The sequence below is a fragment of the Megascapheus bottae genome, chromosome 1 (genome assembly GCF_031878675.1).
Source record: "Megascapheus bottae isolate mThoBot1 chromosome 1, mThoBot2.hap1, whole genome shotgun sequence".
Lineage (NCBI taxonomy): Eukaryota > Metazoa > Chordata > Mammalia > Rodentia > Geomyidae > Megascapheus > Megascapheus bottae.
This window is the reverse complement of record NC_143509.1, coordinates 17,914,096-18,024,046: the sequence shown is the minus strand read 5'-3', so window position 1 is coordinate 18,024,046 and position 109,951 is coordinate 17,914,096. Positions and strand designations below refer to the sequence as shown.

Here is a 109,951-nt window from a genome sequence, read left to right as displayed (position 1 = left end):
GAAATTCTTTATTTAACCGGATTTGCTTAGTGATGTTCTGGATTTGTAGCTCTGGCTAAGGCAGAGGACACCTGGGGTTCATCTTGGGCAGTTAGCACATCAGCTGGTTAATCCATTATACCGTGATGCTCCTCTGAACACAAAGATGTCTTGTTGCTCAGTGTGCATGTGTGTGTGTGTGCCCTTTTTCAATACTTGCTTAATTTTTCTTCTTTTGTTTTTACAGTGAATACAATCAAGTGGTATTGAAAAATTTTGCTGGAAGAAGAGACATGAGACTGAAGATATCACTTTTAAAAGAACCAAAGCATATCCTTTTAATAACATAAACCATGTAATCATTTAAAAAAGATTACTGGTGAAAGTTAAATTTTTCTCCCATTCCTTTAATGGTATAGTTTAGCAAAATTGTTTTTGAAAAGTTTGAGATCATGTGTTGTAGGTATTTTCTCCCTCCCCCCTCTCTCCCCCCCCTTCTTTCTTTCTTTTTTAAAATTTTTTGGGGTGTGTGTGTGTACGCGTGTGCATGCGCGTGTGTGCCTTGTGTGTTAATACTGAAGCTTGCACTCAGGCCTAGACATTATCCCATAGCTTTTTCGTTCAAATCAGGAGTTCCAACACTTGAGCCACATCTCTAGTTTCATCTTTTTTGCTGGTTAATTAGAAGTAAGAGTTTCAGGGATGTTCCTGTCTAGACTGGCTTCTAACAGTAATCCTCAGATCTTAGCCTCCTGAAGGAGTAGCTGGGATTACAGGTGTGAGCCACTGGTGCCCAGCTCAAGTGTAGGACTCTTGTGGGCTTTATGCTTTCTTGACATGGCATCACATCAGGAGTTGGTGAGCTGTGTGGGCTGGACCACTGCTGAAGAACTGTACTCATGTAGTGATGACCACCAGATTGTGAAGTGGAACTTGTTAACCAGCGAGACAAGTCAAATAGTGAAGCTTCCTGATGACATTTACCCCATTGACCTTCACTGGTTTCCAAAAAACTTGGGCATAAAGAAACAGACTCAAGCAGAAAGCTTTGTCCTCACAAGTTCTGATGGTAAGTTGCAAATAAATATATGCTCATCTTGTGAAGATATAAGAAATATTGGCTCCCAGTATATTAGTGTGACCTGTGCTTTGAGTTGTTTTATAAAGCTGCATACCTTCCTGTAATTTATCTGGTTTTCTGTATAATTGTTTGGTGTGTGCATAGACCACAGCATTTTTGTCATTGTTGCAAAGGAAAGGGATTTCAGCTGGTGTATACCAGGATTCAATTTTGTCTTTGAGTTTAACTTTTTGGTTCTCTCAATAGCTGAATAGCTGTTTTCACTATTTTGGATTCTACCCCCCTCCCCCCTCCCCAGCCCTGCTTTCTTCCTTATTTTTTTATTTAATGCATGCCAGTCCTGGGGCTTGAATTCAGGGCCTGAGCATTGTCTTAGGCTTTCCTCAAAGCTAGCACCCTACCACTTGAGCCACAGCACTACTTCTGGCTTTTTTTATGTATAAGGTACCAAGGAATCAAACCCAGGTCCTCGTGCATGCTAGGCATGCACTCTTACCACTAGGCAAAACTCCTGGCTCTGGTTTCTTATTTATTTATTAAAGTAAAAATATGAAAAATATAGGTTACTTATTCATTTAGCTGGATACCTATGAAAATATGGTATGGCACATTAAATTCTAATTAGAGTTGAAGATTCATATAATTTGATCATAATTTTATTACTGGTAAATAGGCATTTTCATACCTTGTTTTGGGAGATAGGACTCAAACTCTCACTCCTTCTTCAACCTCCTGAAGGGTGCTATTAGAAATGTGTTCCACTATGGCCAGCTTGATTTTTCTATTTTTTAAGGAATATTTTTGTTTTCTTGAAAATACTTGAACTATTTTCATCTTTATTATACTTTACCAGCTTTGTCAGTTGGGTACATTGGTTGTAAGTTACAGAAACTTACCTGGGTAATTTATGCTCAAATGGAGTTCTTTGTTTATGTGACTTGTATCTTCAAAGATAGCTGTATTAGACCCTGATTTTGACAGTCTTAAGGATAGTTCTGCCCACATGCTGAGTTCAATGATGGCCATTAAGCCAAGATCCATCATACTGGACAAGAAATAACATTTCCTCTGTGCTTATTTTTATTTATTATTTATTTATTTTTGCCAGTCCTGGGGCCTGGACTCAGGGCTTGAGCACTATACTTGGGCTCTCTTAAGAATAGTGCTCTACCACTTGAACCACAGCTCCACTTCTGGCTTTTTGTATATATGTGGTACTGAGGTATGTGAATCCGGGTTTTCATGTATGCTAGGCAAGCACTACACCACTACTACACCACTAGGCCAAACTCCCGGCCTCCTCCGTGTTTCTTACAGGATAGTTGCAGCATCCTCTGAGTGTGGGCCTCAAGTCCATCACTGAGTAAATGAACTACTTTATTGAAGGAAGGGGACACAGACTATGGAGATTGAACCTCAGCTAACACATACAACAAGAGGAGGGAGAAAAGGGAATTAGGCTTTGTAATCAGAGGAGTAAAGGATGCTTTATATTTCAGTAATAAAAAAGCCAGGGTTGTGTTCATTTTACTTAGTTTATCTACAGCTTGATTAAATGCATATTTTTCATTTTACTTAGTTTTTCTACAGTTTGATTAAATGCATATTTTCTAGGATACAAAATACTACTTTTTATTTGTTCAATACCTCCTAAGAATATGTGAACAAAATGTCAAGATAGAATAAGAGGTATAGGTCAAGTGCTTGCTCAAGCTGAGCAAGGATAGGGTCTTGAGTTCAAATCCAGCATCAGCCAAAAAAGAAGTATATTAAAAAAAAAAACTATACTTAATGTTGCTTTTACTTTTGTAGTTTTTGTTTATCTTTTTTTTTTTGGTGGGTCAGGGGGCTTGAATTCTGGGCCTGGGCACTGTCCCTGAGCTCTTCAGCTTAAGGCCGCTGCCCTACCCCTGGGCCTGGGCATTGTCCTTGAGCTCTTCAGCTGAAGGCTAGCACCCTCCTGGAGCTACAGCCCCACTTCCTGTTTTCTAATGATTAATTGGAAATAAGAGTCTCTTGGTCTTTAGTGCCTAGGCTAGCTTTGAACCTTGATCCTCAAATCTCAGCCTCCTGAAAAGCTAGGATTATAGGCATGAGCCACCATGCCCGGCTTTGTGTGTGTGTGTGTGTGTGTGTGTGTGTGTGTGTGTGTGTGTGTGTGTGTGTGTGTATGTGTGTATGTGTGTATGTCATAGAGCTTGAACTTGGCCTGGGTGCTGTCCCTGAGCTCTTCAGCTGAAGGCTACTGCCCTACCCCTGGGCCTGGGTGCTGTACCTGAGCTCTTCAGCTCAAGGCTACCACCCTACCCTTGAGACAAGCCCCACTTCCCTTTTTCTAGAGGTTAATTGGAGATAAGAATAAGAGTCTTGGGTCCTTTGTGGCCAGTCTGGCTTTGAACCTTGATCCTCAGATCTCAGCCTCCTGAACAGCTAGGATTACAGGTGTGAGCCACCGCACTCAGCATTGTTGTGTTTTTGATACAAGAATTCTGGAGCCCAGGATGACCTTGAACTTCTGTCACAGTCTCTTGAGGTGTGTACCACCATACCTGGCTACCTTTGTTTCTGATTGAGGATCGAAAGTTTAAATCTTGTATTCAGAAGTTACTTGCTTTGCTTGTTGAAATATAGTTACGCATATTTGTTTTCCATTTGAAGTCTCCTCCTCCTCTTCCATCCTTACAGATTAGATTGATTGGTACATGAAATACTAATGTGAATAGTTCTACAAAGTCAAAACTATATAAAAATATACTCATGGCAGGCATGTAATCCTAGCTACTGAGGAGGCTGAGATCTGAGGATCGCAGTTCAAAGCCAGCTCAGCACTGAAGTCCATGAGATTCTTATCTCCAATTAACCACTCGAAAATGGGAAGTGATACTGTGGCTCCAGGGGTAGGGTGGTAGCTTTGAGCTGAAGAGCTCAGGGACAGTGCCTAGGCCCATAGTTTAAGCCCCACGACAGACACACGCACACACGCACACAGACACTAAATGTATGTATGGGTGTGTGTGTGTATATATATATATATATATATATATATATGTTCATAGTAATATCACTGATCTTACCTAATTCCACATACCCTTTTTCTATTTATTCTTTGCTTCTGATTTGTCTTTCCTTTGTTTCTTTTGGCAAAAATAGATACATGGTTTTCTCAGTCTACCTTTTTTGTCACACATACATCACCACCTTTTTTGTATATTAAAAAAATTCAGCTCTACATGAGGACCAATAGCATTTGTGTGTGTGTGAGAGTGTGTATGTGTGTGTGTCAGTACTAGAGGGCCTGGGTGCTGTCCTTTAGCTTTTGAATCAAAACTGGTACTCTTATCATTTGAGACACAGCTCCAATTCCAGCTTTTTGCTGGTTAGTTGAAGACACATCTCATGAACTTTGCTGCTTGGAAATCTCAGTCTCCTGAATAATTAGGGTATAGGTGTGAGTCACGGGCATCAGAATAGTTTTTAAATTTTTAAAAAAATATCAGACCTTGGGCCTTAGGCTGTGGCTATAGTGGAGGGTAGAGTGCTTACCTGGTGTGAGTGAGGACCCTCTGGTTCCATCCCCAGACCCCACCTCCAACAGGAAAGGTAGCCATTAGAACCTCTTTGTGGCTTTTTCCTGTTGCCTGCCAAAGTCTTTCTACATTTAAGCATTCTGCAGAAGTGTATAGTGCTTTGCTACAAGTGCAAAGTCAAGTTCAATCCCTAGTACCTCTCGCTTCTCCCACCAAAAAAGTGCATTATGTGCTTTATCCAAAAACCTTGTTATAAGCCTTTTTGGTTCGCATGGATATTTCTTTTTCTTTTTCTTTGTTGTTGTTGTTGTTTTTAGTCTTTTTTTGGTCAGTTCTGGGACTAGAACTCAAGGCCTGGGCACTGTCATTGGGCTTTCTCAAGGCTAGTGCTCTACTACTTGAACCACAGCACCACTTCTGGCTTTTTCTGTGTACGTGGTGCATGCTAGGCAAGCACTCTGCCATTATGGTACAAGTCCCCACCTCTTCTCATGGATTATTTTTTAAGTAAAAGTGGCTTTCATATATTTTGTCTTTTTTTGTTGTTTTTCATTTTACTTTTTGTAGTATGGGTTATCAAACCTGGGGTCTGCCCAAGAAAGTGTTTTTACCATTTAGCTGCACAATAGATTTTCTTTCTTTTGTGTGTGTCTGGGCTTGAACTCAGAGACTCTGGGACTGGGCATTGTCCTAAGCTCTTCAGCTCAAGGCTATACAGCCCTACCCTTTGAGCCACTACACTGCTTCTGGTTTTCTAGTGGTTAATTGGAGATAAGTCTCATGGACTTTAGATCCCTGGCTGTCTTTGAACTGTAATCCTCAGATCTCAGCCTCCTGAGTAGCTAGGATTACAGGTGTGAGCCACCGCATCCACCGCACCTGGCTTTTGCCTTGTATTTTCTCGGTCAAGCAATTCATAGTGCCCGGTGCAATGTAAAACCATAGGCAGCAAGTATTTTCAGCTATTTAACTACCTTCCATTTTTTCCATTGATGGGGAGCGGAGCACCCACAATGCCAAATTCTGCTTAGATAAAAGATTTCTTGACATTTCTTTTGGCCCCTTTGGCTAGATTCTAGCAAAATTTCACTGGCCCTTTGAACCGTCATTTCCATACATAATGTATCCATTATATTGGTTGTTTCAGGGTTTTATAATTTTGTTCTTGTGCCTGTCTTCAAATGTTTTGATTTCCTTGAGGTTAAGAATACTTACAGGGGCCGAGAGTTTGGCCTAGTGGTTAAAGTGCTTGCCTAGCATGCACGAAGACCTGGGTTCGATTCCTTGTACCACATACATAGAAAAAAAAGCCGGAAGTGGTGCTGAGGCTCAAGTGGTAGAGCTCTAGCCTTGAGAAAAAAATCCAAGGACAGTGCTCAGGCCCTGAGCTGAAGCCCAGGACTGGCAAAAAAAAAAAAAAAAAAAAGATTTACATTATTTACTCTTTATTCATGTAGTGCCTACAAACTATGGTATAGATGTTGCAATAGATGTTGAAAAATGGATAAATTAGGTAACTAAATAGATTCCTTTAAATCTGTTTTTTTCTTGTAGGTAAATTCCATCTAATTTCCAAATTAGGAAGAGTAGAAAAGAGTGTAGAAGCTCACTGTGGGGCCGTGCTGGCAGGAAGGTGGAATTATGAAGGAACAGCATTAGTTACAGGTAAGTTGTTCACAGTGTTGCCTTACTGCTACATCTATACCCAATGCTTTACTTGCCAGACAAGCATTCTATCCGAGAGGGATGCCCATGGTAACACTCAATGTATTGCTTGATCGTTCATTCATTCATTCATTCCCCTTGAGGCTGCAGTCGTGTGGAGGCTTAACAAGGCCAGGACAACCACTTCCTATCTGGCTCACTCAGTAGCTCTTGGCAAGAGGCCCCTTGGTTCCTCTCTGGCTTGGACAGGAAGCTAATTCTTGCCACATGGGCATCTCCATCAGGCTGATTATTTTTACAACATGGCACCTTCTTCCATTGATCCCAAAACTAGCAAAATAGCAGTTAACAGTAATCTTTTATGACTTACCCTCAGAAATCATGCTCTCATTTAGACCATCAGTTTTTTCATCAGACACAAGTCAGTAATTACAGCCTATACTGAAAAGGAGAAAACTGAATATATGTAAATACATTTTGTGGATGTACTTTTTAAATTGCAATAGCTATCCCCTGGGCCTTCTGTAGTAGGACTTTTTTTTATTGAATGTACTTTTAAGCTTCCCCTTCTCCTGTGGCTTCTTTTTTAGCATATGAATGTGTCCTTTCAGAGTAAGAAGGAAATATAAATCTCGCTGTGGATGGTACCTCACTGGTAGAGCACTAATCTAGAATGCAGAAAATCCCAGGTCCAATCCACAGCATTGACTGCAAAAAATAGAGAAGAATAGACTGGACCACAGTGAATCCAAATGAAATAAAGAAATGGCAAATAAATAAAGTCCCCTAAACAACTCTTTCTAGCTACAACCTTATTTGCTCTTGAGCAATCCAAATCCACTGTTTTACTTGGTTAAGTGCTTAGTTCACTGGCAGTTGGCTGTAGGGGTTCCTACTACACTGAAAATTACTTCCTACAATTCAAGGCGGAGATTACAGTAACAGTGGAAGTATTATTGAATAGCATGTTCTTAAGGTTTCTGTTGAAGGAAAAAATAAAATTTTAGTCATGTAAGTTAAGACTACCTTGATAAAATTGTTTGAAAGTAACTTCTATTATATTTTACAGTTATAGTATAATAATTGAACAAGTTAATAGTTATATCTTAATTTGAACTGTGTATACATATACTTTGATTTGTATATGCAGACTGAAGCTGAATTTTATATTGTACAAAGTAATTTTTTCCCCCTCTGTACAGTTGGAGAAGATGGACAAATAAAAATTTGGTCAAAAACTGGGATGCTTAGATCGACATTAGCTCAGCAAGGTATGATATGTAATTGATGACCTTATTTTTTTTTAATTGATTTTTTTATTGTCATTAATAAAAGGGTTACATGATATTTGCCAGATAGAAGGTGCATTAATTCACATATATTGATACCCTTTCACATGTCTTGGTCCCCATTACCCCTCCCTCCACCCCCCATGACCTTATTTTTGAAAATTATAGTATACAAACATTATTTAACATCTTCCTTTATAAACAATCTATAGCATGGTTGATAATGACTTTGGTCAAGATCAAAATCTTTTTTTTTTTTTTTTTTTTTTTTTTTTTTTTTTTATATGCCAGTCCTGGGCTTGAGCTCAGAGCCTGAGCACTGTCCTTGGACTTTCTCAGCACCACTTCCAGCTTTTTTTTCTATGTATGTGGTACTAAGGAATCAAACCTGGGTCTTTGTACATGCTAGGCAAGCACTCTACCGTTAGGCCAAACTTCCAGCTCCTATATTTTCATTTCTATAATGCCTAATGATCCATGGAAACCACATCACTCTAACCATGAAGTATGAGAAATAGGCTTTTCTGTATGTTAGTGAATTTATATAATGCAATTATATGCTAGGTGATTCTTTCCCTCCCTCCCTCCTTTCCTCTCTCTCTCCCTCTTTGTTTCTTTCTTTCTTTCCTCCTTCCGTCCGTCCGTTCGTTCGTTCGTCATGGGACTTGAACTCTTCAGCTCAAGGCTACCGCCCTACCCTTGGAGCCACAGCACCACTTCCCGTTTTCTAGTGGTTAATTAGAAATAGAGTCTCTCAAGGTGAGTGAAGTGGCTTACACTTACAATCCTAGCTACTCAGGGGCTGAGATCTGAGGATCACAGTTCAAAGCCAGCCCAGGCACTAAAATGTCCGTGAGACTTGTATCTCCAATTAGTCACCAGAAAACTGGAAGTGACACTGTGGCTCAAGGGGTAGGGCAGTAGCCTTGAGCTGAAGAGCTCAGGGACAATGCTTAGGCCCAGAGTTAAAGTCCCACGACCTACCAAAAAAAAAAAAAATTCTGTGGCATATTTGATTGCTATCCTAATGGAGGAAAGATCATACACTGGTGATCTCTGACCCGATAACCCACACTAGTTAAACTTCAGTGTCTGAAGTTAAGGGAGTGGCTTGGCAGAAAGTCAATCCAGTAGTCACTCCTGCTGGGATTCAGTTTATATATAATCCTTTCTGTAGTGGCAGATAATACTCACAGTTAGGTTTTTGCATAAGTAGGGGGTATAGTTTTAAATGTTGACCCAGGACTATATCTGTAGAGACAGTTTGCTGAAGGACTTACATATTTTTCACAAATAGATGATAAAATTATGATGAGAAGCATCTGTAACTGACTGTCAAAAATTTCTTAATTTCCTTTAAAAACTCAAGTTTATTGAGTCACATTTATTTAGCTATTCATTAACCAGTGTTAACAGTATTAACCAGAAATTCCATGCACTGTTTCTCTTGAGGTTAATTCTTTGTTACCTGAGTCTCCAAGTAGAATATTTATCCATTAGTAGAAAACTTATAATTCATAGATGTGGTAATATGTGAATCCATTACTAGAAAATTTACAATTCATAGATGGGGTAATATGTGAATTTCATTAGGAAAAAAAGCCAGATGCCAATGGCTTACATCTGTAATGCTAGTTACTTAGATGGCTGGGATCTGAGGATCATGGTATGAAGCAAGCCTGAACAGGATAATCCATGAGACTCTCATCTCCAATTAACTAGCACAAAACTGGAAGTGGACCTATGTCTTACCTCAAGTGTTAGAGTGCCAGCCTTGAGTGAAAAAGTGATAGGCCCAGGCCCTGAGTTCAAGCCCCAATACTGGAACCCAACACAAATATCCAAACAAATATATCAATTTAGATTTATGGATTTGGCCAGAAGGGTAGAGTACCTGCCTAGCAAGAACTCAGATCTTTGAGTTCAAACCCTAGTACTGCCAAAAAAGTAATTTATTGTTATTTTTTTTCAGTCTCTTGGTATGCATTTAATTTTGGTTCTTAAGTAATTTATTATTGAATTATCAATAAAGTGATACAATTTAAAGTGTGTAGTTACAAAACAAATCTTTAAAAAACAAATGTGTAAAAAATGTTTACAAAGTTGTGTAAAGAGGTTTTTTCTATTTAACATGCCAATTGATGAGTACAGTGCATTCTGATCAACATCCTTTCCATCATTCACCACCACTATGCATCCCAGTTCCACTAATTTCTTTTTTTAAATTAAAGAATTTATTAACATTGATTTTTACATCATATTTCAAAGGACGTGTTTAACGAACAAATATTCAAGAAGGGAATCTTTATATACAATCACTGGCACTTAGATTTTAGTAAAAGGCAAAAGATTTATACGATCTGAAGAGTAACCAGAATATTAGATTTTAGAACATAATCAAAATTAGGCTGAGGGTTTGTATGTCATAGATACATAATAATCTATGTAATAAAACATTATGTCTATAGAGTCATAAGTTTTTTTTGCTCTTTTTTTTAATAATTTTTTATTGTAATTAATAAAAGGGTTACATGATATTTGCCAGATAGAAGGTGCATTAATTCACATACATTGATACCCTTTCACATGTCTTGGTACCCATCACCCTCCCCCCCACCTACCACCCACCCCCCGTCTTGGTTTTCCCCCCTTCCCTATCAAATTTCAAATAACCAAATACAAATAAATTCAATATATCAGATAACAAAGTGAGATACTGTAACAATATGAGATACCCAAGAGACAGCAAAGGAGATGAAAGATAACATAGTACATTAAGGACAATAATCATTCATTATATGGCTTTTGTTTCAGTATCCTGGAGGTCCTTTCAAGTAGCTTCATACTATATGGCCTTATATATCAAGGTTTTGCTGTATTGCAGATCTCTGCTACTAGAGCCCAAGGTTTCTACTGGTTATGACAAATGAGGGAAACCATTGAGCCTAAGTTCCTTTGAGTCTGGCTTACTTCACTTAATATGATTTTTTCTAAGTCTTTCCATTTCCTAACAAATGGGTCGATGTCATTTTTTCTGACAGCAGCATAGAATTCCATTGTGTACAAATACCACAACTTGTTGATCCACTCATCAACTGAGGGACATCTAGGTTGGTTCCATATCTTTGCTATGGTGAATAATGCTACAATGAACATTGTTGTGCTAGTGGATTTAGTATGCCCTGGATTTTGCATGGTTGGGTAAATGCCAAGTAGTGGAATTGCTGGGTCATAGGGGAATTCTATGTTTAGCCTTTTGAAGCACTGCCATACTGCTTTCCATAGTGGTTGAACGAGTTTGCACTCCCACCAACAGTATAGTAGTGATCCCTCCTGGCCACATCCCCTCCAGCATCTGTTATTATTCGTTTTCCTGATCCTGGCCATTCTAATTGGAGTGAGGTGGAATCTTAGAGTTGTTTTGATTTGCATTTCTTTTATGACCAGAGATGTTGAGCATTTCTTCATGTGTCTATAGGCCATTTTTGTTTCTTCTTCAGAGAAGTAGAGTCATAAGTTTTTATGACTAGGTAGTTGTGTTTATATTTCCAGTACCATGTCCATAGCATTGGGTATGCAGCTTTTGAGTCCTCGCTCTTGTACTGTTTGGATCTAATAGCCACATATTAAGGAAACCATGCGCCTTTTGTTCCTTTGGTCTTGACTTGTCTTACTCAACATGATCCGCTCTAGATTCATCCACTTCCCTGCAGATGCCATTATTTTATCTTGTCTGTTGGCTATGTAGAATTCCACATTTTCTATATCCATTTGTCTGCAGTAGGGCATCTGGATTATTTCCATTGCCTTGCTATTGTGAATAGTGCAGAGATAAACATAGCTGAGCAGGTATCCTTATCATATCTTATTTTAATTTTCTAATGATGTCCCACAGGGCTCAGCACTTAAATTAGGAAATTTAGATTTTCTGTTTCTCTTGAAAAATTGGAAGATGTGGCAACATTGAGCTTATTTTCTGGCATAAATCTTCATTTAAAAATTTTGTTGTCGTTTTGTTTTTGTGGGTGAGGGGGCTTGAACTCTGGGCCTGGGTGCTGTCCCTGAGCTCTTTAGCTTAAGGCTACTGCCCTACCTATACCCCTGGACCTGGGTGTTTCCCTGAGCTCTTCAGCTCAAGGCTACTGCCCTACCCCTGGAGCCGCAGAGCCACTTCTGGTTTTCTAGTGGTTAATTAGAGATGAGTCTCCCTGACTTTTTAGTGCCTGGGCTGGCTTTGAACCATGATCCTCAGATCTCATCCTCCTGAGTAGCTAGGATTACAGGCGTGAACCACCAGGCCTAGCTTTGTCTTAGTTTTAATTACCATCTTCTATTGTTTTTGAAAGTGATATTTCATTGTGGTTTTGATTTGCATTCTTCTGATAGCTACTGAGATTGAAACATCTTTTCATTGTTTATTGGCCATTTGTATATCTACTTGAAGGAAATACCTATTCAAATCCTTTGCCTGCTTTAAAAAGTATTGGAAAGGCTTTCCAGCAAGTATTGTAACATCATTTTACCTTTTTTGGGGGGTAGGTAATGCGGTTGAACTTTGGGACTGGGTGATGTCCCTGAGCTCTTTTGTCCAAGGCCCACACCCTACCACTTTGAGCCATAGCTCCACTCACATTTTCTGGTGGTTATCTGGAGATAAGAGTTTCACAGTCTTTTCTGCCCAGGCTGGCTTTGAACTACTACCCTCAGATCTTAGCTTCCTGAATAGTTAGGATTACAGACGTGAGCCACCAATGCCTGGCTCTTACCAATTTCTGAAGGATGAAGAAATTAGGTAAGGAAATGGGTTTGTTGGCTGTGGTAGGGCTATGGGGGAAGTTAGCATGGTCAGAAGCAGGAGGACAGTATAACAAGAGGCACAGAAGTCAAGTCTGTGGAACAGATACAGGATACAGGCTATGTAAGGGGTGGTACTACAAGAAGAAATAAGACCTTTGTAGCCCTGGATGCTAGATGAAGGGTGTGAGGTAAACATATGTATTAACATCATTTTCCTTAACCTCATTTTCACACAAACACCTGAACAGGAGGAAAGATTTGTTTTAGCTCTGGGTTTCAGGAGTGTGAGTCTGGGGTGTCTGCCCTTTGTATGTGGGTCATCATGAGGTAAAGCATGATTGATGGCAGGAACATGAGGGGAGAAGCCCCAGTTCTGGGGCTTGAGCTCAGGTGCTGGGCCCTGTCTTGGGCTTTTTCTCAAGTCTAGAGCTCTACCACTTGAGCCTCAGCACCACTTTCAGCTTTTCTATGTGTGTGGTACCAAGGAATTGAACCCAGGTCTTTGTGCATGCTAGGTAAGCACTCTTCTACTAGGCCAAACTCCCAGCCTTGGAGAAGGTTCTTTTATCTTATGGTGAACAGGAGGCAGAGAGACACAGAAGAGCCCTTAATAAGATATAGTCCCCAAGGACATGTGCCTACATCCTCCTGCCTACACCCTTTCCTGAACTTTCAACCAAATCCCAAGTTGTACCACCAGCTGGGAACCAAAGATTGTACATGAGCCTATAAGGATACTTCATATTCAAATGCAAATAGCATACAGAAACATCAAAGAAAGCATCAACTAGGAGACTGAGACATGACTATCAGGATATTTGCATTAATAGGACATGCAAAATAAATCGGAAGAAGTTGAGCTTAGCTGAAGTGAGCCTTTCAGATTAGCTGAAAGGTTCTATGCTAGTTCCAATTAAGGCTTGAGGGGATGGTGGTGATAGTTCCTAGGGGATGAAAGGGATGGCTGCCCTTCAAGGGTGAGATGTCCAGAAAGGAGAATAAAGTAGGGTGTGTGTGGAGATGATCATGTTTTTGAATATGTAGAGTTTGAAATTGTTGTATAGAGATTTCTTTGGGACAAATAGAAAAGAGTAATACATCAAAGGAAGAGGCTAAAATATTAATATGAGAGTCAATTACATAAAGGTGAACGATGAAAAGAGATGTTCTGGGGATGTTGAGACCCTCCTTCTACTCACGGGAGAGGTGGCTGAGGACTGAAAGGAGAGAACAAATCTTTTTTCTGACCTAGTGACATACATACATAACCAAAAATGTGCTTGTTTTGAATAAATACCTTCTGATTATTTATTGTTAGTATAAGTCTCCTACAAATACAAGAAAGGATAATTATTCTTTTGTTTTTGAACTCTTAATAATTTGGCCAAAAAATACTGAATGACAAATGGCATGAACAACCCAGTAAACTGCATTACAAGGTTGCTTCTGGCTGTAGTCATGAAGATAATACATATTTAGCATCAGACTTCATAGTAGGCCTTCTATTCATAGAACTCTGTTATTTTCAGGGCAAAGATAGTTAACGATGAACAGTTTGTTTCAAATGCATTTTTAAAAACATACAGAAAAACCTTGATGGAATATTTTTATAGTATGAATTTGAAAAACAGGGTCTTTTTGACCAAGTACTTCCTTAAACATTTGAAATACATTTTTGTCTCCTCTTCTGTGGTTTAAAATGCCTTCAACAGGTTGAAAGAATTTAGATAATTTGTTTTACACAGAGATAAGGGTCTGACATTTAACACAACCCCAGGTGCATGTGGTTTCTTAAAAAATGTCAGAAAGGTATCACATGATTTTAGTGTACTAAGTCAGAAAAACAAGATCTTTTTGAGTGTCTTAACTGAAATGGAACATAAATAAAAATTCCCAATATAAAAAGCAAGACAGTAGTTATTATAAAGTTAGTGTTTCCATCTCTGTTAATGATAGCCAGTATATCTTGATATGTAATTTGCTAAAATTTTTGCTTTAAAGTGATTTAATCTGAATCTTAATTTTTTTTGGCCAGTCCTGGGCTTGAGCTCAGGGCCTGAGCACTGTCCTTGGACTTCCTCAAGGCTAGAGCTCTACCACTTGAGCCTCAGCACCACTTCCAGGTTTTTTTTTTTTTTTTTTTTTTTTAATGTATGTGGTACCAAGGATTTGAACCCTGGTCTTTGTGCATGCTAGGCAAGCACTCTACCACTAGGCCAAACTCCTGGCCTGAGTCTTAATTTTTTTATTCTTATACTGACATTGCACAGTGAAGTACAATGCTGGGAATAATTCATGCTTTCATAAGTATGTTATAGCAGCATTTTCCTTGCTAGGGTTTTCTCTCAACTGCTAGTGGGACGCATTTCATCATAATAGAAATCATTATTTTCTTTTTTAAAATTTTACTGTCAGGATAATGTGTAGAGGGGTTACAGGTACATTTGTTAGGTGGCATTACTTCTGGCACATTGATACTGGCACATTGATACCCCTTCTCATGTTTTTGTCCCCGATTCTCTCTCCCTACTCCTTTCCAATCATCTTGTTTTCCCCCTTCCCTTCCTTATTTCAAATAAATAAATGTATATACAATATACCAGGTAGAAGTCATTATTTTCTAAAGAAGCAGCAGGATTTTAAAAAAGATAAATCATTTCTTTGTGAAGCCAACTTATTCATTTGAATAATGATCTGTATCTGAATCAGCCTTATAGAAATTTATATAGCTCTGTTGTTCATCTTCATTTTTCCAAAGCAAATATATACATGTTACATATATAATGTATATACATATATAACATGTACATATACATATGCACATTACATATCTATATTCATCTCATTTCAAAAGGAAACATATATAGTATGATTGAATAAAGATATACAGCAGTTTCACAATTAGTATTTTATTTAAATAAAAGGAAAGTGTAATGAAGACTTTCATTGTTCTTGATATGAAACCTATTTTGATTTTTTTTTTCTTTTGCCAGTCCTGGGGCTTACACTCAGGGCCTGAGCACTGTCCTTGGGCTTCCTCAAGGCTAGAGCTCTACTTTGAGCCACAGTGCCACTTCTGGCTTTTTTTTCTTTTTTGTGGGTAATGGGGCTTGAACTCTGGGCCTGGGTGCTGTCTCTGACCTCTTCAGCTCAAGGCTGAGCCAAACCCTTGCTTCCCATTTTCTAGAGGTTAATTGGAGATAAGAGTCTCATAATTGGAGATAAGAGTCTCATGTCCTTTGGTGCCTGGGTTGGCTTTGGATCTTGATCCTCAGATCTCAGCCTCCTGAGTAGCTAGGATTACAGGTATGAGCCGCCATGCCTGGCTATTTCTGGCTTTTTCTATGTATGTGGTACCAAGGATCAAACCTGGGTCTTTGTGCATGCTAGACAAGTATTCTCTACCACTAGGCCAAACTCACGGCCTGAATTTTGATTTTTTGATTTTATTTATTTATTTTTGTCAGTTGTGGGGCTTGTACTGGGCCTGGGTGCTGTCCCTGGGCTCTTCAGCAAAAGGCTACTGCCCTACCCCTGGAGCAACAGCTTCACTTCCAGTTTTCTAATGGTTAATTGAAGATGAGAGTCTCACAGTCTTTAGTGCCCAGACTGGCTTTGAACTGTGATCCTCTTTCAGTCTCCTAAGTAGCTAGAATTACAGGTGTGAGCCACTGTGTCCTATTCTGTATTTTGATTTTTTTTTTTTTTTGGCAGTCTTGAGCTTGTGTTCAGGGCCTGAGCACTATCCTTGGGCTTTCTCAAGGCTAGTGCTCTACCACGTGAGCCACAGCACCACTTCTGGTTTCTTTTCTGTGTATGTGGTACCAAGGAATTGAATCCCGGTCTTTGTGCATGCTAGGCAAGTACTCTACCACTAGGCCAAGCTCCCCGCCCTGTATATTGAATTGTTAATGGTAAAAAAATTGAACTAATAATAATAAGACTTAGCTATTGATTTCATTTAGGGTTCCTTATTTATCATAAAGAACTCTATTTGTTCCCATTGCTTGTATTTGATAATAAAAATATGATTAAAATGTATGTTAAGGGGCCAGGAGTGTGGCATAGTGTAAGAGTTTTTGCCTAGAATGCACAAAGCCCTGGGTTTAATTCCCTGATACCACATCCACAGAAAAAGCTGGAACTGGAAAAGCTGTGGTTCAAGTAGCAGAGTACTACCTTTGAGCCAAAAGTGTCCAAGGACAGTGCCCAGGCCCTGAGTTCAAGCCCCAGAACTGGCAAAACCAATGAAATTGCTTAACTTTCCTCTATAAACTTCTTTATTTTTCTGATGCAAATTATTATACCTGTTTTTTTTTGTACCTTAAGAACAACAATCATTCATTATATGGCTTATGTTTACATCATATTTTAAATGACAAGTTTAACAAACAAGTGTTCAAGGAGGGAATCTCTAATTACAAACACTGGGACTTAGTATTATACTTAGAACTTAATCAAAATTAGGCTAAGGGTTTGTATGTCATAGAAACATATTAATTTATGAAATAAAACATTATATCTATAGAGTCATAGGTTTTTAATGTCTATATAGTTATGTTTGTATTTCCATTACCATGTCCATAGCTTTGGGTATGCAGTTATTGAGTTCTCGCTCTTGTACTCTTTGGATTTAATAGCTGCATATTAAGGATACCATGCGCCTTTTGTTCCTTAGGTCTTGACTTGTCTCACTCAACATGATTCGCTCTAGATTCATCCACTTCTTTTTTTTTTTTTTTTTTTTTTTTGTGGGTCATGGGGCTTGAACTTGGCCTGGGCGCTGTCCCTGAGCTCTTCAGCTCAAGGCTAACACCCTACCCTTGAGCCAAGCCCCACTTCCCATTTTCTAGAGGTTAACTGGAGATGAGTCTCAGGTCCTTTAGTGCTCTGCTTGCTTTGAGCCCTGATCCTCAGATCTCAGCCTCCTGAGTAGGATTACAAGTGTGAGCCACCGACCGACTCTACCTGTTTTTTTTTTTTGCCAGTCCTGGGCTTGAGCTCAGGGCCTGAGCATTATCCTTGGACTTTCTCAAGGCTAGAGCTTTACCACTTGAGCCTCAGCACCATTTCTGGCTTTTTTCTATGTATGTGGTACCGAGGAATCGAACTCGGGTCTTTGTGCATGCTAGGCAAGCACTCTACCACTAGGCCAAACTCCCGGTCCTCTACCTGTTTTTTAATAGTCTTATTATTTTAAAAATTGTGCTTGTAGCAGGAAGTAGTTTCCTTGTCCCAACAGGTGTAGATCAGTGTTCTGAAGAAAAGTTTATAAACCAAGAAATGGTGACACAGCTGACTTAATGGGGCCACAAATTAAATGTTTAAGTTTGGAGGCTCTTCATCTTTTGTCCCAACCACTACTAAAGGCCTAGAGTCACATCCTGTATAACTCAACAGAGGGAGTTGTGCATACTGAACTACTTTCCTGGAATATATGTCTGTCAGACTGTAGTATACTCCAGGAAAGTAGAACTTAATGTAGTCAGGAAGACCTGATATTTCATACAGTGAAACCAGATTAAAAATACAGCATGTCGCCTGTGGTGATATATAGGTTTGCAGTCCCAGCATTTGGGAGACTATAGGGGAAAGATGGGCAAGTGCAAAGCCAGCCTGAGGTGTATAGACTACCTACAACAAACAAAATACAACATTGCAGTGGATCATAAGATTTTTTTAAAACATTAACTATTAATATAATTATATTTAATATTAGTTCCGCGTGTATTCAGTATCATACTATTTTCCACTTTAAAAGGGTAATATAAAAGGAAGAAATGAAGTAATATACCACATTCCTTTATTGGTCCTAGTAAAAGTCTCTATTTTTATTTTTACTCATTAATTTTTCAAAGTTACTTTTTGTTTTGTGCTAGTACTGGGGCTTGAATTCAGGGGTTGAGTGTTGTCCACTATTTTTTTTTGCTCAATGCTAGAGCTCTACCACCTGAATTCTGGCGTTTTGGCTATTTATTCGAGTGGAGGTAAGAGTCTCATGGATTTTCTTTCCTGTCTGACTTACTGTGGTGATCCTCAGATCGCAGCCTCCTGAGTAGCTAGGATTACAGGTGTGAGTCACTGATGCCTAGTTGTGATTGTTAGCTTGATTGGATTGAGAAATGCCCAGCAGATTTAGAAAAGCACCTTAGCTGATTTCAAAGACCATTAGATTGTGAAAGTTCTAATAAATAGTTTAATCTGCTGATGGATTAAAAATTTGAGTAGACTATTCTGTGGAGAGATGGTAGAATGTGGAAGGCAGGACCTCGTTGGAGGAAGCAGGTGACAGGGAGACTGTCTTGGAAAGCATAGCCTGCTCTGGCTTTTTCCTGTCTCTTGTTCTGCTTTCTGGCTGCCATGAACTGAGCAGCTCTCTACCATGCCCTCCCCTTCCCGTGGACCAAAGCCTGTGAAACTGTGAGGAAATAATATCCCTCCTTTTTAAAGTTATTTCCATCAGTATTATGTCACAGCAATGAAAATGTCTGACCAACACAGCCAGTAGTGAAAGTTTCTCAGCATAATTTTCCTCTTCTGTTTCTGACAGGAACACCAGTGTATTCTGTAGCCTGGGGCCCAGATTCAGAGAAGGTTCTTTACACCGCAGGCAAGCAGCTCATCATTAAACCCCTCCAACCAAATGCAAAAGTTTCACAGGTACTGCTCAGGCATTTGTAAATTGCTATCCAGATCTACCTAAACGCTAAGCTAGTAGTTACTTGAAATCTTTCTTCTGGGTGGTCTTTTTGTACAGTCTTAATATGTAGTTTATAGATTAGGGAATATCTGTTTATGTTTCCAAAAAGGCTCATTTCTCCCTTCGTCCAACTCACATCATACAAGTTAAATGATAAAGATGTTTTGGATTTCTGAATTTTCACATGACTTAACACAGGAGTCTCTTTTAACAGTCAGCTTCCAATGTATCGACTTGAAACTAAACTTAAATTATAACTTTTGGAGTTTGCTTAGACGTTTTTGTTTTTGTTTTAGTGGGTAGCCCAGTCTGGCCTGGGCTTAGCTTCTATAAAGTGCTGGATTTATAGGCATTTGCCATATGCCCAGCCACTGTTGCTTTGTCTGCTTAATCATTATAATTTATCTTGTCAAACACTGAGTTCTTTCTAAGAGCCTGATCTTTTTTTTTTTTTGTATTAGAATGTAGCAAGAGTAAGTCTAATACTTAGAACAAATTAAATGTATAGATTTTATGAATAACAGAATATTTAACTTAAGGATAAATGTTCGTCCAGCAGGAAGAGCTAGTTTAGGAATTCAGTATTAAAGGAGAAAGGGAGAAGAGTGATTGTTGTAGGCCCAGTATCCCAGAAGGATTGTTCATAACTTACAGAGAAATGACAAACCAAGAACCACATAAAAACAAGCAAAACAACAATAGTACTTAAGACAAGTCAGGTGGGACAAATACATTGAAAAATTACTATTATTTTTCCTTATGGTGCCAGAACTGTGGCTTTTTGGTGGTTAACTGGAATAAGAGTCTCAAGGACTTTCTTACATGGGTTGGTTTTGAACCACAATCCTCACAGCCCAGTCTCTTGTGTAGGTAGTGTTACAGATGTGAGTTCCTGGTATCCCCAGCTATATGCATTCTTTTTTATTCATTTAATTTTTTTGTCAGTCTTGGGACTTGAACTCAGGGCCTGGACACTGTCCCTGAGCTTCTTTTGCTCAAGGCTAGCACTCTATACCACATGAGCCATAGTACCACTTCTAGCTTTTTCTGTTTATGTGGTACTGAGGAATTGAACTCAGGGATTCATGCATGCTAGCCACTCTACCACTAAGCCACATTCCCAGACCATGGTATATACGTTCTTAATATATCTGGAATATATAAAGTTTCAGTTGTACAATTGTGAATCAAACTCATAAAGGTAAAGACAATGTAAAGGCAAAGAGACCATGAAGATAAAGAGAATATGCAGGAAAAAATTGAAGACATTAATAAAGAATGTATACATACAGTAGAGTTCAACCAAAAGAAAACAAGCTAGGAAACAGCTCAGTAATAGAGTATACTTAGCATGTGTGAGGCCCTGGACTCAATCTTAGTATCAGTAATGGTATCACCGTACAGAGGAGACAGCCAGAATTGGATTCTACTGATAATCTGAAATTGATAACATTTATTTCAGTGTTGTCACATAAATGTCAAACCTGACCTAGTTTAACAGTGATTTCCATCAGAATCTAGGCAACTAAACAGATTCATGGAGCTGTAAGCTATCTAGTAGATATAGTAAGTTGCTTTCATCGGTGTAACTTAGAAATGATACCAGCCAATAAGGAATAGCAAAGACGGTTAGAAGGAATAAAGTTTTAAGAAAGAGACATAGCCACTTAGGAGTGTGAGGCAGGAGGATTGCTTGAGCCCAGGAGTTCAGGGATAGCTTGGCCAATATAGTGAGACCTTCATCTCTTTAAAGAAAAAAAAAAAGTATCTTTCCATTGTTGCATTGGTCTCGGGAATTGAACTCAGGTACTGGGTACCATACCTGAGCTTTTTTGCTCAAGGCTAGCATTGTTACTTGACCCACAGCTCTACTTTTGGCTTTCTGATGGCTAATTGGAGATGAGAGTCAAATGGACTTTCATGACCAGGCCAGCTTCGAATCATAATCCTCAGATCTCAGTCTCCTAAGTGGCTAGGATTACAGGCATGAGCCACAAGTACACAGCTTTAAAAGTATTACTGTCTTTTGTTTCTTTTTTTCTTTTTTCACAGTGGAAAGCCCATGATGGCATAATTTTAAAAGTAGATTGGAACTCAGTCAATGATCTTATTTTATCTGCTGGTGAAGATTGCAAATATAAGGTATGTAACTGTTTATGGACTATTATAGATCAAACAACATGTTAGGTGCAAAGTATTTAGCAAATACCTTTAATAACTTAACAGTTGACTTTATTTTTAACTGGTATTTAAAATCTCAACTTGTCATTCACCTTTAAAATTTAACTTAATAACCGAGCAGCTGAGCAGCAGCCGTGAGATAAAGTGCACAAGGACAGCACCATGGCCTTGTGCTCAAGGCTCAGGACCGGCACACCTATATATCAAAAGTAAAAAAGTGTTAACTCCTCCTGGGAACAGACCCACGGTCACTGGAAATCAGCCCTGGGCCCCCCGTGGAGCCATTCCTCCAAACCTCCCGGCCACCCCTCAGGCCTGGCTAGACACCTGACCAACATCCTCAGCTCAACCCCTCGTCCTTCCCCACACCACTGCACCACTGCTGCCAACCCTGCACCGTCCTGGCAGCTCCTTGGCCTCCCGGCTCCACACGAGCACCATTTGCATCGCCCAACAGGAAACATGGCGGACAGAGGCGCTAAAATCCCCAAGGCTGCACGGGGCCCACAGTGAGTCCTGAGCCCAGGAATGAAGCCCACAAGTACCCATGCCACACATGGAGGGGAAGGTTCTCCAGAGAGGCCTCCCTTCCCCATGACTGCCTTTCCTTGTGGCTACCCCGTGACAAGACCTCAGTGCGGTCTTCACTCCCCTCTGTCCATGCTCTGCATTGCCATCACTGTGTGGTTCTTGATTTCCAGTCTGAGCATGCGTACCAGCCATCCTCCCACTGCGCATGTGCCTGTTTGCTCCAAGGGAGGGAACCTCTCAGAGTCTCATGTCTAAAACTTAGAGCCTAGCTTCCTGGATGACTAGGATCACAGGCCATGAGCTATAGGTGACCAATTTATAATACTTTTTTTCAAACAATATTTGGTGAATTTCATTATGTTGGCTTGAGAGAGAGAGAAGTAAAGAGAGTATACATATATATATATATATACATCTAATAATCGATGGTATATCAGTGTTTTCCCCCAATAATGTGTTTTATATTGTTGTTGTTGTTGTTGTTTTTTTGCCAGTCCTGGGCTTGAGCTCAGGGCCTGAGCACTGTCCTTGCACTTTCTCAAGGCTAGAGCTCTACCACTTGAGCCTCAGCACCACTTCCGCCTTTTTTCTATGTATGTGGTACCAAGGAATTGAACCCAGGTCTTCGTGCATGCTAGGCAAGCACTTTAACCAGTAGGCCAAACTCCCGGCCCTTTTATATTGTTTTGTGAAGCAATACATTTGAGACTCAAAATATTATATGCCACTCATACTTTAAAAATGTATTCAATTATATATTATAGTATATATTACCCTATGTATTATATATTATATATAATTTATTTGATTAATTTCTAATTTAATTACTGATCTATAATTATCAAAATTGAAATCCAGATTTCTATCAGGAAATAAAGTAACTATACTTGGAAAATTCTTCTACACTGATGACTTATAAAGGTTAAATACAGTAATTAAAATGTACATTGATGATGGAGAAGACATAAAAGGAAGAGGAATTATGAAAGAGCCAGTGGGAAGAAGACAAATTGGTCCACACCAAGAAAACCTCCACAACCCAAACTTGCTGAACTATTAACAAAATACATGCAAATGTATCTAGGTAATAGGAAAAGTATTGCCACAATTATTTCTGAGTAAGGTGGTCTAGCAGTGTGTTGAGCAAGCAGCAAAGTAAAAGATCTTGGTAATTGATGATCCAAAACTATGCAGTTTTGAAAAGAAGGTTCATAATAAAACAAGGAAAAGCTTGTAAAGTTCTCTTGTATCAGGCAAATGGGAATTTGTGGGGAAAGAAATGGAAAGCAGATGTATCAACATATACCTTTGTATATTCTTTGATCTTTAAAGCAGATTTGCCTCTTTATTACAGAAATACATAATAAACATATAAAATATTAACTTGGGCCGAGAGTTTGGCCCAGTGGTAGAGTGCTTGCCTAGCAAGCACAAAGACCTGGGTTTGATTCCTAAGTACCACATACATAGAAAAAAGCTGGAAATGGTGCTGTGACTCATGTGATAGAGCTCTAGCCTTGAGAAAGTCCAAGAACAGGCCCTGAGTTCAAGCCCCACGACTGGAAAAAAAAATTAATAGCAATATCATTTGAGTCCCTGGTTTTAAAATGTGCCTTGATTTTAATATGCCCGTTAAAGTTTTTAAAAACAGAGCTACTGCTTTACTAAAATCTGGTCTATTTTTAGAACCATGGGTCATGAGGTTGGACTCTGGGCCTGAGTGCTGTCCTTGAGCTCTTCAGCTCAAGGCTACTGCCCTACCCCTATCCCTGGGCCTAGGCATTGTTTCTGAGTTCTTCAGCCACAGCCCCACTTCCCATTTTCTAGTGGTTTAATTGGAGATAAGAGTCTAACATTCTTTAGTGCCCAGGCTGGCTTTGAATAGTCATCCTCAGATCTCAGCCTCCTGAGTAGCTAGGATTACAGGCATGAGCCACCAGCACCTGGCTTGTGAAATTACTTCTTTTGAAAGTTGACAGATACCTCATTGAGCAGGAAGAAATAAAAGAAATTTAAAGCACTATGAATGCTCTTTATCACTTTTAAATACACTAAGATTTAAAATGTCTCAAAAAGTAAACTTAAGGGGCCGGGAGTTTGGCCTAGTGGTTAAAGTGCTTGCCTAGCATGCATGAAGACCTGGGTTCGATTCCTCGGTACCACAAACATAGAAAAAAGCCGGAAGCGGTGCTGATGCTCAAGTGGTAGAGGTCTAGCCTTGAGAAAGTCCAAGGACAGTGCTCAGGCCCTGAGCTCAAGCCCAGGACTGGCAAAAAAAAAAAAAAAAAAAAAAAGTAAACTTAACACTACACATAGATGTAGTGTTATACTTATGATTAGAAAAATCTGAAAATTATGATATACATTTTTGGGATATTTTTGGTTTAAGGAATGTATGCTTGTTTGCTTTCTTTCTTTCTTTCTTTCTTTTTCTGGAGGCTACTGCTTACTACTTGAGCCATAGCACCACTTCTGGATTTTTCTGTGTGTGTGGTACTGAGGAATTGAACCCAGGGCTTTGTACATGCTAGGCAAGCACCCTACAACCTGGCCACACTCCCAGCCTACGTATTTTTTTTCATATATTTTTTATTGTAATTAATAGAAGGGTTACATGATATTTGCCAGATAGATGGTGCATTAATTCCCATACATTGATACCCTTTCATATGTCTTGCCTACGTATTATATTTTTATCCCTTCTCAATGATAGTAAAAACATTTTACTGCTAATATTTTTTTATATATTTTTATTGTAATTAATAAAAGGGTTACATGATATTTGCCAGATAGAAGGTGCATTAATTCACATACATTGATACCCTTTCACATGTCTTGGTACCCATTACCCTCCCTTACTGCTAATATTTTACAATTAGGATTTTTTCATTTTTATTTAAGGACAAAGTTCTTTGAAGTAGTGGGATGATTGTTATAGTAAGAGTTTTAAAATTTTGCTTTTGTAGGTGTGGGATAGTTACGGCCGCCTGCTGTACAACTCTCAGCCTCATGAACACCCCATTACCTCAGTTGCCTGGGCTCCCGATGGAGAAATATTTGCTGTTGGGTCATTTAATACTTTACGCTTGTGTGACAAAACAGGGGTAAGTTCTCATGTGAGCAGTTGCAGATGTGGTCTTGCAACATGCACACACACACTTCTCACTTAGTACAGAATAGTTTTTAATGAATTGCATTTGACGGAATCTTTCTAATATTTCTTATAAGTGTGTTGGTTCTGTCAACTCCCGATTTATGGGTTCCACCAAACCGTTTAAGTTTGAGGTAGGAGCATGTTCTCTGTTATTTGTTTTTCCAGAAATACTTGTTTTGAGTATGACTGTGAAAGATAGTGAAATAAAGTATTAAAGTTGATACCCATTCAATATAGAGTATGGTTTTAATTTGTTTTAGCTATTAGAATGTTTTATAGAAAATTTCAGTTGTTTATTTTTATAAGGAATTAGTAGTAAATTAAAATATTCTTTTTAAACAAAAAGGACGTATTTTTCTTTGTTAAGAATTCATATTTGAATATGTATGGGAACTCTTCCTTACAGGGTATGCCTTCTTTCAGACAAACTCTGTTTAGAACTAAGTAGCTGAAAGTCGGGTGCGGTGGCTCACGCCTATAATCCTAGCTACTCAGGAGGCTGAGATCTGAGGATCAAGGTTCAAAGCCAGCCCAGGCACTAAAAAGTCCTTAAGACTCTTATCTCCATTTAACCACTAGAAAACCTGAAGTGGCACTGTGGCTCAAGGGCGGGCAGTAACCTTGAGCTAAAGAGCCTAGGGACAATGCACAGGCCCAGAGTTCAAGTCCCACAACCGACCAAAAGCAAGCAAGCAAGCAAGCAAACAAAACAAACAAAAAAAACCAGCTGGAGAACTAAAGTCCCAGGTACTCTTATCTCCTATTCATGACCAGAAACCTGGAAGTGGTCCTGTGGCTCAAGAGGTAGAGTGTTAGCATAGAAGAGCTCTGGGACAGTGCCCAGGCCTAGCAGTAGGACAGTAGCCTTGAGCAGAAGAGCTCAAGGACAGCACCCAGGCCCAGATTTCAAGCCCCATGACCCACCAAAAAAAACCAAAACAAAACCAAAACCAAAACTAAATACCTGAGGTCACTGACATTTGCCCATTGTTACTGGAGAGTGACTTGTTCCATTGAAGAGCTCACAAGGCAGTAGTGACAGAAAGAGTTGGAGTTGTATTAGTCAGTTTTCTGTCACTAATGAAATACATGAGAAAAATTAAGAAGGGAACAAGGGTTATTTGGCTGACAGTATTTGAGACTCCAGTCCATGATCAATTGGGTCTTTGGGCCTGTAGCAAGGCAGCATATCATGGCAAGAGTGAGGTAAAGCAGAACCACATCCCTTATCAGCCAGGAAGCAAAAGGGAGAGAGGACTGGCTGTGTCCTACAGTCCTACTTGAGTGGCCACAGAGACCTAGAAGACCTCCTTGGGAGCTGGCCCGGGAGCGGCCCTCCCTGCTGCCTCTGCTGTGGTACGGGACTTCAGGCTCAATACAAGCCTTTTCTTGTGTTGCCATTAGCTCAAGTGGCAGCAAAGCAGAGAAGCTGACACAGAGGAAGGAAGCCTTAGCAGCGGAATAGCGTCTCCTTGTAACTACTGACTGACATTGCTCTGCTTTGTCAGCAGGTGGTGCTATTGCTTATATGAAAGATAACCTGTAGCCATTTTGCATATTGTCATACAATGATATTGGCTTATCATTATAAATTTACTCTCTGCTTATTCACTCCATCCAATTAACATAATTGTTATAATTCATCATCTGCAGCAACTGGTCTTACTGCAGTATGTAACTTCATTGTTAGTGTACTGTAACCTTTTCATTACCAGTATAACTTTATTATCATATGCCGGGGCCTACTGGCAGCAAATTGGGGTTCCTGAAATAGGGGGCAGGGACTGGAAAAAATAGAGAGACAAACACATGGGGTCCGGGAGATCTGCTGTTTATTCTCAACTCAAGGCTTATATCCCTTCTTGAAACCAGGGAACTTCCAGGTGTTACATTCATATGGTAAATCTCAGGTCATTTAAACAGAATAAGGCCAGAAAACAATAAGACAATAAAGCAATTGTCTGATGCAAATCAAGGTACAGTTTGATTCCACTCTGGCTCCCAACATATCCCCCGTTTTTATTTTAAAAGAAACACAAGTGCAATTTCTACTCTTTCCAGTACCTCTAATTTATCCTGTCTCACTTTCCAAAAATGACTCTGGTCCCTTCATCTAAAGGGGATTGATGGGCGGAGATTCAGCTTCTGTGACTTCTTCAAGCTGAGTCAGGGGCATTGTCTCTGTGCTTGACCAGGGACCTTAAGAAGCCTAGCCTGTTTTATCAAGGATTAGATATCAGGAACAATAATTTGCTCCAAACTAGAGATCATATTTAACATTTAACAACTGCACAAACCATCTTTGGCTACAATAGTGTAGCTTACTTAGCACCCATTTGCAAAGGCATTTTCTTGATTGTCTGGGGAACTAAATCTCTGCAACCTTAACAATGCTTCAGTTGCCAGATCTAAACAGATTAATAGAGACACAAGCCCCAGATCCACAAACTTTCCTGAATTTGTGGCTGGTGTCAAAAAATTCGCTCAATTAGGACTTTACCCACTATCACAGAAGATTGACAAGTTCCTGCCCAGTTATGAAAGGCACGGGCATTAGTAAGGCATGCTTACAAACTATTCTATGACCTCCCAGCTCTGATTAATTTGAATGGCCAAGCACAAGTGACTCTAGGATCTGACACCATCTCTGCCATCCAGAGGCTTTCTGGATGCATTATTACTTTTGTCCCAATAGTGTCTCTTCACACCATGATAAACATCCCATTGGCATTTTACTTTGTTGGTTGCTGGATTTGAACTCAGGGTCTGGGCGCTGTCTCTCAGCTCTCCAGCTCAAGGCTAGCACCCTGCCACCCTGAGTCCTGAGCTTGGTGCTTGAGTGCTGCCCCCCAGCTTTTCAGCTCAGAGCTAGCACTCTGCCACTTCGAGCTCCAAAGCAACTCTGTCCCAGCATCCTGCTGGCAGATTAGACACCATAGTCTCACAGGGACTTTGCTTTGCCCAGGCAGGCTCAAAACTGCGGCTTTCAGATCAATGAGTCCTACAAAAGGCCACGTTATTCCAATTGAAGCAACAAGGTGGTCAACACAGAAATAGTCTGTAAGCATGATCTTACCTGGAACTTGGTGAGGGCCAAACTTATATCTGAATGAGGATCTGCTGTCTTTCCCCATGGGCCTGCTGGAGATTGCTATAAAGTAACTTACAAAAGCAAGCTAAATAGCAATTAAGCAACCATTTTGGTAGTCCTAATTTTCCTTGTTTCTTTTTTTTGAAACAAAACTTTAGGACAACTTTACTTTTAAATTTTGTTCAGAAACCATTTGTAATTTTCTTTAAAACTTTTACACTTTTTAACTTAAACTCTTCACACTTTAGTCTTTATTTGCATTTGAAAAACCTTTAAGGCTCAAGGAACTCCCTTTGCCTCCAGGCCCCCTAGGGCCCAAGGCCCTCCCTTTGCCTATTAGAAGAGGCTTTTTGTTTTTTCCTGCAGTTTAGATTATTACTGGCTAGAACTCCATCAACAGTTTAAACTCAAATAACAGTTTTTTTTCCCTAATGCAAGAATTCAAACATCCGTGCACCAAAAGTCTAAGTCTGGACTTAGTTTCCCCCCCCCCCTTTTTTTTTTCACATTTTATCATCTGATTTCCAGTGTCAGTCTGCAAGAAAAGACAGATAGGCAAAGTTTCTGACATTAATGAACAATTTTACATTTAAATCTCTAATACATGTCTCCAAACTTTAACTAAAGGTAATAAATCCCAAATTCCCTAATACCTCTGGGCTAAGCAGTATACAATGTTTACAATGTAAACAGCTGTATGCATTGCAATACCAGATTTTTAAAATGCAGATTTCAGGCTCTTTAGAAAAATACTTTTTACCAAAGGGTATCAATGTATGTGAATTAATGCACCTTCTATCTGGCACCTTCTATCTGTAACCCTTTTACTAATTACAATAAAAATAAATAAATAAAAAAGAAAAAAAAGAAAAATACGTTTTACCAATTTCTCTTTAACACAATGTAATAATCATTTGAGACATTGTAAAACATTCAAACCTAATACTTTTCTTGAAGTTTTAAGCTTAGATTTACCCAATTGCCTTGTGTTTAAGTATAAATTTATCCATTGTTTTATACAGCATGCTGACAATTTAACCTTGAACATGTTCACTCACTCATTCACACACATTCATACTCAAAGATCTTAAAGCGCGCAAAATTAATATCGGCTGTTCATTTTCCGGAAGTTTGTGTCAAGAGAGCTTTGCCAATTTTACTCTTGCAGGTTCAAAACAAAACTTTTTGCAAGGCAACTTAGCTGGAATTTATTTTTCCAGGGCTTGTTACAACTGCAGACACGCGGGAGCGGCCATACTAGGCCCAGAAATGTTCAAATAAATAACAAGGATGTGTGCTTGAGTACGCACAGAAAAACCATAAGGATCCATATTTAGAACTGGTACCAATTTTAAAGACAAAACTGGACAAGGAAAAATATGTAACACGAACAAGACAGAGAAGCGGAGACTTTTAAATAACTTCTAATGGCATGCCCTGTTAGCGACAAGAAACTCAAAAGGGGGTGTCAAGGCGTCCCTTGACCACCCAGGCCTCTGTTTTGGGCCCACAGTGCTCCTTTTTTTAAAAACAAAACAAAAAACACAGACGTACAGAGGGTCAGCTGATTTCTACTTACCTCCGGAGGCCTTTGCTTTTCACCTGGGCATCTTTTACAAAAAAGGTTGTTAAGGAGAGGGATGGTAAAGACAAACTAACAAGAACAATCCTTTATCTCAATAGCATACAATTTGTAAAAGAACAATTGTCACATGTTACATTAAATTGTGTAGAGTCAATTGATATGTTAAAAGGTCCCTACATAATAGCAAAAGGAGGAGAAACATAGCTCATATGAATGTGTTGAACAAATGGATCAGGAGCAGTCCCATTGACCTGCACAAATAACTCAGGTCCTTCCCATGTTGCAGGATGCACCACTGGAGGGTTGGGGGTGTAGGCCCAGTGAGTCGCTGCTTGGATGGCCACTGTCACTCTCCACAATCCGAACGCAGCGTTCAGGCAGCCAGTGGGCGTCATTTTTTCCTTGTGAAAAAACGCATACATGCCCTCGATCCCAGGTTAGAACAGGATCGGGTCCGTGTCAAGCACCAGTTAGGGGATCCTTCCACTTTACTAAGGCAAAAGCATGCTGCTCTCTTTTTTTATGCTTTGTACCCAATAGATATCAGAGGATCTAAATCCTCTCTGTCCACGTGGGGCAGAGGAATTGGCAGTCCCCCCAGGAGGTAAAGGCACAAGCACTAGCTGTGCTATTTTTTGTCCTGCTGGGATCGATATTACATGTCTCGGGGAAGAGGTCATAACCTTGATTTCTCCAGTAAAATCCTGGTCAATTATGCCAGGTGTAATTTGTATCCCTTTAAGGACTGAGCTACTTCGCCCTAATAGCAATCCAGCCACTCCTGGGGGAAGGGGGCCGAAGACCCCCGTGGGGAGAGCTTGTATCCCCATCTCTGGGGTCAATACTGAGCAGGTGGAGGAACAGAGGTCCAATCCTGCGCTGCCTGGGGTGGCACGGAAGAGGCTGGAGACTGATTTTGGGGGGTTGTTAGAAGATGTACTTGTGGCTGAGAAGAGGGAGGGACTGTCCCATAGTTTTGTGGGGCCAGGGGCTGGCCCTTTCTCCAGTTTCCCAAAAACAGGCGGCCATTGCGATTTGTTGTTGACTTGCAATCTTTAGCCCAGTGCTTCCCTTTACCACAGCGTGGACATGTGCCAGGTGATGTTTCTTTCTCTAACTTGGCCTGGCGTGGGCATTGCACCATCCAATGTCCTATTTGTCCAAAAGAGAAGCAACGCCCTGGGGGTCTAGCAGCCCGAGAATGCCGCTGGCCTCTATATTTTATATTTTCACTAACAGTCTTTCCTTGAGGAGCGGCGGCTAATGTGAGGCCTTGTACATAGGAGGGTCCTATATCAGCACACAGTGTAATATAGTCTGTAATTCCTCCCTTATTCCTATGGGGTCTGATAGCTGCCCGACAGGCGGCATTGGCATTTTCATAGGCCATTTGTCTAACTATAGCCTTCCTTGGGTTCTCATCTTGTACTAGGCGGTCTGCAGTCCCCATTAATTGAGACAAAAATTCTTGATACGGTTCATCAGGTCCCTGTCTAATTTCAACTAGATTTTTAGTACGGTTAGAATTTGGTAATTTTTTCCAAGCCTCTTTCACCGCTGCATTTATTTGTATATAGGCTTCCATTGCATAGCCCGATTGATCTTTGGTGTTTTTATAGGTTCCCTCTCCTAGCAACTGATGAAAAGTGTAAGGCAGGTTCTCAGCCCTATTTGCTTCAATTTTAGCTCGACACTGTGCAGTGAACTCTGTTTCCCATAATAAGTACTCTCTCCCACTAAGGCATGCTCTGGCAAGCAGCTTCCAGTCATTTGGGCATAAAATGTCAGCACACGTGGCCTCCAATGCTACTTGAGTAAAAGGAGCAGTTGGTCCATATTGGGAGCAGGCACTCTTTAAGTCCCGTAATAGTTTAAAAGGAACAGGTCGATGGTATACTTGTTCATCATGATCAACTAAAATGGGGAAGCATCGAGGCCCTGAAATATCTTCCCTCCTTTTAGCAGCCTGAGCCAAGTTTAGTTGCGATGCACTGTGCCTGGTTGTAGTGCCTGTTAGGAGGCACTTGTTGCTAGGACCTTTAGACATGCATAAAGGTTGAGAAGGGGGTTGGGGCTGCAAGGCTGCAGCCGGAGGCAGTGGGAATAGGGGGTAAAGATTAGATTCGGCCGAGATTGTGGCCGGGGGTTCATATCTATTTCCTACTTCTGATCTCTGCACTATCCCCATCTTAGATAGTAGATGGAGGATTTCTTCTAACTTCTTCTCCACCGTAGCCAGCCGGTCCTCATCATATCTTTCCTTCCTGTTATCCAAACCTGAACTCTTATACTCAATATCTGCTGGCTGTTCCCTTCTCAAAATCTCACTTAGATTGTCTCGGGCTGCGGCATACGGCTCAGCTTCAGGTTTCTCAGAAGGGTTCTTTAATTCAAGATTAAGTTCAACATTCTCATGTCGAAGATCTAAGCATCCATTTACTAAATTCCATAAAGTAATAGCCTCTGCTGGGGTCTTTTCAGGGCCATAAACACTAATAATCTTGAATTCCTTTCCCTATCCTCGGCCAGGTTTCTAAATTTAGGGATTCCTCCTCTGGAAACCACGGGCATGCCTCCTCGACAAACTGTAGGAAGCTCTCAAGCTGCCCTTGTCCCACCCGCGTTCCGTGGGCTTCAGGTATGCCTCTTAGGACCGGTACATATAGCCTGCGGCCATTAACTTGACCCATAATTTTTACTCCCAACAATACAACCTCCAGCTCTCTCTCTTAAAATCCTCTCCTACGACGTGTCACTCAACCACAGCGGGGTCCTCCACCTTTGTCCCAGATGTTCAGGGTCCCTGTTCGGGCGCCATTTGCCCGGGCCTACAGCAAATTGGGGTTCTTGAAATAGGGGGCAGGGACTGGAAAAAATAGAAGAGAGACAAACACATGGGATCTGGGAGGTCTGCCGCCCTGTTTATTCTCAACTCCAGGCTTATATCCCTTCTTGAAACCAGGGAACTTCCAGGTGTTACATTCATATGGTAAATCTCAGGTCATTTAAACAGAATAAGGCCAGAAAACAATAAGACAATAAAGCCATTGATGCAAATCAAGGTACAGTTTGATTCCACTCTGGCTCCCAATAATCATATACTTTCAGTGTAATTTCACATGAGAAAGAATATATGAAGAGATACTCTTTAAAATCAGGTAGTATGCCTTAAAGAAATATAAGGGACTTTTTGCATCTGTTTTCTCTGATTTTCTCTGATGGTGATTTTGAAGAACTTTTCAATGTACTATGCTTCTGCAGGAATAAGTAGTAAGGAGGAAAGACATTGGCTTCAGGAAGGCACTTAAACTTTTTTTTAAATTGCTGTTATAAGGGTGATAAACAGAGGGGTTATAGTTACATAAATTGGGTAAAGAGTACATTTTTTTTCTTTTTTTGTCAGTTGTGGGGCTTGAACTTGGGGGCTGGGGGCTGTCCCTGAGCTTTTCTGCTCAAGGTTAGTACTCTACCACTTTGAGCCACAGCACCACATCCAGTTTTTTGGTGATTAATTAGAGACAGGAACTTTCCAGCCTGGGCTGGCTTCAAACTTCAATCTTCAGATGTCAGCTTTCTGAGTAGCTAGGATTACAGGTGTAAGCCACTGGCACTTGGCTGTCCCACATTTTTATATTTATGTGTTATTATTATACTCAGATTTTGTTGATGAAAAAAACATATAATATTTCTTCTTGAGTCTGGCTTATTTACTTAATATGATACTCAGTTTTATCAATTTTCCTTCTTCTGTATGGCAGAATAATACACCATGTTGTGTCTAGACCACACTTTCTTTATCCCGACATCTGTTGATGGATCCCTAAGTTGACTCTGCAACTTGGCTATTATCCATAGTGCTGTAGTAAACATGGATGGGCAGGTTCCTTTACTGTCTGCAAACATACATTCCTTTGGTGATACCTAGAAGGGGAAGAGGAAGATTTATTTATTTTTTGCTGCTTCTGGGGCTTGAACTCAGGGCCTGGGCACTGTCCTTGGACATTTTTTGCTCAAGGCTAGAGCTCTGCCACTTGAGCCACAGCTCCATTTTTCAGCTTTTTCTGTGGTTGTGGCACTGAGGAATGGAACGCTGGTGAGCACTCTCGGCTGTACTCCCAGCCCCAGAAGAGGAGGATTCGGCTGTACTCCCAGCCCCAGAAGAGGAGGATTCTATAGTTTTGCTCTTAGGGTTGTTGTTTTTTTTTTTTTGTCAGTCATGAGGCTTGAACTCTGGGCCTGTGTGCCGTCCCTGCGCTCTTCAGCTCAAGGCTAAGTAGCCTTACCCTTTGAGTCACAAGCACCACTTCTGATTTTCTAGTGGTTAAATGGAAATAAGAGTCTCATGGACTTTAGTGTCCAGGGTGGCTTTGAACCAAGATCCTCAGATCTCAGCCTCCTGAGTAGCTAGGATTACAGGTGTGAGCCACTGTGCCCAGTTGTTCTTAGGTTTTTGAGGAACTGTAGTGGCTGTCCTAATTTACATTCCTATCAACAGTGTCTTGGCTAGCACTTGTTATTTATTTTCTTGGTGACTGCATTCTGATTAGGGTAAGAAAGACTTAGCAGTAATGTTGTAGTTTACTACATTCTGAGAAAAAGGAAAAGAAGAAATAGCTTCATGTATCTAATACTTTTGTGATTTATAATATATATATCACGTGTTTTACATTGTGTGTTTGGTTTTAGCTTTAGAGAAATTCTTGAACTATTTCATCAGAAAGTTTTAGATGTTTGCAGAGGTCCTAATAAGGAAGAAATCTTTATTTTTTCCTTCAGAATCTTTTCAGCATTGCTATTTAAAAGTAGTCATGTAAGCCAGGCACAGTGGCTTATGCCTGTAATCCTAGCTACACAGGATGCTGAGGTCTGAGGATCAAGGTTCAAAGCCAGCCTGGGCACAAAAGGACCTGAGACTATTATCTCCAATTAACCTCTAGAAAATGGAAAGTGGGGTTTGGCTCAAGGGTAGGATAGTAAACTTGAGCTGAAGAGCTCAGGGACAGTGCCCAGGCTGAGTTCAAGTCTCATGACCACCTCCCACACACAAAATAATAAAATAAAGTAGTCAGGTGTACTATAATGGTGTAGCTTTTTCCCAGATCTGTAGGATTTTTATTTTTTTGCCAGTCCTAGAGCTTGAACTCAGGGACTGGGCATTGTCTTTGGGCTTTCTCAAGGGTAATGCTCTACGACTTGAGCCACAGCACCACTTCCAACCTTTTCTGTGTATGTGGTACTGAGGAATCGAACCCAGGGTTTTGTGTATGCTAGGCAAGTACTCAGCCCTTCTGTAGAGATTTTATATGTGGTTTTATTTTACTTATTTTATTGTGTACTTTAAAAAAATTCTATCTCTATTTTCTGTTTCTCATACTGTATTTACATTTTTCCTACCAAAGTTATTTTTTAATAATTTCAGATAAAAATAGCCCTTTCCAAAAGAATCTTAATATCTTAACATGTACCTACTTTAATAATTTTTTTAACTTTCTTTCTGATGAGTTTTTCTCTTGTTCTTTCTACTTCCTCACTTGCCAGTGGTCATATGCTTTAGAGAAACCCAACACGGGTAGCATATTTAACATCGCGTGGTCAATTGATGGCACTCAGATTGCCGGAGCCTGTGGAAATGGCCACGTTGTGTTTGCACATGTGGTTGAACAACGTTGGGAGTGGAAAAATTTTCAAGTGACATTAACTAAAAGGAGGACCATGCAGGTAAGATGATGCCATGGCTGTTTAAATCTGCTTCTTCTCATACGTAGTTCTTTCTGTTCATTATATTTACACTGTAAATGTTGATTCCGGTTGGAGATGGGAACTTCATGAGGTGTACCATTGGCTACTTTTTCATCACAAAAGGTAAGAGCCTAAGATGCTAAGTGTAGTGGTTATCAAGGTTATAGATTTAGGAGTGATGATGGAAATCTGAAGGAATTAGGGACTATGTGGATTAAGTTAGGGAAGGAGATGTGAGTAGGCTAGGGCAAATAGTCACAATGGAAACAGCATCTGGAGCTGACTCCAAGGCAAGCTAAGCCTGCTAGTACTAAAAAATTGAATTGTCATTAACTTTTACTTTTCATGAAATAAATGTGACTCAATTTAAAAAATTGCTCTTTAAGGCCAGGCACTGGTGGCTTATGCCTATAATCCTAGTTACTCAGGAAGCTGAGATATGAGGATCACAGTTCAAAGCCAGCCCTGGCAGGAAAGTCTATGAGACTCATCTTCATTCTAGTTAACCACCAGAAAACTGAAAGTGGAGTGGTGGTAGAACTCAGAGACAGTGCCTAAACCCTAAACTTGGGGGGAAAATTTCCCTTTAAGAATCGCTTAACTGAGGATCAAGGTTCAAAGCCAGCCCAGGCACAAAAGCACCGGAGACTAATCTCCAATTAACTTCTAGAAAATGGGAAGTGGAGCTTGGCTCAAGGGTAGCAAGGTAGCTTTGAGCAGAAGAGCTCAGGGACAATGTCCAGGCCCAGGGGGAGGGCGGTAGCTTTGAGCTGAATAGCTCAGGGACAGTGCCCAGGTCAAGTTCTAGCACGACCCACCCCCCCCCCCAAAAAAAATCACTTAATTAGTTCAGTCAAATGGGAAAATAGCAGAAAGTTCTTTCTGGGACTTAGGAAGTCTGAGAGAGGACTTTTCTCATCAGCTTTGGATTCATGTCTGAATCTCTTTGGACAATTATCAACATGGAAGCATCCTAGTGTCCTGTCAGTTTTACATGGGAGGGAACCCTTGCCAAAGAATGAGTTAGCACAATGGACAGCTGTGGAGAAATCGGCAAGAATCAAGAATGATTCTCATTCTTGTCTCTGTCGGCTGTTTGCAAGATAAGGGTGCTCCTTCCTCTGGCTGTAAGAAGCCTCTCTTCCCTTGGGTCTTTGGGGAAGGTCAGAAATCCCCCCTTTTATGACCTTCCTCTGGGAACAAAGGCATAGAAGGATAGGGGGCCTTTCTGCTTTCTCTTTTTTTCTCAAACTCCTTCAGTTTCAAATACTCAGTATTGAGTGCTCCCATATTTGAGGTAATTATGCAGCGTTGAGTGAAGTATTTTGTAGGTTAGTATACCGTTCTTGGATGTAGCAAGGACATGGAGAATAGCTGACAGGCCATAGGGCCACAGTGGCTTGTCTACTCAATTAGAAGTTTCATTGTGGCATTTCCACATAGACACACACATGTGCACACACACACGAGGGTGCACATATGGTACTTCTAGCATGCATGAAGACCTGGGTTCCATTTGTCAGAATCATGTATATAGAAAGGCCAGAAGTAGTGCCGTGGCTCAAGTGGTAGAGCACTAGCCGTGAGGAAAGCCCAAGGACAGTGCTCAGGCCCTGAGTTCAAGCCCCAGGACTGGCAAAAAAAAAAAAAAAAGAAGTTAGATGTAAAGCAAGTACACCAATAGCAAAAAAAAAAATTTACTTCCTCTAGTACTCTGTCATAACACCCTCAATGCTTCTCCCTTTAGTTTCTTTTGTTCCTGTGCTGGGGCTTGACATCAACACCTGGGCTCTGTCTCTTCGCTTTGTCATTCAAAGCTAGTGAGTGTATTACTACTTGAACCACACTTCCACTTCCAATTTTAGGATGGTTAATTGGAGATATGATATCCAGATTTTTAAATTGGGATAATATATTTATTGGACTCCTAATAATATGTTTGTGGTTTTATGCATTTAAAAGCTTATACAGAGAGTTCGATATGTATAGAGAGTGGTAAATCAAATTTTCAAGTGCATATTACCAACCTCCCAAATTATTAAGCCATGATCAAACATGTCCTATCTACCCTGTCTACTTTACCCCTCCCCTAATTATTTTCAAGCACATTCACACATCACCTTTCATCTCTAAAACTTTCAGTACAAGTAGTTAAAAGATAAAGACTTGTTTTAGCACACTGTACCACCACCATTAGCATACATTGAAAATAACAGCAAATGTCAAGTAAAGTCTTTGAACTTTCAGTTGCCTCTTACACATCACAAATTAAAAAATAAGTTTTTGGGAACCAGGATCCAAGTGATTACATGCGTTATGTGCCACTTGTGTCTATTTTAGTCAGTTAGTCTTCTTATCTCTATTTCTGATCCCTGGTACTTTGGCAAAGAAAGCAAAGGATCGATCCAGTTGGTTTTCATATTGTGGACTTTGCTGGTTGTATCTTCATGGTGTGGTGTATTGTTTTTGCTTTGTTTTGCTTCTAGTTGTGGGGATGGGATTCAGGGCAAGTCTGCAGGCCACCAAGGGTATGGTTGGCCTGCCTGTCCATCTTGCAGATTTCCTGAAAATTAATAATTGGATATAGATAGTATATACATATATTTTTCTGTTATTTAACTTGGAAACCAAAACATTCTGGCACCATGTAATAAGGAATGCATTCTGAGTTCTGATCAACTGATTGAGGGCGCTCAATCAGTTTAGGAGCTTGCTAGTAAGGTGTTGGCTAAAAATAAGTTCAAGTCTTAATTTAAAAAAATGTCCTATGATGTAGAAAGGACTTGACTTTCTAAATAAACAAGAGACAGCAAAGTGATTAGAGGGCTTGCTTTTATGTTAGAAAAGATAAACCATGATGGGTTCTAAGTGGCTCCGGTCCAAATGATCTGTAAATTTAATATTTGTAAATATTTTGAAAGGTTTAGAATTTGAAAACCTTATTGTTATAAAGGGGGTTTACACTCTGTGATTATAAAAACCCTGGCTGCAGTTTTTGCTAAGTTGGGCTAAAGTATTTTCCTCTTGCATTTGATGGGTATTTATTGCATGATCACTACTTGCTAGACCTCAGATTAAGCAATAGGGAATACACAGAGGTGAATGAACTGAGCGTTGTTCTTTGTTTCCATGAGCCTCCTAGAGTTAGTATCTTTTCCTTCTTTTTTTTTTTTGCCAGTCCTGGGATTTGAACTCAGAGCCTGAGAGCACTGTCCATGGGCTTTCCTCAAGGCTAGTGCTCTACCACTTGAGTCATAGCACCACTTCTGGCTTTTCTATGTGTATGGAACTAAGGAATGGAACCCAGGTCTTCATGCATGCTAGGCAAGCATTCTACCACTAGGCCAAACTCTCAGCCCCTCTTTTCCTTTTTAAAAAAATACATTTAACAAAATTGTGAAATGAAGAGTAAAAAAATGTATCAGTTTATGTGAATGCAAGAGATGGACTGACTTCATCGTTTTTGTTTCAGAGGTAGAAGTAACATGGCAGGAGTCCCTCTCTTCTCTCCCTCTTCCATTCTCCCTTTTCTGTGGTTGCTCCTCCATTGTATGCTTCAGGCTTCCCTTTTACCAGCCTCAAATCCGCTAGTGAACTGTTGTTCCCAGGGATTCCAGCAGATATCCTGACTCTGAGTCTTTGAGGCTAATTCTGAGCTAAATCTGTTTAATGGAGGGAGCACAAAAGGTGAGTTAACCTCACTGGAACCACTTAGTCAGAGAGTCATGGTTCCTGAAGGAAAACCTAGGTCTACAGTCCAGGAGAAAAAGAATCTGGCTGGGCAGACAGAAGAGATCTCCAGGACTATTTGTCATTTGGCTGTTGAACAGCTGCATGTATTCATTATTTATCACTGCATAATCATCGCATAACTTAGAGGCTTGAAACTGGAGCCTTATTATTTCTGGCTTCCTGGTAGTCAGGAATCCAGGAATGGCTTAGTTAGTTTCTGGCACTGTCTCTCAAGGCTGTAATCAAAGTGTCTCCTCTGTTGAAAATGATTTGCTTTCAAGCTCATGGGCAGAGTTTAGTCCACCAGTGACTTTTGGACTGAGGGCTTCAGTGTGGTTGGCTGTGGATAGAAGAGTTCCTTCAGCGCTGGGTGTGCAGCTTTTCCATGGGGCAGCAGGCAAGTGATAGCTTGATTTACCCGAGCAAGTGAGAAGAGCCAGAGAAAGCCAGAGGCCTAAGTCTGCATTGTTTTTTCTTTATGATAGTACTGAGGCTTGAACTCAGGGCCAGGATACTGTCCCATAGCTTTCTCATTCAAAGCTGATGCTCTAATACTTGAGGGACAGTTCAGATCAAAGTTTCAAGGACTTTTACTGTCTAGGCTGGCTTTGACCCTCACTTCTCAGATCTTAGCCTCCTGAGTAGCTAGGAATACAGGTATGAGCCACTGGTACCTGGTTGTTAAGATCATATTTTAATACTCTTCCACTAAAGATTGTATCTGTATTTGTGTGGCAACAAACCATGACTTCATGGGCTCCAGGTTTCTTTTCCCCCATTCCTTCCCACCCTCTTTTAAGTTTCTTAAGGTTGTCTGTGGCATTTTTTAGTACTGCAAGTTTTTCCAGTTTATAGCCCCTGACTTAGTGTTTAAATTAATCTAATGGTGTTCACTAAAATTATTAAGCATGCTGTTTTGTATCTTACATTGTTACTTTGTAGCCCAGAGATTACTCCATAAATCCCATACATTCTGCTACAGCTATATAGTACATATGAATATGAATGTACCATAGTATATTCAAGTCCCTGGTAGACAATTGGGCTACTGCTAATCTTTTGCTATTGCTGGTATGTAGTAAGCAGCCCTATGTCTTATTTCGTAATTTTGCTTAAATGTCTTTATTAGGGGATTCTAGAGATGAGATTGTTCTATCAAGAATATGCGTACTTGTGATTTTGCTATTGCTTGTCATAGTGATAAAAGTTGGGGGCACAGTTAGCAGTAAAAATACTTTCTCTACCAAAATAACCATGCTTTGAATTGTTGTAAGCTATATAGGGTATTTTTCTGCCACAGGAGATTCAGGATCAAGGTACTAGCAGATTGGTGTGTGAGGAGGACCCAACTTTTCTAGTTCATAAAGATGGTGCTGTCCTGTGTCTGTACTAGATGGTGGCAAGGCAGGTCTTGGCACCTGTGTTTATGAGGAGAAAATGAATCATTTCCTACAAGGCCTCATGGATTTGGGGGCGGGGACACACACATTCAGACCACAGCAGTCCTGGTAGATATATAAGTACTCTGAAGAAGTACTTACACTTTAGATTGTCCTGTTTATTTCCATGTTCTTTTGTTCAGTATGCTTTGTAACTTTTTTTTCCTAGCAAAATGGTAACATTTTGAGGAGAAATAATTAACTTTCAGGTAGAAGTGCATTGTAGATACAACTACATTGTTTTCCCTTTTTTACTTCTTAATGTAGTAGAAGTAAAATGCCTCACACATTCTGAAATTGCTGAAATTAATCTGATTAAGATCTGGAAAGTTTAATTTGCTGTTTAATTTTCCTTATTTGTTGAAGTTTTCAACAACTTCAATATATTTAGCCAGTACTGCTAAGTGGTGTAGTTCTTATAGTCTGTTAGAAACTTGATAAGAATTTTTACTATAATAGGCAATTTCTGTTTCTTATATTTTCTTTTTTTTTTTTTCTTTGTCAGTCTGGGCTTGAGCTCAGGGCCTGAGCACTGTTGGACTTTCTCAAGGCTAGAGCTCTGCCACTTGAGCCTCAGCGACACTTCTGGCGTTTTTCTATGTATGTGGTACTGAGGAATCAAACCTGAGTTTTTGTGTATGCGAGGAAAGCACTCTACCACTAGGCTAAACTCCCGGCCCCAGCTCTTACATATTATTTCTGTGCTTTTTTTTTTTTTTTTTGGTGCCAGTCCTGGAGCTTGAACTTAAGGCCTGAACACTGTCCTTGGGCTTTCTCAAAGCTAGAGCTCTACCACTTGAGCCTCAACACCACTTCCGGCTTTTTTCTATGTATATGGTATCAAGGAATCCAACCTGGGTCTTCGTGCATGCTAGGCAAGCACTCTACTACTAGGCCAATTCCTTTAAAAAAGGAATTGAAATAAAATCTAACCAAAAATATATTTTTACTCTTTTTGGAGAGTGTCCCTGCATCTTCCCATGCCACCCTCCATCTGTTGCATTGTCATTTTTCTTTTCTTATTCCCTCCCTCCCTCCCTCTCTTTCTTTTTTTTAAAATTCCTAGCTATTTTCTAGGTGAATTCAGATGGTGGGCAATGTCTCTAAGCTTCTTTTGCTCAAGGCTAGTATGCTACCACTTGAGGCACAGCTGCAACGTTTGGCTTTTTTCTCAGTTTATTGGAGATAAGAATTTCACAGACTTTTATGCCCAGGCTGGCTTCGAACAGTGATCCTTAGATCTCAGCCTCCTTAGTAGCGGGGATTATAGGCATGAGCCACCAGGACCTGACTCTAGGAATGTTTTTAAATTGTATTTATACTTTCTTAGTTTTCATACCTAGTGTATCATCTTATAACTAGCTAAATTCTTATTTATATAATTAAGTAATCAAAAGTGCATTTTTTTATGCAAATTAAAATCTTGCTTATGTGTCTAATTAGTCTTGTTAACTTACCTAATTAAAATGTTAATGTTGTTTGTTGGCATTTTATTTTTCTTGTTTAGGTTCGTAATGTTCTTAATGATGCTGTGGATTTGCTGGAGTTCCGTGACAGAGTCATTAAAGCTTCTCTGAATTACGCACACTTAGTTGTTTCAACGTCTCTTCAATGTTACGTGTTCTCGTAAGCATCTTGCATTTCCTAAAAATGTACAATTTTGCCTGTGATGAGGAACTCACTTTCAAGTTTGATATTACCTCAAATCAGGAAGAAACAGTGAGTTATGTACAAGGGGAATAGACCTAATAAAATTTATACTCCAAAGGTATATAATAAGTAATACCTTACCTGATATAGTTGTTTACTCTTAGTTGTAAAGAATTTGGTAAAGTTTTATACCCAGACCCAGAGTTTAGGAACAGCTAATGAGGACTGGATAAAGGAATTACCCATCTTCTGTTGGGAATTGACTAAGGGAATCTAATGCTTAAAACATTAGTCCTGCTGGGTACCAGTGGCTCATGCCCACAGTTGTAGCTACTCAGGAGGCTGAGATCTGAGGATTCTGTTTGGAAGCCAAAAAAGTATAGGACTCTGATCTCCAGTTAACCTCTAAAAAGCTGGAAGTGGAACTGTGGCTCAAGTGATAGAGCACCATCCTTGAGCAAAAAAAGCTGAGTGAGAGTATCCAGGCCTTGGAGTTTAAGCCCAAGTACTGGCACTTAAAACAGAACAGTAATCCTGAGCATCTCAGACTCATGAGTAGTTAGGATTGTAGGTGTGTGTCACTGCCACTAGCTAAATTATTTTACTTCTTTCCTAAAGGCTGGAATTTTGAATCTAAGTTCTTACTGTTGACTGCTTTTTAGTAATAAATATAATGATTAAAATAAACATACAGGTAATAAGTTGATTTATATTAACAGAAATTCCAGAAGAAAAGCAATGTATGAGAAAGCTACTGTAAAATTTTCATTTGTTTCCCTTTTCCCCGCCAAGTGATTGCATTGAAAATACTTTCTTTATTCAGCTTATAACTTAGGAAGTTTATATTTCCATAGCAATAATTTCAGTTGCTAGAAGTCTGGACCTTGTCTAAAAGGACATTTAAAAAGCTTCATATAATCACTACCTTTCTAATCAGCTCTCTTGTCAATGATTGAAGGTTAATTTTAATGACTAAATTAACTTAGCAAGCTGAGAGGTTTTTTTTCTGAAGTGCAAAAGTGTTATCTTTATTAGACCTGTGAACCCTGGTTTAATTACTGTACTAATACTAGAATTAATTGCTACTAGAATTCCCACATCAGTAGAAATTTCTTCTTACCTTTTGCATGTGTCACGTACTAAAATGATCTGCATTAATCAAGATTAATTGCTTACCAGTGTGATGGTTCACTGCAGCCTTCTTCCATCTTCTGGATTCAAAATGGGTTCCAATTTGATTTAAAGAATTGATTTTTATATAGCTAGGTGCCAGTGGCTCATGTCTGTAACCCTAGCTACTCAGGAGCTGAAGTCTAAGGGTTGTAGTCCAAAGCCAGGAAAGTCTGAGGCTTTTACCTCCCATTAACCACTAAAAAGCCAGAAGTGGAGCTGTGACTCCAGTGGTATAGCCTTGAGTGATAAAGCTAAGGGGCAGTGCCAGGCTCTCTGGTCAAGCCCCTGTACTGACACACACACACACCAATTTTTTAAATGAAAGGTACTATAAAAAATTCAGAACATATAGGTGTCATAAAATATTTTGAACTGTGAAATAGTCTCAAGGCTTTATGGATGGATGAATTTCTTCACTTCTAAATGTTCTCTTCACCCAGCCTGGTAATGAAATCATATTATACTGGAAAAGAAAAAGGAATTATTTATTCATTTCTTCATCGGTTGATCTCTTTGTAAGCTTAGTCACAGCTTATATTTACTGTGCTTTACAGCTTATAGATTGCTTCTCCCCAGAAACCTTTTCAGATGGTCACCTTGGGACCGTGAGAAAATCACCAGGCTTTTGTTGTTATGTATCTGCTATGTATCTCACCGATATTCAGGTGCTTGATAGCATTTGTCATGGCCCCACTTTACCGATGAAATGAAATGTTTGATGTTCCAGAGGATATACTTGTAAAAACCAGGAAGCCAGGAGCTAGTGAAACTATTGTTAATTTAGACCTGGGGAGCAGAAGCCTATATCATGCTGTTACTATTTTTCAGATAATAAACATTAGGTAACTTCTCAGACTCACTGAACTAATAGATAATTAGCAGGTGACTTGTCCTTAGTATTTCTAAGTTCAGGTATTGTAATATGTACAACAAACATTTCTTGAATCCCTGCTATGGCTATTCGCTAGTATGCAGTCTGTTTTCTGTACTTATAGACATGACTGAATAATCTTAGAGCAAAGTAGCAAGTGCTGAATAGAAGTGGGCATGCAATAATCATGAAAGTAAAGTCACTTTATTAAAAATGAATACCTGTCTACTTATTTAAAAAGCATTTAGTATTTTAAATGTTAAATAATGTCAATTTTATTTGTTTTTTAGTACAAAGAACTGGAATACACCACTTATATTTGATCTCAAAGAAGGAACAGTCAGTTTAATTCTTCAGGCAGAGAGGTAATTTGCTTATTACCTTTTTTCACCATTGGGCTTAGATTAAGATACAACAGGAAGAGCCAGATACTGGTGGCTCCTACCTGTAATCCTAGCTACTCAGGAGGCTGAGATCTGAGGATCATGGTTCAAAGCCAGCCTGGGTATGAAAATCTGTGAGACTCTTTATCTATTCAGTCACCAGAAAACTGGAAGTGGCCTTGTGGCTCAAGGAGTAGAGCAGGATCCTTGAGCTGCAGAGCCCAGGGATAGTTCCCCTACCCAGAGTTCAAGCCCCATGACCAACCCAAAAAAAAAACAAGATACATCATGAAAACATTATTATTATTTTTTTCTTGGTCATGGGGCTTGAACTCTGGGCCTGGGCACTGTCCCTGAGCTCTTCAGCTTAAGGCTACCACCCTGCCCTTGAGCCACAGTGCCACTTCCTGTTTCCTGGTGGTTAATTGGAGATAAAAGTCTCACGGACTTTTATTCCCCAGGCTGGCTTTGAACTGTGATCCTCAGATCTCAGCATCCTGAGTAGCTAGGATTATAGGCATGAACCACTGCACTCCTGGCAAAAACATTCTTTTTCTTTTAGTTGGTTGGTCATGGGGCTTTAACTCTGGGCCTGGATGCTGCCCCTGAACTCTTCAGCTCAAGGCTACCACCCTACCCTTGAGCCACAGCCCCACTTTCAGTTTTCTAGTGGCTAATTGTGGATAAAGAGCCTCATGGCCTTTAGTGCCCCGGCTGGCTTTGAACTGTAATCCTCAGATCACAGCCTTTTGAGTAGCTAGGACTACAGGTGTGAGCCACCAGCTGGGCTTAAAATAGGTGTTTTAAAGAATGTTTTTACAGGGTGCTGTGGTTCATGACTGGAATACTAACTACTCAGAAGACTGAGATCTGAGGATCAAGGTTCAAAGCCAGACTGGGCACAAAAGGACCTGAGACTTTTTTTTTTTTTTGCCAGTCCTTGGCTTGAGCTCAGGGCCTGAGCACTGTCCTTGGACTTTCTCAAGATTAGAGCTCTACCACTTGAGCCTCAGCACCACTTCCGGCTTTTTTCTATGTATGTGGTACGAGGAATTGGACCCGGGCCTTCGTGCATGCTAGGCAAGCACTTTAACCACTAGGCCAAACTCTCGGCCCCTGTAAGTATTCTTAACCTCAAGGAAATCAAAACATTTGAAGATAGGCACAAGAACAAAATTATAGAACCCTGAAACAACCAATATAATGGATACATTATGTATGGAAATGACAGTTCAAAGGGCCAGTGGAATTGTGCTAGAATCTAGCCAAAGGGGCCAAGTGAAATGTCAAGAAATCTTTTATCTAAGCAGAATTTGGCATTGTGGGTGCTCCGCTCCCCATCAATGGAAAAAATGAAAGGTAGTTAAATAGCTGAAAATACTTGCCTATGGTTTTACATTGCCTTCGTGCATGCTAGGCAAGCACTTTAACCACTAGGCCAAACTCCCAGCCCGGACCTGAGACTCTTATCTCCAGTTAACCTCTAGAAAACAAAGTGGGGCTTGGCTCTAGGGTAGGGCAGTAGCCTTGAGCTAAAGAGCTCAGGGACAGTGCACAGGCCGAGTTCAAGCCTCTTGACCCACAAAACAAGCAAACAAAAACACTGATTTTGGTAGAATGCTAATGACTCACATCTGTACTCTTAGCTATTCAGGAGGCTGAGATCTGATAATCCTAGTTCAAAGCCAGCCCAATCAGGAAAGTTTGTGAGACACTTATGTCCATTAACCACTAGAAAACCAGAAGTGGTGCTGTGGCTCAAAGTGGTAGAGTGCTAACCTTCAGCAAATAAAAGCTCAGAAACAGTGCCCCAATCCTGAGTTTAAACCCATGACCAATCAAAAATAAGACAGTAACTTTCATTTATAGAATTAAGCAGCTGTTTGAACTTATCTATTACATGTTTAAGAATTTAATACACAATAGATAAGCTTATGTGATTCTGACATTATATACATATATGTATATATATGCATGTGCATCCATACAGACACATGCATGTATATATATGTGGATATACATATTTACCTATCTGGATATGTACATGCACATATATAATATATATGTTATCCATACTTTGTGGGTTATTTCTTTTTTGTGATTACTATATGGTTGAGCTCACAGATCTATACTTGGTCTGATGTAGTTCTCTCTGTGGAGGAGTTTCACAAATAGGTCCTTTGGTGCTCTGTCCTGTTTGAATTTTTAAATAATATTTTTACATTTTCAAAGGAAAATTATACCAGTCATTTTCTGTTTGTGTGACTATCTCCATAAGAAAACCAGAAAACCAAAATAGATGTTGACTTTCAGATTTTTAACTATTCTATTCTTTATATACTTACATACTTACTTTAATTGTAAGGCTTAGATACTTCCAAGAGATATGCTAGTCTCTAACATAAAAATAAAAATGAAGTGTCTTCTTGTTATTTATCCTTTATCTTTTAGGCATTTTCTTCTTGTAGATGGTGGAGGTATCTATTTATATTCTTATGAAGGACGTTTCATTTCTTCTCCCAAGTTTCCTGGAATGAGAACCGACATTTTAAATGCACAGACCGTGTCTTTGAGTAATGATACTATAGCAATAAAAGACAAAGCTGATGAGAAAAGTAAGTATATCTTCAGAACTTCCCATGTTAGATTTCTATTACATTTGTTAGTGCTGCAACATTTTCATTAATTTTCATTTTCTCATATATTAGCAAGTTAACTTTATATAGAAAAACTACTTCCTGGCTGGGAGTTTGGCCTAGCATGCACAAAGACCCAAGTTTGATTCCTCGGTACCACATACATAGAAAAAAGTCAGAAGTGGTGCTGAGGCTCAAGTGGTAGAGTGCTAGCCTTGAGAAAGTCCAAGAACAGTGCTCAGGCCCTGAGCCCAAGCCCAGTAGCCCAGTACTGGCAAAACAAAAACAAAAACAAAAAACAAAAACTTACCAATTTGTTCTAAACAGGAATCAAATAAGAGCTACTGTATCCAAAACACAGAACAAATAAATACTATTAAAATATCCAAGATCAGTGGTAACAAGTAAAAGATGCTATATTCAGTAGCTGGAGAAAAGATTTTAAATGAAGATGGTGATCCTAAAAAAAGTGTTGATTTTAAATATTTAAACTCTAAAATAGTCCCATTTACTTCATTTAATAACAACAGCATCTTCATTATACCATTTATCTTATATACTTTTAAAATTGCTATTTTAAGTTAATGAGGCTGAAGAAAGGATAAATAACTTGAAGTTTGTTTAAAAAGCTCAGCCACATCAGTAGTTACAAATAAGTATAAGTAAGCTAAATGTTTTAGAATTCTCTAATAGAGTTATTTTATCACAGGGTGTTGGTAAGTCACTGATTCAGTTGTCCAGCATACATTACTGAGTGTTTACTAAGTGTCAGATACTTTTCTGGAAGATGGACAAGGCAGATGTTCTAGTAAGCAAAACTAAGGAATTGAACCAGTATATTAATAGTGTGCCAGTTTCTGTACATGTGAAGGCTAAAATACAGGTCCCTTAGATGAGATGCATTTCTGGGCAAATAGATGAGTTCATACATAAGACCTAGTTCCTTCAGTGCTGTCATTTTCAGTTCACCTTCTGCAGTAGAGGATAGGAAATGGAGATGGAGGTCTTGGAGCTGATCATCTGATATTCTAGAACATGGAGTTGAAAGTTCTAGAAAATCATCAATGTGAAGCAACATAGTAATGATTTATGGATAAAAATGGTTATTGGTAATTGTTTCCTCACAGTCTGGGTATACTTTAACTCAGTTTTTTTTTAAATCAATCTTTGGGCTGTTTATTTAATTATTTTTAAGAGGAAAACTATAGGTAAATGAGTATATATGAAACTGATCTTATTAGTCAACATAAGCATAAGAAACAATGACAACATTAGACAATCAGTCAACTTTCCTAGAGGACAAGTAAGTTCCCCTATGGATAAAGAAGAGTTAGGAAAGTAACAGGGAAAGAAAATGTCTGGCAGTTAAAACATCATTTCAGAAAAGATCCATTCTATAGATATTGCTACATCTTTGTTCTATATATGATCAAACTGATTTGGTCTGTTTAGCTATTTTAGTATGCTATTTATTATCACGATGTATAATTTTTTTCAAACTTTGTTAGTTGACTTAACTTTTTTATTATTGGGATAATGTATAGAGGGGTTACAGTTACATTTGACAGTTAATAGGTACATTATTTCTGGCACATTGATCTCCTCGTGTTTTTGTCCCTGTATCCCCTCTACCCCCTCCCACTTCAACTCAGTTTTGACATGGCCACTGGGTTAAGGACTACCTTACTACCATGAGACTGCCCTTCCTGTTGGCCAACCACCTCTTTTGAATGACTGTAAATTTAGGGTTCCTGTGTCCCATTGAACTTTGTAATTAGCTAAAATGACTCACAGAGTCTGTTTGTAATTGCAGCTCTATTATAAAGAGGCCATATGTCATGAGGCCCAGGAAGGAACACAGCCCTCTTCATTAGCATAGTGAAGAAGCTTCCAGCTAGGAAGACAGGACAGTATTTTCTTTACCACACTCTGAGATGGACAGAAAACCTAACAGTTTGCGTGTCTGGCGTCAGTGCTCTGTGGTGTGGAGTATAATTGTAATTTTATAGTGAACTGGTGGTGGCACAATTAAAATTCACATCAATATTTGGACTTATCATGGCTGACTCTGAGGATCACTGATGACTTTCCATGAATAGCTGTTTTAGTTAAGGAATATGTCTTAGGAAGAAATATTAGTTTCCCAATTTTCCTAAGACCCCATTAAAAATAGGAACTTGGTGCTACTGTTTTTTTTGCTGATAGGCCTTCTGTGGCACAACATTCAATAATTTCTATGTATTTTGCTAGCTCTACTGAAATGTACCAGTAAAGATTCTAATATAACATATTAATGTTCTGCTCTTTTTTTTCCCCAAGTAATCTTCCTCTTTGAGGCATCCACTGGCAAACCCCTGGGGGATGGGAAGAGTCTTTCTCATAAGGTAATGGACACAAACTATTTCTAATGCAGATAATGACAATGATTACTGCTCTTTGATGATTAAGTCATATTTTAATGAGGAAAATGGAAATTAGTCTTAGATTTTGAACCAGAGTACCTTGCCTTCTACATAGATTATTTTACCTAAAAATATCACTGTTTCAGAGAAAGCATAGGGAAAGTCTATAACAGAAAGTATGTATGTAAATTAATTGAATGAAAAGTTGTCTGTTTATTGTTCAAGCTCTTTACTGCTTTTCAATATTATGATTACATTTTAATTTTAATTTTTTTTTGCCAGTCCTTGGGCTTGAACTCAGGGCCTGAGAGTACTGTCCTTGGGCTTTCTTCAAGGCTAGTGCTCTACCACTTGAGTCACAACACCATTTCTGGCTTTTCTATGTGTATGGAACTGAGGAATGGAACCCAGGTCTTCATGCATGCTATATAAGCACTCTACCACTAGGCCAAACTCCCAGCCCCTACATTTTTATTTTAAAAATTATACTTTTTAAACCTCTTACTGTTTTTTCATTGGCCTGTCCATAAGTAGCATTTTCTTTAGGTCTCAAGACTATAATTATAGAGAAAAGAACTGTTGCTAGAAAATTAAAAATAGATCTGAATCATAAATATTCACTGACTTCTGATTTCAGTCTTAAACAAAGGGGCACACTGTTTGTTATCTTTTTAAGTGATATATCAGGGCTTAGAGGGCTTTCCATCTTATGATCTCTTTTTGTCATTAATTTATTACTGTGTGACATACAGTGACACAGACATTGCCCACTAAACAGTTTTATGAATAGTTTTTTTCAAGTGTTACTTTAAATGATGTTTTATTCTTTTTTTGTAACTTTTAAGATGGAATAGTGAGTATATTCATATAGTTTTGTTTCGTACAGAAGTCAAAGCCATTATAAAATATACAAGGCAGTCACCCATAGTGGCTCACACTTGTATCCCAGCTATTCAAGTGGTAGAAATTGAAAGGACCATGGTTGGAGGTTAGCCTGGTTGAAAACTTGTCAAGATCCCAAATAAGAATGCTATCAAGATCAACAGACAGGCTGGATATGGTGGCTTCATACCTGGTGTCCCCTCCCCTTGATACATAGGTGAGAGGATTTTGGCCTAAAGTTGGCTTAGGGGACTAAGCATGAACTTGTCTGAAACAGATGAAAGTGGTGGAGGTGTAGCTCAAGTATTAAGGAAAAACTGTATGAGAAAAAGGCCCATTACTGTACACAACCAAATAGTCTCCATTGTTGTTAACTTCTTAAGTGCCTTCTCATAGATTTTTGATGCACTGGTAAGCAAAGCGGATCCGAGTTACCTTTCCTCCTTGTGCTCTGCACGTGCCTTTATTTACCCCCCCCCCCATTCTGGAGAACTTCCCATAACCATATAAAATGTATTCTCCAACTCCCCATGTCATAAGCACCCTAGGCTGTGTAGAACTCGTTTAAACTGCACCCGGATGGTGGATATTTAAGTTGTTCCCAGGCATTTGGTGGTACCACTGTGCCTTGCACAACTGCCTGCACATGACCCATTAATAAATAGGTTTCTGTTTTTCTCTACCTTTTTTTTTTTATCATTTTGTGTGTGTGTTTGTATGTGTATGTGTGTGTATGTATGTATGTATGTATATATGTATGTATACGTGCACATGCATGCACACATGTATATGCCTGCTATACTGCTATACTCAGAACCTGAGTGTGCTGTCCCTGAGGTTTTTTTTTTTTTTGCTTGACTCTTGCGCTCTACCCCTTGAGATGCACCACTACTTCTGGCTTTTTTGGTTGTTATCTGGAGATAAGTCTCACAAGTTTTTCCTGCCTGGGCTGGGTTTTAACCATGATCCTCAGATCTTAATTCTCCTGAGTAGCTAGAATTACAGATATGAGTTACCAGTGCCCAGCAAATACTTATAATTTTTAATCAACTTATTGGAAAGGTTTCTATTTTTTTTTTTCAGTTGTGGGACTTGAACTCTGGGCCTGGGCATTGTCCCTGCACTCTTCATCTCAAAGCTTACCACCCTACTCCTTGAGCCACAGCACCACTTCCGGTTTTCTGGTATTTAATTGGAGATAAAAGTCTCACGGACTTTAATGCCCAGGCTGGCTTTGAACTACAATCCCCTGATCTCAACCTCCTGATTAGCTAGGATTACAGGCATAAGCTACCGTGCCCCACTAAGGTTTCTATTTTTTAAACACTTTAGTATTCTGTGAGTGCCTTGATAGGTATGAAACAAAATAAGTCTTTTTTTTTTTCTTAAAATATAAACTATGAGAAGCCAAGCTCAGAGAGACAAACAGTGCATGCTGTCTCTTATATGAGGAACCTAGGCCTAAAATATACTGGGATATGATAAATTATACAGGACTCTAGGCATTCACACACAGTAAGACCGAAGGAGGATACTCGTAAGAGAGGAATATAAAAGTATAATGCTCACTGGTCTCTCCTTATGCAGAATAGTATTTATTGAAATGAACTCCTGGAAATGGAAACAAGGTTTTTTCCTTGTGGTTTTCATTTTCTTTTTGTCCCTTTCATTTATCTGTCTTTGGGAGGATAACAGGAGACACCAGAACTAGATAGACCCTTTGTTGAAAATGAAGTATACTACTTGTGACTAGAGATGGGAGGGAAAAACTGGGCAATTTTGTGGGAAGGGGTGACATATCTAAAAAGAAATGTACTTATTTACCTGACTTATGTAACTGCAACTCTTCTGTAAATCACCTTTATAATAGCAAAAAAATTTAAAAAGAATATAAGCATTCCAGAGAAGAGCTTAATTTTTTTCGTATGTTTTGAACTGGAATGTGACTGATCCATCAATTTGGATAATATGTGTTTTGTCTTAAAAGGGGTTGTTTACAGTACACTTAGAAACAGTGCACTATTATTATAATTATCATTTACATGTTTGTATAGTCATTGTTCTTGTTCCTAGTAGTCTTTATATATAATAGGCAGTAAATCAGTCCCTCTTGGATTGAACTGAAATGAATCTATCCTGGAACATTTCCAGGTTTTAAGAAAATTCATCTTCATAGGTAGTGTAATAGAGTAATGAGATATGCCAGAAATACTGTTTCTTTTTGGAATAGCAAAGATAGTGGAGTCAGACATCTGATTTGGAAATTTTAGACATGCTTGGGACCAGTTTTGCTTTGAGCAAAAATCATTTAATAGCTGTGGGTTGCATTTGCAAATAAGCATTGAAAAATAGCCGTATCATTTTTCCTGCATATCACTGGAAATGATATGAAAGAATCTGTAAATGTTAGTGTAGGGGAAACATGAACTATTCCTATGTGTTTTCAAAATTCATACTGATAAATCTTTAAAATTATAGGTATTATAATTTTAGTATGAGAAACTTGTACTCAAAATAGACCTTTCATGTGATACTCCAATTCTCCTTCACCATCAGGACAGAAGGGAAATTTACAGAGTGTCAAACTAGATTATATTCTTGCAGTCTAAGGAACAGCTTTCCTTTGAATTGCTGCCAAAGGAATTGTTAGTATATTGGCAGTTCAGAATCAACAGAAACATTTTATCATTTTAAGTAGATAAATGACATTTAATTGATTCTTTTTTGTTTGTTTTAAATCTTTTGAGAGAATGTTGCTCTTTTACCCACACTGGCCCAGAACTCATGATACTAGTCTCATCCTCCTGAATACTAGATTGTAGGTTTGCCACTACCATGCCAGACTTCACTGATCTTTAAGGACAGGAATGTCATTTTAAAAAAACCATTTAAACACTTACCTCAAGCACCAGAATTGATACACTTTTTTTCTTTTAATTTTAGAATGAAATCTTGGAAATTGCCCTGGATCAAAAAGGACTTACCAATGATAGAAAAGTTGCTTTCATCGATAAAAATAGGGATCTCTATATTACCTCAGTGAAACGATTCGGGAAGGAAGAACAAATTATCAAACTTGGTAAAATAATCAAGTTCTTAATTATTGTCAATCTAAAAAATATTTTTTAATACTAATGAGTTTAATATTTAGTGTTAATGATAAGAGTTAATTTTGATCTTGATTTATTTCTAACAAGTCACACATAGAAATATAACAAATATATAATGCCAATATTTAGGCTTGCACTCTAGTATACACCCCTGGACCTCATACAAAATGATGGCCAAATTCACAGCCAAAATTAATGAGTCTATAAATAAAATTAGTATTTTTGTAGGTGGATTTAGTTTCCTCCATCTTATGAAAATCAATGCCACAAATCAAATGATCTTCAACAAAGAAAAGGAGAAGGTTTTGGAGCACATTTCTAGTATTTATACAGTGAGTTAACATCATCCTTCATCTTCTGTTTTGAGCACAGAATTCTTATTGGAGATCCATAGGGAGTCTAAAAAATATTTTATATGCTAAATAGTATAATGCTTGGATGAATCTGTGATAATATTTTCTCAAATTTCTTAACTATTTAACTTGATTTTAAAAGCAAGGTTTTAGCTTCTGCAGCTAAGTTGGCATTGAAAGGAGAACCTATGATTTAAAAATACAATGGGCGGGCGTGAGGGTTAGTGGTAGAGTGCTTGCCTCGCTGCATGAAGCCCTGGATTCAGTTCCTCGGAACTACATACACAAAAAAGCCAGAAGTGGAGCTGTGGTGCAAATGTTAGAGAGCTAGCCTTAAGAAAGCCCAAGGATAGTGCCCAGGCTCCAAGTTCAAGCCCCAGGACTGGAAAAAAAATTACATATGTATGTATATGTATATGTATAACCTTCAGGTAGTTTCATAAATGTTATGTAAATTTTACATATTTTTACTATTATACTGTCAGAAAGTAGAGATGTACCTACGTACCAGAAATGCAGTGGGATCTTATTTTCTCAGCTGATTTTAAAGGTATAATTTTTTAAACTTGTATATTAGTGCTAATAAAATACTATTCTTTTGAAATTAAGGAACAATGGTACACACGTTGGCATGGTGTGATTCGTGCAATATCCTGTGTGGCCTTCAGGACACTCGGTTCACGGTGTGGTACTATCCAAACACTGTGTATGTGGACAAAGACATTTTGCCTAAAACATTATACGAGAAGGATGCGAGGTGAGGACTTCCACATGAATTCTGCATGGTGTTAAGGGAACGTTTAACAGGATCCTTCATTTGCATCACTTGACTCAGATTCAATTAAGCAAATCCTTTCCATAAAGCTAGCTTAGAGGGGCTGGGAGTTTGGCCTAGTGGTAGAGTGCTTGCCTAGCATGCACGAAGACCCAGGTTCGATTCCTTGGTACCACATACATAGAAAAAAGCCAGAAGTGGTGCTAAGGCTCAAGTGGTAGAGCTCTAGCCTTGAGAAAGTCCAAGGACAGTGCTCAGGCCCTGAGCTCAAGCCCAGGACTGGCCAAAAAAAAAAAAAAAAGCTAGCTTAGAGAGATTTTATTGATGGAATCAAGTGTAGTATGAAGTATTTATCTGTTATGTGACTACAAAGTTCAGGTTTAGTGTTGTTTAATGGAACCTCAGGAAGTTTTCTCATTGTGATTAGTGATTTTTAAGTAGCAACTCTTAAGATTTCTAAATATTATTAAACATATTTGTGGGCTGGGAGTTTAGCCTAGTGGTAGAGTGCTTGCCTAGCATGCATGAAGCCCTGGGTTCGATTCCTTGGTACCACATACATAGAAAAAGTGGGAAATGGTGCTGTGGCTTAAGTAGTAGAGTTCTAGCCTTGAGAAAGCACAATGACAGTGCCCATGCCCTGAGTTTCAGGCTCCAGACTGGCAAAAGAAAAAGTATGTGACAATATCCCAACTCAATGTGCAAACAGTTATTAATTTGAAGATGCTCTATATGTGTATTAAATCAAGCTTTTGGGTTGAGACGAAAGGCAGAGAAATTTGAAAATTACTGAAAGCATTTTAAAAAGTACTTATGTAAACAAAGGGTAAACAATTACAACTTGTAGGTAGGTGTAGGTGGGCAAAACTGGGAGAAAGCAAGGGAAGGAGGGCATTGTCCAAAAAGAAATGTTCTTATTACCTAACTGAATCCCCTCTGTACAACATCTTTATAATAACAGTAAAAACAAACAAAAACAAAAAACAACTTAAACTAGTGGTAGAGTTCAAGCCCTAGGACTGGCAAAAAACAAAACAAAACAAAAACCCCTAACAACTAATAAAATGAAGTATGTTTTCTTGTTTTCTAAGAGATATATCTCTTATAAAATAGGACTATAAAGGCTTCTTGACTTTAAATCTTAGTGGGATTTTTTTAAGTTTGTTTAGAGTTTATTTTCTTAAATATTTATTTATTTTACCAGTCCTGGGGCTTGAATTCAGGGCCTGAGCACTGAAGTCCTTGGGCTTCCTTAAGGCTAGAGCTCTATGACTTGAGCCACAGCACCACTTCTGGCCTTTTCTATATATGTGGCATTGAGGAATTGAACCCTGGTCTTTGTGCATGCTAGGAGAGCACTCTACCACTAGGCCAAACTCCCAACCCCTAGAGTTTATTATTAATATTCATGTTCTCAACCTTGGCAAACTAGAGAGGTCTCTATGCAAAACTTCAGATTTTTAAAAAATGCTCATCTCTAGGCTAAGATGTGAGAGAGGAGGGCTGGAGTTATGCCCTTCACCTCAATGACCTTGAGGTCATCTCTAAAAGATTCCACCACTTCCCAGAAACACAAGTCTTTAGACCTTAGAGACCCTAAAGCTCCAAATGAATAGAAGCTCATTCCAAATGCTGGTGGTGGCTCATACCTGTAATCCTAGCTACTCAGGATGAGATCTGAGGATCACAGCTCAAAGCCTATGTGGGCAGGAAAGTCTGATAGTCTTATCTAGAATTGACCACCAGAAAACTGGAAGTGGTGTTGCAGCTCAGGTGGATAGAATATTAGCCTTGAGTAAAAAAGTTCAGAGACAGTGCTTAGCCTTGAGTTCAAACCCTAGGACACATACAAAAAATATTGTTTCTCAGAAGATGATTTCAAGTTTCTCCTTCCCTTTTTTTCCACAGTGAATATAGTAAAAATCCTCATATCGTGAGTTTTGTGGGGAATCAGGTAACTATCAGAAGAGCTGATGGGTCTCTGGTCCACATCAGCATATCTCCATACCCTGCTATTCTTCAGGAATATGTGAGCAGTTCCAAGTGGGAGGATGCTGTAAGACTTTGTCGCTTTGTTAAGGTACTCCGCATTTCTTGCTCCTTTTTTTTGGGCCAGTCCTGAGCTCAGGGCCTGAGCACTGTCCTTGAACTTTCTCAAAGCTAGAGCTCTACCACTTAAGCCTCACCACCACTTTGGGCTTTTTTCTATGTATGTGGTACCAAGGAATCGAACCTGGGTCTTCATGCATGCTAGGCCCAGTACTCTGCATTTCTGATCCACATTTGTATATGTATTGTGTATTAGCTTGCCTTTTTGTAAGGTATGTAATATTAGTTATGAATGAGATTATGTGTTTTTATAAGTGAGCACATGGTTAGTATGAAGAGGTGTTGCGATGATATTCAGAAACACTATAATTAGGCACTGGTACATGTATCAGTCTTCTGTGGAACTTTTTCTGAGAGTCAGGTTCCTCAGTTGTGTTCCCACAGAGAGTCTGACTCACTACACTTGGATTGAGGCATGGTCATTGTTTTATCTAGCTAAAACTAAGAATTTGTGCTTTAACCTGTGAATCATGGCACATGCCTGTAATCTCAGCATTTTGGAGGCCATGTATGAAGTTTTTAGCCTTGGCTACATGGCAAGATCCTTTCTCAACAGAAGGGGGGAGAGAAATATCTGTCTGTCTGTCTATGCATATTCTGCTTTGAGCAGCGTTTCGTAACTAATCAGTTGAATCTAGTATATTCCAAGATGTGTCTGACCATAGGTCTTCTTTATTGAATCACATACCACCCCCTAGAATACACTTGTGCAGTGTCATTTAGATGCTCTGCTTTGTCAGGGCTTATTGGTGGCTATCTTCCATAGTAGCATCACACCCAAACACACTTTGCCTCTGCATCTCTTTATAGTCCTCACCTCAGAAGTTTTTGTAGCCTTGACTTATTTTGAATAAAAAAAACCCAGGTCCTTCATAGCTAGAAATAAAAAAAATTAGGTCTTTATATGTTATCAATGTACTTTTTTTTTTTTTTTAATTTTGGCCAGTCCTGAGGCTGGAACTCAGAGCCTGGGTACTGTCCTTGAGCTTTCTCAAGGCTAGCACTCTACCACTTGAGCCACAGCATCACTTCAGGCTTTTTCTGTGCATGTGATACCAAGGAATCAGACCCTGGCCTTCATGCATGGTAGACAAGCACTCCACCACTGGGCCAAACTCCCGGCCCTATGTTTAGTTTTTTGAGGAACCTCTAAACTGCTTTCCAGAGTGGTTGTACTAGTTTACATTCCCACCAACAGGGCAGTAGGGTTCCTCTTTCTGCACATTCCCACCAGCATTTGTTGTCTGAATTCAGAACATTGGCCATTCTGATTTGGGTAAGGTGGTATCTTAGGTTTGTTTTTAGTTGCATTTCCTTTATGACGGTGGATGATGAGCATTTTCTCATATGTTTCTTTGCCATTTTTACCTCTTCCTCTGATAAGCCTCTCTTTTACTTTGCCTATTTAGCGATTGGTTTGTTGAGTGGGGGGATTATTTTTTTAAGTTCTCTGTATATATTGGATATTAAACCTTTGTCTGATGTATTGCTGGTAACTATCTTTTCCTAGTTGGTTGGTTGTCTTTGTTTTAGTAGCTATGTCTTTATCTGTCTCACACACAGTTACATTTGTCTGCCTGAAGTGGCTTTGAACCTCAGTACTCAGGTCTCAGCTCCCTGCATAGACATGAGCCACCAATCAGTACCTGGCTTTATTCAACTAATGTATGAATTAAATTACTGAGCGACTTTATCCTGAGTATTCTGGTGTGGGTCCAGTGGTTGAAGTTGTACTCTTGTGCTTCACTTAGGAACAAACCATGTGGGCGTGCCTCGCTGCTATGGCACTTGCCAACCGAGACATGACTACTGCGGAGATAGCCTATGCAGCAATTGGTGAGGTAAGTGCTATGCACACATATATGTACATGTGTGCATTTCTCACAAGTTGTTTTATTTCAGGGGTTGGTTTTTTTTTGGGTGGGGGTCATGGGGCTTGAACTCTGGCCTGGGTACTGTTCCTGAACTCTTCAGCTCAAGGCAACCACCCCACCCTTGAGCCACAGCCCCACTTCCCATTTTCTAGTGATTAATTGGAGATAAGAGCCTCTGGCTTTGCATTGCCTATTGACGGGCTGGCTTTGAACCTTGATGCTCAAATCTCTGTCTCCTGAGTAGCTAGTATTACAGGTGTGAGCCACAGCTCCCGGCTGTATTTCAGTTTTTATTCATATCCAATGTACTACTTTTCCTTTTCTAGATTGATAAGGTTCAATACATCAACTCTATAAAAGATCTTCCATCCAAAGAATCAAAAATGGCCCATATACTGATGTTCAGTGGGAATATTCAGGAGGCTGAAATAATACTTCTTCAGGCTGGCCTTGTTTATCAAGCGATCCAGATTAATATTAATCTCTACAACTGGGAAAGGTAATAAAAATGCTTTTTAATGATTATACAACCTGTTTGACTTTATGTATTCTTCCATCTGTTACTTAGTAAATTATGTTTTCCTGCTGTACTGGGCATTCTCTTTTTTTTTTTTTTTTGGCCAGTCCTGGGCTTGAGCTCAGGACCTGAGCACTGTCCTTGGGCTTTCTCAAGGCTAGAACTCTACCACTTGAGCCTTAGCACCACTTCTGGCTTTTTTCTATATAACAAAGAATCAAACCCAGGTCTTCATCCATGCTAGACAAGCACTCTACCACTAGGCCAAATTCCTGGTCCATGGGCATTCTTTTGGATAACCAAAGCTAATAATCTGTGCTTTCACCTGTGTGCACATGCCTGTAATCTCAGCATTTTGGAGGTCATGTATGAAATTTTTAGCCTTCATTACATGACAAGATCATGTCTTAACGAAAGTAGGGGAAATTTATATACTCATATTCTGCTTTGAGCAGCGTTTCCTAACCACTTAGTTGAATTTAGTATATTCCAAGATACGTCTGATCATAGGTCTCCTTTCTTGAATCACCTGCCACTTCCTAGAATATACACTAGAGAAGAGTCTTCCTTCTGTATGTCCTCATGGCAGAACTTTTCAGGCATCATTATTCTCACTAGTTCTCTAGAGTCCCATGGCTCTACCAAACTTCATACCCATGAGTCAAGGATCCATAAGCAGTAAACCCTGGATTCTGCCCTGGGACTTCAGTTCCACACTTAGCCACAAGTTGAAGCTTGCATCTAAAATTTTATAGACTTAGGTTTTGTGTCCGTCTATTTGAGAAGCATAATGGATTGTAGCTGTGTCCTTCATACTTAAAATTTGAAAATTGACTGTAAGCTAGTAAGATGTAGCTCCTGTGGAGTAAGCAAGTTTTTCTGCTTGCTATCCACTTTGCACATTTCAAGGTAATGCTTTCTAGAAACTGAAGATAATGAGAGATAGAAATTCTAAGTTCCAAGTAACTACACGGATCTTTCATTTATGTATTAACAAAACTAGTTTAATCATCTTTTATTGATTGATTTATTTTATTTTTTATTATAATTGTTAGAAGGATTACATTATATTTGCCAGATAGAAAATGCATTACTTAACAATCATTGCTACCCCTTCTCATGTTTTTGTCTCCATTCCCCTCCCCCACCCATTCCCCTCATCTTGTTTTCCCCCTTCCCTATCCTATTTCAAATAAACAAACATATATACATATATATGCATATATATGATAACAAAGTAAGATACAGTAACAATATGAGATAACCAAGGGACAATAAAAGAGATGAGGCTTGAACTCTGGGCCTGCATTCTATCCCTGAGCTTTTTCTGGTCAAGGCTAAGCATTTTACCACTTGAGCCACAGTGCCATTTCTGACTTTTTCTTTTTGTTGTTGTTGTTGTTGTTTGTGGGACTTGAACTTTGGGCCTGGGCATTGTCCCTGAGCTCTTCAGCTCAAGATTCCCACCCTACCCCTTGAGCCACAGCACCACTTCCAGTTTTCTGGTGGTTAATTGGAGATAAGAGTCTCAGGACTTAAGAGAGCCGCCTGGGCTGGCTCTGAACTGTGATCCCCAGATCTCAGCCTCCTGAGATTATAGGTCTGAGTCACCACGCCCAGTATACTTCTGACTTTTTCTGAATAGCTTATTGGAGTTAAGAAGCTTATGGACTTTCCTGCCTAGGCTGGCTTTAAACTGTAATCCTTAGAAACGGATCTCCCAGGGTCTAGATTATAGGTATGAGCCACTGGTGTCTAGCTAACATCTTTCTTTATATAATTTCCTTCTATTTAAAATACATGGATCCAGCTGGGCACGGTGGCTCATGCCTGTAATCCTCGCTACTCAGGAGGCTGAGACGTGGTGATCACGGTTCAAAGCCAGCCTGGGCACTACAACGCCACAAATCCCAAAGCCATAAGACTCTAATCTCCAATTAATCACTAGAAAACGGGAGTGGGGCTTTGGCTCAAGAGTAGGGTGATAGCCTTGAGCTGAAGAGCTCCGGGACAGCGCCCAGGCCCAGAATTCAAGGCCCATGACACCCCCCCCCAAAAAAAGTAAAATAAATGGATTCATTACAGCCTCGAATCTAATGTCACATTTGTATGGTTGCCAAAATAACCGTTTTAAAACTAGAGACCCATGGTTCCCAAAACCCTTAGGTATTTTAGAGAAAGTTCCTTCCTAAATGTGGTAAAGAAATGCTTTTTTTTACCCAGGCTATGCTTTAACAGAACACTTAAAATAGCATATATCATTTAAATGTTTGCCTTTAGCCATTCTCAACCAAATAATTAATACATATTTTATTATTATAGTAATGGCAGTGATAGTAAATAATATTTAGGGACTGAGATTCTGTATACAGATTAGACATAATATTTTAGTCTTTCTACATAATGAAATGTGTTGATGTGCCAGACCAACTTATCTCTGGAGTTTTTGAGAAGCCCCCAGTTGTTGTACACAGTGAAGATGTCCTTCTAGTCATATACAGCACAGTGCCCAAAGAGTGATCACCTGTCTCCCTGCACACAAACAGCACAAGGATGGGGCAGTACATAGTGGGGCCTTAGATGGGGAAAGAATGGGCTCGAGGCAGCAGTCCTTCAGTTGCTCCTCCTATGAGCCCTGGGATTGCTTCTTCACTTCTCTAATCTGCCACTTCTATTCCCCTATATTCTGTACTTAGTACTTTTACACTCCACTTCTTTTTCTCTAAAAGACTTAGTTACAGAGAAATTAGGGAACTCGGCGCATCTGATTGGTAGCAAATATTAACCTTTGTGTTTAGCCATAGAGTATGAGTCAGGGTGTTCTCATAAGAAATCACATTGTTAATCTGGGCACTGTCATTGTCCTATACATATTTTTTTATATGGTGCCTTTATTGGCTCTCAGTTGTCCATCAATTGCCAAATACATATAGCATATATAACATGCTTTTCAAAGTAACTATTTAGTTTGGTTTATAGGAGATCAAATCAAAGCACTCTGAGAATGAACTATTTTCTTACTGAGAATTACTCACAGGTTATGAGATAGCTAGTCAATATTCAGTTTTGTCTAAAATAAGCAGATTTTATAATAGTTTGTTCTGATAAACTATGATCTTACTACTCAGGGGTAATAAGTCAGTGTAGAAAATCAGAGACCTTGGAGCAGTGATGTGCCTTTTTTGGGGGCCTGGGTATTGTCCCTGAGCTCTTCTGCTTAAGGCTACTGCCCTACCCCTTGAGCCTCAGTGCCACTTCAGTTTTCTAGTGATTAATTGGAGATAAGAGTCTCATGGTCTTTAGTTTCCTGGGCTGGCTTTGAACCATGATCCTCAGATCTCAGCCTCCTGAGTAGCTAGGATTACAGGCGTGAGCCACTGTGCCCAGCTAGTGATGTGCTTTTGACTGTTACAGTGACTGCCCTGCATACCTTAAGATCAGAGGACAGCAAGTAGTGAGGAGAGCTCCTGTCCTGTCATGGGTGAAGCACAGGACTGCAGAGACTGAGCCGTATCCAGGGCTGAGATTACCTCTGTTCCCTCCTCGCAGATGACCACCAGTGGGCACAGTTGTGCACATTTAGTGTCATATCAAGTTTTTAGCAACTTAGTTTTCTCCTGATATTTAACCAAATATTTATTTCCGAAAATGTAGTTACACAAATCAATATTCATTGAAGTATGAAATTTAATTTTTTTCTTACATTCAAGGGACCAAATACGTTTTTGTCAACCTTTTCTTAATGTCAGTTTGTTATTGTTACTAGTCTCTCATGTGTTATAATAATGTTTTTAAGTTTTATATATTATAAACTTACAAAAATAGTGAAGATAGTTGCGTTCAAATGAAGTATCACACTAGGATTTCAAAACACTTCTCTGTAGACCTTTGCCAGACATGCCCTGGTACTCACCAAAGAGAAATAAATGAAAACCATATCCCCCTATAGTAAATGTATGGCTACTGGAAGAATAATTATAATATATGGTAAGATGTGCTATAATAATAGCTTGTAGAAATCATAGGGAGTGTAGATAATGGGTATTTATTTCCACAAGGGGAGTAGTCTGACGAGGTCATGTTTAATCTGAGTCTTGAAGGATAAATAGGAATTTGCAAGATATAGAAGGGAGAAAATGGCGGGCCGGGAGTTTGGCCTAGTGGTTAAAGTGCTTGCCTAGCATGCACGAAGACCCGGGTTCGATTCCTTGGTACCACATACATAGAAAAAAGCCGGAAGTGGTGCTGAGGCTCAAGTGGTAGAGCTCTAGCCTTGAGAAAGTCCAAGGACAGTGCTCAAGCCCTGAGCTCAAGCCCAGGACTGGCAAAAAAAAAAAAGAAGGGAGAAAATGGCATTCCAGTCAAGAGATCAATCATTTATCTACTCCTGACTCTGGAACCCTGCTGTGTATATAGTCTCACAAGCACAATCCTGATAATCTGTTTATTTCCCATTCTAGGGCCCTGGAATTGGCTGTAAAATACAAAACCCATGTAGATACAGTGCTCGCATACCGTCAGAAATTTCTGGAGACCTTTGGTAAACACGAAACTAACAAACGATACTTGCAGTATGCAGAAGGTGTAAGTAGTATGTAGTATTTTATAAGAACTTAGATGCTGTGTGTGTGTGTGTGTGTACACATTAGTTCCTGAAACATTCATCTTATGAATGATTCATACCATAATTTCAAAAAACCTTTTCTCTGCTTTACGACATAGCCTGATTTTGCAACTCTATGCTGGAGGAGTAAATATTTTTCTGAATTCTTACAGTCCCATTTTATAATGGTCAATTTGTCTTAAGTTTGGTACCATTTGCTATTTTAGATCCAGTAATAATGTAAATGGCTAAGATAAAAGTGAATTACCCTTCTACTCCAGGGTAAATAATAAGCATGAAGGAAAATACATACGTGGAATCCTGGATGGTAGGTTGTACGTTATAGAACTTAGTCTAAGTACACTTCACTGCTTCAAGCCACAGATTCAACCTTCGCCTGAATCTGAAAAGTGATGATCCCAACAAGAAGCAAAGAATTCCAGTACACATCAGTCCACAAAGACAGCCAGAGCAAGAGGTTTACCCTCACTCCCGGAGCATCGGAACTGATCGCTGTCCTTACTCAGCCTGCTCAAGGCTCGGGGAAGGGAAGGATAGCTCACCGCCACTCTATGGAGATCCAGGAGACTGGACTCCTTAAGAGTTGTGATTCTGAAGCAGGGTCACCTTGCTTCTGGCTTAGGAAGCTAGTTTCCATATAGCCTTGTCCTTATTATTTGTTCAAAACAAGTTGAAATTTCAGTCTGGATGGGCACTGTGTTAGGTGTTGAATTGGATATATAGAACTTCTTGTGGTTCATAAACTACTTGAGTATTCTATATCTTGGGATACAATAAACATAGAATGTTCTGTAAGGTCCTGAGTTTGATCCCCAGTACTTATGAAAGGAAGCAAAACTAAATTATTAAATAAAATGAAACATTCTGATTTGTCCAAGGTTAAGAAACCTTGGGATAAAAAGAGAAGTAGAGAGGAGTTACCTACCACGATTACTAAAAGCCAGCATTACTTACTTCCTGCGTTCTGAACACCACAGGGCTATGATCTCCAGCCTTGAGTTTCAGAACAATGTTGAGGGTTGTGGAGCCATTGAGGCCAGTCTTCCTCTTAGCAGTGCAACCTCTGTATTAACTTCTCTAAGCCTAGAAGACTTTTGTACATTGTAGCCCATACATAAGGCTTTCACTACTCAGCTTCTTGAGGATCTCATAGTAAACGGACTGCAGGCTCTAATTGCGGCTGGGGGCCTCCACCTGGTCTTTTTGTTACAAGTTTGAAATTTTGGCTCTGTGTGGAAACTGAAATGGATCCTATTATACTGGGCAGATTAGTGCCAATCTTGTTTCTTTTATTTACTGTCTCCACCAGTATTTTTTTTTAAAGTTTTTTCTGATCTTTTTTTTTTTTTTTTTTTTGCTGGTCTTGGGCTTGAGCTCAGGGCCTGAGCACTGTCCTTGGACTTTCTCAAGGCTAGAGTTCTACCATTTGAGCCTTAGCACCACTTCCGGCTTTTTTCTATGTATGTGGTACCAAGGAATTGAACCTGGGTCTTCATGCATGCTAGGCAAGCACTCTACCAGTAGGCCAAACTCCCAGCCCAGTAGTTTTTTTAAAATATTTTTTGTCACATTAGGTACTTTTTGTTGTTGCCCATGGGGCTTAAACTCTGGGCCTGGGCATTATTCCTGAGCTCTTTAGCTCCAGGATAGCACTCTGCCACTTGAGCCACAGAACCACTTCTGATTTCCTGGTGGTTAATTGGAGGTAAGAGTCTCACGGAATTTAGTGCCCAGACTGACTTTGAACCTCAGTACTCAGATCTCAGCCTCCTGAGTAGCTAGAATTACAGACGTGAGCCACTCATGCCCAGCTACATTAGGTAATTTTGAGAGCACACACAAGAAAATAGTCCTTAGTTTAAATGCAGTTGTATTTTAGAAAGCAAGTACTCAGAATCCTGAAATCTCCTTCATTCTGCGTGTGTGTGTGTTTCAACTGATGCCAAAATCTTTAATCAGAAGAGTAACCAAGATTCCAAAGTCAGATAATGAGAACAACACTACTGTGTTGATAGTGTTTTCTTTTTACCCTGAAATTGAGTATGTAGGTTACTTTGACTCCTGTGGCACTGTGTTCTAAGTTAACTAAAAATCACAAAACAGTATTTAAGATAATGCTCTAAACTTGGAAATGCAAGAAGGAACTGGAAGCCATACTTTCTGTGGGCTGGCTATCACCCCCCTCTCGTGCAGATAACTGACCAGTCACAGGTTTAGTTGGTGGACTTCAGGTGTTGTAGGTATAGCAGAGCAGCCTTTGTTCAGTGATCATTAGTGTGTGGTTCTCTTCTGACTGATTTGACAAACATAGGAAGGTTAGTGCAAGGCTGGAAGGAAACTATACATCAAGTTGTTGTTATTCTTCCTCCTCCTCTTCTTCCTCCTCCTCCTCCTCCTCTTCTTCCTCCTCCTCCTCCTCCTCTTCTTCCTTTTCCTCTTCTTCCTCCTCTTCCTCTCCCTTTTCCTCTTCTTCTCCTTCCTCCTCTCCTCTCCGCTTCCTCCCCCTCCTCCCCCCTCCTCCTCCTACTTCTTTCAGTCGTGGAGCTTGAATTCAGGGCCTGGATGCTGTCCCTGTGCCTCTTGTTCTCAAGGCTAGTGCTCTACCATTTGAGTCACAGTGCCATACTTAAGTTTGGTTTATAGGAGGGCATTGGCTTCCAGTACCTGTCTTTTTTTTTTTTTTGCCAGTCATGGGACTTGAACTCAGGGCCTGAGCACTGTCCCCGAACTTCTTTTTGCTAACGGCTACCACTTTACCACTTGAGCCATAGCACCACTTCCTGCTTATGTAGTGGGGAATTGAACCCTGGGCTTTGTGCATGGTAGGCAAGCACTCCACCACTAAGCCACATTCCCAGCCCCATTCCTTCTTTTTTAAGTAATAAATTCTTTTCATTATCCTTAAGTAGTTGTATAAAGGAAAGGGGTTTCAACACATATGGTGTGAGTGTAATGCATCCTGATCAACGTCACCCTTGTCTTCCATATTATGAACATTTTGTTAGCCTAGAAATCAATGTTTTACCATGTAAATATACCAAGTTGGGATACTATGACAAACTGGTTGGAAAATGAGTCTTTCAAATAATTTAGTACTTGCTGTACTTTTCAACAAGCTGACATTTTCATCTTACCACATCCATTTATCTCGATAAAAGGAATTTTCTATTAATGCATCTATTTTATATATTATCAATAAATATATAGAATTTTTTGGTGTCTAAAAATATCTACAAATTACTTCATGGAATTTTAGATATATGATATTGGAATTAAACAAAAAAATACCCCAAATACTTAATTCCATCAATGTCTATCTAGCACAAGGAAAAGAGCCGTGAAGTTCTGTTAAGGTTAAATAAATCTCTTAGTTCCCAAAGATAATAAATGTTCAATCAGCAAATGATTCTTTAGTCTGGTTTAGTACTGCTCATTGTTCTATGTATCAATGAGAACTTGTTTCTTTCTGATTCAGTCTGGGGCTAATTTCATTATAAACCAGTTTCATCTGGACTGAGTATTCTGTTTGTTCCTCACAGAAGACATGCAATCCTATTGTTCCACGTTTTTGAACAGCAGAATGTGTTTTGTTAAGAAAATGGCTCATAGAATTCAGAGGCAGAGTCCTCTCCCAGAGCGAGCCTGCTAGTAGAGAAGCACATACATAAACATGCTCATACTTTCTACTTGATTTTTGTATTTGTCTCAGTCTTGCTTGTTCCTTTAACATCTCTTTCTCTGTCTTTTCTCTTGACTTATTGACCACTAAATAGATCTTAAAAGCACTTTAAGAGTTGTTGGCAGTGGATTTTCTTGTGTGGACTCTGCTCAGGGGAACCAATGTTCCCCAGTCTTCTTTTTTTTTCCCCCGGGTTGTAGAACTTGAACTCTAGACCTGGGTCTCTGAGCTCTTCAGCTCAAGGCTAGCACCCCAATACTTGAGCCATAGTGCCTCTTTCAGTTTTCTGGTGGTTAATTGGAGATAAGAGTCTTATGGACTTTTATACCTGGGCTGGCTTTGAACCTTGATCCCCAGATCTCAACCTCCTGAGTAGCTAGGATTACAGGTGTGAACCATCGCACCCAGATTGTTCTCCTGGCTTTTATAGCTAGGCTTCAAAATTTCATATGTGAAGAGCTAGCCTACTATAGATGGTTTAGTGGGCACAGTCCTGTCTATTTTTTTTTTTTTTTTGTGCCACTGTTGGGGTTTGAAGTCAGGTCCTCACATTCTGGCTTAGCTTTTTCATGCAAAGTTGGCATTCTACTACTTGAGCCACAGCTTTATTTCCTGTTTTTCTGGGTAGATTAAAAGAAAAAATCTTGGGGATTTTTTTGTTCTCCTGGCCTCGCTTCAAACCAGGATCCTCAGACCTCAGCCTCCCATACCTAGAGTGAGCCATGATGCCTGGATTCTATTTTCCTTCTTGCTGGCAGGAGAGCTGTCCACCCTTTCTCTTGTCTTGTCTCTGAGCATTTGTGTAGAGTCCTGGACTGTTTTGTCTCTTATATCACAATGCCTTTTGGTATGCAATTTATTTTGATCCTATACTTAAAAGATCCTATTCTCTATTCTTTCAACATTAACTTTTTGTGATGTCTTCTTTTTTTTCTACTGTTTTAGAAATGATATATTCTGGTTTTGATATGTTCTCGGTCACTTTTTAAAAATGTTCAACCTTTTAATGTATTGTTTACTATGGGTAGTTGAGCAGAAGTTTCAGTTCAACACGTCACTTTATAAGTACATGTCCTCTCTCCCATTTTTCCCCCCTCCCTCCCAGTCTCACCTAGACTACCTTGAATTAAACAAAAAGACCCACACTAGATAAACCTGTTTCTTCTTTTCTTTTTTGTAGCTTGAAATAGATTGGGAGAAAATCAATGCCAAAATCGAAATGGAAATTACAAAAGAACGTGAGCGGTCCTCAAGCAAGAATATAGGGCTAAAGCACTGAATGCCACCCGAGCCTTCAGGAAGTTCTACCCATGAAAGGAATTCCCATTTAATGGAAGATAGCATGGTATGGTTGCTAAGGAACCAGAGCACAATCTTCAGGCTGGGAAGGTATAGTTCCGTGGTAGAAGGCCTGCCCAGCATATGTGCACAGTCCTCCAGTACCTGAAGCAAGAAAGGCAAGGATAAAGACATAATCCTTAGTTACAAATACTTTCTGTGCATTGAATGCCAACAGTACATTCAGAAAGACTTAGAGAAAAATCATTGACATAATTCCTCTTTTACATTCTCCTAGTCTAATAATTAGCAAACATTTCTATATTCATGTAACCCATGTAGTGCTAATATTCCAGGTTTTGGTTCACTATTTTGTCCCTAATTCTTCAGCATGAACAAAGAAAAATGCTGATAATAAAACACTGGACTCTTAAAATGTATGTTAGCATTAATTTCTATTTGACCTCTGAATTGTAAAGTGCCTCCAAAGTTTATACAAGAATATACAAGGATGGACTTGTGAAAGCATGTATCAATTCAGATACTATATACCAAAGCTATGAGCAGCATTTATTCAAATAGCATAAGGTCAAAACAACTCATCTGCCCACCTGTAGATAAACAGATAAATCAAGATGATATGTCATGCAATGGAATATTCTTCAGCCTTTTAAACATTCTGGATGAACTTAAAAAAAATAGTGTAAGTGAAGACCCCAAATATTATATGATGCCACTTTCATGAGGAATCTAGAAATAAACAAGTTCTCAGAAACAGGAAGGAAAATAGTGCCCTCAAGGAGAGACGGAGGGTTTATTTTCTTGTTAGTGGGTACAGAGCTTATTCATGGAGTGAACAAGTTGTAGAAGTGCACGGTGATGTCCACACCACCCCATGAACATTACTGCCATCCCACAGCACTCTTCAAAGTGCTTATATATTATCTATAGCACTGTAATTTAATACACATGTAGAAAGAGCGGGACATATTTTCCTTGTTTTTCTCCTGACTTAAGAATGTGCTGACAGCAGGCCCTGGGGTCAGAACTGGTGGAATGCCACCTCAGGTGATAAACCTGTTGGATTGAGTAACTTTAATTCTGTAGGTTCCCTAAGTGCTTTACAATAACATGAATAAGCTTGGCAGGTTTCCCCTGATCTTGTTTTTGGAAGTAGAGCACTAGAGAGAGGGCACTGCTTGTGTCAACACAGGCAGGCGAGGAAGGAGGTCACTTCCTCAGCCCTGCCTAATCACTGTATTTAACGTTTTTGTATAGAAATGTTCTTTAATTCCAACATGTTTCTCTTGTTTTCTGAAATACTCTATCCTTGATCCAGATGCTGGATATTCAGTTTGTGAACTTTGAGCAATTGCTTATAAATTGTACTTATTACATTTGTATATATTTTCTATATTATATTTCAATGAATAATTTTGAAGTAAAAGGGTAAATTTTATGTTGTGTACATTTTACTACAATAAAAAAGTAAAAAGAAAAAAAGAGGTGTGTATTCTAACAACCATTCTCCATGTCTTTAATTCAGTTAGATTCTGATGCTTTACTGCTAATTTTTTTCATTTTTGAATGTTTATTTCTTTGAAAGTAAATTTTGTGATCATAGTCTTAAATTTGATTGTGAAATATAAAAACTTGCCATGTCTATATGAAAGTTACATACTGATCAAAATGAGAACATAAGTGACATAAATATGTCTTTTAAACATTGCACATACTGTACAGTCTATGTTAAAAACTGATCCCAAAATGAAATGAGCATTGAAGTCTCAAACAGTTTAGTATATTGATTCATAGTGAGTGCTCATTTTTATCAAACATATTTGTATTATTCATATTGAAGAAGCACCAGATTTGAAGGCTCTGAACTGACTTCTTCATGTATCATTTACTACTAATTTTGAATTAGCCTCATGTTAGCTGCAAAGTCCCCCAGTCCCCAAACTGCCCTGCTTTCAGACAACAGCCATAGGACTGTTGCCAGGGGGCTCCCTGTGACCTCTCCTCCAAGTTGGTACTTCATTAGTATGACACACAAGTTGGGCACCTTTGCTACATGTTCAGACATTATTGCTACCCTTCAGGTTTTATAATTTGCTTTTATGTTTTAGAAAATACTTGCTGTAATTTTTTGCTTTGGCATGTTTTATCTTTTTTTAAACAATATCCAGAATGCTTGACATCAGTCCCTGTTATCGAGTTCTGATACTTTTGTACTATGATGATCTATGTTTTTATACATAGGGAACATATGGTAAGTTTTAAACAAGTTTTAAAGCAAATATATTTTAGGAATAGCTTAGAAAAGAAAATATTATGATTAGCCATTGAAGATTATCTCCAAATGTCTGTCATCTTGGTAAGAAAAAGATGCCTTTCTGAGCGTTTAGAGGCATAGCTCAGTGGTAGAAAGGCCTGCTCAGCAATTGCCAAGCCCTGAGTTCAAACCCAAGCACACAAAGAATTTATTTTGTGTGTGTGTGTGTGTGTGTGTGTGTGTGTGTGTGTGTGTGTGTGTGAATCATGGGGCCTGCACTTGGCCTGGACACTGTCCCTGAGCTCTTCAGCTCAAGGCTACCACTCTACCCTTGAGCCAAACCTCACTTCCCGTTTTCTAGAGGTTAATTGGAGATAAGAGTCTCAAGTCCTTTTGTATCCGGGCTGGCTTTGCACCTTGATCCTCAGATCTCAGCCTCCTGAGTAGCTAGGATTACAGGCGTGAGCCACCAGGCTCTGGCACAAAGAACAAAGAATGTTGTTGTTATTGTTTGCCAGTCCTGGGCTTGAGCTCAGGACCTAAGCACTATCCTTGGGCTTTCTCAAGGCTGGAACTCTACCACTTGAGCCTCAGTACCACTTCTGGCTTTTTTCTATGTACATAGTAACAAAGAATCAAACCCGGGTCTTCATCCATGCTAGGCAAGCACTCTACCACTAGGCCAAACTCCTGGCCCCAAGAATGTTTTTTTCAATAAAAGTATATATGCCTTGACAATACACTACGTAAATCTCATGTAATACATACTATGCTGAAAACGTATTTTCCTGGTTTAAAAAAATATTAGCATACAGGGCTGGGAGTTTGGTAAAGTGCTTGCCTAGCATGCACTAAGACCCAGGTTCGATTCCTTGGCACCACATATATAGAAAAAAAGCTGGAAGTGGTGCTGTGGCTCAAGAGCTCTAGCTCTACAAGGACAGTGCTCAGGCCGAGTTCGAGCCCTATGACTGGCCAAAAAAAAAAAATATTAGCATACAATGTCTACAAGAAGGGTTTCATCTTTATATTTTCACACATGTATGCAATGTATCCTATCAACCTCACCCCCTCTATCACTCTCTTCTTTTTTCTTTTTTGATTGATACTAGGCGTGAATTCAGGGTCTTAGGCTCTTGGTTTTCGCTCACAGCTGACGTCTAGCACTTGAGCCAAATCTCCAGTTGACATTTTTTTTTTTCCAGTCCTGGGCTTGAGCTCAGGGCCTGAGCACTGTCCTTGGACTTTCTCAAGGCTAGAGCTCTACCACTTGAGCCTCAGCACCACTTCCGGCTTTTTTCTATGTATGTGGTACCGAGGAATCGAACCCGGGTCTTCATGCATGCTAGGCAAGCACTTTAACCACTAGGCCAAACTCCTGGCCAGTTGACATTTTTAGAAGTTAACTGGAGTTAAGAGTCTCTTGGATTTGTCTATTCAGTATGCAGGATAGTTTCGAACCAAGATTCTTTGATTCTTACATCTCAGCCTCCTAAGTAGGATTAAAAATGTGAGCCTTTAGACCATTAGACTATTAAAACTTGATTCCTTAGGGTGTTTTGTTTTGTTTTTGATGTTGGTTCTAAGGCTTGAACCCAGGGCCCAGGCACTGTCCCTAAGCTTTTTGCTCAAGGCTAGCCAGCACTATACTATTTGAGCCACAGCTCCACTTCTGGGTTTTTGGTGGTTGATTGAAAAGAGTTTTTTGGACTTTTCCTGCCCAAGTTGGCTTTGAACCATGATCCTCAGATCTTAGCCTCCTGAGTAGCCAGAATTACAGGTGTGAACCACCAGTGTGCCAAGTCCCTTGTTAATTTTTATTCTGAAAAAAAGGTCAGAGCATACTATAGTGTACACACATACAGAAAAGGTAATGAAAACACTGTGTTAGGGTGCAGATGAGGTGTGGGAGTTACCTGTCAGGTTTAGTGCCGTGCTCAGAGACAAAGGGAAGGTGGTGGGGCCAGACTCCTCCTCACCTTCCCCTTGCCCTCCTCTGCAGTGTCCTCTGCTCAGTGGGAAGTGACCTCTGGGCCAGAAGATTGATGAGACTCTCATAACCTTTTATGGCCTCCTAACAGTCACTGTGTATTCTGTCTGCTTCCCTCTCCAGCCCCCTGCCCCTTGAGCTCAGCAAAAGCTGCTAGAGTGTGATTGTCAGTCCACTGCAATCCAGGCCAACATGCACAGTGATTTTTAGGCGAGACTCGACCACTTCAATTCAGAATATCCCACTTTTCACATATGCTCCGATGTCCTAGATTCTGTGTGTGTGTGTGTGTGTGTGTGTGTGTGTGTGTGCATACACATTTTTTTTTTTGCTCACTTTTGTTACTGATTCAGTTCTTGGTTGATAAATTACCTTCCTTTATTCTACCAGATCTTAGCTTTTTCATCTGTGGGTGAAAGAAGAGTAAAAAGAGTCACTTGAGGGAACTGGGAATGTAGCTTAGTGGCAGAGTACATGCCCAGCATGCATGAAGCCCTGGGTTTGAGTCCTCAGTACCACATGAACTGGAAAAAAAGTCAGTTGAGAACCATGAAGTCACATACAGATTTGCCAAATATCCTCTTACTGAGTGGTTTATTATGAAACCTTCTGGAGATATGGCTTACATCATTGAGCTCTCCTCCTGGAAACACAAACGTTGCAAGTCTTGAAATTTTTATGAACATCAATGCGGAATATAGTCCAAATCTGCACATCCCATTTGAGTGTCCCGTCTATCTCTTTCAGCTCCGAGTTGCTGCTTTATTCTACTTTAGAGAAACTGTATACTTCGTTTCACCATTACAGCACTCAGCATCTTCCCTGCCTCTTAGCCTGTTGAGTGAGGCTGTTTCCTCCCTATTCCCTTTGGCCTTTACGATTCACTGTTGTTTTCCCTACAGACTGGGCATTATGCCTCTTGCCGTGACTGCAGCACCATTTTTCATAGTTGGAGTGCACTTGTTTGCAGATTATGGCAATTTAACGGCCTTTTAAAACTATTTCTCCATCTAAAGACGTTTCCTCCCCTGGTTATGACACTGAACAAACCCATAGGCTATGGGTGCTTACACAAATAGTCTATGTGTATCACAGGAACATACATATATCTAGAACATTCTTTAGAAATGCTGTCTACCTTCTAGATGGATTATCATACTATTCGCCTACTCTAAGAGTTCCGTGAAATCAGAATGGACTCAGGATGTTTCATTTATTTATTTATTTTCCCAGTTCTGGGGCTTGACCTCAGGGCCTGGGCACTGTCCTTGGGCTTTCTCAAGGCTAATGCTCTACCACTCCATCCACAGCACTACTTCTAGCCTTTTATGTGTATTCATTACCAAGGAATCAAATCCAGTGCATGCTAGGCAAGCACTCTAGTACCAGGCCATGCTCCCAGCCCTCAGAATGTTTCTGTGTTTGAAAATGAGAAGAAAAGGCTTCATAATCCTGGGAACATAGCACTCCAGATTGGTGAAGATGTCAGTGCCCTAAATTTAGGCTTATTTTCCATATTAGTTTCATTACTATTCTATGCTATAAGTTGATGTTCTCTGTGTAGTTGGAGAGCATGTAATTCTCAACTATATGTAGAATATTAAAAATTACCTCATGAGTTCAAGTGGCATAAACTCTGTATTAATCAATACATTTAATTACCTAAGATTCTGGCTTTCCATAAAAAATATGTAGGTAAATCTGTAAAAGTAGACACCACATGCTTCCCTAGTGTTTCGAAGCATTCTTACCCAGCCAGGACTTGGTAGAACATGCTTATCATCTGAACTGTTCAGAAGGCTGAGAACTGAAGGGCGGTGGGCTAAAGTTAATCTAGGCAGAAAAGCCCAGAAGACTCCAACTCCAAATAGCCAGCAAAAAGCAGGAATAGAACAGAAGCTCAAGTAAGAAGAGCAACAACCACAAGCAAGAATGCTGGGTTCTGAGTTCCAGTCTTGTAACCAGCAAAAGAAAGTTTTTCTACTCAAGCATTCCATCATGAATACAGGTTCTACATGATGTTAACATGGTCTGTTCTATGAATGTTACTCTAGGTGACACATGTTGCTTGATCGCCAGAAATTGCTGTTTTGTCAGGAGCCAATGGCTACACCTGTCAGGTCTGAAGATCATGGTTCAAAGGCAGGAAATTCTAGGAGACTAATCACCAATTAACCATCAACACAGCCCTATGTGAAGCCAGTGGTAGTGCACTAGCCTTGAGAAAAAAGTTCAGAGCGCCAGACCCTGAACAAGTCCCAGGACAGTCCCCCACCCCCAAGCACACATACAACATACATTTTTTCCAAGGTTTTTTTTTTTTTTTCTACATGATTAAGGCAATAGAATTGAGCAAAACTGTGCTTGATAAGTCAGGGAACTGAGAGAAACAAAAGCACAGTACAGTAGAGTCAAACGTTTCTACTGAACCCAGGCTTTATTTACTGATGGAAGCAAAGGCTTGTTAGTTGGGCGGGAAAAAATGGAATACCTTGTTGTATGATTGATGTAGAGTAGAATTAACATTTTATGCGGATTTTGGATTTTAGGGAGAGAAACTTCACACAGCTGATAAAAGGATACACATGTGATCTGTACTCTTACAATGATAAGCAGTGAGCACACTTACTCTATGTTCTATGTATTGTTCCTGGGTATTTAGATGGCTATTTCAGATACAGGTTAAGTACAATAAGTGTTGGGAGCCAGTGACTGACACCTGTAAATCTAGCTATTCGGAGGCTGAGATCTGAGGATCAAGGTTTGAAGTCAACCCAGGTAGACAAATTCAAAGGGATTCTTTTATCTCCAATTAACCATCAAAAAGCTGGAAATGAGCAGGCCACTGGTGGCTCACACTTGTAATCCTAGCTGTTCAGGAGGCCAAGATTTGAGGATCAGAGTTTGAAGCCAGCCCAGGCAGGAAAGTTTGTGAGACTTGTTCCAATTAATCACAGAAAACCAGAGGTAGAGCTCGAAGTGGTGGAGCCTCAGCCTTGAGTGAAAAAATAAACCAAATGAGTGTGCAAGGCCCTATGTTCAAGCTGTGCCCTCACACACTCACATACACACCCAAAACCCTAAGCGAAAATGGAAACTCTCCTGTGTGATAGTGTTTAAGCAACACATTAGCCTATGTGATTATGAAGTCACATGAAGTTTTTGAATAGTCAATTAATAGGCTCCACTCTTATCTACTCATAGCTTAAAACTGCTTTTAAGAGACACAGATGCAGCCTGCATGTTTTAACATATTCCCATAAGTCACACACCTGATAAAATTTGCATGAGAGGGGCCAGGAATTTGGCCTAGTGGTAGAGTGCTTGCCTAGCATGCACGAAGACCCAGGTTCTATTCCTCAGTACCACATGCATAGAAGAAAGCCAGAAATTGTTATGAGGCTCAAGTGGTAGAGCTCTAGCCTTGAGAAAGTCCAAGGACAGTGCTTAGGCCCTGAGTTCAAAACCAGGACTGGCAAAAAAAATTGCATGAGATTTTAATGTCCTTCTGGGGGTTTTTTTTGGGGGGGGGAAGGGATCAGGGGGCTTGAACTTGTCCTGGGCACTGTCCCTGAGCTCTTCAGCTCAAGGCTACCTACCACCCTACCCTTGAGCAGAGCCCCACTTCCCATTTTCTAGAGGTTAATTGGAGATAAGTCTCAGGTCCTTTAGTGCCCCGCTGGCTTTGAACCTTGATCCTCAGATCCCAGCCACCAGAGTAGCTAGGATTACAGGTGTGAGCCACTGCTCCTGGCTGTACTTCTGTTTTAATTGCTTTTTTTTTTCTTTCTCTGACATGATCAGGCCAGTTGCTTTTAAAAGTTTAAGCCATTCTCTTTTATTACAATTCTGACACTTAAAAAAATTCCCACACCTGTTGGACATTTTTCAGTCAACATTTAAAAGTTTACTTTAATCAAATTGTTTCTTCCAACGCAAGTCAAATATATTTTATTCTCTGATTTCTCAGGAGCATCCAATTTCATTGGTAAGAACAATGTTCTGCACCCATGTAGCTAGTCTTTCTATTCTGAACTCAGAGCCTCCAGCTCTTGCTTAGCACTTTTCCCTTTCAAGCCTGGTACTCTACCACTTGAGCCAACTGGAGATGAGTCTTTTAGGTTTGTTTGCCTGGTCTGAATTTGAACCTTAAGACTTGGACCTCATTCTCCCGAGTAGCCAGGAATACAGGGGTGACCCACAGACACCCCTTGACTAATCTTGATGTATTGGCTTCTCCAGAGAAACTTCTGTATTTGAGTTCATTCTTTCTCTTGTTAAGCTGCAATAACTACATGGCACACAATGTGCATTTTACATAGCGTGCTTAAGTACACTACACACAATGCATTAGCTTTTGTCCAACTGCTTTTTGCTTAAGGGACCTGTCACTGAAGGGCAGAACTAATGACACCTGTTTTTTTTATTTTTCTTTCTTAAGATGCATGGTATCCATCCTGTCACACATGACTGTAAATGATGGCTTTAAACCAGAGTTACAAGTTGCTTGTGTCTTGATGCATGTTGTGGATGTGTTGCAGAGGAGAAGTGGAGTAGAAAGTGCAGCCCCGTCATGCTTCGTGTGTCACAGATGCACCAATGACACATAACATAGTGCTTGGAGCTGTGTCATGGACGATACAATGAAGACCTAGACTACATAATGTATACTCCTTATAACAAAAGTATATATATATATTATTCCAAAGTACTAAAAATAAATAAGACATCCTTCATATTTCTTTAATGTCACGTTTCCTGGCTTGACGGTGCCTCTATTGACTATGAAACAGATGTACTTTACTTTGCTAAACAAAAATGACTGCATGTGAGCAATTTCCGGACCATCAATTTAAAGAAAAAGATAATTATTTTGCCATTCATGTAAAACCTTCTGTTGCATTTAATTCATGGCAAAAATATATAAAAATCACAGCCATAAATACCTTCCCGGTTATGGAAAAGTCAAGTCAACGTTATGAGTGCGGGCTGGAGTCAGTCACGGTCCGCGTCCCGCGTGGATCCAGCTCGGGTATCTCGTGGCGAACCTCCAGCCGAGCTCCTCCGGGGAGATGGGAGAGGCGTTCTGGGGTCCTCGGGAAAGCAACCCCCGGTCCTCACAGTTCCGCGCCGCCCTGGCAGGCAGGCGCCGCGCGCTCGTCCTGGCTCCGGCCCTCCGCCCCCCGGAAGCCCCTGACCGTCCAGCTCCGTTCCAGTCCCGGCACGCACCCAGGACCCACGAACTGGCGCGGACTCGGAGGGAAGCAGGCACTTGCGGGTGATCGGGGCCCGGGCGAGTGACTCCCGGGGAGGAGGCGGAGAGGAGACCGGGAGGGCTGAGGGTCCGGGGCGCTCAGACGAGGGGAAAGCCGCCCTCGCCGCCGTCGGGCCCCGTCGGGCGGGAGCCGGGGCCCGGGCCGAGCGGCTGCAGCCGCAGCGACTCCTCGTAGCTAGGCAGGTGCCTGACCTCCTCGTAGCTGGGCAGCTGCGGGAAGGCGGCCGCCACCGCGCGCAGATCGCGCTCCGGGGCCCCGCGGCCCGCGCCGTCCAGCAGCGAGTCCTGAGAGCCGGCGGCCGCCTCGTCCCTCAGCAAGGCCGGCGCGTCCTCATCCTCGTCCCCGTCGGGGGCGCCTGGGCGACCCGGCGTAGCGGCGGCCCCGGGCCGGGCCTGGCCCCGCGGGAAGCGGCGCGGGCTGGGACAGATGATGCGCTGCAGGAAGTAGCCGATGGCGAAGAGCACGAGCAGGACCAGGAGCCCCGAGAGCTTGCGCACCAGCCAGCCCGCGCCGTCCAGGAAGGCGAGCAGCGGCGCCCGGCAGCAGCGCGCGGCCGCCGTGCCATTGCCCGGGTCGCGGTCCGCGCACGCCGGATCCGCGCAGCTTCCGCCGCCCCGTGAGGGCGCCACGAGCGCCAGCAGCCCAAGCAGCGGCAGCACGGGCGCCGCCCACGGGCCCTCGGCCTGCGCCCCGGGGCCCCGCATGGCCTGCGCCGGGCAGGGTCCTCGGCCCTGCGTTCTGTCCCAGGCCGCGCTGCTAGCTCCCGGCGGCCGCCCTCACCTGGCCGCGCGGGGCGGGAGGAGGAGCCGGGGCCGCCCCCGCCGAGGTCTCCCCCCCTCCCCGCCGCCCCCTTTCCCCGCCCCGTACGGCCCGCAAGGCTGCGTCCGCCCTTCGCCTCCCGCCGGGGCTCCGCGCCCCGCCCCGAGCGCCAGGACCCCGCCCGCCGCGCGCGTCCTCCCCGCCTCGCAGCCTGCGGGGTGCCGGGGTCTCCGTGAACCCCGCCAGGACGGACGCAGCCACCCGGGGGTCCCCGGCGGAGCGATCGGACTCCCCGGGGCGGGGCTTCAGTAGCCTGTGACTGGGGAGTCCTCGCCATCTTCTTGCTATCTTTCCGATTAAAAGTGGATGAGGACCATTCGCGGGCGTGGCCCGGGCCCGGGATGGGGACCCCCAGCTCTGCTCAGACCCGAGGGGCTGGGGACCGCGAGGGAAGAGCGGCGCCCCCTGCCCCAAGCGGGGCGCGGGGCCGAGGGGCGCCAGGAGCGCGAGCAGGGCGCGGGGCGCGGGGTCGAGGGGCGCCGGGAGCGCGCGCCAGGTGCGCGGCCGAGCCGACCCCTCCACCCCGGGGGCTTACGTCGGACCCTGTCCACGCGCAGGAAACCCTGCTAAGGCGCTCTGTAATGGAGAAAAGCCTTGGCTTCGGCGCTGCACAGCCGACCCGGGTCGGCCCCCCTCCCCAACTGAGAGGGGACATCTCCTCCTCATCCCTCCCTCCCGGCTTGTTTTCCCCAGCGCCCCCCCCTTTTTTATTACATTGCATTTTGATATGCGATGGAATTCGTTGTGTACGACCTTTTGGAGGAAAAGAAAGGTAAGAAATCCTGTAGGTTTAAAAGCACCAGAAAAACCACGATCTTCATAACTCAGCATCACCGTTGTCTTCTTTATCTCTTAAAAGTGACAGAGCAGAAATTCATAAATTCAAGACTCTTGGGAGTGTAATGGAACTTAATTATATATTTTATAGAAAGAAAATCACAGTTCATTTTGTTAAAAATTGCACCAAATTGCTTTAATGGGGTGGGGGATTTTTCAAAGTTCATAGTTGAAGGGCCCTGATTCTACCCAAAAGATAGAATCTTTTGGTCTCTTGGAATATGGCTTAGTATGTAGTGTGTGCCTATAATCTCAGTGTTTGGGAGTCGGAGGAAGGAGGAGCCAGGAGTTCAGGCCAGCCTGAAGATACCTTCGTGAGACCTTGTCTAAAAGTAATAAACAATAATTTTTTTTCCTAAGGATTGCAATTTGAAGCCAGCCTAGGTAGAAAAGTCCATGAAACTCCACCTCCAAAACAATCAGCAAAATACCAGCCTGGACCTGTATAGCTCAGGTGGTAGAGCACCAGCCACACAAGAAAGCTGATCAAGTTTGAAGACCTTATTATCACACACAAAAAATCCACACACAAAAACACCCCCCACCAAAAAAAAAAAAACCAACAAAATAAAGCAAGTCATCAGCAGCAGCAACAAGTCAGCATCTTTGTCTCTGTAGTGTTTGAATATTTAAATTTTTAAATGTGAATTAGTTGACACCCATAGGAATCAATGCCAAGTTAGCCACCCTTTGTGACTTCTAAAGACAGAAGAAAGTAAACAGAACATAGCAAAAGCAGCTGCTGGGTCACCTGTGTCCCTGGGGGCCATCCTGAAGGCTGGAAGAAGGCCAGGTGGCTCCATCATGAAGCTTTCCATTCCTTCACTGGCCTCCTGTCAGAAAGCACATGCCCCTCTGCTGGCCATGAACTTGAACCTTCATGAGAAGGTAGGAGATTCAGAAGCCCTGGCTTTTCCTATGGTTTCCTCAACACATCTCAGCTTCGGTACTTGGTATATTATAAACTGTCCTGCCCATAGGAACCTCACGTCCGGGATTACATTGCTATCGTATTACATTTGATGATATTTCCCTTCATCTTACCATGTCTTCATGTACACCAGGCCCTCCCAGAACAAGTTAATTAAGGGCTTGTGTATATTTGCAGAAATGTACCTGTGTCAAAAGGATTTGTGACCTGAGATAATCTGATCTGTTCTTTTCAGATCGTATTTCTTCCATTACTTATTCAGTACATATTTGATGAGTGCTCACTCTGGGCAAATCCGTCTGCTCTCCTCTGGGAATATCATGAAATTAAGCCTCTCCCTGTCCTCCGGGGGCTTCCTGGGAGAAGAGAGAGACGTTCATCAATCACCATAATGAATTGAGGGTGAAGCTCTGAGTTCTCATACTTGCCTAGACCTAGGTTGGGGAAGAGAAGTTGGCTGGGGAGGTCTTCCCAAGAAAGACTTCCCTGAAACGAATAGCGCTACCCACAGGACAGGAAGCTTGGGGGCAGAAGAAGCCTCCAGAAATCTCATCTCCAGAATGGGAAGTCCTTTTCCATATCATCTCCTATGCTTGGGGAAAACTGTGATGCCTGCCTCATCTTCCACATTTGGGAATCCTGCTCTGTTTTTTTGGTTAGCACTAGGCAGTTTCCAACCCTCCCCCCTACCCCCCTTCCCACTGCCATCCAACTTTAAACAGAACCCAAGGCCCTTCGGCGCTCCTCCGGGTTGTGTGATTGCAGTTCTCTTTGGGTTTGGTCCTAGGTGAACCCTTGGGCAGCAGGAAAGTTCCAGTAGTATCTTCTGTTTTTCCTGTCCTCACACCCCTGGCTTGAAATCCCAATTTTCTCTTTCAACTTTATGAATATGCAGCAGGCAGACAAAAGCCTTCTTCAAGCCAAGCGCTTCAAAGCCACAGAAAAATCAAAGTAGCATGCTTTGTCTCTTTTTGTTCAAATTAGGCACAAAGGACCTTCTTCCAAGCTTGAAGCCAGGAATAAAAAAGTTGAGTAATTTCAGGCCCTTAGGAAAATAATATTTCCACTTCCATTGTGCCTTTCAGCTTTTCCGAGAATCTTTTTCTTCCTTCCTTTTTTTTGGTGGGAGGGGGTGTCAGTCTGAGCACTGTCCTTAGGCTAGAGCTCTACCACTTGAGCCACGGCAACACTTCTGGCTTTTTTTATGTATGTGGTACCGAGGAATCGAACACGGGTTTTCATGCATGCTAGGCAAGCGCTCTACCACTAGGCCACCCTCAGCCCCAAGAATCTTTTTCTTTTTAACCACATATTGTTTTGCTGTCTCTTTACTCCATCCCTGTGAAGTGGATTGAAGTTATCATTATCCATTTTAATAAATGAAGCCAGGTGAAGACACCCGAATGACAGAGCAAAGTAATGGCTGGCATGTCATCAGAATGGGAGGCTTGTGACTTCTGGGCTAGAGTGACGTGCAGCTCCATGGTGGAGTGCCGGGGCCAACCGGCAGCAAACCAGGGTTCGCAGATTGGGGTTCCTGAAATAGGGGGCAAGGACTAGGAAAAATTAGAAGAGAGACAAACAGATGGGGTTCAGGAGGGCTACAGCCCAAATCAGGAGCCACCGCTTAAGAAGCCTGTCGCCCAAGACCGTAGCCCCGTTTATTTCCAGTTCTCAATCTTAAATACACATCTTTAAACTAGGGAACTGCCAGGGGCTACATTCGTACAAACAGTATCAAGTCTGAAATAGGTTGAATGAGAAGCTATCAAGTCCCAAACAGGTTAAATGAGAAGCTATTGACACAGCCCAAAATCATGATAAGAGCTTACTTCCTTGTGTACTCAATTGTGCGGGTCCAAGGTCACTGACCCCACAGTCACGGTCACTGACCCCACAGTCAGTCCCCAACATCTCCCCCGTCTTTATTTTAAAAGAAACACAAGTGCAATTTTTACTCTTTTCTATACCCCTAATTATCCTGTCACATTTTCCAAAAATGACTTTGGTCCCTTGGTCTAATTCTCTTCTCCGGGAAGACACCAAATGGCGGACGACGCCGGTGCAGCGGGAGGGCCCGGAGGCCTCGGCGGCTTCCGAGGAGGCTTCGGTAGTGGCCTCCGGGGCGAGGTCGCGGGGCTCGCGGAGGCAAAGCCGAAGACAAGGAATGGATCCCCATCACCAAGCTGGGCCGCCTGGTTAAGGACATGAAGATCAAGTCTTTGGAGGAGATCTATCTGTTTCTCCCTTCCCAACAAGGAGTCTGAGATCATCGACTTCTTCCTGGGGGCATCTCTCAAAGACGAGGTGTTGAAAATCATGCCCGTGCAGAAGTAGACCCGTGCTGGCCAGCGCACCAGGTTCAAGGCATTTTCCTGATTGTCTGGGGAACTAAATCTCTGCAACCTTAAACAATGCTTTAGTTGTCAGATCCACAAACTTTCCTGAATTTGTGGCTGGAGTCAAATCAAACTTTACTCAGTTAGAACTTTAAACTACCACTATCACAGATGATTGACAAGTTCCTGCCCAGTTATGAAAGGCATGGGCATTAGTAAGGCATGCTTACAAACTATTCTATGACCTCCCGGCTCTGAATAATATTGAATGGCCAAGCACGAGTGACTCTAGGATCTGACACCATCTCTGCCATCACCGCAGAGGCTTTCTGCATCTGGATACTTCATAGTCCCAGTAGTGTCTCTCCACACAGGGATAAACATCCCCTGGGCATTTCACTTGCTTGGTTGCTGGACTTGAACTCGGGGTCTGGGTACTGTCCCTCAGCTCTCCAGCTCAAGGCTAGCACTCTGCCACTTTGAGCTCCAAAGCAACTCTGCCTCAATTAGCACTCTGCTGCCAGATTAGACACCACAGTCTCACAGGGACTTTGCTTTGCCCGGGGTTGGCTCAGAACTGCAGTTTTCAGATCAGTGAGTCCTACAAAAGGCCACGTTACTCCAATTAAAGCAACAAGGTGGTCAACACAGAAATAGTCTCTAAGCATGAGCTTACCTAGAACCTGGTAAAAGCCAAAGTTACATCTGAATAAGGATTGCTGTACTTCTCCATGGGCTAGCTGGAAGTTATTTTGGTAGTCCTGATTTTCCCTTTTTCTCTTTCTTAAAACATTTAAGACAACTTCACTTTCAAATATTATTCAGAAACCCAATTCTAATGTTCTTTAAAACGTTTACACTTTTTAAACTTAAACACTTAACATTTTAGTCTTCATTTGCATTTGAAAAACCTTTAAGGGCTCAAGGCACTCCCTTTTCTCCAGGTCTCCTTGGGCTCAAGGAACGCCCTTTGCCTTCAGGCCTCCTTTTAGAAGCAATCCAGTAACATGAAACCAAATCATACAGAGATAAACCTTTAAACATTCCTTTAAAATACTAATCACATTATCCACATTTTACCATTAGATTTCTAGTGTCAGTTTGCAAGAAAAGACAGACAGACAAAGTTTCTGACGTTAATGAACAATTTTACATTTAAATCTCTAATACATGTCTCCAAATTTTAACTTAAGGTAATAAATCCCAAATTCCCTAATACCTCTGTGCTAAACAGGATACAATGTTTACAGTGTAAACAGCTGTATGCCTTGCAATAAAATGCAGATTTCAGGATCTAGAAAAATATTTACCAGTTTTTCTTTAAGACAATGCAATAATCCTTTGAGGCATAGTGTCCCTGTTTAACTTCTACTAGATTTTTTGTACGATTGGAATTGCGTAACTTTTTCCAAGCCTCTCTCGCCGCAGCATTTATTTGTAAATAGGCCTCCTTTGCATAACCCAATTGATCTTCGGTGTTTTTATAGGTTCCCTCTCCTAACAACTGATCAACAGTGTAAGGCAGGTTCTTAGACCTATTTGTTTCAATTTTAGCCCGACACTGTGCAGTGAACTCTGTCTCCCATAATAAGTACTCTCCTGCACTAAGGCATGCTCTGGCAAGCCGCTTCCAGTCATTTGGGCATGCAATACCAGCACACGCGGCCTCCAATATTACTTGAGTAAAAGGGGCAGTTGGCCCATATTGGGAGCAGGCATTTTTTAAATCCTGTAATAGTTTAACAGGAACAGGCTGATGGTATACTTGTTCATCATGATCAACTAAACTAGGGAAGCATCGAGGCCCTGAAATACCTTCCCTCTCTCTAGCAGCCTGAGTCAGGTTTAATTGCGATGCACTGTGCCTGGTTGTAGTGCCTGTTAAAAGGGACTTGTTGCTAGGGCCTTTAGGCTTGCCTAAAGGTTGAGAAAGGGATTGAGGCCGTAAGGCTGCAGCCGGAGGCGGTGGGTGTGAGGGGTAAGGTTTAGAATCAGACACCATAGTGGCCTGAGGGTCATATCTCTTTCCTACTTCTGGGGGGGCTCTCTGCTCTGTCCCCATTTTCGATAGAAGATGTAGCATTTCTTCTAACTTCTTCTCTATCGTAGCCACCCGGCCCTCCAATGACTCATCATAACTTTCCTCCTTGGTATTCAGACCTGAATTCTGATACTCAATATCTACTGGTTGTTGTTCCCTTTGCAAGATCTCACTTAGACTCTCTTGGGCTGCGGCATATGGCTCAGCCTCAGGTTCTTCAGAAGGGTCCTTTAACTCATAAAGTTCCCTTAATTCAAGATTAAGTTCAGCATTTTCATGTAGAGGATCTATGTATTCACTTACTAAACTCCATACAGTAGCAGCCTCTATTGGGGTCTTCTCGGGGCCATATACATCATAATAATCTAGAATTCTTTTTCCTATCCGGTGCCAGGCTTTTTGGAATTCCTCCTCTATAGACCTCGGGCATGCCTCCTCAACAAACTGTAGGAAGCTCTGAAGCACCCCTTTTTCCACCCGCGTTCCGTGGGCTTCAAATAGGCCTGTTAAGATCGGTAGAAATAACCCATGGCTATTAGCTTGACCCATAATTTTTACTCCTGACTATACACTCTCTTAAGATCTTCTCTTAATAGTCCTACGATGTGTTACTCACCACAGGGAGGGGTCCTTCACCTTCGTCCCAGATTTTCAGGGTCCCTGTTCGGGCGCCAGATGCCGGGGCCAACCGGCAGCAAACCAGGGTTCGCAGATTGGGGTTCCTGAAATAGGGGGCAAGGACTAGGAAAAATTAGAAGAGAGACAAACAGATGGGGTTCAGGAGGGCTACAGCCCAAATCAGGAGCCACCGCTTAAGAAGCCTGTCGCCCAAGACCGTAGCCCCGTTTATTTCCAGTTCTCAATCTTAAATACACATCTTTAAACTAGGGAACTGCCAGGGGCTACATTCGTACAAACAGTATCAAGTCTGAAATAGGTTGAATGAGAAGCTATCAAGTCCCAAACAGGTTAAATGAGAAGCTATTGACACAGCCCAAAATCATGATAAGAGCTTACTTCCTTGTGTACTCAATTGTGCGGGTCCAAGGTCACTGACCCCACAGTCAGTCCCCAACAGTGGAGGACTCGCATAGAAGACCCTGGGCTGGAGCCCTGGTTGGGCTCATGTGCCCTATACATTCTGCACTCCCTGCACTGAGATGGGGTGGGCCTAAGGGAGCAATGTGGGGGGGGGGGATTAGGAGAGACCAATTGTGAGAAGAAGAGAGTCATGCTGCAATTACTCTAGACCGTGAAGATAAGAGTCTTTTGAGGAAATGAAACTTTTATTTCTATCACGTTGTGGTCACTTTCAGCAATCTCAGGCACGGGCTAGCTGTCTTTGTATGCATTTCTGCAATAAGTAAATTCCCTCCTTTCTTACATTTCTTTCTTTCTTTCTTTTCTTTCTTTCTTTCTTTCTTTCTTTCTTTCTTTCTTTCTTTCTTTCTTTCTTTCTTCGTAGGGCTTGAACTCTGGGTCTAGGCACTGTCCCTGAGCTCTTCAGCTCAAGGCTACTGTCCTACCACTGGAGCCACTGCCCCACTTCCCATTTTCTAGAGATTAATTCTTTAGTGCCGGGGCTGGCTTTGAACCATGATCCTCAGATCTCAGCCTCCTGGGTAGCTAGGATTGCAGGTGTGAGACACCGACACAGGGCACATTTCATTTCTTTTCCTCTCTCTGTCTCTTTGTCTCTCTCTGTCTCTCTCTGTCTCTCCCTCTCTCTCTCTCAGTCTGTCTCTCTCTCTGTCTCTCTCTCTCTCTTTCTGTCCCTTTCTCTTTCTTTCTTTCTTACCAGTCCTTGGGCTTGAACTCAGGGCTTGAGCACTGTCCTTGATCTTTCTTAAGGCTTGCACTCTACCTAGGAATTGAACTCAGAGCTTTGTACATGCTAAGCAAGCACAAGTACCACTAGACCACACTCCTGGTCCCCTTTGCTACATTTTTTCTTTATTTTTTATTTTATTTTATTGTAAAGATGTTGTCCAGAGGGGTTGCAATCACATAAGTAAGGTAATGAGTGCATTTCATTTTTAAAATTAATTAGTTTGTTTTTTATATTTTAAATTTTATTTTATTATTGGGGTTATGTACAGAGGGGTTACATTCACCAGGTAGTGGGTACATTACTTCCTGAACATTGTTACCCCTTCCCACGTTTTTCTCCCATTTTCCCTCTCCCACCCCCTCCCATTCATCTTGTTTTTCCCTTACCTTCCCATTTTCAAGTACACAAATAAATGTACATACAATATACCAAGTACCAAAGTCAAATACAATAATAACATGAGATTTTTTTTTTTTTTGCCAGTCCTGGGCTTGAGCTCAGGGCCTGAGCACTGTCCTTGGACTTTCTCAAGGCTAGAGCTCTACCACTTGAGCCTCAGCACCACTTCTGGCTTTTTTCTATGTATGTGGTACCGAGGAATCGAACCCGGGTCTTCATGCATGCTAGGCAAGCACTCTACCACTAGGCCAAACTCCCGGCCCTAACATGAGATTCTTGTAGAACATTGTTACACCCTCTCTCATTTTCTCCCACTTTCCTTCCCCTTCAACACCTCTCCCCCTAAGTTGTAAAGTTCATTTCCAACATAATGTCTTTTTTTAATTAAAGAATTTATTAACATTGATTTTTGCATCATATTTCAAATGACGTGTTTAACAAACAAATATTCAAGAAGGGAATCTCTATATACAATCACTGGCACTTAGCTTTTAGAACATAATCAAAATTAGGCTGAGGGTTTGTATGTCATAGATACATAATAATCTATGTAATAAAACATGTCAATAGAGTCATAAGTTTTTATGACTATATAGTTGTGTTTATATTTCCAATACCATGTCCACAGCATTGGGTATACAACTTTTGAGACCTCGCTCTTGTACTGTTTGGATCTAATAGCCACATATTAAGGAAACCATGCGCCTTTTGTTCCTTTGGTCTTGACTTGTCTTACTCAACATGATTCACTCTAGACTCATCCACTTCCCGGCAAATGCCATTATTTTATCTTGACTGTTGGCTATGTAGAATTCCATTGTGTGTGTGTGTATATATATATATATATCTCACATTTTCTGTATCCATTAATTTGCAGTAGGGCATCTGGATTGTTTCCATTGCCTGGCTATTGTGAATAGTGCACAGATAAACATAGCTGAGCAGGTGTCCTTATCATATCCTGGATTATGATCTCAGGGTAGATGCCCAGGAGTGGTATGGCGGGATCATAGGGAAGGTCTATTTTCAGTTCTTTAAGGAACCTCCACATTGCTTTCCAGAGTGGCTGAACTAGTTTACAGTCCCACCAGCAGTGTAGTAGGGTTCCTTTTTCTCCACAACCTCGCCAGCATCTGTCATTGTCTGAGTTCAAAATCTTGGCCTTTCTTGTTGGGGTAAGGTGGTATCTTAGGGTTGTTTTTATTTGCATTTCCTTTATGACCATAGATGATGAACATTTCCTCATATGCTTTTCTGCCATTTTAATCTCTTCTTTTGATAAGTCTCTCTTTAGTGCCCTTGCCCGTCTAGTGAATGGTTTGTTGGGTTTGGGAGGGATTACTTTCTTGAGTTCCCTGGATATTAAGCATTTGTCTGATGTATTATTGGTAAATATCTTTTCCCAGTTGGTTGGCTGTCTCTCTACTTTTGTGGCTATGCTTTTATCTGTGCATAAACTTGTTATTTTTAGGTAGTCCCATTTATCAAGTCTCTCTCCAATCTGTTGTGACCCTGGGATTCTGTTCAGGAATCTTTTGCCTGTGCCTATGGGTTCCAGTGTCTCTCCTACACTATCATGAAGCAGTTTCACGGTTTCCGTTCTGACATTGAGGTCTTTGATCCACTTTGAGTTAATGCTTGTGCATGGCGAAAGGCTAGGGTCAATTTTTAGTTTTCTGCATCCAACATAATGTCTTTTGAGTATAGAAATTACATTGGTTCACTCTTTGTCCTCTGTATCACCACTTTGTTATTCCTCTTTCATTCCCCAAATCAGATAAATGTTGATACAGGAAAGGGAAATACGGGTACCAGAATCAAAAAGAGTGACAATAGGTTTTACATCAAAGGAAAGAAAGGCCTGAAGACCTGAACATAGACTTCCAGTACCGTCTGTCTGTGGGATGGATGTCTTTCCCACACAGCCTTCCTAAGCAGGCAGAGTGTTAAAGTTAGAATGTATTTGTCATGTCATTTGACATGCTAGCCAAATGCTCACATTGGCAGTAAAATAATCAGATAGCATGAAATTATTATTATTATTATTATTATTATTATTATTATTATTATTATTATTTGCCAGTCCTGGGCTTGAGCTCAGGGCCTGAGCACTGTCCTTGGACTTTCTCAAGGCTAGAGCTCTACCACTTGAGCGTCTCATCCGCCTTTTTTTCTATGTATGTGGTACCAAGGAATCAAACCTGGGTCTTCATGTATGCTAGGCAAGCACTCTAGTACTAGGCCAAACTCCCAGCCCAACACGAAATTATTGTAAAAAGAAATGCTTTCACCAGGTGTAAGCTCTGTCATTTTAACTTGAAACAAATCATGAATTCTTTGCCTTCCTTTCATTAGGAGTAAAAATGGCTCCTTCCATCTAGCCTCTGTAAAGCTGAAGGAGCGAGGCGTGGCTGGCCGCTCAGCCATGGGCTCAGGCTCTGCAGCTGCAGCGAGGCAGGAAGGAGGCACTGAATCTACCAGCCCAGCTCTAAACAGCAGGGCTGTTAGACTTTTGTTGCACATGGAGACTGCAGTCTGCAGTCCCTGTTGATTCTAGGCCCACAGTGACACAAAGCATTTTGGTGGGGAGCTACTCTCCTCATGGTGGAAATAGAGGGGGCAGTGCTAGCACCAGCTCTACCATGGAAACAGTAGAGGGTGTGTGTGTGTGTGTGTGTGTGTGTGTGTGTGTGGTGGGGCATCCAAAGTACATGGGTTGTAGAATCAGAAAATTATGAGTATGAATCCAAGTGGGGTCACTTATAAGCTTCCAACAGTGTTTCCAATTCCCAGTGAGAATTTAATGAGATGGGGTTTGTAACGTGACTGGTGGATGGTGATGAGTGTAGAGGTCATGTGTAAGGGAGCCGGGCTTGGTGACTCACACCTACAATCCTAGCTACTCAGGAGTCTGAGATCTGAGGATCAAGGTTCAAAGCCAGCACAGGCACAAAAGGACCTGAGACTTTTTTTTTTTTTTTTTTTTTGCTAGCCCTGGGCTTGAGCTCAGGGCCTGAGCACTATCCTCAGACTTTCTCAAGGCTAGAGCTTTACCACTTGAGCCTCAGCACCATTTCTGGCTTTTTTCTATGTATGTGGTACCGAGGAATCGAACCTGGGTCTTTGTGCATGCTAGGCAAGCACTCTACCACTAGGCCAAACTCCTGGCCCAGGACCTGAGACTCTTATCTCCAATTTACCTCGTAGTCGTGAGCTGAAGAGCTCAGGGACAGCACCCAGGCTGAGTTCAAGCCCCATAACCCACCAAAAAAAAAAAAAAAAAAAAGAGAGAGAAGTCATGTGTAGGGACCAGAGTTTGGACAGAACAAGGTTTAGTCCACACCACACAGCATAGAGACTCAGACTCACTGTATTTTATTCCTTCTTCTCAAATATTCAGAAGGAGATGGAAAGGCTTTCTCGTCCCATTACTTTTTAACAACTTTGTTTATAAACTTGATCTGCATAATCCAAAATAAAATATTTAAGCTCCTTCTATGCTCTTGGAAGTAACATGCTGGCAAGCTCCTCTTAGCTTATTCACTACATCTTGGGTTTGTAGTTACAGTAAGTCAATATAAGCTTTTAGATAGAGTTTGAAGTTTACACTTACTTAAATATTAGATGCATAAAAGAACAACAGTGAGTGATGCAGTCAAATAATGCCACCAACACTTCGCATTCACTACCATTGATTGGGAGTGATATGTACATGCAGGTGTGGTAAAAATTGGTAAAAATTGAATTCTGGCAGCTCCCTTCTTCCCCTCCCCCAGGCCTTCTCAGCTCCTCTACCAACTGCCTTCCCTTCCTCTCTTCCTTCCTCCCACTTCTATTTTTTGGTGGTAATTGAGATTTAACATGCTAAGTAAGTGGTCTACCATTTTGGCTATGTCCCATTTTGTGTTGATATTATTTTTGAGACCGGATCTTCTTAACTTTGCATGTGTTGTTACTGAATTCTTCATCTTGCATAACTGTATGGAAAAAAATAGAGCTACTTCAAAAATAACTAGAGCAAAAAGAACTGGAGGCATTGCTCAAGCAGTAGAAGGCCTGCCTAGTAATCACAAAGCCCTGAGTTAAAATCAAACAAGCAAAAACATTTGTGAAGCCTGGTATGATGTGCTAACATAATCCCAACTCTGTGAGGCTGAGAAGATCTCAACTTGCAGGCCAATCTGGTCTGTGAATGAGACTCTGCCTCAAAAACAAAGAACCAGGTTAATCTACAATCATTAAATGCCTGGAAGATAATTTTTAGATCTATTAAGTCAGCATAACTTCATTTGACTTTTGAATGATCTCAGTACTACAAGGAATAAAAGAACCATTAGTAAGCATTTGTAATGCTAAAAAATGTGAAGGTTCTTCCAAAAACTTGTAAGGCTTTCCTAATAAATAGTAAAGTCATAGTTTATTTTAATATATAATAAACACAGGTTGCTGTCATCTTAAAAATAAAAAGCAAGCAAGCAAGCAAGCAGATGTTGTGCTAGGTTCTGTGGATTAAGGAAAGAAGAACTGGATCCTGCCCTTCCCTGCTCCCACCCAGAGGAATGACATGGTCAGATGTAGCAGGGTGTGTGTGTGTGTGTGTGTGTGTGTGTGTGTGTGTGTGTGTGTGTTCGCGCATATGCATGCGCATGTGAAGAGATACAAAGCAGGACAAATGCAGAAGGTTCACAAACCTTTGTTTAGCTGCTAGTGGAATTCACAAGTTCAAAGATAGCGCTATGACACTAGCATTAGTTAAGCAACACTAGCTTTATACAAGGAATTATTTTGTTGGTCCTGGACAGCCATCCTCCTATCCCACCACAGCTGGGCTACCTCACACATGCCACCATGCCCCAGCTACTGATTTGAGATGGAGTCTTGACTCAAACCACCATCTTCCTAATTGCCACCTCCCAAGTAGCTAGGATTACAGGTATGTGCCACTGGTGCCAGGCCTACCAGTCTTCGATGAAATTGGAGCCTTGCATCAGAACCATCACACTACTTGTTCAACATGTTAGACAGTACAAATATCAGGGCTCAGCTAAATAAGGACTGAAAGGGAACTCTGGGGTAAGGTCTGGCAATCTGTATTGTAGCTAATGCTCTAGAAAGTTCTAGTATGGAGTTTTAGACCATATCAACGATGTGGCTTGTTCACTGGTTGTCTTTTTCTGTTTTTAGAGCTTTGGGACACCAACCATCCTAGGTGGCAAAGGTTTCACCTGTTCCTCCCATGGTTATTCCAATGCTGTCAACTGATTTTATCATCCAACACTAGCACGGATTGAGTCCAGCCATGTACAAATCAGGGTCACTTAGTTAACTAGATTAATTAGATTGACCCAGGCTTTCCTTTGTTTTGTGTGCCCACAGGGCATCGGACAATGGCAGTGTTTCAACTTCCTCTCCAGAATTGAAGTGTGGACTCTTCCTTGCACTGTATTCTGTAGAAGCATGAGTAGCCAAGGCTGGAATGGCTCACAACGACCGTGAATTCAGGGCTGTGGACTGGGGATACGCACGCGCAATACTTTTATAACTCTGAAAGATTGTGCTCATCACAAATGACAGTTTAACTGATGACCAGAAGCGATACATACACATTTAAGCAATCTTTAGGTTTAGGATACTTCTGGGTAGACAACTCGGTGCTAGTGTGCTGATAGGGAGAAAAAGACTGACTTCATCCTCAATGAAAAAAAAATGGACTTGAAAAGTTTTACATTTTCTTTATGTTTTCAGTTTCAACACTGTGAGATAGAAAGCTGCCTATCATAATGAGCTATTTGGTAGTAATTATCCTCCATCTGCTAATTTCTAGGAAGGAAAAATATGATTAAAATGAGTTTCTGCGCAGCTGTTGATTGAACATAACGGCAAAGCAATCATCATGAAGCTAATAATCAGAGCAGGGAAACATTTAGAAAGTGATTGTTTGAGAAACCAGAAGGCCCTAAAAGCCAAGGAAAATGTCCGGCTAATTTCAAAATTATTCCCCTCCTCCATTTGTCTGAACTTCAACATCAATTAAACAGAGAAAAGCAAAACCAGTTAATTACGTATATTTTGAGGTCAGCTTTCACAGAGTCAACAGACCACAATATTGAAGGCTTCTTTAAAAAATAAAATTAATAAACAACCATAGTAGGAAAAGCTGTAACATATTTAACCAGTGGCCCACAAGAATGTCTCTTGCTCATTGTAGTGCTCCAGTTGGAAAACCAAGATTAATGAGATCACGAATGGGATGGCGCAGGCGTTCAGATCTTGGTGTTCCTAATGAGCTCTTAGGGGAAGCTTGAGAACACAGGTTCTTTATTTCATAATTTGTTATCCACAAATCAGAAGTCAATGGCATTAATGGAGAGTTGGGCAAATGTAGAGTACTTCAAACAGAGGAAGAGCAAATGGGGTTCTTGGCTTGTCTCTCATAGGGAACTTGTTTGTAAACCACTGGATGAGTCAATCAGGAGTCTAACCACAATCCATTGGATATCACTGAGAAGTCAAAGGTGGTCACAGATGGATATCTGGGAAGGATGGCTGGGCTTGTCCCAAAGGCAGTGTCACCCCACTAAGTTGTTTTCTCTCTACTTCAGCCTTCTCTTATGATCTTTTCCCTTTCATTAATTTAGATTCTCCAGAATTGGTGGTGTGTGCTGTCTCACGCCTGTAAACCTAGCTACTCAGGAGGCCGAGATTCGAGGACTGAGATTTGAGGTCAGCCTTGAGGAAAAGTCTGTGAGACTTATCTCTAATCACCAAAAAAGTCAGAAGCGGTTTAAGTAGTACAGCACAAAAACCCAACCAACCAAACAAACAAAAAACCAGCGAGGAGACAGTTTGAAGTGCTGAGTACCAGCCCTAGTACCAGCACAAACCAAAACCAAAACACAAACAAAAGGAGGAAGCTGTGGTCTTAATCAAGCAGGCTGGCCGCTTTATGCTGGCACAAAGTGCAGGCCCCGGGAAGCCCCCTGGACCAATCAAAAGCATGGTTGTCTTGGTTGAAGAATTAAGGTATTTCACGTACGGTGGCCATTTTGACCCTAAGGAAGTTGCCTCTCGCTCTGGGTCTGTGTTCTAAGGCTGAGGTGACACGGGCAACAGCTTTCAGGTACAGTCCTTCGGGACTGTTTTGGGCAGTGGATGAAATTAGTAAGAAGATTATTTACTTGTGGGGCAGCAGGGTGGATTTGAGCGCCATCCAAAGATCCAGGCCTTTCTCTCTCTGGTGCTACCATCTTTAAATTCAGTTTTGATAGTTGTCCATTTAACTGCTGCAGCAGCTCTGGACACAGCATTTGTATTACAGGTATGAAGGCAAAAGAAAGTAAAGGGTGACAGACTCAGGGGAAGGGAGGGGACAAACAAATTGGTCAGTCACTTGCAGAAAGCTTTCCCAGGATTTCCATGTAGGGACTTCGCCTTACCTCTTACTGGTCAGGACTGGTCACAAGGCTCCTTGGCTGCAAAGGAGTCCAACCAAGTAAGTGTTTGGGGTTTCTAACCCTTGAATAAGAAAAAGACAAGGGAGAATTGAGCTGGGAGAGCCTTCCTCCCTCCTTCCCTCTTTCCTTCTCTCTCTTTCTCTTTCTCTCCCTTTTCCTCCCTCTCTCCTTCTCGCCCACTCTTTTCCTTCCTTCCTTCCTTCCTTCCTTCCTTCCTTCCTTCCTTCCTTCCTTCCTTCCTTCCTTCCTTCCTTCCTTCCTTCCTTCCTTCCTTCCTTCCTTCCATCTGTACCTACAGTGAGGCCTGAACTCAGGACCTAGATACTGTCCTTTGGCTTTTTCACTCAAGACTCATGCTCTACTATTTGACTTACACCTCCGCTTTTTTGTTGTTGTTGTTTTGGTCATGGGGCTTGAACTCTGGGCCTGGGCACTATCCCTGAGTGCTTCAGCTCAGGGCTACCACCCTACCCCTGGGCCTGGGCGTTATCCCTAAGCTCTTCAGCTCAAGTCTATTGCCCTAGCTCTGAAGCCACAGTCCCTCTTCCCATTTTCTAGTGATTAACTGGAGATAAGAGTCTCACCGACTTTTTAGTGCCTGGGCTGGCTTCGAACTGTGATCCTCAGATTTCAGACTCCTGAGTAGCTTGGATTGTAGGGGTGAGCCAGTGTGCCTGGCTACACTTTCAGCCTTTTTTGTCATTAATTGGAGATAAGAATTTCACAGATTTCCCTACTTGGGCTGGTTTTGATCCTCAGATCTGGGCATTCCCTGAATTATTGTTGGCATTGCACAGTTACAGTAGGAGACTGGGGTAGTATCTAGCCTGGCCTGTGTGGGTCTGTACAATGCCGGCTGGCTTGAATTGATCCCTGCAAGCTTTTAGCTTTGCTGCCCATTATTTAGAACACCTGTCCAGGACCACATTACTATCAGCTATTACAGTGCAAGCAAAGCAACAAGAAATCAAGTTTCTTTAAGAGTGATGTGAAAAAGACTATGGGAGCTGGAAGTCACACAGACAAGTGAGCGCTTTACGGAAATGTGCTCCCAAAGCTCAATTTCTTAAGGTTTCTAGGTGATGTGAAATGATTGATTCTGCAAATGAATGCTGAAGAAATAAATTGATTCCTTTGAAGTGAGCAGACCATTAATTCTTGACCTTGAAATCTCTGAAGTGTTTTCAAAAGAGTGGACTGGGCAGTGTCTGCATTTTAAGGAATTAACTCTTTCCCCCAGGCCTTTTCTTTTGTTTGACTTGTTGGCTGGGGCTAACCACAACCTTCATAATTCTTAGAAAAGGAGGATACACTCAGCTATTTATCATAATATTCCAAGATTTTATGGTGGGCTACCAGAATCCTGCCCATTACGTTTGTCACACTCCGAACCAGTCTCATTCAAATACTAAATGTCTATATTTTAGGTTATAACTCAAATTCAGCACAAACAGTTCAATTTCAGAATAGAGACTAGGGGGACGGCAGGGGAGATGCTTACATGTGTAATTCTAGGACTCCTTGGAATTCTGCATTAAGGTTTGGTGGCAGTTGAGCAGTGGGGATTCCTGCCTGCAATCATAACTACTTGGGCAGTTGAGATCAGGAGCATCATGGTCTAAGGTTAGCCCTGTAAAGAAGACAGAGCAACGGTCCCAAGGTCATGGCATATATCTGGGATTTTAATCTGGGCTTGCTGTACTCTAAAGTGACAATTCTATAAGACCATCCCCAAACTATTTTTCTTTAAATATTTCTTTGTGGGAGATGACACTGAGCTGCTCAGTTAAGAAAGGCATGTTTACAGTGCACCTATTATGCTGTGGATCACCCAGGCTGAGGTCCCAGCAGCTCAGCCTCCACCCTTTGCAGGTGGACCCGTGTGGTTTTCTCTCTGGCTTCCTTCTTTTCCTAATCATTTTCCTTTATGCATTTCAAGAAGCAATCACCGCTCTTATACTTAATAGGCTCGATATACACATTAATCCTCTTGGCAAAAAACCTCACCCTTGGCTTCTTGTTTATTTGCAATGCCAGGGGCATGCTGGGTAACACTGCCAACCCTAATTCTGCCATGGTAACATCTGAGAGGCTTTTGAGTTTGAACAATACCCACTCCCCTCAGGTCTGCAGGATGGTCTTTCTTGAGGATTCACCTGGACGTGTCAAGGAGGGAGCCATACCACATTTTCTGAGAGGCATGGAGACACACTTGGGCCCCTTTCTCTTTGTTCTTGCAATTCTGCTGAGCCATTGGAAGACACACTTGCCACAGAAAGGCCATTCCCATAGTTTTCACAGGTGTGTGTATGTGTTCAATGATGTTCAAGTAGGCATTGTAATAATTGTCTCCATTTTGCAAATTGAAGTACAGAGAGCCTTGTTACCCATAGCTAGAGAGTTGATTTTACTTTTCTTAAATAAATGTCTTCACATTGGGATGTCAATTGAAGTTTGATGAGAGGAAGTGCATTGCTCACAATCCACTGACCCATCAGTGGGAAAGTGCAGGCGGAACAAAAGTTATCGACTTGACCTGAACTTCTCAGAAACACTGAGCTGCCTCTCTGAGGATCCTCACATTTCAGTGTTTAGGGAAACCCTAGATGGATGAGGAGGTCTTCGTGATCGGGCCAGCCCATGGAAGCGCCCACGGTGGGTGTTCTAATAGATACTGGGGTGGACGGACTGAGAAGAAAGCCGAGTGCTGCACTGTAAGGCTCCACTGTGTGGATCATCAGACTTGTTGATTTTTGTTTGAACCACATGACAAGGGATTTCTGCTGACTTCAGTGTCAGAACTCAAGAGCTGTCTGATTTCAACTCACTTATAGCAGAAAAACTATCTTTTAAAAAGATTAAAAATAGTATTGTTAGGGGCTGGGAGTTTGGCCTAGTGGTAGAGTGTTTACCTAGCATGCACAAAGACCTGGGTTTGATTCCTCAGTACCACATACATAGAAAAAAGCCAGAAATGGTGCTGAGGCTCAAGTGGTAGACCTCTAGCCTTGAGAAAAAGAACCCAAGGACAGTGCTCAGGCCCTGAGTCCAAGCCCAGGACTGGCAAAAAAAAAATTATCGTTAGATAGTAACGAGAAAGAGTAAATATCTGGCCCATAAAAATAAAGTATTGCTCATAGTGATTTTTATTGGTTCACATTGGCTGCAGTGAAATGGTTGGTGGCATCTAGGAATAGCCATGGATTAAAGGGTATTTATTAGATGTTGTTGACCTTGATGCTACTATTCTTCTGGAAGCGACTGCCTTCATTTTTAAATTAATAAAAAACCATGATTCAGGGAACATCATGAAAAAATGTTATTGTTATTATATAGGTGATGTAGAGAGGGGTCACAGTTTCATAAGTCAAGTAAAGCGTATACTTCCTTTTGGATGCCATCATTCCTACCCTTGTTTAAAAGTTTCAAAAAATGTTTTCCAAGAGTATTTTTTTTGCCAGAAAATTCGAACAATTTAGATGGGGTGGCTGCAGAATTCAGTCTATTAATACTGACGATAGTAATGATTACAGTGGTATTCCATTTTCAAGTGCCAGTGGTGGTGAAGGGTGCATCGGCGTGCCATAGGTTTAGATTAAGCATAAGTGAAACCAGGAATATGGATCACTAAGGGAGAAGGGATAAGCTACAAAGGCCACATGTGTGTAACTCTAACCCCACGGAGTACTGGAAAGCCCAGAACAATGGAGAATGTAGATGACCAGGGTTGAACAGCAGGAAGGGATGAGTAAGCAGAGCAGGGGGATGTGCTGCTACCAGTGCTTGAACTTAGGGCATTGTGCTCTTGCTTACTGTTTTTGTTCAAGGATGCTACTCTACCATTTGAGCCACCTTTGGCTTTTTTCTTTTCTTTTTTCTTTTCTGATTAATTGGAGATAAGAATCTCTCAGATTTGTCTGTTTGGCCTATCTTCAAACTTTGATCCTCAGATCTCAACCTCCTGAGTAGCTAGGATGATAGGTGTGAGCCAGCAGCATCCAGCATCAAGGTGATACTTTGGGACAGTGAAACTACTGTGTAAGATACTAAGATAATGCAGGCCCATGTTATCTATGTTTCTCTGAGGAAAGAATAAAAGTAATTAGCAAGCGAAAGATGCTGTTGGATTGAAGCAGGATGAGGTCAGGTCTGCAAGGGTCCTGGGGTTAGGAATTCGCAGAGAGAAGGCTGATAAGGCCAGAATACAGCAAGAAGGGGATAAAGCCTGGAGGTAAGTAAGGGCTTTGCACCTGGGACTAATAGTGAAGTCAGAATGCTAAACTGTGTTCTCATGAGAAGCAAATACATGTGGAGGCAAAGCTGGTGAGATCTGGGATGTCTCCATGAATCTTAGCTCTTCCCACAATCCCCTGAGATTGCAGAAGTGACTGCATTCTCTTGGGGAACAGCCCCAAGAGGGAAACAAGGCAGCTGTGAGCAGCTATATGCCCTGTGGGTGGACCCACAGGGTGGAGGAAGAAGGGCTCTGAGGATAGGTCTGGACCGGAAGTGGAAGGAGACTGACTCTAATTTATTTTCCAAAGTGGCTCTAGTCAGGTGGCTCACTAATTACAGATTCCATTGCAGATACATTATCCATACATAGGACTCCACGGAAAATGTTTTGGCAGATAGACGCTTCATGACAAAAGACTCTCAGGGTGACAGTGCCTGTGTAGGAATCAATGGAGACTCCTGGAAAGTGTACATCTGTGGGCACGGATGGTGGGGGCGGGGGGGTTGTGTCAGCCACTGGCTCTGCTGTATGAAGTTTTTCGTCTCACCCTGGCTTTGATCTGCTCTACCTAGGGATCTCTTGTTCAACTTTTTTCCTTCCTGTCCCTCAAAGCCTTGTGCTTTGAATTGAACACTGGCAAAGCCTTACCTGAGGGGCTTAATTTGCCATTCACAAGGACTTTTTATCTATTTTGAAGCCTCAACTCCACACATTTCTGTGTTAGTGTTGAAAAGGTAATTCTGTGTGTATTTTTTTTGTCACTATAAGAATATACCTCACAGAAAATGTGTTGGCTTAATGTGAGGCAGAACATCAGAGAGACAGGGTGTGTTCACTTCATGGTGGCCAGGAAGCAGAGAGAGAGAGAGACAGGAAGCTGAGAGGAGCGGGGGAAGACAGAGAGAGAGAGAAAAGAGGAAGGGGCCAGGGAAAAATAGCCCTTCATAGACATGCTGCTAGTTCTACAGCTAGACTCCACCCTCATCATTTCCAGAAGCTTCCCAAATAGTGCCATCAATGGGGGACCAAGTGTCCAACACAGGAGCCAGTGGGAAACAAATATTCAGACCATAGAAGATATGCAAGCGCCTCTCCCACAGCCCATCTGCCATTCTATCTGTCGACATACTTGAGGAAATAGAGATTAGAGAATCGTAGTTTGAGGGGAGATTAGGAAAGGGAAGTTAGAGACTGCGTTTCAGCCAGTGGCTGTGAAGAACCTGAGCCTGCTGTTCTAGACATCAGAGAAACACAATGGCTGGGCTCAGTGGTAAGCACCTGACAATACCTGGTGACATGAGAAGAATAGGAGGACTGCAGTCTAGGCTGGCCTAGGCATAAAGTGAGACTCTACCTTGAACCTCGAATAAACAATGCAAAAGTGTACTGGAGGTGTGGCTCATATGCCAGGCAACCTTGAGACCCTGAGTTCAATATCCAGTCATTCAGAAAGAGAAAAAAGCCATAGCAATGGAGAGGCTAGAGTGGTACAGACCTCGAGGGCTGATCCCAGTCCTGAATTCCATGTATCGGTCAAGACAGGTGACCTTGTAGTGACCTCTCAGGACCTCAGATGCAGTCCATGCTCTGCTGACTGGACTGGAAAACTCCCAAGCTTTCCTTGAGCTCTACCTCTTAGGAACTCTGATTTATTTTAGTCCTTCCTTCCTTCCTTCCTTCCTTCCTTCCTTCCTTCCTGCCTGCCTGCCTGCCTGCCTGCCTGCCTGCCTTTCCTTCCTGCCTTCCCTCCTTCCCTTCCTTTCTCTCTCTCTCTCTCTCTCTCTCTCTCTCTCTCTCTCTCTCTCTCTCTCTCTCTCTCTCTCTCTTTCTTTCTCTCTTCATTTATTTTCTTTTTCCTTTCTCTTTTTCTTTTGATAGAGTCTCACTATGTAGTATAGACTGGCCTTGAACTCATGATCCTCCTGTCAGCCTTCTAAGTGCTGGGATTTCAAACATGCACCACTATACCCAGCTCTGGACTCTAACTGAAACAGATGCAAACATATTGGTTTTTCCTTTTGTTTCAAGCCACTTATTGGATACCTGGCATGTTTTGGCCCCAGATGAACTCCTGTAGTTCTGCACTATCAGAGCAGGCGTTGGTTTGTGGAAACATCCAGCTCTTTCTTCATGTTGAGGCGGCAGCTCCTTGACAAGGGATAACTAAGGAGTGAAGCCTTGGAATGAAATAATCCTTGGATTAGACACAGGGATCCTTCTGGAACTGCTATCTTGACGCATCTGTCTGCCTATCTGTCTGGCATTTGATGCTTAAGCAAATGGATGAAGCCTGGATTCGAAAATTTCCTCAGTGTTTTAGATTTCTGTTGGATCTGACTCCCTTCCTCCGGCGCTAACTCCCTCCTGTGTTTTTCTCGGCTTCCTGTCCTTTTCTTCTCTTTCTTCCCTGACCTTTGCTGAGGCCTCTACATTTCTCAATCTGAAATCTGCAAGCTGTGTCCTGCTCTACCCAGGCCCAGTGTTCTATCCCTGCTCTAAGCAATGACAAAAGCCATGGCATCACCCACGGAGAACACATGGTCTCCCTGTCTCAAGCTTCCTTGGCATCTCCACATATCCATTCTAGGAGGCCCAGACCCTTCTGGCTACTGAGAAAGCACTGGGGTGCCAGTTGCAGAGTCTTCCTTCCTGCCAGGCCTTTAGTGATTGCTAGATATGTGCAATCACGTGGCTTGAGTGGCTGATGGGGAAGCGCATTGCATCTTGGGAAAGTCCTTTCTAATCATTCTCCCTGTGGCCTTTGAAATTCAGCTTCTATTAGAACTCCAACCCTCCTAGCCAGCATTTCTACAGCAACCTTCTAAGGGTGATGTACCTGATTCCACTGCAGACATGGATGGCATGCTGTGACCTGACTTTTAAACCTTTGTCACCTGTCTCCAGCCATGTTTCAAGGAGCCAAGAGGTGGAAGAGACTGAGCTTAGAGGAAGAGCCATAACTTATAAGTCAGCTTATCCTGGCTACAAAGTCAAACCCAGGTCCCCATAAGTCAACATGGCGGTTTAAGGTCCATGAACTGTGGCTATTTCCCACCTTAGAGGGGAGTGAATAGGAAATTTCCTTCAGAATCCTGTCTGCACTGTCTGTTCTAATCATGTTCACTGCAGTCTGCCTTTCAGACATGCACATACTTGAGTTCTCCTCTCTGACGTCCCTTGAAGGAAGCTACAGATCAGCAGATGTCCTGCTACCTGGGTGGTCATAAGAACACAAGTGTTTACACCCATGTCTGTGAACCTGTGACTGTCTGCATGTGGTGGCTCCAGTCATTTACCTTCTGGTATTGTTAAGTACTGTCTTTCAATGTGATCATTTTCCTGGCGTCCTCCCTGCTCCCTTATAGTCCATTACTCTGATTATGTATACATATATGTGTGCACATATATACACTTTAATATATTATGCCCAACAGGTATGATACATATATATACATATATATGTAAATGCTCAATAATAGGCTGGCACATGTGCATCTTCAAGGCAGGCTCATGTTTGCAAGTACAACACTCTGTTAGCTCAGATACAAGGAAACTGGCCTTCTTTTAGCTGAGGTTAGCCAAATGAATCTTGAAAAATAGAAAACAATACTACAAGTCCATTTGTTCTTTATCAGGTCTATTCTGCTCTCCTGAAACCCCTTTGCTGCCGCTATCTCTGGGAGACCTGTGACCTGTGAGTGTCTCAGAGAATCTGTTCAGAGACAGGGAGGCTATACTAAATCTGTACACCATTAGCTGACCTGTAAACTTGTGCTTGCAGCCTTCAGATCGATGCTTATGGCTTGTTCAATATATTGGCGGGAAACTCACAAAAATTAAAAACACAATTATACTGTTGGCTCTTGAGGCTCCATTCTGCAAAAACACACATTGAAAGAACAGGGAAAGCTCTGGCTGGCTTAGAATCCTCCCATCTCTGACTCTAAAATCATCTCAGAAGCAGGATGACTCTGCGAGGTGGAACCAAGCAAAAGGCAAGCAAAGCATAGCTGTGAGAAAGTTTGGACCCCAATTGTCAGGATTTTAGCCCTCCTCCCCCGCCCAGATTCCTCCTGGCAAGCCAGATCACTTGCAACAGCAAAGTTAATTACTGAACACCTTAGCTTTTGAAAATTACTGCAACAAAAATCATATCAATGTCGAGGATATTTTCGAAGTTCCCAGATTCTGGTCTTGGGGAACCATTAAATGTAAGTGAGAAAAACATAATCATGAATCTGCATGGTTTGGACCTAAAAAATATTGTCTTTGTCATAGAGAAGCTGGTCAGTGTACAAAATAAATCATGTGTTTTCACACTTGCTATAAAAAAGTACCCCAATAGGTAGTCTTGAGATGCTGTCCTTAATATTGAGAAACATCTAGAATCACTGAAATGCATAAAATCAATGATTACATTTGTAAGCCTGGGAAAATTCAGGAAAATTTCTTGATGTGAAATAGCATTTATTTTATGCCCATGGGTCTTGTAAACCAGGGTTTTAAGTGGTGATGTTTCTCAGGAAGCAGAGATGTTCTTGCCAGGATTTTTCCAGAGAATATTGCACTTCACTGGTATTTATTTTTATTTATTTTTTTGTGGGTCATGTGGCTTGAACTTGGCCTGAGTGCTGTCCCTGAGCTCTTCAGCTCAAGGCTACTGCCCTACCCTTGAGCCAAGCCCCATTTTCCATTTTCTAGAGGTTAATTGGGGATAAGACTGTCAGGTCCTTTTGCGGCAGGGCTGGCTTTGAACCTTGATCCTCAGATCTCAGCCTCTTGAGTAGCTCACAGGCATGAGCCACCGTGCCTGGCTCTTCACTGGTATTTATAACTTAGCTCAGCCTCTATTATTTGTATTTAAATACAGAAAGAAATATTTTTCTGTTTCTCTTTCTTTAGCATTTTCTTCTTCAGCACCCCCATCAATCTCTGAATCATAAATGAGCTGATGACGATGAATAGTCTTTATCACACCAGAACACTTTTTGGCTTTCCATATGAATTTAGATGTTAGAATTCTCTAGATGTTTATAGTTCTCAAGGTTGGCTTGAACAGCAAATGGAGCAATATCCAAGTGAATTGCATTGAGGAACATGTAAACAGACATAATAAAGGAAGTGCATTTCTCCCAGGGTCTAACGTAACAAAAAGAATTACTGTACAAACTCATGCTCTCCTGAACTCTCAAAAATGGCAAACATGGGCCGGGAGTTTGGCCTAGTGGTTGAGTGCTTGCCTAGCATGCACAAAGACCCAGGTTCGATTCCTCAGTACCACATACATAGGAAAAAGCCGGAAGTGGTGCTGGGGCTAAAGTGGTAGAGCTGTAGCCTTGAGAAAGTCCAAGGACAGTGCTCAGGCCCTGAGCCCAAGCCCAGGACTGGAAAAAAAAATGGCAAACATACGTATCACTCGCAGGATGGACAGGGAGATCCTGGTTTCTAAGCTGAGCATTTCACCTCCCGATTATGTGATCTATTATGTGATCTAGCCACCATCAGCTGCAAAGTGGGAATTTTTACAATGTCTGCCTCACCTCTCCAAACAATTTTCAAGAGAGTCTAATGCAGTAAAGTAGGTAGAAATGTTCTTCGAACTATAAAGTGCCATTGGAATTTTAAGATACTTTCATGTGTCTTCAGTTGGAAGCATTATAGAAGTGGACAGAGGAATGAATTGACGGATTATGAGTTTGTCTGCTGCTGCAGGCATATTTAATGCTACATATTGTCCCCAAGGATCTGATAATGAATTAAGTCCTGTAATACAAAAAGGTATAATTGATCACCATAAGTCAAATCTAATTCCTCCTGAAAGATTGAACGATGAGTAACATGTCTGCTACAGAGAGATTTAATGCTTTTTGCACTTGAACCCAGGCTACTTGTATCCAAGATGCCATTCACTTCTTCTGCACATGCTTTATTTATAAAACTCTGCAAATGTTATATCCCAGGTTGTACAATAGTCTCTCTGATTTAGAGATGGCAAAAGTAAAGTCTTAAAAAACAGTTTGCTTATTAAACGCCATTAAAATTTGGTCAGAGTTGTTATTACATGAAATGATTATATTGGGACAAAAGTTGTTAGAGCCTTTGAATTACATTTTTAAAATGCATTTATTAACAGAGCTCCACTTTCCACATGTAGAGTTAAAGTTGTAAAACATAAAAAGTTTTCAATGGAGGCTAATATAATTGGTACATATTTCAATAATATTAAAAACAATAAAATCAATTTTTTTATTAAGGCAATCCTCCCAAATTCCTCAATTCTCTTCCTCCAAGAGCCCTTTACCACTCTGGAACACATTGATATTTAAGCTTATATATGTGTGTGCATGTATGTTTTATAAACTTTACGTATGTATGTAGTTTATACAAAGAAAAGGTAATGTAATATATTATTCTATGTTTTCTCCACTTAAACCATGGAGATACTCCATATCCATATCACAGATTGAGTTCCCTATTTAGTAGCTGTATTACAATTTATTCCATATTTGAAAGTATGATACTTTATGGAGCCCATTTTCCCTTACAAATAATATTTTGCAATTGCTCAACAGGTTAAAATCATTTCCCATTCATCTGTATGGTTTTTTTTAATGGGGGTGGGGTTCATGGAGCTTGAACTCTGGGCCTGGGCACAGTCCCTGAGCTCTTCATTTCAAGGCTACTATTCTACCCCTGGAGCCACAGCCCCACTTCCAGTTTTGTAATGATTAATTGGAGAGAAGAGTCTCATGTAATCTTTAGTGCCCAGGCTCTCTTTGAACTGTGACCCTCAGATCTCAGCCTCCTGAGTAGCTAGGATTAAAGGAGTCACCATGCCCTGCCTGTGTGATATTTTTAAAGGAAGAAATAAGTTTACACTCTCAGATTTCTTGAACCAAGTATGTTATAAGGGATTGCCTGTATATTTTGAAGTCTGAAAAACCCTTTGAGTCATTCTTTCACTAAGTGAATCAAAAAGGTTGAATGATGTAGGCCCAAATACTACACTTTTAAGTATGCTACACCGATTAATTTTTGGATGTGTGTTTGGCCACCCAAAATTGAATTATCAATATGGCTAAGTTCTAAGGAAACACCAATGTTTAGACAATACCAAACTTCTCATAAAAAAAAAAAAAAACAAAGAAAACCAAATAGTGGCCAGGAGTTTGGCCTAGTGGTAGAGTGCTTGCCTAGCATGCACAAAGCCCTGGGTTCAATTCCTTGGTACCTCATACATAAAAAAAAGCCAGAAGCAGTGCTGTGGCTCAAGTGGTAGAGTGCTAACCTTGAAAAAGCCCAAGGCCAGTGCCCAGGCCCTGAGTTCAAGCCCCAGGACTGGCAAAAAAAAAAAAAGAAAAGTAAAATAAGAAAACAGCTGGGTGCTGGTGGCTCACACCTGTAATCCTAGCTTTTCACGAGGTTCAGATCTGAAGATCATGATTCAAAGCCAGCTTGGGCAGAAAAGCCTGTAAGACTCTTATTTCTAATACATACTCAGAAAAAGCTGGCAGTGTAGCAGTGGCTCTAGTGGTAGAGTGCTAAGCTGGAGCAAAAGCAGCTCAAAGACAGTGCCCAGGTCTTGAGTTCAGACCAGCACAAAAGAAAGACAGAAAGAAAGAAAAAAAAAGGAAGGAAAGAAGGAAGCAACCAATCAATCAACCAACCAACTAACCAAAAGCCAACCTTCTTCAAGGTGGGAGAAGGTGTATATGAGAGCGACAGTTTACTTTGTTGAATGAAGAATACTTGGCATCTTGTAATTTGGAGTTAGTTTGGGATTGCCTTTAACCCCTCTCACCATCTGTCTGTCTTTTCACGATGCTGGTATCATGTAGGCTATTTTCTCTGTGATTTGTCAGGGTGGAGGCTTCAGTTCTCCAAATGAGATTGGAGGGTGGAGAGAGAAAGGGTAAGGGAGGGGGGGTATTTCCAGATTTCTCTCTCTCAGCACTGCTTGTCAGCACATTTTATGGCGCTTGCCACCTCACTTAATGTACTCTGACCCCCCATCCTTCCTGACATCTGCAGAAGACATCGGATTCTCCTCACCTGTGGCCTCCATCTCCCTAATATCAGTGCTTTTTCTTTATCCATTTTTTCAGAAAGAGATGTTCCAGCTTCACAATGAATTGAATTTATCATCCTTGTGCCAATGAATTCCAGGATGATATCCAAATGAATGCAATCTGCACCCAGGCCTGCTGTGTCCCTTCTCGCAGCCTCCTCAAGGGAAGGTCCTGCTTCCCAGACTCTCAAGACGCGTAGTGCAATGAAAAATGGACGCGAACCACTCTGAAATGTGTGCATCACTGTAAAGATGCCGGCTCTCCAACCAGTTGTTTATCCTATTGCTGTGGCTTTGATGACCACGGGGTCCTGAGGCCTTATGGGAAGGGAGTGTACTAAAGATGAATTGCACTTAACATTTCTCATTTTCTCTGTAGCCAAAGCAGTGGGACTTCATAAACGATCCTAATTCCTTCCTCGGAAAGACAGAAATGTGGGGGCTGGGGCTGAGCACTGTCCCTGAGCTTCTCTTGTTCAAGGTAGAACTCTACCATTTGAGCCACACCACCACTTCAGGCTTTTATTTATTTATTTATTTATTTATTTATTTATTTATTTATTTATCTGTCCTAGGGCTTGAACTCAAGGCCTGGGTACTGTCCTTGAACACTTTTTGCTCGAGGCTAATGCTCTGCCACTTGAGCCACAGTACCACTTCTGCCTTTCTCTTTTTATGTGGTACTGAGGAATCGAACCCAGGGCTTCATGCAATCTAGCCAAGCACTCTACCACTAAGCTAATTCTCAGACATCCCCCCACTATTTTTTTTTATAGCTCTCATCTTTTGTGCATATTTCTATCTGGTGATGCCTCTTAGGTTTTGTTAGCATTCTCTCAAGGAAGCTGTCTAATGTCCTCTCTCACCAGTGTCTCCTTGGCAGGACATTAGTCACCTGTGAAGAAGTCTGTGCTAGGAAGGGGCTTCAGGTAGCAGTCCTGGGGGCCGGTCACAGGTTTCAGGCATGTCGTTTCTATTTGGTCTGCTTAAACAATATATTCATTTCCTCTGTTATCAAAAGTCAGTGCTTGTAAATAATTCACAGTCCTAAAATGTATAATTTAGGGAGTCAAAATGTTCTTTGATTATTTATTTATTTATTTTTGGCCAGTCCTGGGCTTGAACTCAGGTCCTGGACAGTGTCCCTAGGCTTCTTGTGCTCAAGGCTAGTGCTTTGCCACTTGAGCCACAGCACCACTTCCAGCTTTTTCTGTATATGTGGTACTAAGGAATCGAACCCAGGACTTGTGCATGTTATGCAAGTGCTCTTCCACTAAGCCACGTTCCTAGCCCCGCTTTGATGACTTTTTCCAGATTTCTTTGTTGGCTTTTGTGAAGCCAGTACACCTTTCATTGTTAAAAGCACAGTTCTGCATCTTAATTTTGTACTCAGCTTTACTCACCCAACCCGTTTCACTCTTATGGAAAGCTTCACATTAGCCAGATGCCAGTGGCTTCCGTCTGTCATCCTAGTTACTCGTTAGGCTGAGATCAGAAGGACTGAGGTTCCAGGCCAGCAGAAACATACGTCTTAAGTCGTATCTGTGCACCTGCCATTCTAGTTGCCAAAGGAAGCCTAAAATAAGTGATTGTGGTTCAGGTGCTTGCCTGCGTATTAAGAAATAACCCATGCGGCCGGGAACATAGCCTTGTGTTAGAGTGCTCACCTAATATACACGAAGCCCTGGCTTGATTCCTTGGTACCACACACTTAGAAAAAGCCGGAAGTGGTGCTGTGCCTCAAGTGGCAGAGAGCTAGCCTTGAGCAAAAAGTGTCCAAGGACAGTGCCCAGGCCTTGAGTTCAAGAAAAAGAAAAAAGAAAGAAAGAACCAGTAAATAAGGACTGGATGAGTGGCTTAGTGAGAGAGTGCCTGCCTGGCAGCAGTGGAGCTCTGAGCTCTAAGTTCCACCAGAATAAAGAAAAAAGCAAACCAAAAGAGCTGCACGGTACTGAATAGCTGGATTACACTCAAGTTAGAAACTATTGAAGGGTATTTGGGTTGTTTTTCATATTCCAATTACAAAGTAAATGCACTATTTTCTTTTCTTTTTTTTTTTTACCAGTCCTGGGGCTTGAACTCATTACTTTTTTTTTTTTTTTAAACCAGTCCTGAGACTCGGCACTGTCCTTGGGTTTTTTCAAGGCTAGAGCTCTACTGCTTGAGCTACAGTACCACTTCCACCGTTTTTCTCTGTATGTGGTACCACACTCCCGACCCGTAAATGCAATATTATTGTTCACTGAAAGTAAGTGTTTTGATTGGGTAAGCTGCTGGGCATTATTGCCTACTTGTGAATCACGTATAAAAATGTCTAGCTGCAAAAGAAGATGAAGTAGGCTGCATTTGATTATTAGTGTGATAACTGGTGAGTGAATGTGTATTAATGTGCACTAATTTTTATGCCTCACGCTGGCTCTCGTGGTTATTATGGAAAGAACGCTCTATAACTTTTCTGGCTTACTTCCTCCATTTTTTGAGCAGGAAAGAATGGGTCTGAGTTCATCCATCCATGGGGTGAGTCCATTCTTGATGAGTGAGCTGGCAGCCCATAGTCTGTGAGGGGCCAGAGACTGTACGTAGTCTGACCCATTTCACCTCGGAGCTCAGTTGCTTGCTTGTCAGAGCTGTCAACTTGTGATTTAGAG

The 109,951-nt window shown here is 41.2% G+C and overlaps 2 protein-coding genes across 3 annotated transcripts; one reads left to right on the top strand and one right to left on the bottom strand.

Annotated features, from left to right (window-relative positions):
- The first annotated feature begins 229 nt into the window (after positions 1-229).
- Ift80 (intraflagellar transport 80) lies at positions 230-70,274 on the top strand. Of its 2 annotated transcripts, XM_090338302.1 has the most exons (19): positions 230-311; positions 829-1,048; positions 6,142-6,252; positions 7,455-7,523; positions 18,889-18,998; positions 21,091-21,180; positions 24,717-24,854; positions 35,119-35,298; positions 41,998-42,116; positions 44,475-44,549; positions 47,019-47,182; positions 49,523-49,587; positions 53,431-53,566; positions 54,560-54,707; positions 56,634-56,805; positions 58,586-58,675; positions 59,035-59,207; positions 63,686-63,809; positions 68,709-70,274. In XM_090338302.1, exons 1-19 carry the CDS (start codon positions 273-275, stop codon positions 68,805-68,807), a joined length of 2,322 nt encoding a protein of 773 aa, XP_090194428.1. In that variant the 5' UTR covers positions 230-272; the 3' UTR covers positions 68,808-70,274. The 2 variants fall into 2 exon arrangements, with proteins under 2 accessions (XP_090194428.1, XP_090194437.1); XM_090338311.1 differs by lacking the exon at positions 230-311 and having other exon boundaries at positions 334-1,048.
- A 7,034-nt stretch (positions 70,275-77,308) lies between these two features.
- C1H3orf80 (chromosome 1 C3orf80 homolog) lies at positions 77,309-79,051 on the bottom strand. Its single transcript, XM_090328500.1, has one exon. The coding sequence runs from the start codon at positions 79,049-79,051 to the stop codon at positions 78,425-78,427; it is 627 nt and encodes a 208-aa protein (XP_090184626.1). The 3' UTR covers positions 77,309-78,424.
- Between the last annotated feature and the right edge of the window lie 30,900 nt (positions 79,052-109,951).

Bases quoted from the DNA above. Each gene is read 5' to 3' on its own strand.
- Ift80 (XM_090338302.1), top strand. From the start codon at position 273: ATGAGACTGAAGATATCACTTTTAAAAGAACCAAAGCAT. The intron at 53,567-54,559 runs GTAAAATAATCA...TTTGAAATTAAG, and splicing joins AGAACAAATTATCAAACTTG to GAACAATGGTACACACGTTG. The intron at 59,208-63,685 runs GTAATAAAAATG...TTCCCATTCTAG, and splicing joins AATCTCTACAACTGGGAAAG to GGCCCTGGAATTGGCTGTAA.
- C1H3orf80 (XM_090328500.1), bottom strand. From the start codon at position 79,051: ATGCGGGGCCCCGGGGCGCAGGCCGAGGGCCCGTGGGCGGCGCCCGTG.